The sequence below is a fragment of the Peromyscus leucopus genome, chromosome 4 (assembly GCF_004664715.2).
Source record: "Peromyscus leucopus breed LL Stock chromosome 4, UCI_PerLeu_2.1, whole genome shotgun sequence".
Taxonomy (NCBI): Eukaryota; Metazoa; Chordata; class Mammalia; order Rodentia; family Cricetidae; genus Peromyscus; species Peromyscus leucopus.
Genome location: NC_051066.1, coordinates 109,130,093 through 109,274,271, shown reverse-complemented (window position 1 = coordinate 109,274,271; position 144,179 = coordinate 109,130,093). Strand labels below are relative to the sequence as shown.

The 144,179-nt window shown below is 42.9% G+C and overlaps 2 protein-coding genes across 2 annotated transcripts; both read left to right on the top strand.

Annotated features, from left to right (window-relative positions):
- The first annotated feature begins 53,577 nt into the window (after positions 1-53,577).
- On the top strand, positions 53,578-54,503 carry LOC114699472 (ragulator complex protein LAMTOR3). Its single transcript, XM_028878536.2, has one exon. The coding sequence runs from the start codon at positions 53,615-53,617 to the stop codon at positions 53,987-53,989; it is 375 nt and encodes a 124-aa protein (XP_028734369.1). The 5' UTR covers positions 53,578-53,614; the 3' UTR covers positions 53,990-54,503.
- Positions 54,504-89,888: 35,385 nt separating this feature from the next.
- Fermt1 (fermitin family member 1) lies at positions 89,889-136,663 on the top strand. The gene is made up of 15 exons (XM_028878641.2): positions 89,889-90,087; positions 93,114-93,282; positions 95,344-95,577; positions 98,652-98,798; positions 100,287-100,500; positions 103,269-103,371; positions 114,041-114,148; positions 115,083-115,214; positions 116,966-117,015; positions 123,622-123,746; positions 124,545-124,651; positions 126,128-126,349; positions 126,897-127,021; positions 131,738-131,879; positions 133,966-136,663. Exons 2-15 carry the CDS (start codon positions 93,132-93,134, stop codon positions 134,137-134,139), a joined length of 2,034 nt encoding a protein of 677 aa, XP_028734474.1. The 5' UTR covers positions 89,889-90,087; positions 93,114-93,131; the 3' UTR covers positions 134,140-136,663.
- Positions 136,664-144,179: the final 7,516 nt, after the last annotated feature.

The following is a 144,179-nucleotide window of genomic DNA, read 5'->3' as shown; positions in this document are numbered from 1 at the left end:
TGGAGTGTGGCAAGCAGAACTTAATGGGCCATTCTTGTAGAAGTGAGGAAAACTATTGTTGGTTGTTTTTTACTCTTTTAGGGGGCCCACCACCCAGTTCCCAAATAAATCACACATGGAGGCTTGGTCTTAATTATAAATGCCCAGCCTTAGTTTGGCTTAATTTCTAGCCAGGTTTTCTTAACTTATCCCATCTACCTTTTGCCTCTAGGCTTTTCCTGTCCTCATACTTCTGTAAATCTTACTCTTATTCCTTACTCAGTGGCTTGCTGTGTAGCTGGGTGGCTGGCCCCTGGAGTCCTCCTCCTTCATCCCAGATTTCTCCTTCTATATATTCTCTCTGCCTGCCAGCCCTGCCTATCCTTTCTACTGCCTCGCCATTGGCCAGTTCTTTATTAGACCATCATCAGATGTTTTAGACAGGCACAGTAACACAGCTTCACAGAGTTGGACAAATGCAACAAAAGTAACACACCTTAAAATAATATTCCCCAACAGAAAACAAAACTGCTGAGAAAATGCTGACAATAAAGACTGCATTCATGAGATTTGGGGCAGAAGTAAGGACTCCACTGGATCCCAAACTACAGTCTGTATTCGAGAAAAGAATCTGGCTCCCTCCTGAAAACTTAAGTGAGCCTGAATTCAAAAGTAATACATCGTTTGGTGGAGGAAATTGTAGGATGGTGTAACATGCAGATTACAGTGTGGTTATTGTTCATTGTATTTAAAGACAGACTTTGCAGTTGGTAGTGGATTAATAGGAAAGCTACATGGAGGTCAAGACCCTGCCCAATGAAGGCTCCAGCCTCTAAAAACTGCAAAGTCATTTGAAAGGAAGGAACACGACCTGAGAAGCTGCTGAAAACAATTGCTTGTGAGAGTATTTCACCAGGGGGAATGCTGAGGTATAAAAAAGCTACTACAAGTCAGGTGTGGTGGCACATGCCTTTAATCCCAGCACTTAGGCAGAGACAGATGGATCTCTAAGTTTGAGAACAGCCTGTTCTACAGAGCTAGTTCTAGGACAGCCAGGGATACACAGGAGGATCCTGACTCAAAAAAACAGAAGCTACTACAGCTGTGATAGAAAGTGGTTCAATTCCACCAAGCTAGTAACAGAACATGGCAGCATCACCCACATGGCCCTGATTTTGCAAGCATGCAAAATGAAGTGTTATGGTATCACAGAGATTCTCACCAAGGTTACAAGAAATTGGTAAGTCAAGACAACATGTAACAAAGTTCGATTCCTGGTATGGCAGCCCTGGGAGGCTATTTCATTCACCTATGAAGGTGATGCCTAAGTTGTAATAGAGACTGTAAGATATTGGCAATGCCAGGACTCTGGAACATCTGTCAAGGACAAGAAGTGGAGCTGACCCAAAAGAGATGCTGTGTGGTGTGGGTGGCAGAACTGAATAGGTGAAGCTACCCAAGCCCTTTGGAGTCTAGCTGAGTATATCTAGAGTCCCAGGCGCCAGACATGGAGCCAAAGGGTTTGGTGTTTGCCCTTTTGGAGTTTCATGTGACTTTGGTCATGTGGCCACCATCCTTCCCTTCTGGAATGGAAATGTTGGCTGTGTACCATTATATATTGAAAGTATTTAGCATTCTTTGTTTAACAAGGATGTATAGTTAAAAGCTTGTCTTAAGTCAGAAAAAAATTTAAATTTTTGGACACTGCTGGGACTACGATTAAAAAAGTGATGTGTTTGGATGTCAAATTGACAAAGGGTAATCTTGTGGTGGTTAATTGTCTAGATTTTGAGTCCCCATGAGACATACCTCTGGGCTTGTGTGCAAGGGCAGTACCAGAGAGATTTAACTAAAGAGGGAAGGTGTGCCTCAGATGTGGAGGCACCATCCCATGGCTGGTATTCCAAACTCAATAAAAAGGAAAGAGAAAAAGCAAGCTGAGCACAAGGTTTCTCTCTCTCTCTCTCTCTCTCTCTCTCTCTCTCTCTCTCTCTCTCTCTCTCTCTCTCTCTGTCTCTCTGCTTCCTGACTACTGAATACTGTTGCCAGCCACCTCAAGCTCTTCCTTGCATATTGTCCTCACCATGATATACTATACTCCCAAACCGTGAGCCTGTCCCTCCTTAAGTGGCTTTCATTGGGTGTCTTGTCATGGCAACAATAGAGTAACTAATAAATGTATTGTCTCACTCAAAATTTTTGAGATAATAAAATAATTCAAGAATTATTAGAAAAAATGTTTTTAACAAAGGAATAAGAAAAAATTAAAAACTATAATGAAAGAAGAGGACACTCAAAAAATTAGCTAAAAGATTTAAAGTGAGAACAAATGACAATAAAATTAAATCTTGACACATGGGTTAGAATATAGATTACTTAAATGGAAATGGAAGAGAATTAGTACAGATAATAAAACAGAAAAGTGCCCAGAGACAAATAAAAGGAAGGGTTGAAAGGCGATCTGTTTTATATGAGACTAGAGACCTGGAAAGAGAACAGAAGTGATGTTTTAAAAGATGATGGATGAGAAATTCTCAAAAGTGATGAAAAACACAAATTATTACATCAAAGAAGCACAAAAACTAGTGATCATAAAAAATAAATGCATACTTAGATGTATAACTTGGAAGCATACAAAATAAATTTATATCTAGATATATTTTAATGAATCTAAGAACAAAAAAAGGAAAGAATAAAGAGAAATTAATTTCAAAGGACACTTAGAAGACTTTCCATAGTAACAACAGATAGTAAAGGATAACAAAATATGGCACATGACCTTAAATTCTATACCTAGTTAACCAAGATTTCAAAATGAAAGTAAATACATTTTAATTACTTGAAGCTTAAGAGAACATATCATTTTCATTGAAAAAATACTGAAGTATATTCATCAATATGGAGTCAATTGTACTCAGAAGGGAATTCCAAAATGTCAGGGGCAATATTAAGCAAAGAATTTGCCAAGACACAGTTTTGTATCAGTAATAGAACCATTATGACTAACTTGAGCATGTGGAAATGTACAGCCAAGCATGTGATAAAAGAGTCCAGAAAACTGGGGGAAGACAATCATCAAGAGGTGTTATTGGTTCATTATCAGAAGAGACTTGAATTAGTCAAGACAAAGGTAGAGAGCTATCAGTTAAGTTTAAACTTCATGTAAGTATGCAAATTTGAATTGTAAATGCAATTCCTAAAACCATTAAAATAGAATCTAAACTTCAAACTAATAGAGAAGAGAAAGTATAAAAAAATATATAAATGAATTAAACTATTAAAAAGCAAATATTCTTAAGCTATTTGTTTAAAAAAAAAAAAAAACAGACTAATACAATACCCTGGAAGAGGCAATGGTGGTATGATGCTGTGCATGGGAGATATGATGACTTTAATTACATAGAAATTATTGGAAAATGAGATGAAAAACATAGAAATCAGAATTACTAGCTAGATATCATAAACTTAAACTCATTATTTCTCCTTATTTCCCTCAAACTACCTGCCTTAGCTAGGGTTTCTATTGCTATGAAGAGATACCATGACCACAGAAACTCTTATAAAGGAAAACATTTAATTGGGGCTAACTTTCAGTTTCAGAAGTTCAGTCCATTATCCTCATGGTGAGACATGGTGGCATGCAGGCAGACACGGTGTTGGAGAAGGAGCTGAGAGTCCTACATCTTAATCCTCAGTCAACAGGAAGTGAACTGAACAAAGCATAGCTTGAGCATGGGAGCCCTCAAAGCCCACCCCCACCATGACACACTTCCTCCAACAAGGCCACACCTACTTCAACAAGGCCACACCTCCTAGCAGTGCCACTCCCTATTAGCTTATGAGGGCCAATTATATTCAAACTACCACACTACCCAAAAAGATTTTTTTGAAAAAGAATGAATCTGCAAAAACAAAAAATAATTTTTAAAAAAAAATCAATAAAGTTTTAGAAAAAGGAATGCATGTGAATAAACAGTAAGTATCTCAGCAGAGCATAAATGAATGAAACCTTGAAGGAGGAAAGAGAACACCAGAAGACCAGGCTCAGTGGTGTAGGCCCTCAGCCTCAGCTAACTAAAGACGCTGAAGCAGGGGCACAAGTTCACAAGTTCAAAGCCTGCTGGGCTACAGAACAAGTTCAAGGCCAACCTGACTAACTTAACAAAACCCTACACCCAAATAAAAACTTAAAAAGAGGGATGGGGCATACTTCAGTGCTAGAGTACTTACTCCACATGCTAAAGCCCTCGATACAATCCCTAGTCCCACAGAAACAAGCAACAGAAAACGTCTTGCTCCGTAGCAGAAACCCAGAGGTCTGTGATGCACCTATGAATGCCCAGTGTGGGAAACAAGGTTAAAATCATGTGTGAGACACAGGCCTCTCAACTCTAACACAGAATGGAACAACACTGTGGAAAGGCTATATGCCTCTACAAACAGGAAGTATATAAAATAATCATACTAATGCCTTGGCTAAAGGTAGAAATTAGAATGGAAATAAATTGCTAGAAAACAGTAAAATTTACAGTGGTGGAATTGGTTAAAGTAGTCTAGTTTCTCGAACTGTGGAGGGTAGATAGAAATACTGAACTTAGCCTTTAGATAATTGCAATAGTGTTCTAATGATATCATTTTTAAAAGTATCACAATTCCAGAGTAAATAAAATATAACAAATTCTACTAATTAAAAACAAGCAAGAAGGCTGGGCAGCAGTGGCACATACATTTATTTAATCCCAACACTCGGGAGGCAGAGCCAGGTGGATCTCTGTGAGTTCAAGGCCAGCCTGCTCTACAGAAGAAGATCCAGGACAGGCACCAAAACTACATGGAGAAACCCTTTCTCAAAAAAGAAGAAGAAGAAGAAGAAGAAGAAGAAGAAGAAGAAGAAGAAGAAGAAGAAGAAGAAGAAGAAGAAGAAGAAGAAGAAGAAGAAGAAGAAGAAGAAAGAAGAAACAAAGCCCCGTGGCAAGAGCAGAACTAGACAAGCAGGTTTAAATCACACTGAAGAAGTTCTGGACAATCTAAGACACAATCAGTGGAGTATGAGGGCAACCAAAGAATGGGAGACAGACTGACATGAGATTCATCTCATGAAAGATTAGTATCCAAAGATGGAAGGAACTCATTTTATATTTAAAGTGTGGAATCATTTCCTGTGTCACTTTTTGCCTTCTTTATAACTAGCAAATTTTGTTATATTTTATTTCCTCTGGAATTGTTATACTTTTTTCTTTCATGATTATTATGTAAATACTAGTACAATTGTCTAAATTCTGTAATAGCTGAACTAATTTTAAAATTCTTAAACATCTGGCTAATGATTTAAATAAACACTTCTCAAAGGAAAAAATAGCAAATGCAAATATCAGACAGGCATATGAAAAGGTGATAAACATCTTCATCACAGAAATGAAATCAAAACCAACAGTGATTTATCATTTGTATTATCAAAAAAGACAAAAATCTAACAAGTATGAATATGGAGGGAATGGAACTCTTACAGATTGTCAGGAATATAAACTAATTGTCCAATTATAGGAAACAATATGGTAGTTGTTCACACTATCAAAAATAGATCCACTGATTCTAATCCCCAGGCTGCACTGGACTCCAGAGAAACCCCTCCCCACCCCACACCATGCAGCCAAACGCACCAACCGGGAACCCGCCCGCCTATGGTACTGGACAGTTGGACACTATAATGATGTCTTTGTGATGAGGAAGCATGGCCCAGCACAGCACCAGGGTGACCTGAGGGGAACAATGAGACCTACACACAGGTCTGGGGCTATCCACTCTGGGCTCCAAGAGGAAAACACGGGCCCGCCTGGTACCTTACAGCACCAGCCAGATGGACACTATTAGTGTGAGCAGAGGTAGTATGAGCAGAGGTGTGGTATGGTAGTTTACGAGAGGCAGACAGAATGATTCAGGTCCTGTGGACAGAGGCTTATCTGAAGACATGATAAAGGAGTGGGCTGATGAGATGAGGGAGCTGACTCGTTACCCGTGGCAACACACGGGAAAGCTGCCTGCACTTTGTCTGGAGAGCACAGCAGAGATCACCCTGTTGATAGGAGCACAGGTGAGCCAACCCTGAGAAAGTGATCCTGGAAGACATAGCCCAACCCCTCTTCTCCCATATGGCAACATGGGCTGGGGAGACATGCTCTTCCTCCACCCCCACCTATTAACAGCTAAGGCAGGTGGGTGAGTTGATCCTAAGGTAACAAAAGTGGGAGAGCCATCCCTGTTCCCCACAATGTACAACACTCGGGAGAGCAGGCCCTGCACCTCGACAGGGCAGCACAATAGAGCCAACCCTGTTAGTGCAGGTGTGGGTGAGCCAGCCCCGAAACTGTAAGCATGGCAGAGCTATCCCTGTTACCCATCTGTCTTATGGCAGCATGGGAGGGGAAGAGTTGCCCTCCTCCATCCCTCCCATCAACCCCTGAGGCAGAAGGGAGAGCTGGCCCTGTGGTCATAAGAGTGAGAAAGTCAATCCTATTAGTGCATGTCTGGGTGAGCCAGCCCCAAACTTGTAAGCACGGGAGAGCTGTCCCCATTTCACATCTGGAGGACCAACCCTGCAGCTGCCCAGGCCCAGACCCAAGGTTATAACTTGAGCCACCCCATTAGCCACCCCATCTATGACCTGCTGGAGCATGTGAAGGAACCCAACCCACAGACCCAAAGCTGTAAGATCTCCACAACACAGGGCAACAACAGTATACCCAGGAAGAGTCCTAGTGAAAACCCAGCATTGATGGTGTAGTAGAAACCAGAGGCCTCGAACCAGACCAATGACTCTTTGCAGTGAACACTTGCAAGTAAAGCTATATGGACAAAGGGTCTACTGTGTGACTCACTGTGTCACACTGCAGCTGCCATGATGAGATTTTTTAGTTTTTTCCCTTTATTTTTTTTCCTTTTTTTCTCTTAAATTTTGTTTTGTTTGGGGGATGTGCTAGGGAAGAGGGCATGTGAAAGAATAGGGAAATGATTGGGATCAAGATACATAGAATTAATTAATTAATTAAAAATAGATCTACCATATGATTCACCAATTCCATTTTCAGTTGTGTGTCAAAGAAAATTAAATATGTAAGAAAGATATATGCAGCATTATTCATAATAGCCATGACATGGAAACAACATAAATGTTTTTCTATAAATTAATAGGTGGAGAAAATATGGCTTACATGTATGATGGAACATTATTCTGCCTTAATAAGAAGGAATCATGGCATTTACAGCAACATAGAATTGTGGGATCTTATATTCAGTAAATAAGAAAGGAAAACTATATGATCTCACTTATGTGTGGAATTTTAAATAGTCAAATTCATAGAAGCTATGAGAATGGTGGTACTGGGGGCCTAAATAGAGAGTTAAATGGGGTGATGCTCATCAAAGTATAGCAAGTTTTCATGATGCAAAATGAATAGGTTCCAGAGGTCCAATGTGCATTCTAGTGATGATAGTTAAGTTCTCTGATACATGCTTGAGTTTTGCTAGGATGAAAAGATTTTAAAATTAAGTATGACCATACAGACATTCACACAAACATAAAAATAGTAACTATGTAGAAGTACTAGATATATTACCTGGGATATGTTGATCCTATCACAATTAGATCACTGCTCATAGCTGTGTTAATGATAATCATTGAATATTATCTCATTGCTGCAACAAAACAGCTCACATGTAGAGACCCACAAAGGTTTCCTAGTGAGAACTTACTCAGGGTCTGAGAATCTGAGCTTGCTTTACCCAGCAGGGTTGCATAAGGGGATATTTTTACCAAGGGCGTGGTTACCAGGTGTTTGGAAGGGTCTGCACTTGGCTGTGTGGTGTGCTTTAATCTAACAAGTGGAAGGACTTTTGCCCCACCCCTTGACATTGTTATAAAAAGCCCTTTTGAAAAGACAGAAGGGGCCAGTGGATTTTGATCCAGGTCCTCCCAAAGCTATCCTGTGTTTCTGTCTGTCTCCTCTCCACTATCTTTCTACAAGTTTCTTATTCCTCTCTCCTCTTCATAGGAACCCTTTAAAAGGACACTAACAAAAACAACTTGAGGAAGGAAGAGTGATTTTGGCTTCAAGTTCAAGGATACAGTCAATCATGGCGGAGAATTCATGGCAGGAGGAGCTTGAAGGAACTGTTCACATCACATCCACAGTCAGGAAGCAGACAGTGAAAAATGCAGACACTCAGCTAGCTTGCTTCTTTTTATTCAGTCTAGAATTAGCGTGGGTCTTTCTCCCCTCAATTAACCTAATCTGGAAATTTTTCACAGGCATGTCCAAAGATTTGTCTCCTACATGATTCTAGATCCTGTCAAGTTGACCATCAATATAAAACACAATATATACATACAAACATAAGCATAAACACACATGTGCACATCAAAACATCAACTTGGATACCTTAAATATACATAAAGTTTATGTTAAAAATCGATAAAGTTATTAGAGACACAAAAAGCATTAAATTTAGAATGAGAAAATAATTAGCTTTCTTTGATTAGCCTTTTTTTTTAGGAATTATATATACCTCATGAGGTACAAAGTATGATTCCTAAGGTTGAAAGAGAGTTGAGAATTACTGCTCTTGCAATTTTGAATTTTGGCCTGAGGCTAAAGAGTAACTGGGATATTAAAGATGAAAGACTTGCTATGGGGTTCAAATGTATTAAGTACATGGAGAAAAGAGAAGAAACGATCATCCAGTCTAGGAAAAAATCAAAAGGTTACCTAAGAAAGTTAATTTCTTCCTACTACATTATGTGACTTGGCTGTGAACAATATTCATATAATCACAAGAAAATGATGGCTAAATTTTTCTCTTTGGAAAAAAATTGTATTGCTTCAAACAGTTTCTGAAGGTCAGAAATCTAGGAGAAGCTTCAAGACTCCAGGCCTCTCCAGAGGCTGTAGTCAAAACGTCTGGTACAGCTGCAGTTCTCTAAAAGTCTGACTGGGAACCAGAGGGTTCACATCCAAGATGGCTCACTCCCATGACTGTTGGCAGGAAGCTTTGGTTCCTCATCATTCATAGGAGTTTTCCACTGGGCTGCCCGAATATTCTCATGCCATGGTATCTAGTTTCCCCCAGACAACAAAATCAAATCTGAAATGTCCTTTATAACCAGTCCTTTATCACACCATCTTTTCTACTTTTACTTTTTCCTGCTTGCTCAAATTAAATCTCTAGGACCTGGGCAGTTAGCTCAGTTATGTGGTGTTCAGCAGAGGTAAGGCCCTGCACTCAGTCCCAGTATTGTGGGGCAGGAGAGCAAATCACTAAGTCTGGCCTACTTCAAACAAGGATGATGAGCTTCCACTTCCTGAAGGAAGACACACAAAGAATTGTGGACATTGTTCAAACAAATACAAACTCTCTGCCAAAGAAGCCTACGGAGTTACATCTGTAAATTAGTATAATTAGCAAGAACTTTATCAAGTTCACTAGATACAGAATAAGTACATGAAAGTCGAGTGTACTTTATGTTGGAGTCAGAATGTAAGATTTTAAAAATGAAAGGCAGGGCTAGAAGGGCAGCTTAGTTAATAAAGCGCTTGCCAGAGTTTTATCCCTAGAACTCACATTGTAAAAAGCCAGGCATGGTACCATATGCTTAGAAATCAGTCACTGAGGAGGCTTAGATAGACAGATCCCTGGGGCTTCCCAACAGCCTTAATCTACTTGGTGAGTTCTAGATCTGGGAGAGATCCAGTCTAGAAAAAAAAAGGGGGGGTGGTCAGTGCCTAAGGAACAACATACATATGCAGGACATACCTATATATAACTGAACACACATACAAATGGAATACAGAATTAATTCATAGGATCTGTGTATTACAAAATAATTTCTAAATCAATTCATAAGTTTTGTCATACTTTATAAATTTTCAAAGCATAGAAATGGCTTTAAAATAATCAATAAATATTTGAAGATACAGCAAAAGTACTTGCCTTAGCAAACATTAGGGCTTATTTGAAGCTATAGAAATTCAGCTGGGTGCACCTGGGAGACTAAGGCAGGAGCTTCACAAGTTCAAGTCACAAGTATGGTGACGTAGCAAATCATGAAGCTACAGAAATCTTGAGTGTATGCATGGTACAAAACAGATAAATCAACTAATGGTTCAAAGCATTGTATCCAGAAATGGTCCTACCAATAGATACATGGGCATGGTGGAAATGGCAGTGTAGACCAAAAATGAAAGAAAAAGATTGTCTGATATTTCCTGGGATCATTTTTAAAGAGGCTAGACTCTATCACAAATACTTAAATGCAAAACTAAAAACATTTTTAAAATGAGAATAAATATGGAAGATGTCTCCATGGCCTCTTGGTGGAGTAGGGTCTTTACAATGAGTCCTGGAAAAGCACAATATAGATTATAAAATTATAATTTTATATAATAATAGGCTTAATATAGATTACAAAAGGTTGACAAATTTGCATTAATTTTAAAAATTGGAGCCAATTTGCATTAACTTTTAAAAGTTGGAGATGGGCAGTGGTGGTGCACACCTTTAATCCCAACATTCAGGAGGCAGAGCCAGGCAGATCTCTGAGTTTGAGGCCAGCCTGGTCTACAGAGCAAGATCCAGAACAGGCACCAAAACAACACAGAGAAACCCTGTCTCAAAAAACAAACAAACAAACAAACAAAAACCATAGATAGATAGATATACAGACAGACAGACAGATAGATAGATAGATAAATAGATAGATAAAATAAAAATTGTTTTCCTGTAAAAGTCAGCACAAAGAAGATAAATGATAAGCTACAGTCTGGTAAACATTACTTTCTGCTAATCACACCAAGAAGATGGGTCAGTCGTAGAGAAGGAAAATGACAGAACAAGGGATACATGAAAGTATCCTCAATATTGTTGACAATCAGAAATAAAACCAAAGTGAGTTGCCATTCCTACTCTCCTAGATGACACTGAGCAGTCATGGGGGCTTAGGAAAATGTGGGCATCTAGAGACAATTCCCAAGTTGCAGGAAGTTTGGGGGGGGGGGTTAGGGGATTAAAGGCAAGACAATGAGGGACCAAATTTTAAAATATCTATGTAAAAATCTATGCAACATGCTCACAGGCAGATGAACATACGTCTAGAACTGAAGAAAGATTTATGCAACGTGGACATCTGTAAGTATGTTGGGGGTTGAGCCAGAAGAGGCCTGAAGGTGCCTTTGCTCTATATGCATGGCATCTTAGATAAGAAAGTGCTAAGTCAATATTCAAGCAATTTAGCCTCTAATAGTTTGGGCCTCATGTTCAGTTAGGAAAAGACAGTGAAAATTTTCCTTGAGTTGAAGATGATGATTTAGTACTTAACTACTTTAAGTTTGTATTTTTTATAAGTTCTTTTTTTTAAAAAAATGTGGTTTAAAATGAAGATGCCAGATACACACACGTTCCCAAGTCACAAACATGTCTTGTCATGGATACATATAAAGTTCCCTAGCAACAAAGAAGGAACAATTACTTTTCAAGTGAGATGAGAAAGGAAAGTCATGAAAGGCATCACAGGCCTTGGCAAGCAAGGAGTCTGTCATGCACCCTCCAGCCAGTGACATCTGCCCAGACAAAGCCCACATCTTCAAGAGACTTCAGCTGGGTGTAATACATGGACAAATGGTACAGAAAGGGCGGAAATGAGGAAATCCTTGGTTTTCCAACACTTCTGCAAGGTTCTAATAATGTAACCAAGTGGTCCTAAAATTATATGTACGTAACAGTTCAAGGGAATCTTGTTAAGATTCAGATTTGGGAATTCTGGGGTGTGGTTAGCAGTTCTGTGTTTCTAACAAGGTCTGTAGGTGTACAGTCACTGCTAGTCACAATGGCACACTATTGAAAGCAAGGCCCTAACACTCAGCTGAGTAGTAGGGTAGCCACACAATTGAAATTATAATTGTATAAATTAAAGTTAAAATCTATATTTTCACTTATACTTAGCACATTTCAGAGGCTGGATAGTCACATGAAAGCAGAGGGTGCTACACTGTGCCATGCATAGATGAAACATGTCTACCATCATGATATTTCCACTGTTCATGGCTGACTCTAGGAAACCACAGCACCATAAAGCATTTTCAGACAGCTATTGAAAATACAAAGTATTGAATACTATTTAGGAGGTGTGGCTTTGTTGGAGGAAGTGTGTCATTGTGGAGGTGGGCTTTGAGGTCTCATATATGCTCAAGCCACACCCAGTGTCTCAGGTTTAGGAAGAACAATCTTATTCACAATAGCTTCAAAAAATAAAACATATAGCAGACCTCTATAGAACATTCCCGTATGCTGCAGAATATACATACTTCCCACAAGCCCATGGAACTTTGTTTAAAATAGATGTTATTTTAGGACAAGTATCCTAAAATACATATAGAAAACTGAAATAATTTCCTAAATTCTATTTGATCATAATGAATTAAAATTAGAAATCAACAACTGATTGATAAGCCCTTAACTAAACTAATAACAAAAAAGAAAAAAATACAAATCAGTAAATTGGAAGTGAAAGAAGAGCTACCGCAACAAGTACTAAAGAAATTCAGAGGATCACTAAAACACACTTTAGAAAACCTACATTATTCCAGTAAGTTAGAAAATAAAAAAAGAAATGCTTGATCCATATGACTTACCAGAATTAACCAAGGGGATGTCCACAACCTCAGCAGATCCATAACAAGTAAGGCAACTACAGGAATAATTAACAACTTTGTGACTTAAAGCTCAGCCCAGATGAATTCACGGCTGGACTTAGAAAGAACCAACAGTGCTCCTCCAACTGTTCTGTACATAAAGAGGGAAGGAATGCTGTCAAATCTATCACAAAACAGTGCTCCCCTGATACCAAAACCTGATAAAGACACAATGAAAGAAGAAAGAGCATAAACCAGTCTTCTTGATGAACACAGATGCAAAAACACTTAACAAAATTCAACAATGAACCAAAAATATCATTCATCGTGATGTACTTGGATTCATTTCTAGTATGCAAGAATGGTTCAAAATATAGTACACAATCAATAAATATGTAAATAGACTCAAAGACAGAAATCAAATGATGGTTTTTTTCCTTTATAGAAAAAAACTGAAGAAAGTAGGAAAAAAATGAACACATTTAAGTATAATTAAAAAGTGATATGACAATCTTATTCAATATAGTGCATGAAGTTTTAACTAGAGCTGAGTGGAAAAAAACTAGGATACAGATAAGAAAGAAGTTTTATATATATAAATTTATATAAATATATAAAACTTCACTTGCAGATACTGTGATCCTGTATGTAAGAGAACTTAAACGCTCTGCCAGAAACCTCTTAGAGCTGATAGACACATCCAGTAATGTAGCAGGACACAAAATTAACACACCTAAATCAATAGCCTTCCTGCGTAGCAATAATATGTTGACACTCCCTTCTGGGTGTGATAGTGAGCTATACAAAATGGAGGGAGGGAGCTGAGCACTAGCATCCATCACTCTGCTTCTCTACTGTGGATGCAATATGGTCAGCCCTCTCGAGCTCCTACTGCTGTGACTCCTCTGCCATGATGAGTTTTAACCTTAAACTGTGATCCAAAATATACCTCTTCTCCCATAAGATGCTTTGGTGGGGCGTATTTTATCATAGCAACAGTAAAGAAAGACAGAAAATCTAGGAATAAACTTAACCAAGGAAGTGAAAGTCTAGAGTGAGACTTTAAAATGCTAAAGAAAGAAACTGGAGAAGATACTAGAAGATATAACATTTGCTCAGGCTTGTTATTAGAACTAATATTGTAAAAATGATTATATTATCAAAAAGATAGAAAGGCTTGATGCAATTCTATCAAAATTCCAATGACATCCTTCACAGAAATAGATGGAAAAAAAAAGTTGAAATTCTACAGAATCATGAAAAACCCTGAATAGTCACAGTAATCTTGAGCAAATAGAGCACAGTTGGAGATATCACAGCTGATATCAAATTAAACCATAGAGAAACAAAACAGTAAACTGCACACACACACACACACACACACACACACACACCACAGACCAATAAAATAGAATGGAAGATATGGGTATACATCCACATGGGTAAAGATACCTCATTTGAAAAGGTATGACATCAGAAAATATGGAACATATTCAATGAATGGTGTTTAGGAAACTAGTTATCTACTATAGAGAATGAAATTAGACCCTTATCTCTTACTTTGCATAAAAATCAATTCAAAGTAAATCAAAGAGTTTTATAGTAGACCTGAATTTACTAACCTATCAAAGAGACATCAGTACAGACTGAATCTCTCTTGAGTATTCAAGAAATAAACCCAAGAACTGACATATGCAATTGTATGAATTTGAAATATTTCTGTACAGTAAAGGAAGCAACTCAGTTAAGAGAAAGACTACAGGACAGGAAAAAAAACCTCCAGATGAATACTTGACAAAGATTAATGTCTAGAATCCATAAAAAGTTTAAAAATTGAATGCTAAAAAAAGCCATCTATTCAATCAGTGAACAATGAACTCAACAGACAGTTGTCAAAAATTATAAATGAACAATAAACACAAGAAAAACTCCAGGCATTGGGACACACACCTTTAATGACCACACTTGGAAAGTAGAAGCAGGTGGATCTCTGAGTTCAGTGCCAGCCTGGTCTACACAGTGAGTCCAAGGGAAGCCAGAGAGCTACGAAATAAAGAGGCCCTGTATCAAAAAAAAAAAAAAAGTGCGGGGAGAACTGATCAACATTCTGAGCCATGGGGAAATGAACATTAAATTGTTTTCAGATTCTATCTCACCACACTCAGGAAGCAAACAACAATAAATGCTAGTGAAGATATGGAGAAAAAGATACTTACACACTTTTGGTGAGAATGTAATCTAGTGAAGTCACTAAGGAAACCAATATGGAGGGTCATCAACAGACCAAAAATAAAACTACCATATGATTCAGATAGACCATTCCTGGATGTATACTCAAAGGAATCTAAGCATACTACAAAGATATCTGCCCATCCATTGTTCACAATAGCCAAGATATAGCATCAGCCTGGATGTCCATCAGTAGATGGATGGATAAATAAGATGTGCGTATATCTAATGGAGTTTTATTCAGCCACAGAAAAGATGAAATTTTTCCACTTTTAGAAAATGGAAGAAACTGGAAATTATCATGTTAAGATAAATATTAAGGTTTTTTTCCCATATGCAGAAATATATGTACATACATGCACATACTTGACATGAAAGTCGAGAGACTATTTGTGGAAAGGAAGACCAGTGAGAGAACATGATGGGGTAAGTGTGAAGAAAGTACAATGATAGATATGTGAGAAACATCATTTCATATTGCTTCATATGCTAATTTGAATTTTTAATTATGTATTTATAAAACTATGGAAGGCAGAAGACAAGTTTAGCTGCTCCAAGGAATTGTGGGGAGCAGAAATTGCATTTTAACAATATTTCCCAGTTGCCCTGTGCAACAGCAAAGTTGGAGGAACACTGTTGTAATCCCTCCCTAAGGCCATGCCTGGTACAGGCAGCAGCTGAACAGCAAGCATGCAGGCACATATGGCATTTGCTGCAGGAAGTTGGCTACATAGAAAAAGGTATTCTATAAAATCATGCACAAAGACAGGAAAGGAGAAAACTTGGAAAGACAGGAGACAAAAGTGAGAGAAGATGAATAACTTCTCTTTGTATCAAAGAGAAGAACTCCACAGGTGATCAGGAAAAAGTAGGGTCTCTGAGAAAACTTTCCCAAAAAGACAAAAATCAAACAAGACAGCAAAATTGCCTCTCATCAGTTTAAAGCCAGGAATATTAATACATTTACTATATACGTTTGGTGGTTTAGTGAAAAAAAGTCCAAAGCAGTATTTTAGTGTATGCCTTATTCATCTACAGTATACACCAGTGACAGTCACAATGGAAAGGGAAGGAAACAAAATGCCTTCCTCTTTTCTTATTCAGCTAGTAGCAGTATAATTAGAATTAATCCTCAATTACACACAGCCAACTTTATAATCTACCCGTGGGTTGTTGATCTTATCAGTGCAACCTGTTATGCTAAAAGCCAGTCACTATGAAAGCCAGCCGTCAGAGAGGATGCCCCCAGGTCAGTACCAGCTTGGCTAGCTCTCACAGTGTTGGAAGGTGCTACGCAAGCTGCTAGGGGAGAAGAGTTATTACCTGTCCAACCCAGCTGTAAATCCTGTGAATGGCAGAAACAGTCAGCCCAGCAAATTATGCCCACTGGTACTATCATGGCACTAATATCTTGGCAGTATCTCAATCCATCTGATTGGACTTAAGGCCCACTCAGTAAGAGGGTAACTCACACTTGGCACTGTAAACCTAGCCAAAAACACATAGCTAGAGAATTCATGGACCCTAGAGGAGAGCCTACTACTACCATTTGGCTAAACTGATATAGTAATATCCAACTGCCTTCTGAATAGTCACCCTTGTGCCCAGAAATAAGTGCAGCTCTCGCCCCTCTGCTGTGGGATGGTCTGTATGTCAAATTGCTCTGATTGGTCAATAAATAAAACACTGATTGGCCAGTGGCTAGGCAGGAAGTAGGTGGGACAAGGAGAGAGGAGAATTCTGGGAAGCGGAAGGCTGAGGCAGAGAGACACTGCCAGCTGCCGCCATGACCAGCAGCATGTGAAGACGCCAGTAAGCCACCAGCCATGTGGCAAGGTATAAATTTATGGAAATGGATTAATTTAAGCTATAAGAACAGTTAGCAAGAAGCCTGCCACAGCCATACAGTTTGTAAACAATATAAGTCTCTGTGTTTACTTGGTTGGGTCTGAGTGGCTGTGGGACTGGCGGGTGACAAAGATTTGTCCTGACTGTGGGCAAGGCAGGAAAACTCTAGCTACACCCCTCATCTAAGAAGATTCTTTCTACAGCAAATGGAGGCTACCACAGAGAATTACATCTGGTCAGCATGCAGAGAGTAGGTGACTGTGGAGTGCCCATCCCCACATGGGACATCAATAACACGAGCTCTACACCAAGGCTTGGGAAGTATCAAGAAAGGAATGATGAAAAGACTGTAAGAGACAGAGGACAATAGACTGGGATGGCTGCTAGACACGGTGTCCTCTGAACATGACAGGGATGTCGCTTCCATCAACACTCAACAGTATGATTACCTGCACAAGACCACATCGGCATACCAATATGAATGGAGGAGGGGCATAAGGTCCTACCCCTGGCTGAAAAGCTACAATAGTTGCTAGCTGCTGTGGGAGAGTGAACCAGTTTTCTTCAGGGACAAGCCCCCTAATAGGTTGCCCATGCCCAAGTAGTCGGTCCTACACCTATGTATACACAAGCAACACTAACTGGACTCAGTAAGAAATATCCAGATAGATAGATACAGTAGTAATTAATATTACAAAAGAGGAGCATGACTCATAAATTTGAGAGAGAGAGAGAGAGAGAGAGAGAGAGAGAGAGAGAGAGAGAGAAATGTGGAAGGGGACATGAAAAGATTTGAAGAGAAAGGATAGTTGGATATGATGAGAATACATCATACTCAAATATAAAGTTGTTTTAAACTTTAAAACCATAACTGATGCTGTTAACTAAAACTTGAGAAATGCCTGTGAATAATGAACATACAAATGAAAAGAATTTTCTCATTAAAAAAAAAAAAGCCAACCACATACAGCAGTTCTGTCATCCTCTACAGAGCTTCCAGAAACATAGGAATGGAGCACCATATCAACTCACATGAGCAAACGGATGTTTAGGGAGGACATCAATAACATCCGCCTGTCTTGAACACGCAACAGAAAGCTACTCACTTTATAAGGTGCCAAAACAGTAAGGGCCAACCCAGGACAGCATGTGCCATAGATGATAGTCCAGCTGTGACTGTGCAAGTCAGTGTGTGTGAGATCAGCTGTGGGGCTTCTTCCAGCACAGACTCTGGGCCCGTCCCCAGCATTGCCAGTTGAGAGTGTTGAGCCATGGTCTGAAACTTTGCCTTTCTAAGCTGTCCTCAGGTTATACAAACTGTCACCACACCCCCAGACTTCATGATAAGATCACTGCAGGATGGCACAGCATGGAATGCCACAAGACAGAAGGAACTGGAACTCTGAGTTTCTTTCAAAACATCGGGCTGTTGACAGGTCAGTTAAGCTCTGCCTCTGGGTTTTAATTTGTAGAAATGGGGGGAAAGGCTGTGCTATTCTTTAGAGTTGCTGTGATGCTTAGAAAGCCACATAAACATCAGAGTTCTTAGCCAATTGTAAACATTGGCTCCTTCTCAGCTATTTGTCAGTGGATATGTTGAAGATAAAACATTATTTTTGTACTAGCTTCATCCAGCCTAATGTGTGCTTCCTTAGAAGAAAGGAGAAAAGATAGAGACAGAAAGAGTAAATGCAAGGAGGGAGGGAAGAAGAGAGCAAGAGCATTTACTTATTTGTTCAATTATTTTATTGTACATGCAATTATCAAACCATTCATAAATAACACATAAAGCAGTCATTCACCAAATGAGAGGATAGCATGATTTCCTATGACTGAGAACATTCCAGAAGGCAAAAGCTATATTTTGTCACAAGCCTGTACCTACAGCAGACACAAAAGACACTGAAATTATTAAATAAGAGCTTAATAATCCATGAAATGACATTGAAAGGAGATTTGTTTAAAAAGAAAGGGAAGTGAGATCATTGGAATGGACCATTTTGGAGGAGGAAGTAAGACAGAACACAGACAGGAAATAGGAAAAGGGTCATATGGGCACAAGATGACTGCTACCACTTTGAATGTCGGAGACCTAGTAAAGCTTCAGTGACCACTACACTGACTTAGAATGAGCTGTGGTGGTTTGAATGAGAAATGCCCCCCATAGGCTCAGTCACCTCAATATTTGATCACTAGCTGGTGGTGCTGTTTGGGAAGGCTATGGAAACTTTAGGAGGCACAGTTTTGCTGCAGGAAGTATAACACTGGGGGGTGGGCTTTGAGGGTTTAGACCACCAGTTCCTTCTCTGTGTCCTGTTGTGGATGAAAATGTGATCTCTCACCTGTCTGTCCCTGATTCCACACCTCCCCCGTTAGGGACTACCTCTTTGGAACTGCAAGCCCAAATAAACTCTTTCTTCTATAAGAGTCTTTGGTCATGGCATTTGATCACACCAAAAATATCACAGATCATCTAAAAGAATTTAGAAATGAATATTCAGAGAAATGTTTCAGAAAAAGGCAAAGACTGCTTAAAAAGCAAGGAGATGCCAGCAAATGAGAATATCTGGCATTGCCTGGGGCATCCAGAGACAAGAGTCCATCTGGAGGTTCTTTTAATATAGTACTTTCTGCTCAAGGAAATATCACAAACTGAACTTTTGGCCCACTACCATGTGCCCCCATGTTTCCCCAACTAAGTTTGCTGTTTCATCTCACCCATTTCTTCTCCTAGTCAAAACTACTGCTTTACAACTATATGAAAACATATGCTAATATGCAATAACTATCCCTGTGCTACCTTAGCTCATTTAATGCAAGTGCCCCTTCTCGTGAAATCCTCACACCCTTTAACACCAAATCAAAATCCATCTTCCCTGTTCTCCCAAAGCAAAATCATTTCTCCCCACCCCATGCTCATTTCATTAGTATACAACATTCTACCTCATGGTAAGGGCCATGATGCCTACCACTCCCATGTGACTTACAGCGTTCAACCAACATTCTCATGACAAGACATGTCCATGGTGCCCACTCTGAACTTAGCACTTTCCATCAGGTTAGACTTCCACCTGCAAGCATCTTGGGATAAGCCTTAGTAGTCTTCTCTGATCTCTGCATTGTGCCAGCCTATGAAGAGGAAAAAGAAAAACTGCAATAATGCCTCTTGGAAAAGACTTTAACTAATTATGGTCATGGATTTCACAGAATAATATTCCCAACTCCCTCCTAACTGGGGTAAAAACAGTTCTGACATTTAGTTGCTGCATGAACCCTAAATGGTCTCACAATAAAAACCCAGAGCCAGATATTTGGGTAAATGATGAAAGATCCGAGGAAACAAGCCACAGCCACTTCTCACCTCACCAACTCCTCAGACAATCCTGTCCCCACAAATCCTCAGACTGAATGCCTCTGAGTCCTCAGCAGAAAGGGTCTCTAGTTCCTGTCTCCTAACACCTTATATGCCTTTCTCCACCCAGCCATTTCACTTCCTGTCTCAGCCTTCCTAGTGCTGGGATTAAAGGTGTTTGCCACTACTGTCTGGTCTCTATTTCTTTTAGACTGGAGTAATCTCCTGTAGTCCAGGGTGGCTTTGAACTCACAGAGATCCAGACAGATCTCTGCCTCCGGAGTGCTAGGATTAAAGGTGTGTGCTAACATTGCCTGACCTCTATGTTTAATCTAATGGCTGCCTCTATCCTCTGATCTTCAGGCAGATTAGAGTACAACAAAATATCATCACGTTTAGTTCTACCCAATCTTAAAGAGCTCGCAGAGTGGGTAAGAGACCCAATTGTTCATTGGCACATCCTGTATTGGCTCCTTTTCCATATCATTCTTGCTTCCCTACCTCTTTGTTGGTATTTCCTGGGATCAGTTTTTCAAACAAATAGCTACTCTAGAGTCCTTGTCTTCAAGTCCATCTCGATGAACCTCACTCACCTAAAGCAATGTTGGCATAGAGGAGTTCTTTCCTTCAGGCATGACACAACCATCAGCCATCATGACACGGATTCTCTGTGATGACCTATAGAAGCCCATGGCCCAGCCCATAGTCATGGAAGTGGGAGGTTCCTTTAGGGACGCACACTATAGGTCTGTGGCAACAGTAGTACAGCTGTTAACATTTCCCCACAGACAAGGAAAGCCACCAGCCCTGCCCTGAGATTCCTATCACCACCCTTTCCTCCCCCATCTGCCTGTGACCTTGGGAGTAGGGGTGCTAGACTTTAGAGGAAGTAGGATACCTGTGGGAGGGGATCCAGAAGTGCAGCTATCATGAGTTGTCACCCATGTTGGATGGGAGTTCCTCAGTGATGCCTTTGAGTTGCCGTTGAGTCACCTGCATTCCTATAATTCATCCATGACTTTGTAAATAGCTCCAGTAAACTTACTGATTCACCAGGATCAACCTAGACCAATTCCTTTCCTTAGTCCTTTATTTAGAATTTTATATATATATTTTTATTTATTTATTTATTTAGAATTCTTATTCTTTATTTGTTTAGAATTATATATATAATTCTTTATTTAGAATTATATATATATATCATATATATGATACCACTTATATATAATATATATCATTGTGATAGTATATATTATATAATGTATCAATAAAATAATGCATAATTATTTTATATAATATATAATACATGTAATTATATATGTGTGTGTGCATGTATGTATGTATTTGGGCTTACAGTTTCAGAGGGCTGGAGTCCAGAATGGTGGAACAAAGGCATGGTGACAGAAACAGCTGAGAGCTCACATTGTGATCTGTAAACAAGAGGCTATAGAAAAAGCGTTGGGATGGTGCAAGTCTTTTAAAAACTCAAAGTCCAGCCCAGTGATACACCTCCTCCAATAAGGCCACCCCTCCTAATTCTTCCCAAATAGTTCTACCAACTGAGGACCAAGCACATACATGACTAAAATCCAGGACCAAGCACATACATGACTAAAATCTAGAGCATTGTAGGAAGGGATAGACATAGTAAAAAAAAAAAATGATTATTTGACCTTATCTATCAATCAAAACAGAGAACCACCCTCACTACACCCCTAGTAACCTAACTTCTCCTCTTGAACCCCAGAAGAGGAAGCCCCAAACAGCAGTGGAACCCTTGAGCACTTTCTTACTCCTGTGGCCTGTTGCTCTTTAACATAGTCTGATCTTTTCTATTGATCTGCCTTGCTACTTTCCAACCTGAGTGTACTTTTGTTTGAATTCCTTGATTCAGAGATTAAGACCTCAAAACACTCAGCCCAGACCCTGACTATGAATGAGTAACATGGTGAATTAAAGCTCCTGGAGGTGACTGGAGCCTGAGAACAGAGCTAAGTCATCTGTTGATAGGGTGAGGCTGGGTCACGAGACTGGGCAGTCTGCTCAAAGCATCTCAAAACAGAGAAGGCCTGGGCTGGAAAGATAGCTCCGTAGTTACGAGTACTTTTTTTCTCACAGAGGACCTGGGTTCAGTTCCCAGCACCCACATAGTAACCTGCATCTATAACTCCAGGCATAAGGGATCTGACTTTCAAGGGTACTGGGCACATGGTACAGACACACATGCAAACAAAACACTCATACACATAAAATAATAAAATGAGTAGAGCTTAAAAGAGGTTTTTTTCTTTGTCTGTTTTTGTTTTTAACAGAGAAGACTTTCAGGAAGAAGGAGAGGCTTTTAGCAAGGGACAGCAAGGCAGGAAAGGAGGAAGGGTGGACCTGAGGAGGTCAAATGGAATGAATCAACAGCTTCAGGAATGCTGGACAGTGACGGTGTCTAAGAACCTCAAATGTGTCACACTGTAAAACCAGATTTGGTCACAGGTCCCTGAAGGGAAGATGGGAACTGGCAGGATTCAGCCAGGAGAAAAACTCTAAGCCCTGACTGAGGAAAGCAGAGCTGAAAATGTGATGCACACGCAGGAGCTGGTGCGGTGATCACGGCACCTTTGCCTCCTCTGACCAAGCCCTGAGCTTCCTTCCCACCTGAGCTGTGGGAAGAGACGTGAGAAAGGTGTCATCAGGAGGAAAGACAGCAAGTGAAGCGCAGGAGAGAATGGGAAAAGTCAGCCTCAGAAGAAAAGCAATCCCATGGCAGAGTTTCGCTTCAGTCAAGCTCAGCCCATTCACTGCACCTGCTACAAAACCAAAACCAAATGCAGCACAAATTCTTCCCAGCCTTTCCCTTCTGAGATGAAAATAGAATGGAGAGTAATGTTGACTTTTTTCTCTTCTGAGTTCTCTGTATCACAAGCCATTGAAGGCGTTTTTCCTCCTCCTGTGGGTTTTGTAGATCCTCAGAGAGCTCTCATCTACAAATGGAACAGGATCACCCAAAGCGGCCAAACAGATACGAACTTCCACCTCCTTTTATGTAACATGTGAAGCAGCTGTGGCGAATCAGTGGCTCAATTACATCATGAGTGTCAGAGTCTGAGATCACGTTGGCTAGCCTCCTCAGTCCTAAAATAGCTGCGGAAGCCTTGCTAACACATGCTCATTTAACAATATCCAGAGATATGAATACAAAAATATGATTTCAGCCAGGCGGTGGTGGCACATGCCTTTAATCCCAGCATTTGGGAGGCAGAGGCAGGCAGATCTCCGTGAGTTTGAGGCCAGCCTGGTCTACAAAGGGAGTTCCAGGAAAGACACAAAGCTACACAGAGAAACCCTGTTTCGAAAAATCATATATATATATATATATATATATATATATATATATATATGATTTCCTTTACTCTTCTACATCAAAAAAAAATCACATCCAGCCAACTTCCCTTAGGTGCAGTTGATCAGTTACACTTATGCATGTGTGTTTGCCCACAGCGGTCAGAGAGGGTGTTGGTTCCCCTAGAACTGGAGCTACGGATGGCTGTGAGCCACTGTGTCAATGCTGAGAACCAAACCCAGGCCTTCTGCAAGATCAGCAAGTGCTCTTAACCACCGAGCCATCCCTGCAGCCCTGACTGACTCACATTCTTTAGCCACTCACTGGAAAGGAGTGTTTATCACTAGCAACAAGAACAGACCGGGGCTCTCTCGTTACATGAGTAAAGTGTGCTCCCCTCAAGGGAGAGGGGACGGCAGCTGCAGATGAGCAACCAGCAGGTCGTAACAAGTGAAGAAGAGTCTTCGTCCTTCCAAATCCAGAGAGATGCTGCCTTGAGAGAGAGAGATGGCTCAGCAGTTGAGAGATGCTGCCTCAGATGAGGTTTCTGGAAGCAGTGTTGGAACTCTGACTACAACCTGAGCACCCTCCGGGTAAGGAAGTGGGTGAGGGTGGGCAGAGCAGGCAAAGGCAAGGAGAGACGGCAGGGTCCACTGGACCCTCCCTTCAGCCTGACTCAACAGAGTGTTGGTCCATGAGTCATATCGTGGAATTGACTCCAACCTTGAGGCAAGGGACTAAAGTTTTGTATCCCATTTTTGTCTGTCCTTATCTGTGACTTGCTGAAACAAATACAAACTCCAACACAACGTGACTCCCTGCCAGCACTCCAGCACCTGTGTGTGTGTGTGTGTGTGTGTGTGTGTTGGCTAGCCTCCTCAGTCCTAAAATAGCTGCGGAAGCCTTGCTAACACATGCTCATTTAACAATATCCAGAGATATGAATACAAAAATATGATTTCAGCCAGGCGGTGGTGGCACATGCCTTTAATCCCAGCACTTGGGAGGCAGAGCAGGCAGATCTCCGTGAGTTTGAGGCCAGCCTGGTCTACAAAGGAGTTCCAGGAAAGACACAAAGCTACACAGAGAAACCCTGTTTCAAAAAACCATATATATATATAATATATATATATATATATATGTATATATATATATATATATATATATATATATGATTTCCTTTACTCTTCTGCATCAAAAAAAAATCACATCCAGCCAACTTCCCTTAGATGCAGTTGATCAGTTACACAGGACCCAGGCACAGGGTCTGGGCAGGACACTCAAGTGCCTACCCTAGATTGTTCCTAGAGATGGACCTGAGGAAACCCGCAGCAGGCCTCTGGATCAACCTCTGGATCACATGAGAAGACCATACCATGTAGGGGGCCATTCTGGTCTATCCACAGCAGGACAGTGACAGAACATGTGGTCCTGCCAGGCCACTGTGACATGCTTGTTTGTTTCTACAGGAGCCCAGTACCTCCTAGTATGTCCCAAGGTCCAATGTATAGCTTTCTAAGGAACCACAGAATTCCAGGCCCTACTTCTGAAGTTTTCACAGACACAGAGACCAAGCTAAAACAGGCATGTGTATTCACACCTGCAATACTGTAACAGGAAAATATTAAACAATTCTGCCACTTTCAAGTCGCATTCTAAATCTCCTCCTGGAGGAAGAGGGTCTAGCTGCCTTGACTCCTCTTCTCACAGGAAATTGGAAAAACACTGACACAATGGACAAGTCTATCTCCCAAATCACCTATCATAAAACTGAGGATCGAATTGCAACATACAGATTAATTCCCTCTTGAAATAGAGCCTGAGCTCAAAAGCAAGGAGAGGGAAGGCCTGAACAAATCAGTTTTGGCAGAAGTTAAAACATTTTCTAAGCAAACTGGCTGTTCTCTCTGCCATCAGCAACAGGAAGCAGAAAGACTTTCGCCTCCCAACTGTGGCTCTCAGAGAAGTCATTACTTCTGATAAGCATGCATTTGAGGCAACACTGTGCATCCGTGTACATACGCACACTTACATCTTCTCTTTCTGCATTTCTGTCTTACTCCCTTTATGTGTCAGAAGTTCCACTGGGGAAGAGTTGACTGGGGCTCACTTGGTCCTCTTCTCTCCATTTCCATGCCCTGCATACAGAAAACACCCCACCAATATTTATGGAATTTATGAGTAAATAAAATCAGCAGAACTTTATGATCTGCTACCACCATCATCAATGGTAGAGTTTACTACTTACCCAACTATGAAAACACTGGAACAAGCCTTCTTAACACTTTAACACCTTAGGGAGAAATGACTTGCCAAAAACAAGCTCAACTGCGAAGCCTTCAGAAGCAGGAGCCATTACCAAGCGCATTTCAATAGCACCAAGTAATTCTGAGGCTGGAGAAATCTACTGTGTAAGGGTGCCCTCTGCTGGAAGCAGTCATTTCCACTAAGCAAGCAAAGAGCAGACTTGACATTACTCACCAAAGTAAAGTTTGCAAGCTTAACTCAGGAGGCTTACAAATTCTGAGAATCCCATTGCCCTCACATTAGGTAAAATCAACTCAAACTGAAGTTCAAGGGAAAATACATCTTGACAGAGAAGCTTGGGAATGAAAGTGTTCAAGCTCCGGCACTGAGAACACTTTCAGAGGTGTCCAATTTTATCCCATTTGAGCCGCCTTTAAAGAAAGGCACCTCAATTTGGAGAAGTCGATTCAAGATGGCAGCTGCCAGCACCCTGTAGGCCTAGGGGTCTCGGGGCCATTCCAAGGAATCTGAGAGACCCACGGGGGGCTTTGTGGGGGGATACGGTGGCCAAGGATGATTTTTTTAAAAGACAAGTCTATGGAAAGATGCTTTTAAAAAGTGTTTTCATGAAATTGAAGGGGAAAAAAAGATGGCAGAACGGAGTTGAGCTGCTGCAGCATGAGAGCACTACCGTGGGGTCAAAGAAACATGTTGTTACAAATGGAGCCGGTGCTGGACCACCACAGGCCTGCCTTGCTGCTGGCCTGATGTTCACCCTGCATGGGAGAGGAGAGCACAGGGCCCATGTGATGTCCTGGTTGTGCCTGGGGTGCTGGCAGGGCGGCCGATGCCAAGGGCAGGGTGGTGTACAGCAGCCTGGAGCTTGAGAGAGCCCTGCCCCCGCCCCCCACGCCATGTTGCCCAACCCCACTGGCTCTGAGCGGCAGCAATATATCTGAAATGAGAAATGGTTCATTTTCTGGAATTAAGTCTCCTGGAAGGATTTCTGTGGTCTGTGCTGCCGCCAGGGGCAGTGTTGACATCCATAGTCCGATGACATCTATAGTTGCTGCACAGGCCTGTGTTGATGCCCTTGGTATGTGCTGCCCCCATGAGGCCATGTTGGTGTCTGTGGGAGGCCATGCTGCCGCAGGCTGGGTTGATGTCTATGATCCATGCTGTTGCCAGGGACCAGGAGGGAAAGCTGCCACTGGAAACCGTGTGGAAGTCGATCTGTGCTGGGGCCAGCTGTTAGGAGTGAGGAAGCTTCTTTTGCAATTGTATTGATGACTACAGACTCATAACTGAAAATGAGAGGCATAAGACCACTGGGAGTTTGATGATGCACCAACTAATATATGGGCAACACCAACTGGACTTGGTGTTTTGGGTTTTCTTTATAGAGGGTGCAATGGTGGGCGGCAGGTGGGCCTGGGGAGAGCGGGAAGCAAGTGTGATTGGGGTGCATTGTACGAAACTCCCAAATAATAAAAATATTGTATTGGGGGGAAGGTGCCTTTGTTTAGGGTCAGAAGCATTGTACCCAGCACCCTGGCTGAATTCCCTCTATAGAGATTATATTCTGGTAGGGTTTTTTTCTTACATTTCAGCTGAAAAGGAAGAATTTTCTCTTCCTGGACCAAGCTAACCTATTAATGCTGGAATGTTGGGTGGCTAACACTGGGGTTTAAATCTAAATGGTACCTAGTCTGTTCTCCTTTCCACCTCACCCTCCCTCTCCATTCCCTTAATTCTAGTTGAATGCTCAGTGTCTCATAAACAGATGTTTGCAGGAGACCTCTTTAAGGACAAAGTTTTCACATTTTCCATCACTTTACAAGGCTGCTCAGAGACTCTCTCCTATAAATATTTGTGGTAGTTTGAATAAGTATGGCACTCATAGACTTGTGTGTTTAAATGCTTGGCCCATAGAGAGTGGCATTATTAGGAGGTGTGGCCTTGTTGGAGAAAGTGTGTCACTGTGGAGGTGGGCTTTGAGGCAGTATTAACTCAAGCTATACCCAGTGTGGTACATCTGCTGCCTGTGGATCAAGATGTAGAACTCTCAGCTCCTTCTCTAGCACCATATCTCCCTGCATGCTGGCCATGATGATAATGGACTAAATCTCTGAACTATAAGTCAGCCCCAATTAAATATTTTCCTTTTTAAGAGTTGCCATGGTCATGGCATCTCTTCACAGCAACAGAAACCCTAAGACAGTGCTGTGGATATCGCTCTGTATAAATAAAATGCTGATTGGCCAGTAGCCAGGCAGGAAGTATAGGCGGGACAAGCAGGGAAGAGAATTCTGGGAACAGGAAGGCTGAGTCAGGAGATGATGCCAGCCACTGCCATGAGTACCAACATGTAACACCCATGTGGCAAGGTATAGATTTATAGAAATGGGTTAATTTAAGATGTAAGAACTAGATGGCTAGAAGCCTGAGCCATTAGGCCAAACAGTTTAAATAATACAAGCTTCTGAGTGATTATTTTATAAGTGGGCTGCGGGACTGCGGAGAAAAAAACTCTAGGTACAAGACAGTGTTAAAAGGTAAAAACCATCATCCTAACACCTGTATCTTCAACCAGCAGAGTATGGGGGCACATGAGGTGCTGAGGATGAAGAACATGAGAGAGATGGCTAGGTTGGGTAATTTTTGCATTAGAAATCAGTATGGAGGTGTTGCAAAAGCCTCACATCTGCTTTTGCAACTTGAAGCAAATCACTGGAGAATAGTCACCAACCTTCCAGACAGGAAGACTATACCTGGGTATTCTTCTAGTAAAGAAGAGGTGTGTCTGCAAGGGCTCCAGGGCATGCTGTTTCTCCCACTCCCTGTCCCTCTGGACCTCCTTCCAGGTGATGTTCTAAGGCCTCCCAACTTCTCCTTCAGCCCATATCTCTAGCAGCAGCAACAGATGGGCGGCATTTGCAGCATCAATACTGCCACCCATTGGTTGGATAAAGGAACAGCAGCGGGAAGGCCCTAAGACTTTCTTTAGGATGTGATGGAAACCTGATGTGGTTGGTGCATGGTGTGTAAAGGAGAGGGTAGTGAGGGGAGCTGATTGGCCAGCAGAAGAAGACTAAACAGCAAATAGACTGAGCAGTATGGCTCCCATATCTCTGGTATGACCCGTGAAAGGCTGTAAGCTGCCATTTATGGACACAGTGCCCTCTGGTTTGGGCTGGGACAGCAGATCAGATGTGGAGAAGTTACGTTTAGCATGTAAGTTGAGATGGCCAATGGGCATCTGGAGTCCATAGAGAATCTGGAGTGGGTGGATAGGTACTCAACACACAGAAAGTCTTGAAAACTGTAAGATGAAAACCTCCATTCAGAATGGCCATGCCAAGAGGATAGGACACAGGGAAAACACCGAGAAACTTGAATGATGAAAAGGAAAGACTGAATAAACAAACATTTCTTTAAACCTAGGAAATGGTAAGAAAATGAATTCATTAGTTCAGGGCAGGAAAGGAAAATATCAAGGAAATCCTCCCAGGAACACAAGGAACAATTTTCCAGGGTGAAGGGCACATAAGTGTCTAGAATCATATAAGAAAGTAGACCCATACCAAGAAACACCACCACACTTACAGAACTTGGAGGACAAAAAAATTTCAGAGAGGAGAAAGGTTATATGTGAAAAATTAGAATCAACATGACATTGAGTTTATCAACAATAATAAAATCAAAAATATAATTAGTGCTCTCATGCTTATAATTTTACAAACTCTTTTTTCGTCTTTCTTTTAATTTTATTTTTAACTAAGAAATAATTAAATCATTTCCTCCTCTCCTTCCTTCTACAACTCTTATACCCCTGTTCACTCTCAAATTCATGGCCTCTTTCTTTTTTGGGTTTTTTTTTTTTTTTTAAGAGAAACCAAGAGGTCAGAGCTCAGAGCTAAAATCTCACCCTTCCTCCTGTGGTAGATCTCTGTGTGTTCAGGGATACAGCCAGCATTGGAGACATATGCCTTTAAGACCTGGGGGGCTGTACATACAGACAGTGACGAGGCAGTCACGTGTTTGCGTTTACAACCAATGAGAAGGCAGAACAAAAGACTATGAAAAGACATACACAGAGGAAATAGGTCTCTTTCAGAGAGCTAGGATCAACTTTTTTGGTTTTTCAAGACAGAGTTTCCTTGTGTAGCTTTGGTGCCTGTCCTGAATCTCGCTCTGTAGACCAGGCTGGCCTTGAACTCACAGAGATCTGCCTGGCTCTGCCTGAGGAGTGCTGGGATTAAAGACGTGAGCCACCACTACCCGGCCATCATGGCCTCTTTTTATTTATTATTATTGTTGTGTGTGTGTGTGTGTGTGTGTGTGTGTGTGTGTGTGAGAGAGAGAGAGAGAGAGAGAGAGAGAGAGAGAGAGAGAGAGAGAGAGAGAGAGAGAGAGTTTAGAGCTGACTGCATGTGTATAACCACTTAGGGTCCTCATCCCTGGGGAAAACTAATTCTCCCTCTCTCAGTTGTCATTAATTGCTTGTAGTTCTTCAACTAGGATTGGGCCTCATGAGATTTCCCGCATCTACATTGGGGTATCAGCTATTTTTGGAATTGTTCCAGTCTCGTTTAGGCAGCCATGTTGTTGAGATTTCATGGGTGTAGCTCCCCTCTCATATCTAGAAAACGCAATCTCACAGTAGACTTCCTGGTCCTCTGGATCTTACCATCTTTCAAGATGTTCCTGAGATTTGGGTGGAGGAGTTGTATTATAGATGTATCTGTTGGGGCTAGGACCACATGGTCAGTTATTCTTTGCATTTTAAACAGGTGTGGCTTTCTGCAATGGTCTCTATCTAGTAAAAAAAAAAAACTTCTTTTATAAGGAGTGAACTATACTTGTAACTACACTGTAAGTATAAAGATAATTATTTAGAATGCAGTTAGGAATCATACTGATTTAGGAACATGGTAGTAGTAGGTTCATCTAAGATCCATAACCTCACTAGCCATAGAGAGTAAGCTAGGCTTATAATACCAGGCATGATTTCCCTTCTGTTAAACAGGCCTTAAGTTCAATTAGACAACTGTTGGCTACCACCAACATATAAGTGCCACTATTATACCTTTACAGATATCTTGCCCATCTGGTCATTATTGTGGTTCATAAGCATCATAGCTAGGTAGGGCTTTTCATTGCTTATCTTTTGGGCAGCTTGCATAACACCTTCTAGTACTGTGAAAGTTAGACACCAAGGAGGAGGCTTTTGGGTCAGATGAAGCTCAAATGCTCCAAGCCCTATGTCCTAAGTAGGTGTTATCTTCAGCAATAGACTTAACTTAAACTTCAGGTGGGCAGCCAAGGGCAATAACAATAGACTATGTTGTTTGGGGAGTTTCTTGTATACTCCCTGACCAACAACTCAAAAGAAGGTGTCTCATGGTGTTTTTGTTAGGTAGTCTAAGACTCTTAGGGGAACATTATGTCAAATGACAAAATTTCAATGTGTGTGTGTGTGTGTGTGTGTGTGTGTGTGTGTGTGTGTGTGTGTGCCATACTCTTATGTATTACATGCAGTTTTAGGTAAATATCAAATAGTATCATTCCCTATGGTTTTTTTCAAATCCTAATGTTATTTACCCCTCCTCCCTTTCCTTCTCTATGCCCCCCTTTTCTCTCCTCACTTCTCAAGTAAAGCACCCATATTTTTCCCATTCCCCTGCTGTGGGATGATTTGTATGTCCTGTGGGAGCCCTTCTTGGGTTCTTTGTGGCGTTACCCAGCAGGTCCATATGGAGGATGATTAGGACCATGGGCCTGAGTGCAGGTGTTTGAGATGGTCTGCACTTGGCTGTGCTGGGGGATGGTCTGTATGTCAAGTTGTTCTGATTGGTTAATAAATAAAACCTGATCGGCCGTGGCTAGGCAGGAAAGATAGGCGGGACTAGCAGAGAGGAGAAATAAAAGGACAAAGGCAGAAAGAGACGCTGCTGCAGCCGCCGCAATGACCAGAGATGCTGCAGCCGCCGCCATGACCAGCAGCATGTGAAGACGCTGATAAGCCACCAGCCACGTGGCGAGGTATAGATTTGTAGAAATGGATTAATTTAAGATAAAGGAACAGTTAGCAAGAAGCCTGCCACGGCCATACAGTTTGAAAGCAAAATAAGTCTCTGTGTTTACTTGGTTGGGTCTGAGCGGCTGTGGGACTGGCGGGTGGCAGAGATTTGTCCTGAATGAGGGCAAGGCAGAAAAACACAAGCTACATTCCCCCCTCCCCATATCCTCTGATTCTGTTCTCTACAGTGCCTTCCCCGTGGTCACTTTTTGCTTTCCTGATTTCTGTAGTTTCTTCAAGTTCTGTACTCATATCTGAGGAACTGGAGTTAGAATTTCTCTCCCACAAATGAGAAAGAAAATGAAGCATTTGACTTTCCAGGTCTGGGTTATCTAATTCAATATGACACTTTCAAGTTCCATTCGTTTACCCAAAAATGTCATGATTTCATTTTTCTTTACAGCCAAATAGTATTCCATTTTCATTATGCATTAGTTTTAAAGGACATTTAATTTGCTCCCACTTTTTTTCAAGTATTTAACACTAACAGAGGAAATGGCTGTTTCTAAATCTAGTCACACAGATAATGAAGATTAGCCATCACAACTCCACCCTTGTCGACATGACATCCAAACACATCATTTTAAATCAGAACATCCCACCTTGGCCCCTAAAGCCTCATTTCATCTCATAATACAAAGTACATTTAGTCTACCTCTGAGAGTTCCCACAGTCTTTAACGATCCCAATACTGCTCAAAAGTCCAAAGCTGCTACTGAGACTTGAGACAAACTCTTGACTGTGAGTCCCTATAAAATCAAAAAACAAGTTGCATACATTCAATATAAAATATAGCAGAGTAAACATTCCCATTCCAAGATGGGAGATGAGGCCATAGCAAGGGAAGACGAGGCCAATGAGAGAGTGAAACCCAGCAGGGCAAGCACCAAGTCCTGCACTCCATGTCCAGCATCTGGGAGCTGTGGTGTCATCATCTGGGTCCCAGTGGCCTTGCAAAACCCTGCCCCTCCAGCACTTCTGTTCACAGTGCACGTGACTCTTCTCTGCCTGCTGTGGTCCTGACATCTTAAACATCTTCAGATCTCTGTGCAATTCAGGTTTCACCTTCCCAGTTTCACACTATGGCATCCAAGGACGATCTTACGAGGGACCTGACCCTGTCATACATGGCCTGGCCTCAGTAGCTTTCTAGAAAGTTGGTATAAAAAAGGCCTCCATACTAAAATATTGAGTGAGGTAATCCAGAGCCAGAAAGACAAATAGAGCATGTGCTCTCTCATCTGAGGCTCCTCGCTCCAAATCTTCAGATGTGAGTACACAGCCTGGAGTGACTGCAAAAAAACAGGAAGGTAAAATGAGACCATTTCCAGGATAGCGGAGTTAGGGGGACAATAGAAAAGGGAATAGCAGGGTACAAGTGATCTGATCAGGGAAATAGGGAAGGGGGACTCTGTAGGGAAGGGGGGAAAGTAATACAGAAGAAAAGAGTAAACTAACAACAAGGAAGGCCGGGCAGCAGTGGCGCATGCCTTTAATCCCAGCACTCGGGAGGCAGAGCCATTCGGATCTCTAAGTTCGAGGCCAGCCTGGTCTACAGAGCGAGATCCAGGACAGGCACCAAAGCTACACAGAGAAACCCTGTCTTAAAAAAAAAACAAAAAAAAAAGGAAGTCTGAGAACACCATAAAGAATCATACAAAAAAAACACTATAATACATGTAATTCTGTATATAAATATGCATACATAATTTTGATGAACTTTCCTCATCTGGGCTGATGGTGCTCCCTCCAAGAACCAAAGACCACCTAACCAAAAAAAAAAAACCAATACTAGACATGAGGGGTCCTCATACAGCCTATTGCTGTTGCCCTAAAGATGGGAAGTATGTCCCTAGTACAAAAGATGCCATGCACTTCAGACACATGGACCAGAGACCCCTGAGCTGGAGTTCATCTGAATGCCACCTCCCTGAAAGTCCTCACTGAGGACTCCTACCCAGCTGTGAACCGTGTCAATGATGAGCACAGCACAATAAATAACCCTAGAGGTACAGTAGTGACACACACATCTTGGGGGTAACCAATAGCTCTCTACTTGAATTTAAGACCCACTCAACAAGAAGGAGACCATGTCTAGTACTGGAAACCTAGCTAGCTACTTAGTGCTAGTGCAATCATGGTTATTGGAGGAGAGCCTACAAAGGCTACTTTCCTAAGACAGTGTAATCTCCAACAACAATCTAAACATCTGTCCTTATAACCACGGATAAGTATAGTCTTCACTCCTCATCGAGGAAACTTCTCCACAACAGAGGAAGGGAGGTCACTACAGAAAACCACAAGCAATCAAAATGCAGAATTGTGGATTCCTGTACCAGTGGAAACTTCTGCAAAACACTCCTGCACCTATAAGACTCAGGGAACATTCTGCAAGGGGGTGGAAAGATTGTACTAGCCATTAGATCAGGGAGTTTCCTGTGAGATTGTGTCTCCTAGTGATGTCAAAAGCCACGCCAGTCAACTCTCACCAACATCACTGCCAAATATGAGCTGAACAAGGACAATAACAGACAGGCCCAAGTGGACCAGGGAAAGGTCCGTGAGACTTCAACCCTGCACAAAGAACTACAGGCAGCTAAAGAATGATGAGAGTGGGAAAAAGTCTTCCTTCCCCCAGAGAAGAGCCCAGCAACTGGTTATCCAATACCAAATGGTCATCCCTGAAAACAGACATGCAAGTAACATTATACAGACTGAGTAGGGCATATTTAGGAATATATGTATATATATGCATGCAATAACAATTAACAAAAAAAATGAATTTGAAAGTGAGCAAAAAGGGATATACAGGAGGATTTGGAGGGAGGAAGAGGAGGGGACAAACACTGTAATTATAATCTCAGAAAATGTAAAGAATTACAAAGCCCCCCTTACCCCTTCACTTATGCATCTTTCATGCCTGAAAGACAAGTGCCATGGTGGACCTCATGGCCAAGTTCTGCTTTCAGCTCGCGATGTACCTAGATCCCCTTGGACTGCAGTTGTGTTAGTCTCTAGGTCCTTCGGGCTGACCCTAGGGAAACGCTCCACACAGATGGCCACCTGGGAGCAAGGAAGCACTCCAATCAGGCTGTCTCCTTCCAAACATATTTGTGTTGCTGCAAGCTGGTCTTGCCTGGGGGCCCCTGTCCTATTGTGTAGTACAGGTTTCTCCTAACAGATAATCATCTCTTTAACAGCTGCTGTCCACACACCCTCCTTGTCCACAACTTTCACCTCCTTCTCACTTCTTCCCCCAAAATGTCACATTTAGGAATAGACCTGTGTATACACATAACTATAATGCATGCAGGAACAATTAGTGGGAAAAGGCCATGAATGTGAAAGACAGCAAGGAGGATATATGGGAGGCCACTTGCTAGCCTCCCTCTGTGGACCTGGACAGTGCAGTGCAGTAAGGAGGGCATAGTCTCCTGCCTTGAAATTTTCTCCACCAACAAAAAATTCCATTACCCTGTGTGTGTGTGTGTGTGTGTGTGTGTGTGTGTGTGTGTGTTTGCACATGCACACACACGCTTCAATTGGCTTTATTTTTATTATACTAGAGACAGATGATTTTTCAGTGATGAAAGTAGCAATGTCCAAGGTATTATACAAATAGGAAATGCCTATTGTTTTTTTAATTATTCGGAAGCTGGATGGCTCAGAGACCTAGGGTAGAACCAAACATGACTGACAAGAGAAAAAAAAAAGTGAATGAAGTGATTCCTAATGATATTCTGCTATACTCATAGATCGGTGCCTAGCCCAGTTGGCATCAAAGAGGCTTTCTCTAGCAGTTGACAAGAACAGATGCAGAGACCCACAGCCAAACATTAGGTGGAACTCAGGAAATCCTGTGTAAGAGGGGGAGGAAGGATTGTAGGAGTCAGAGGGGTCAATACCAGGAGAACATGGCCCACAGAATCAACTAGTCAGGACTCATAGGGGCTCACAAAGACTGAAGCAGCAATCACGGAACCTGTGTGGGTCTGTGCTAGGCCGTCTACATACATGCTGTGGGTTTAGATTGGGGCTGTTGTTGGACCCCTAACAGGGAGAGTGGGGGTGTCTCTGACTGCTGTGCCTGCTCTTTGCACCCTTTTCCCCCTCCTGGGTTGCCTCATCCAGCCTCGATCTGAGGGTTTGTGCCTAGTATTATGGCATCAGGTTATGCTGTGTTCTATTAATATCACTAGGAAGCCTGCTCTTTTCTGAAGGGAAAATTATTTCATTACTTTTTAATTCAGTCTCACTCAAATCTCAGAAGATAAGCAGAAATACAGCCAGTCTTTGCCGCAATGTCACATGAATGGTCCCAGTTCCCAAGAGAGTTTTACCCTATTCTGAAACCTCAGGAGCCAGGACTCCACTGTCCATACTTCTCTTGACATTCTAGTTTTCCCAGCTCCAACCTGAATGACCCGGAAGATTTACCTAACTCTAGGACTTCTCTAGTCCAAAGCTCCAAACTCTCTACAGTCCTCTAAAGGTTAGTCCTTTGTGTTCTTAGGGAATATCATGGGTTGGAATCATCACAGGGCCAGCCTCATACCTCATCCAAATTTCTGCACTGCTTACTCTTCTTGTTGCTGAGAGAGAATACCTCAAAAAGCAAGTTAAGGAAGGAAGGGTTCACTTGGACTTATAGTTTGAAAGTACAGTCTATCATGGAGGACATCTTACTCAGTATTCTATTGCTGTGAAGAGATGCCAGGACCAAGGCAACTCTTCTAAGAGAAAGCACTTAATTAGGGGCTTGCTTACAGTTTCAGAAGTTCAGATCCATCACCATCCTGGCAGGGAGCATGGCAGCGTGCAGGTAGGCACTGGAGCAGTAGCTGAGAGCTACATCTTGATCTGTAGGCAGAGAGAGAGAGACTCCGGGCTTGGCATGGGCTTTGGAAATCTCCAGCCCATCCCCAGTGACACACTTCCTCCAACAAGGCCACACCTCCTAATCCTTCTAGTCCTACTCCCTGGTGATTAAGCATTCAAATATATGAGTCTATGGGGGCCACCACAGAGGGGAAAAAGCTTTGAAGCAGAAGAACAAGGTTCTTAGTTCTTTGGAGGAATGGGGAAGAGTTTGGAGCTTTGGACTAGGGAAGTCCTGAAGTGAAGTTAATGTTCTAGAACATTCAACAGGTGCAGGTTTGGAAGACCAGGATGCAGGAGCAGAGAAAGGCAGCTGACACTAAGTTTGCTTTCTCTCTTTCACTGAGTCTGAGACCTCAGCCAAGAGATGATACCCACATCCAGGGTGGTCTTTCTCTCCTCAGCTAACCCCGCAAAAGATACATTCAGACATGTGTCTCTACCATGCTTCTAAATCCAGTCAAGTTGACAATGGAGATTAACGGCACAGGCTCTGAGTCTGGGTGTGGTTTGGTAAAGGAGGAGATTTGCAAGTTCATTTGCACAGCTCAATAAATACCCAGGCCCATGTTCACCAAGATTTGCACAAGATTGTTCATTCCAGCACTGTCTTTTTATAATTATTTCTTTTATTTTTGAGACTATGATTAAATCACTCATGCCCTCCCGCTTCTTCCCTTCAAACTGTCCCATAGATCCCTACTTGCTCTTTTTCAAATTCATGATCTTTTTTCATTAATTGCTGTTATGTACACATATGCATTCCTAAATATGGCCTGCTCAGTCATTATAATGTTGCTTGATATCTATGTTTGCAGGGCTGATCATTTGGTGTTGGATAACCAATTGGTGTGCTCTGCTCTGGGGAAGACTATTTCTCCTGTTCTCAGCATTCTTTAGCTACCTGTCGTTCTTTGGGTAGGGTGGAGACCTAATGGACTTGTCCCCATCCACTTTGGCATGTCTGTTGCTGTTCTTCAACACGTTTGGTTGGGCCGTCATGTTGGTGAGACTTTAATGGGTATAGCTTTTGACATTACTAGGAGACAGTCTCAGAGTAAACTCCCTGGTCCTCTGGCTCTTAACAATCTTTCCACTCCCTCTTCCCCCAATGTTCCCTGAGAGTTTCTTAGGTGAGGGAGTTTCAGTACTGTTTTTAATAGACAGAAACTGGACATTAGAGTTACAATAAAATGAATGAATAAATCATTATTTAATCATGAGATGGACTATTATACAGCAGTGATCACAAAGAGATATGGGTTAATTTCTCACATATAATGTTGAGAAAAAGAAGCCAGTAGTAACGGATACATATTATATGGTTGTGAAACATACTGAATGTTTATAAATTTTTTTCAAGTGCAACCAAAACTAATTTAAGGTAGTAAAAGAAGGTGGGCCAGCAAGATGGCTTATCAGGTTAACAAACATGCCTCCAATCCTGATGACCAAATTTAATCCCTGAAATACATAGCAGAAGGAAAGGCTCCACATGCATGCTGTGGTGTACACATACACAGAGTAAAAAAATAAAAAACAAGCTCTTTTAAAGACAGAAATTGTTTTGCTTTGGAGAGGTGAAAAATGAGTATGGGCTGGGGGGTGGGTGGTATGGGGAGGGGTTTCTGAGGAGCCAGTGATGGGCTGTTGCTTCAGGGTTCTCAGTTTCCAGAATCCCCTGTGCTGTTTATTTATGATGAGTGTACTTTTTATATACATTGTATCAATTTTTAAAATGGGCTCAGGATATAGTGAAGTGACAGAGAGCTTCCCTAGCATGTGAGAAGCCCTAAGTTTGATCCCCAGAACTACTTTTTTAAATATTAAATGACTACACAGGCCAATACATAACATATAATAATATATTTTTATATATAGTGTATAAATATATAATCCTTGATGGCCCCAAATTTGTATTTCTCCAGGTTTTTTGTTGTTGTTGCTGCTCCTAAAGAATTGCTGACTAAGGTGGTCAGGGGTTGGGTCAGCTCAGGTCTTCTCAGAAGCAGACACCAGGATAAAGATCGAGGTGGTCAAGAGACTTGGAGAAATCAGCTACAAAGAGCCATAGGAAGTGAAGTAAAAGGCAGGCAGACCTTTCCAAGTATGACAAAACTTTCCTGTCTGTTATAGAAGGCAGGGAAGGACTGGATAAGAATAGTCACAGGGGAACTATGTGAACAGAAGAAGAAACTAGAAACAGGGACCACAAGAGGGTAATGAGAGGAGAATATGGTCCTAGAACCTGATCCATTCAATGAAATGTCATTATGAAGCCACCACCTTGTACAATGAATATATGTGAAGAAAACATTTTCAAGATCAGTCTCCAATCAGACAATAATTTTAAGAGAATTTAGGCCAGACCAGTCAGAAATGCCTAGCCAAAGCTGCATGGAGGAGTATCCCTGCAATGTATCCAGAGGTGGGCTAGCAGGAGCTGTCAATCATCTCTGGAAGAGCAGAAGCCTATCAGGAGGGCTTGGTCACCACTGGAAGCAAGCACAAAAGTTGTTCTGTGCAACATTGTTTGTCTTAGCAAACAATAAACAACTTCAATGTTGCATCAATAACAAGATCATAAAAACAACTATATGCTCGCACTATATATCCTCAACAGACAAAAGGAACCAGAGAGATCTGCATGTACCAACATGATGAGATGCTCAAGACATCGCAATGGAAAAATAATAATATTATTAAACAAAAATAAATTAATGGCTGCAAAATTCTCTCTTGTGACCACAAAAAAAAAAAGTCTGGTTTAATTATGAAATGCATCATTCCCTCAAATGGCACATCGAAGAACTCTGATTAAGCATTCTGTCATCATTTTTCTTCACAGAATTTTATTTCCAGATAGATTGTATTTCAAGTTTATGTGCATAAGAAATTATGATTTAGCTGTCAGGGGTAAACCTATGAATTGCTGCGCTACTTTCCTTTACATAAAATTACTTTTTCACTGCTATGTTCTCTGCTGCTGTTTGCTTCAAGCCTTTGAAAATATGTTTCATTAGGCGTTGGGGAGTCGGCGATTGATGCCATCTGCCCCTCTGATCTTCGCTTTTTGTCTCTTGCTTCCACCACTGAAATCTTATCCTTCCTGTTTGCCTTGTTTGTTTCTTTAGACAGGGTCTCCCCATGGAGCCCTAGCTAGCCTGGCGCTCACCTTTTGCCTAAGGGACAGAATATTCATATTCGCTGGGGATCTTTGAAACACAAATTATTACACTTTATCTATGCGTGAGTTCTTTGCCCTGGTTTTTAAAGCTTGCTCAACTGCTTACTTGTTTTGTAGGAATTTGGTCTGGTGGGTTCCCTCTCACGGGCCCCTGGACACACTCATTTTCCCTATCCCCAACTGCAACCTGCTTCACACATCTCCCAGGTGACCTCCTGATGTGAGTGTCCAAGAACTAGACTCATTTGAACTTAGAATGACTCATGCCTAATAATAACATGAGCCCTGGCATCAGACCGCCCGGACCCCGTCACAGCTTTACCACTTACTGAGTGGCTGCATCCGAGTTCATACAAACAGCTGTCACCTGAAAATAAGGCCAGTGCCAGTAGTCACGTCCAAAGGCCATTGTGAGAATCAAGTGAAACACTGACATGAAATCCTCAGAGCCTCAGAGCTGATCTTCATTAAATACTTAAATTACCAGAGGTGGGGCCCTGACGGGAGAGACGAAATCGCTTTGCATTTATGTAAAGCACCAAGTTTATGATGGGGCTCTTTCCTTAGCAATGGGCCCTGGGAACAGTTCCAGACACCTGCAAAGTGACCACATGCTGGTTGTTAGGTTTGTGGAGACCTGGACGGAGTTAAGAGAAGCATGAGTCAGCAGAGTGGTTCTCACACTGCCAAGTCAGAATGTCACCATGACCGAATCCCAGTAGGAAACCGAATCCAGGGTGCCTGGAGTTCAGCAAATTCCAAGTCACTAAGAGCAAAGGACTGAGATTTTAACACAATGTGTGTGTACGTTTGTCACAAAAGTGCTCAGCTGCTTCTGGGGTCTATAAATAGTCTGCTCGTTTCCCAATTTTCAGCTCTCACAGTTTTAAAACTTTTTTTTTTAGATCAAAACAATAAAAACAGGAAGATCAGAAGATGATCTATGGCAAGATGTGAGGCAACTACGGATGACCTTCTAATCCACACACTCACTTAGTCACGGCTCTCAGATGGTCAGCCTTTCAAGTAGAAATGACAAATAATTTGTCCAACCAGTGAGTTGCAAACAACCACATATCACAACCGGTCAAATAAATCTGTCACTCAATCAGGACTGTAAGGCACAGTAAGGGTGGCAGACTTCCCAAAATAACAAGCCCCCCAGCTCCCTTGACTGTCTCTTAGGAGAAGAAAAAGCAAATGATTCAACAGTTGCCGGAGAGTCCAAGAAGCCAAAGATGGATGCCTCAGCCAAAGCAGCAACAGCAGCCAGGAGGCCAGCTGCAGGCTGCAAGGCTCAGCACTTGGCCACTGCACACAGAGCCTGTTCATTCTCAGGGCCCACCTGCCAAACAGGCTGTGCAGGTGGGATGCCACAGTGGCCTTGGTTCTCTGCCTCTTCCATTATTCCTTAGGAGAAAGGCAAGGAAGGGTCGGAACCCCCATTCAGCCTTATGAACTCACTGAATGTTTGACCCAGAATAATCCCTATGTGCTACCTAACTCACATCCATCACCATTTCCATTTAACTTAGAAAAATGGTATCTTAAGAGGATCGCCAATTAGCCTAGAAATAACAAAGTAGAAGCTACAATAGACCCAGCGTCTCCTAATCCTGGTCACTGATCAGGCTCCGTTGACTGAAATGGTAAAGCAAGAGAAAGTCTAGAGATTGCCTTCAAAGACATCTTCATCAGTTCAAGGTGAAGGCCTAGCACGTTATACATGCTCAAAAAGTAGCGCTACCCGTACTTCCCCCAGGTAAAACAAGTTGTAGCCAGTAAAATTTCAAGTGAAACTGAAATCAACTGTCACTTCAGACTTTAAACCACCCCCAAAACGGAGTTAAATTAGGAAAACTTTGACCCATTTGTTGTTATTTTACAAAATTCTGACGTCTACAAAAAGAGAGAACTTTAAACCCTTATTCTCCAGAAACAAACAATCTCATGATCAGTCTGACTTAGAGTGCCTCAGCTGGGGGCTTGCCTTTCCGTACAGTCTCCCAGAGCTCTTGCCTGAGCACGTTGTCAAGGCCCCCTGTTTGCACGGCCTTTGAGCATGCGCCTCCCACTTCTCCTCCTGTGAAGTCCGCTGGTCTACGTGTGCTCTTCCTGCCGTCCTCCCTCTCACAGAGGGCAGATCGAGGATGCCAACTGAAAACACAGACTTAAGGGATCAAGCAGACCGCAATTTCCTTTGTTGCGCTTGTGGACTTTTTAATCAGCACATACTTGTACATATTTATGGACTACGATGTGATAATTCAATATATATGCACAATCTGCGGCGACCTAATCGAAGTAATTCGCATTTTCTTGGGGTGAGGCATTCATGTCTTCGTGCTGGAAAACCACTAGTTCTTTTGGGAGGTCGTGAGTCTTTCCTTTAGTTCTTGAAATGGGATCTTACTCTGTAGTTCCGGCTGGCCAGACCTCCAGTTCTCCAATCCTCCTGCCTCAGCTTTTCAAGTAGGAGGCTTAGAGGTGTGAGTCACAGAGTCCACTAATGTCTAATCCACTATAAAACACAGAGGAGTGTTGCAAACTATAATCACTTTACTGTGTGTTGTAGAAGACGAGAACATTCCTCTTACCTCATACCCATCAGCCAGCCTCTCTCTATTCCCTGCCCCCTCCATGTTTCTCCCTCACCACCCTTGACGCTACGGCAAGGTCTTCAGATTTTCCTTCTCCATCTCTATAAGAGGCATAATAAAAATATTATTTATAGGCATCATTAAAGGGAAAGGTGGTCTAAATCCTATCAGGACTGAACTAAAATGATACCCCTGAGGTTTCGAGAGTTTACTGTGTGATGGTCCTGTAGGAGCCTTCAGATCCAATAATGGCGACTGATCAAAGCCTTCATGGAGACTCACACAAATAAGAGAGAAGCCACAAGCCAATCATCCCATAAAGAGCCATAGAAGCCACTCACTTTCATGACAGGCAGGGTGACTAAACAGGTGGGGTGCCACTGGGAACCCTAGCTGTGCACAGAGCAGAGATGATGTCACTTCTCCGTGAAGCTGTCTCTAGGGGAGGCCATGAGCTGAAAAGCACCATAATCTACATCCATAGAGGAGTTCTTACTCTAAGACCTTCTAGGAAGGTGGACAAGAGTTTCCCAAAAGTGGAAAGAGAGGCCACACCTCAAAACAACATGAAGAAATGATCCCATGTCCTCCATTGAACACCAAGGAAACAGCTGTCCACTAAATGAACCAGTGAGAGCATTCCACGGCCCTCTGTACTACTGACTCTGTACTACTGACAGCATCCTACAAACCCGCTGCCTGGCACAATGGAAGGGTTCTACAGGCCTCTGACGTGGTGACGGCAGCTTACGGCCCTCACTATGGCGCAGAGACAGGGTCTCACAGATAACTGCCTGACAGGAACAGAGTCTCACAACCCTCTGTCTTATACAATTACAGTATCTTATAGCCCTGTCTGACACATTGATAGGGTGCCATCGTCCTCTGTCTGACAAGTGACAGGGTCTTAGAGCCTTCTGAAATGGTGACAGCATCCTACGGCTCCTGTGTAACACAGGGCCAGGGTCCTCCAGCCCCTCTCTGGTGCAGTGACGGTGTGCTACAGTCCTCTGTTTCTAATCTCTGTGCCTCGGAACCAGAGAACGCGGCCATCTCTTTGATGGCCCTGGAGAATTCTCTGGCAGCCAACACTCAAGAGCACAGCTGTGCTGCCAGCCCACAGGCATGGAGTGAGGAAAGGTCATGCAGAGCGGTGGCCATGGCAATGTCTTATGTTGGCATCACTCAGGTTCCTGGGAGTGTCCTGCAGAAGTGAGTTCCATGAGGCCAGATGCCGGAATGAATGTTTTTCCCAGTGATTCCTGTCAACTCCCCTTTAAACTGAGAGAGTGCATGTTTCCTATGGCCTGGGGCCAGCCCATGCTGGAACAAAACTGGGGTGTGGGGGAAGAAGGCAGCCTGTGAGAAACCAGGCCCAAGGCTATTGTTTTTTAATCAATAACGTGGACTGTATGTGGCAATGTAGGAAGAACAGTGAAGCCTATAAGAGAAAGTAAATACCACAGAAAGCTGAGATGTCTTTTCTGCCATACCAGAGACGCTGGTCCCAGGAAAGTGTCTCGGTCTTAACACTGACAGAGGCCTTGTGATGCTTCCCATCTGTGCTGTTTTGTTTACGCATTCTGAGGCAGGTGCAGCCCCTCCCATTCTAACAAACAAGGGAGAAGCTGTCCCCTGAGGCAAGGGAGCTCTCAACAGAAACCAGACCCGCAGTTCTCACGTCATGTCTGTGACTCATGAGACCACCCTTGTCCTGGGAGCTAAGTGGCCAGCTGGATAAGCTTTTGCAAACCTGAACATGGCTTCAGTTTCAGACCCCACACTGGAGAGCTTGGGTGACATCACTCCCGTCTTCAGAAGACAAAACTGGAAAACTGAAAGGCATCATTTCCCTTGGACCCAACCGCAAACTGAGTTCACAGAGGCAACCAGGAAAGATGAGGGCAAGATGCATCAGGAGAAGCAGAGGAGCCAAAGTCTACTCCTGAAGCAGAAGTCCCTGAAAGGAGAAATGGGGGGAGGGGGGAGAGGTGCTGAAATGGTAATGTTGAAGAATTACTGAAGACACATGTTGTTGTGGCTTGCATACAAAATGTCCTCCACAGGTTCATTTGTTAAGTACCGGATCCCCTAGATGGTGGTGCTACTTGGGAAGCATCTAGAAACTTTAAGAGTAGAAAAAGTAGGTCACTGGTGTAAGGATTACGTCACCAGCCTGAGACGGCGTCCCAGCCTAAAAAGCGGGTGTGCCCTCTCTGTGCTCTCTTTTTCCACACTCTCTCCTTCTGTATTCTCTCCCCTCTGAGTGGTCTCTCCCTCTCCCTCCCAATAAAACTCTAGAAAGGTAACCATGGCTCGTGATTCTTCTGCCACCGATACATCCAGTGCTCTCTGCCCTCGGGCGGTGGCCAGCCATGAGCCCAGCCACTTAACCAACAACTGGAGGTAAATCCTTGAGCAAATCTTGGGTTGCCCCCTCTGCCCCCCAAACCCTCTGATGACTCCCTTCTCTCTTGGTTTCTCGGAGATTCTTATAGCACTACAAAGTGTCACAGATATAAGTGGGGAGCAGGCATCGGACCAGGAAACTCCTTGGGTTGTAGTGATGAGGGGCTTGTGTTTTCATGAGCTTTGCCTTCAGAAACCCCTGGACTCTCACACTGAGTAATAAAGAAAATACCCCTGGTCAGACAAGGCCAGGGTACTGAAAACAAAGTGCAGTCAGAGCTTTCCACAGCATAGCCTACCATCTCCTACCATCCATCCACAAGAAGGGGCTTCTTCAGAGCCTCATCCCAGCTGGAAGAAAGAAATTCCTCTCCCTCCAGCCCCTATTTCAGGACTTCAGGAATAGGTTGCTGCAGCCAGAAAAGGCCTGACAACATCTTAATATTAGCCTTACTAGACACATTTCAGATTTCTTTATTTTTTTTAAGTTTTCGTGCGAGTATATATTGCATGTTAAGTACACCTCCTCACACTCCCCTACATTCCCCTTTCTCACCCCTCCCTGGCCCATTAGTCCTCTTTGTTCCCCCAGACAGTTTCACATTTACTTTCATATAATAAATACATACATGATTTTATGTATTTCTATAAAATCAAGAAAACAAAAGGTTTGACTGGCTTAATTTGCCTAATAGGATAATCTTTAGTTGCATGCATTTTCATGCAAACAACATACTTTGGTTTAAGGCTGAAGAAAATTATCAGTGTGTGTACACAGCATATTTTCATTATTCACTCCTGTTTTTAGACATCAATGTTGTCTATAACTTAGTCACTGTGAACATGCTGCAATAAAACCAATGGGCAAGGTTCCCACACTGAGTGGATGCTACACTCAACACTTCTTACTCTGTTCCTCCAGATCCCACCACCCCTGCCTTGCCTCCTGGAAGCCATAGCCTCCCAGCCCACCTTGCTGCATACCCACAGTCCTCAGTGGTCCTGATGATTTGGGCCAGCCAGACCTTATGACTCAGATGGTGTCCATAGTCACAAGGGTAGCCATGGACTCGGCTGTGGGACATATTGTGAGTAGTGCCCAGACCTGTACCTTCAACCTGGAAGCCTGAAACGTGCCCAACCTGCTGTCCTGCGGGCCTTAGGAGGTCCTACCAGGCACCTCCTGCAGATGGGGCCCACTTATCCCTGTGTGAGGGCAGCCAGACCCTGAAGAAATGCAAATACAACCATGGTCTGAACCCCTGCCTTAAAAAGGCCTAGGCCACGGCACTGCACATGCCAACTTCTCACTGACAACTGGACCATGATAAGATGGTACCTAGGACAGAGTAAGGAGGAAATTTCTCATACCACAGATTAACACAAGACATGTGTACAGTTAAAGAGTTGATTTTAGCCCACTAAAAATAAATGTGCATGAATGTCTGATATGCTGAATAGGGACACTTTGAGTAAATATTCAGGGGTGACAATGATGAGTCATAGAGAAAATTTGTTGCTGAACTTGGAAAATCTGCGTACTCTTCCACACCTGTTAGGTTGCGGTAACAGCAACCAAAGAATGGAACACCCACATAACAAAAGCATGAACAGACATCCGTACTAAGAAACACCACAAACATATTAATTCCAGATGCCTAGATCCCAGTGCAAAAGCAAAAACGTGAACAACCAGTATGCCTCTCTTAAAAACCAGCACCCCTGTTTTAATATGCCCCGAGAGAACTGATTTCAATGAAACACAAGAAAAGAACTTCAAAATAGCAATTTTGCATATGTTCAAGAACCTTAAAGAGAATATGAATAGATGTCTCAGTGAAGACGATAAAAACACAAATAGTTGAATGAAATAATGGAACAATTTATGGTATAAAAGCAGACTTTAACAAAGAAATAGAATCACTAAACAAAAACCAAACAAAAATAAAACTCAAAATGAAGAACTCGGGAGGCTAAACACATTGGCATAGAAGAGAGAATTTCATGTCTTAAAGACAAGGTAGAAGAAACGAACAGCTCAGTCAAAGAAATGTTAAATCTAAAATTTAAAAAAAAAAAAAAAAAAAAAAGAATCCAGGCCCTAAACATTCAGGAAATCTGGGCCACTTTGGAAAAAACCACACCTATCAATAATAGGTATATTAGAAGAAAAAGAAACCCAGGTCAAAGACATAGAAAATGTTTTCCCTTTTTGTATTAAATAACTTTTTTTCATTTATTTTAATAATGACTACAGTTTCCTCTCCTTCCTCTTCTCCTGTTTCTCCCCTCTCCATGGACACCTCCTCCATCTCCACAATGGGCCAAGCCTATAGTGATATTTTATTTGTACTGAAATGTGATTTTATTTGTATGTTAATAAATAAAGTTGCCTGGGGGTCAGAGCTAATAGCAAGCCATAGCAGAAACTGGACGGTGGTGGTGCACGCCTTTAATCCCAGCTCTTGGGAGGCAGAGCTAGGCAGATCTCTGTGTGTTCAAGGATACAGCCACATGGAGACACATGCCTTTAATCTCAATACCAACCATAGAAGACCTGGAGGTCTGTACAGACAGGCAGTGACAAGGAGGTCATGTGTTTGGATTTACAACCAATGAGAAGGCAGAATAGAAAGTCAATAAAAAGGACAAACACACAGGAAGTAGGCCTCTTGTGGAGAGGTAGGACAGCAGCGGCAGTGAAGGGTAAGGTTTTTAATCTCTGCTCTTAGCTATTGCTCTGACCTCTTGGCTTTCATCTCTGAATCGGCTCTGTGTTTCTTATTTAAAAAGATGGTTACATCTACACAAGCCCTCCCCCATTGATCACTAAATGAGAAAATGCCTTACATCTGGATCTCATGGAGGCATTTCCTCAACTGAGGCTCCTTCCTCTCTGATGACTCCAACTTGTGTCAAGTTGACACACAAAACCAGCCAGCACAACTGACTCTTGTCAACTTGACACACAAACATCATTATTGAGCCACAATCCTTCCTTCTTTATTCATTCCCAAGATCTCACATTAAAATCATACTTAATTTTAGAAGTCTCACAGTCTTTATGAATTCAAACACATTACAATTTCAGTCCCTTTAAAATATCCGATCTCTTTCAAAAATTTCAAGTCTTTCATCTATGGGCTCCTTTAAAAATCAAAATTAAATAGCTTCCTCAAGAAGGAAGAACCAGGGCACTGTCACAATCTGAACCAAGCAAAGCCAAACCCCAACTGTAAAAATAACTCGATGTCCAATTATCTGGGCTTCACACACCATCTTCTGGACTCCTACAAAGGGCTTGGGTCACTTCTCCGGCTCCGCCCTCTGCAGTACACACAGCTTGTCTTCTAGGCTCCGGCTAGCTCCACTCCACCATTGCTGTTCTTCGTGGTCATCCCATGGTACTGGCATCTCCAAAATGCTGGGGTCTTCTGCTGCAACTGGGCTTCACTCTCACCAATACCCTTTCATAGGCTCTCTTCATGGTACCAAGCCTCAACTTCTTTGTATGACCCCTTCAGTCCTGGGCCTTCAACTGCCACTGAAGCTGCACCTTCCCCAATGGCCTCTCCCAGCCTCTCCCAGTGTCAAGATTCAGCTGCTCTCCATGACCCTTTCATGTCTTCAAAACCGGTACCACCTGGGTGACACTTATGCATTACCAAGTCTGGCTGCCAACATGAGATACAACTATGGCTACCTCTGGAACACAGCTTCTCTGTGCTCTCAGAAAACACTTCCCAGAAGATTTCACCTCAACAATGCTAGTCTATTCTTAATCACCACTAATTTCTTAGCTCCAGCTGACCAGCATCAATTGTCCCAGTAATGAAAAGGTTTCACTTTAGTAGTTCTGATACCTTGTTAATCACAGTTGATTCTTTGACCCCAGCTAGCCAGAACTACAGAATTTTAATTCAAAATAACAAATGGCCCTGGAAGAGTCTTTAAATTTCTGAGACTTCACAAACCAAGCCTCCATCTTATGCACTGCTCTCAGCTTTTATCTTTTTCCAAGCTCCCACAGAATATTCCACAGAGCTCTTAACACTCAATGGCTTTTTTAGACCAAGTTCCAAAGTCCTTCCACAATCCTCCCCAAAACGTGATCAGGTCTGTCATAGCAATATTACACCACTACACTAGTACCAATTTGTTTTAGTTAGGGTTTCTATTGCTGTGACAAAACACCATAACCAAAAAGCAACTTAGGGAGGAAAGGATTTATTTGGCTTACACTTCCAGATCATAGTCCATCATTGGAGGAAGTCAGGACAGGAACTCAAACAGGGCAGGATCCTGGAGGCAGAAGCTAATGCAGAGACAATGTGGGGTGCTGCTTGCTGGTTTGCTTCCCCTGGCTTGCTCAGCCTGCTTTCTTATAGAACACAGGGCCACCAGCCCAGGTATGGTACCATCTGTAATGAGCTGGGCCCTCCCCCATTGACCACTAATTGAGAAGATGCCTTACAGCTGGATCTCATGGAGGCATTTCCTCAATAGAGGCTTCTTCCTCTCTGATGACTCTAGCTTGTATCAAGTTGACACACAAAACCAGCCAGTACCTCACCCTAGGGCAAAAGGATAGAAAGGGATACTCCAAGTAAAGAGAACCAAGAGCTGGCAGAAATAGTATCTTAATATTTGACAAAATAGACTTCAAGCCAAACCTAATCAGAAGAGATAAGAAAGGACACTACACACTCACAAATGAAAAAGCACCCAATAGGATATTGTAAGTCTAAACATTTATGCACCAAATTCAAGGGCACCTAATTTGGTAAAAGAAATGCTACTACATCTCAAATTACATACTGACCCTAACATAGCAATAGTGTGTGACTTCAATACCCTACTCTCACAGGATGTTGTAACAGTATCATGCCACCTGGACAAAACCACCAGAGAAACCCTGGAGTTAAATAAAGTCATAAATCAAATGGACCTAACATACATCTATAGAACATTTTCCACAAACACTAAAAAATAATACACTTTCTTCTTAGCATCCCCTGGAACTTTCTGCAAAATTGACCACATATAAGGGTACAAAGCAAGTCTTAAAGGTATAGGAACATTGAAATGCCATCCTGCTTCCTATTTGCCCACCATGGATTAAAGCTGAACATCAACAATATGAATGGGAGAAAGTACGCAAACTCATGGAACCTGAGCAACTCACTACTGAATGAAAACAGGTCGAGACCGAAAACAAAAGGGAAATTTAAATCATTTTAGAATTGAGTGCAATGAAAACACAACATACCCAAACATAAGGGGCATAATAAAGGCCGTTCTAAAATGCAAGTTCGGCTGGGCAGTGGTAGCACACGCCTTTAATCCCAGCACTCGGGAGGCAGAGGCAGGCAGATCTCTGTGAGTTCAAGGCCAGCCTGGGCTACCAAGTGAGTTCCAGGAGAGGCGCAAAGCTACACAGAGAAACCCTGTCTCGAAAAACCAAAAAAAAAAAAAAATAAATAAAATAAAATAAAATAAAAAAATAAAATGCAAGTTCATAGCATTATGTGCCCACAACAAAAAACTGGAGAGGTATCGTATTAGTAACTTAAGGACACACTTGAAAGCACTAGAAAAACAAGAAATAACACCAAAAACAAATAGGCAGGAAGAAATAATAAAGCTCAGAAATCAATGAAATAGAGACAAAAAAAAAACTAATTATATGAAGAATCAATAAAATGAAGAGTTTATTCTTTGGAAGAGTCAACAAGATTGATAAACCTTTAGGCAAACTAACCAAAAGAAAAAGAGATTCCAAACTGATAAAACTGGAGATAAAAAGGGAGACATTAGAGCAGACACTGAGGAGATTCAGAGGATCATAAGGACTTACTTTAACAATCTGTATGCCACTAAATTGGAAAATCTAAAATAAACGGGTGAATTTCTAAGAGCTATGACCTACCAAAGTTAAATCAGAATGAAATAAATAATTTAAACAGATGCATAACCCCTACTGAAATAGAAGCAATAATTAAAAATCATCCAACCAAAAAGAGCCCAGGATTCAGCACAGAATTCTACCAGATTTTCAAAGAAAGCCCCAATGTCAATACTTCTCAAATTATTCCACAAAATAGAAACTGAAAGACCATTTCCAAATTCTTTTTATAAATCCACTATTACCCTGATGCCAAAACCACACAAATACTCAACAAAAAAAAAAGAGAAAATTATAGACCAATATCCCTTATAAATATAGATGCAAAATTTCTCAATAAAATAGTAGCAAACCAAATCCAAGGAAACATCAAAAAGATAATCCACCATGGTCAAGTTAGCTTCATCTCAAAGATGCAGGGATGGTTCAACATATGTAAACTGACAAATAGAACCCACCACATAAACAGACTGAAAGAAAAAAAACCACATGATAATCTCATTAGATGCAGAAAATGCCTTTGAAAAAAGCCAATATCCCTTCATCATAAAAGTCCTGAAAAGACTAGGGATACGAAGGACATACTTCAACATAGTAAAGACAATTTACAGCAAGTTCACATCCAACACCATTTTAAACAGAGAGAAGCAAATGCCTTTCTACTATAATCACACACACACACACACACACACACACACACACACACACACACGCAAAAAAAAAAAAGGTTGTCAGCTGAGCTGTGGTAGTACACACCTTTAATCCCAGTACTCAGGAAGCAGAGGCAGGCGGATCTCTGTGTGTTCCAGGCCAGCCTGGTCTACAGAGTGAGATCCAAGACAGGCACCAAAACTACACAGAGAAACCCTGTTTCAAAAAACTAAAAAAAAAAAAAAAAGGTGGGGGCAGGTTGTCCACTCTCTCCATATCTATTCAATATAGTACTTGAAGCCTTAGATAGAGCAATAAGACAACTGAAGGAGATTAAGGGGATATAAATAGAAAAGGAAAAAGTCACAATATCCTTATTTGAAGATGATATGATTTTATACATAAAAGATCCAAAAGCCTCTGCCAGGAAACTTCTACAGCTGATAAATGCTTCCAGCAAAGTATCAGGATACAAAATTAACACATGAAAAATGGTAGCCTTCCTATATACAAAGACAAACAAACTGAGAAAAACATAAGGGAAACAGTACCTTTCACAATAGTCCCATATATATGTATGTATGTATGTGTGTGTGTGTGTATATATATATGAATAACTCTGACCAAACAAATAAATGTCTTATATAATAAAAACTTTAAAATACTAAAGAAAGAAATTGAAGAAGACATCAGAAGATGAAAAGACTTCCTACACTCATGGATCAATGCACTCCCCCATTAAAATTCCAACAAAATTCTTCCCAGAAATTGGAAAATAATCTTAAACTTCATATGGAAATACGAAGAAACAGGGTTAGTAAAACAATCCTGAATGACAAAAGAGGGATCATTATACTAGATTTATAAACACAGCATGGTATTAGCATAAAAACACACATGCTGAGCAATGAAATCCGATTGAAGACCCAGACATAAGTCCACACAACTCTATACACCTGATTTTTTTTTAAAAAGAAGCCCAAACTACAAAAAGTAGAAACAACAGCATCTTCAACAAATGGTGCTGGTCAAACCAGATGGCTGCATGTAGAAGAATGAAAATAGATCCATATTTATCACCCTACACACAGCTCAACTCCAAATGGATCAAAGACCTCAACACAAAACCAAATACCCTGAATCTTATAGAAAATAAAGTAGCAAATAGGCTTGAACTCGTTGGCACAGGAAAGCACTTTCTAAACAGAACACTGATAGGGAAGGCATTAATTAATACCAATAATTAATAAATGGGACCTTATGAAACTAAAAAGCGTCTGTATAGCAAAGGACACCATCATTGGAGCAAAGGGCCAGCCTACAGAACGGTGTCTAGAATCTATAAAGAACTAAAAGAAAAACCTGAAAACCAAGGAAACAAATAACACAACTTTAAAAATTGGGGAATGGAGCTAAACAGAGAGTTCTCAAAAGATGAAACACAAACGGCTGAGAAAGACTTTTAAAAAATGTTCAATGCCCTTAGCCATCGGGGAAATGCAAATTAAAACTACTTTGAGATTCCTTCTTACCCTTGCCAGAATGGCCAAGATTAAAAGAAATGTCAGCAGATGTTGGCCAGGGTTCAGAGAAAGGAGGGCACTTATTCATTGCTGTTGGGAGTGCAAACTGGTACAGCCACTATGAAACAGTGTGGATGGTCCTCAAAAAACTGAAAATCTATCTACCATGAAATTCAGTGATACCCAAAGACTCTACAACTTACCACAGAGATATTTGTTCATCCATGTTCATTGCTGCTCTATTCATACTAGTTAGAAATTGGAAGCAGCCAAGATGTCCATCAACTGATGATTTTATAGTGAAAATGTGGTAGGTACATTTACACAATGGAATATTATTCAACTGTAAAGAAAAAAGAAATTTGTGCATAAGTAGATGACACTAGAAACAATTACCCTGAATAATATAACCCAAATCCAAAAAGACAAATATTGCATGTTTTCTCTTATATGTGGATGTTGGTTTTTAGGCTTTGGATATATGTTTCAATCAGAATAACCAGAGAGCTTAGATAGCTAGCAAAGGACTGGAGGGGGGGCGGTATTGTTTAAGAAAAGGTAAGTAAAAAAATAGTATTGGAGTCATGTGACAGAGGCTTGACAGGCGGCTTCCGAGAGGCGACTGAGCTGCGGGGACACCCGGGCAGGTCGCCCCAGGATGGAGAGCGCGTGGGCGTGGAGATTGATCCTGCGGGAGAAAGGGGTTCATCATGGCGGATGATCTAAAGCGATTCCTGTACAAAAAGTTGCCAAGCGTTGAAGGGCTCCATGCGATCGTTGTATCAGATAGAGATGGGGTGCCTGTTATTAAAGTGGCTAACGACAGTGCTCCAGAGCATGCCCTGAGGCCTGGCTTCTTATCCACTTTTGCCCTCGCAACAGACCAAGGCAGCAAACTCGGACTTTCAAAAAATAAAAGTATCATCTGTTACTATAATACCTACCAGGTGGTTCAGTTCAATCGTTTGCCTCTGGTGGTGAGTTTCATAGCCAGCAGTAATGCCAACACAGGACTCATTGTCAGCCTCGAAAAGGAACTGGCTCCGTTATTTGAAGAACTGATAAAAGTTGTGGAAGTGTCTTAATCTAACAGTGGTTTTTGTGTTCCTTGTCTTCATTGCAAAAACACTGTACCAGTCCAGCAATCGTTAGATCACAGTAATACTTGTATCTATGTATTCAAAGGGCCGCTTTTCCACCTGACACTAAAGAAGAGCCTACAGCTATAATTTATAGACAGATCAAATGTTATATTTATGTGTATAAAGTCTTTTCTTACTTAGTGAGATCCGGGAACGCCACAACAATGGTTTATTCTAGCGCAGCTCCCATGGAGTTAGTGTGGATGCCTGCTAACGAGTGCTCTTCTCTGCAGTGCATGGGGATCAGGGAGGAACACTGACACTCTTGAGCCAGCACGCACACCTGCTGTACAGTGCTCCTCTGCACACGCCACACAGACCCTTCTACTGAGAAGAAGAATGAGGACATATTTTTCTTAAGATTGTATTTTATCTCTTTGCATTGAGTGTGAGGAAGATGAATGGCTTAGTAAAAATAATAAAGTAAGTACGATCACTAACTTTCCTCTGTATATGATCTCAGTGTAGATGAGTATTACTAATGGATTTGATTCTTCTTCGAGGGTGCTGCTCTTCAGTGAGAACGAAAATCACTGCTTCTGATTTCTCTTCTCTTTCTGTAACAATGCTTTAATGATTGTGTTCTCTGTACATTGGAAATGCCATGTGACTGAGTTCTTCTCCACTATCAGTATGTATATAAAAATGACAGTATAGCCACTTTTTCATACACAAATATAAATAAAATAGTATTTAAAAAAAATAATAATAGTATTATAAAGGGAGAAAAGGAAACCAGGAGGATTAAATGGAAAGAGGTAAGGGAGGGAAGGGTAAAGGAAGGGATACAGGGAGAGACAACTAAGGCCTTTTGAAAAGCCATATGAAAACATATTACATTAATAGCTTCCTAAAATACATTTATAATATAAATGAAACTTAGACAGAGTTGCCATATAATGGAGGTAGAGGGACAATGCCCCAGCTGGACATCATATGCTACCAAATAAGACCCCCTAGTACCAAGAAAAAAAAATGTGTTATATCTTTTTGAATCATTAGCCAAAGGAATTGCATAGACCACGCCCATTACAGGCCCTTGCCAAGTCTATTGGTTACCCTCCAATATTGATGCTTGAAGACACTACATACTTATGTCATCAAATATGAAGAAATCAAGCCAGTTCTCAACTAAAAGCCTCACCCCCTCTAACCAGCATTCATAGTTTTAGAAGATACTATATGGAGGGGAAAAAAATAATTCTCAATCACACACAGCTGCAAACTTGCCCAATTACAATAGTGACCTGCCTGCACCATATACACCCACAGATGTAGTAGCGACACAAACATTATTGGAGCAACCAACAACATTTCTATTGATAGTATAGCCTGCTCCATGGGATGAAACCCATACCTGCAACTGCTATTAAGGCCAAGCACCTGGGTCTAGATAGGTCATGGCTCCTAGGAGAAAACCTACTGCAGTTATTCTCATATAATCTGGTACCCAGAGGAGTCTGCTTAAGGGGTATCAGGGAAATTATTAAGATATAAGTTGGGGACATACACTTAGGAAATACAGAACCAAGTAAACAGCTGAAATCTTCCTCTGGTCCATCTGGGAGCTAATGCACCTAGCTCTCCAGTCTCCGACCACTCTAAGAAGAGAGAAAGATTCCCCTAACTTTCCTTTTAAGGGGCCACAATCACAGGCAAGCAGCACCACCTCCTTTGTGCCATATAGCTCAAGGTCATGGGAAGAGCCAATACCACTACAGGGTTTGGTTGTTTGGGTTTTTTGGTGTGTTTTTTTTTTTTTAAGAGGGAGAGTGTAGCTACAGTTTTCCTGCCTTGTCCACAGTCAGGACAAATCTCTGTCACCCACCAGTCCCACAGTCGCTCAGACCCAACCAAGTAAACACAGAGACTTATATTGCATACAAACTGTATGGCCGTGGCAGGCTTCTTGCTAACTGTTCTTATAGCTTAAATTAATCCATTTCCATAAATCTATACCTTGCCATGTGGCTGGTGGCTTACCGGCATCTTCACATGCTGCTGATCATGGCAGCGGCTGGCAGTGTCTCTCTGCCTCAGCCTTCCGCTTCCCAGAATTCTCCTCTCTCCTTGTCCCACCTACTTCCTGCCTAGCCACAGGCCAATCAGTGTTTTATTTATTGACCAATCAGAGCAATTTGACATACAGACCATCCCACAGCACTTCCCCTTTTCTTTTTTTAAAAAGGAAGGTTTTAACTTTTACACACCTCCAAAGCCAGCTTGGTATATTTGGGAATTTGGGCGTAGCTTCTCTTACTACTTCCTGCTGGAGGGGGGCACTGTATCTTATGGGGACACAAAGAAAATTTAAGGATCATGGAGTAGTCTGTGAGGCTGTATCGTCTGAGCCAGTTGCCTTGAAACGATTCTGGATGTTGGATCATCTGGGCCATGGTGTCATCAGAGACCTTTCAGGTGGTCTTGGCTGGTCAAACCTGATGTGTCTTAATCTGGAACAAATCCATAGCCTCTGGCTTTCTGTAGAAACAAAAGCAGAGCCTCTTTTCCAAAGCAACATATCCTTATATCCAAATTTTGAAGTCAAGGTACCTTTAAAATACACATTTTGGAATAACTCAACAGCTTTTGTAATCAAACGTTTTTCTTCAGTTACGAATATCAAAGAGAACATAATCCAGATTCTCTGTGTGGTAGCCATCTTTACGTGGCTTATTTTTTATATTAACTTGAGCCTATTGCTTTAAACTGCAGTCTTCTGAGCCTGAAAGAGCGCTGTGGCTGTTGGCTCTGCCAACTTCAGCTTCCCAATGTGGCAGTGGTACATTTTCTGCCAGCTCTGGGAGCCATCAACTCTCAGAAATAGTGGGTCTATGCTTTTATCAAAGCAGCATGCATCCCAGAAGCCTCTTTTTTTGTTTTGTACTAGCAAAGGCTAAATCCACCATGCAGCTTAATGTGCCACTTGCAGAGGCCTCATTCCTGCCATACTGCAGATCGAGCTCGCACGCCAGTAGCTCAAACCGGCAGGCTGCCGCTCATTTGAGAGAGACAATTAGGAAGGTGTTTTTAGCTCCATTTTAGAATCTTTTCTCAGGTTTTAGGTAGAAACTCTTGCCAACACATTGGGCACCATTTGTAGCTAGAGTTTTCCTGCCTTGTCCACAGTCAGGACAAATCTCTGTCACCCGCCAGTCCCACAGCCGCTCAGACCCAACCAAGTAAACACAGAGACTTATATTGCATACAAACTGTATGGCCGTGGCAGGCTTCTTGCTAACTGTTCTTATAGCTTAAATTAATCCATTTCCATAAATCTATACCTTGCCACGTGGCTGGTGGCTTACCAGCGTCTTCACATGCTGCTGGTCATGGCAGCGGCTGGCAGTGTCTCTCTGCCTCAGCCTTCCACTTCCCAGAATTCTCCTCTCTCCTTGTCCCACCTACTTCCTGCCTGGCCACTGGCCAATCAGTGTTTTATTTATTGACCAATCAGAGCAATTTGACATACAGACCATCCCACAGCAGGAGAGAAAATATGAAATTGGATGGGTAGGGGGAAGGAATCTGAGAGGAGTTGGGGAAGTATGATGATTTGAAAGAAAAGGCCCCATAGGCCCATAGGGAGTGGCACTATTGGAGTAGGTGTGGCTTTGTTGGAGGAGGTGTGTCACTAAGGGGCAGGATTTGATGTCTCAGATGCTCAAGCCAAACCTGGTGTGGCAGTCTCTTCCCACTGCCTGCTGATCCAGATACAGAACTTTCAGCTACCTCTCCAGCACCATGTCTGCCTGCATGCCGCCATGCTTTCTTTATGATGATAATGGACTAAATCTCTGAACTTCAAGCCAGCCCCAATTAAATGTTTTCCTTTATAAACATTGCTATGGTCATGGTGTCTCTTTACAGCAATAGAAACCCTAGCTAAGACAGAGAGTGAAAAGAATGTGACTCAAAACATACTGTATGAAAAAAAATTAATTTAAAAATTAGGAGCTGGAGAGATGGTTCAGTGGTTAAGAGCACTTATGTTGTTTTCAACTTCCTTTTTATTTATTCTTTGTGTCTTTCACATCATGTCTCCCAATCTCGCCCATCTCTCCCCACCCCCAAATAAAACAAAATAAGATTCAAAAGAGGAAAAGGAAAAAAAAAAAAAGGAAGAAAGGAAGTATCATGTCATGGAAGCTGCAGTGTGATACTGTGAATCACACAGTAAACCCCTTTATCCATACATTTTACATGCAAGTGTTCATCCCAAAAAATCGTTGTCTAGTTCAAGGCCCCTGGTCTCTGTTACACCATTAACACTGGTCCCTCACTGGGACTCTTCTTAGACATCCCATTGCTGCCCTGTGTTATGGAGATCTTGCAGCCTTGGGTCCATAGGACCCAGGGGTCCTCTCCCCTCTCAGGGCCAGCTCTTCCATCTGCCTCAGGCATTGATGGGCAGGGAAGGGGTAGGGGTTGTCGCTACAAGACAAATGAGAAATGGGAAAGAGCACTTACTGTTTTTATAGAGGACCCAGAGTCCTATTCCCATACCCACATGATGGTATACAACCATCCATAACCCCAGTTCCAGGGGATCCAACAGGCAACATGATGAATATACACACAAGTAGGCAAAACACTCACACACATAAAGAATATAAATAAATCTTTTAAAATAAGAAAGGAAAAGTTTTTTAATGAGCTAAACATTGGAGAGATTTAGGACATCATGAAAGGAACAAATCTGCAAATTATGAGACTAGAAGGAGGAGGAGGCAGGATAACGAAAAAAGAAAAAGAGGAGGAGAAGAAGAAGGAGAAAGAAGGAGGAGGAAAAGAAGGGGGAGGCAGCACCAGAGGCATAGAAAAAAAAAGTATATATATATATATTAGCTTTTTCAAGACAGGGTTTCTCTGTGTAGTTTTGGCTGTCCTGAACTTACTCTGTAGACCAGGCAGGACTTGAACTCATAGAGATCCACTTGCCTCTGCCTCCCAAGTGCTGGGATTAAAGGTGTGCACCACTACCACCCAATAGAAAATATTTTTAAGAAAACCACAGAAGAAAATTGTCAAAATCTAGAAAAAGAGATGGCCAGACAGATACTAGAAGCCAATAGAGAACCAAATAGACAGGATGAGAAAAGAAACTCCCCATAACATGTTATAGTTAAAACAGTAAACACACATACAAAAAAGAAAGGTGCTGGAAACTGCAAGAGTGGGAGTCAAATCACCTGTGGAGGCAGACCCATCCCAATTACACCTGATTATTCTGCAATAATATTTACAGCTTAAACAGTCTGAAAAGACATATTCCAATATCCAAACAACTATAACTCCCAACCCAGACTAGTATACCCAGCAAAACTATCTATTAAAACTGAAGAAAAATTAAAAATGCTTCATGATGAAAATGGACTAAAGCACATTATGATTGCTAATCTAGTTTTACAGAGACAAGAAGGGATGCTTCAATCTGAAGGTGATAAGCACATCAAAGTCATCACAGATGATATATAAATGATATAAAAATTAATCAAGAGATCTAAGAAAACATCACAATATTAACAAAATGAATTAATGTACATCTTTCACTAGTAACTTGTGGTGATAGTTTATTTGTGCTCTAATAATAAAGCTTTCATGGCAATCAGAGGAAAAAGCCAGTCACTATATTAAACATAGAGGTCAGGCAGTGGCAGCACACAACTTTAATCCTATCACTCAGGAGGCAGAGATTCATCTGGATCTCTGAGAGTTCAAGGCCACACTGGAAACAGAGCCAGGCATAGTGGCACACACCTTTAATCTCAGCACTTGAAATCTCATGTCTTTGCTTGGAAAGGACACACGCCTTTAATCCCAGGAAGTGATGGCAGGAAGCAGAAAGGTATATAAGGCATGAGGACCAGGAACTAGAGACTTTTAGGTAGTTCAGCTGAGATCACTTCCGGGTGAGGACTCAGAGGCTTTCAATCTGAAGATTCCTAGAAACACGATCAGCTGAGGAGTTAATGAGGTGAGGTTGGCTGTGGCTTATTCTGTTTCTCTGATCTTTCAGCATTCACCCCAATATCTGGCCCCAAGTTTTTTAATTAATAAGACCATTTAAGATTCATGTTACATCTGAATTCGTGTTACAATAACTAGGAATATTAATGGTCTTGCATCTTCAATAAAAATGCACAGACTAAAAGACTGGATTAGAAAACAGAATTCATCTTATTGCTGCCTCCAAAAAATTTACCTCACCACTAAAACCAGACACCATTTCAGGTGAAAGGATGGGAAAAGGTAGCATAAGCAAACGGGACTGAGAGACCAGACTGTGCAGCTATTCTAATACCTGACAAAACAGACTCAAGCAGGTTACTTCATAATCAGAACAATTGTAGATGGACTTTTCTTCTTGGCTCACAAAAAAAAAAAAATGACACAAAGACTTACTATTAATTATGAAAACCCAGCCTTAGCTTAGGCTTGTTTCTAAACGAGCTCTTATAACTTTTTTTTAAAGATTTATTTATTATGTATACAGTGTGCTGCTTGCATGTATCCCTTCAGGCCAGAAGAGGGAGCCAGATCATTACAGATGGTTGTGAGCCACCATGTGCTTGCTAGGAATTGAACTCAGGACCCTGGAAGAGCAACCAGTGCTCTTAACCACTGAGCTATCTTTCCAGCCAAGGACCTCTGGAAGAGCAACCAGTGCTCTTAACCACTGAGCTATCTCTCCAGCCCAGCTCTTATAACTTAAATTAACCCCTATTTTTTTTAATCTATGTTCTTCCACATGCTTGTTTCTTCATCTCCATTATGCCCATCCTGGTTATTTCACATCTGGCTTGTGACTCTGACTCTCTTCTTGCCAGAGCTCTCTCTGTCCAGAAGTCCCACCTATACCTCCTGCCTAGCTATTGGCCATTTAGCTTTTTATTAAATCAATCACAGTGACACATCTTCACACAGTATAAAGGAATAATCCTCAACAAACAGTCCATCAAGAGATTACAATTTAAAATATATACGTGCCTAATGCAGGTACACCCAATTCATAAAACAGACCATAGATGTAAAGTCACAGATTAATTCTAGCACAGTGAGAGCGGATGACATCAATACCTCACTGGCATTCATCGACAGGTCATCTAGACAAAAACTAAATAAAGAAAGTTTAGAGTTAAATGACATCATAAATCAAATAGGTCTGAGAAACATCTACAGAACACCCCACCCAGACACTAAAGAATATACTTTCCTCTCAGTAGCTCTAGGACTTTCCTTCAAAGTTAATCAGCTATTAAGACATAAAACAAGTCTCAAAAAATACAGGAAAATTGAAATAACATCCTGAATTCTATCTGGCCACAAAAGAATAAAGCCGGATACCAATAAAAATAGAAACTACAGAAAGTATACAAGCTTAGGGATGCTAAACAACACACTATTGAGTAATATATGGAACACTGAAGAAATCAAGATGGAAATATTTTTAATACTAGAATTGAATGAAAATGAAGACATATCAAAATCTACAGGATACAATGGAGACAGTCCTAACAGGAAAATTTATAGCTCTAAGTGCCTACATCAAAAATGTGAGAGATCTTATTTAAACAAGTTAATGATATACCTGGAAGTCTTAGAAAAACAAGAACCCACAAAGTCCAAAAATAGTACACAAAAGAAATCATGAAATTCTGGATGGAAATTAATGAAATAAAAATTTTAAAAGCTATGCAAAGAATTAATGAAATAAAGAGTTTCTTCTTTGGAAAGATAAAATAACTCCTTAAGTTATCTGGTCATGGTGCTTTATCACAGCAAAAGAAAAGTAACTAAGTAACTTCAGACAGTGGCCTTCTCTAATTTGCTTCCTCATCAATCCGTTTCTACAAGCCCTAATCAGACCAGAGTCGGCCTTGCTGAACATGCATCAGGAATTGCTGCTGCCCACAGGAGAGGAGGGCTAAGCACCCCACTGCAGCCTATAAACCTGGAGCCAGGCTCCCTATTTCATATAGTCCTTACCACTCTCCAAGCTGCCAGGTTGCTCCACAGTGGACCCAGCATCCAGTTCCCTCTCCCAGAGACACAGCCTCTCATTGCTTGCATCCTCCCTCCACCCAGCTGTCATCCATTCTTCAAGACTCAATAAATGGCCTTACTAATTATCCAAAGGCCCACGTGGGGCTCATGCATGGACAGTTTGAGTCGTGTGACTTCACAGAACCCTGAGTTTGATTGACAAAGTAGCTCCCCCCCCCCCAATTAGCTATGTGTCAAAAATTATCCCAAGTGTCAATGTTCGTGAATTTGTTTAATCATCACCAGGTTCTTCAGATGTAAAATCATCTTCATTGTAGAGATGAGGAGACTGGAGTGGAGCAAAGCAACTTGTTTAGGAGCCCCCAGCCCTTAGCCTGTGAGATGCTGGCACAAATCAAGCAGCCTTTGCTCTTCCCCAACACCCAAGTGTTTTGCTGCTGTCTGCGAAAAGCCCTGTGTCTTATTCAGGATTTCTATTGCGGCAACAAAACACCATGACCAAAATGCAAGTTGGGGAGAAAAGGATTTTATTTGGTTTACATGTCCGTATTGTTGATCATCACTGAAGGAAGTCAAGACAGTAACTCAAGCAGGGCAGGATACTGGAGACAGGAGTTGATGCAGAGGCCATGGAGGGATGTGGCTTACTGGCTTGCTTCACATGGCTTGCTCAGCCTGCTTTCTAATAGAACTCTGAACTACCTGCTGAGGGGTGACACCACCAGCCACATAGATCACTAATTGAGAAAACGCCTTACAGCCGAATTTCATGAAAATTTCACATTTCCTCGCAGAGGCTCCTTCCTCTCTGATGACTCTAGCTTGTGTCAAGTTGACACACAAAACCAGCCAGTACACCCTGGAACTCATAAGTTACTACAAATACATGGGAGCCCCTAACATCAAACTGTTCCATGAAGAAGGCGCATTACATTCGGTCAAAACTTAAGAAAATCCAAAAACAACCCAAGCTTAAGCCACAGCCTGTGGATATCGGCTCATCAGTTAGATAGACGACACACACAGCCACTAAAAAAGCTACAGTGAGGGGAACCCAGCATGGGCTACATGGTCTGCACTGTCTTGGAAACTGTTTTCCGTACTAAAGCTAGTCAAAATTAAAAGTTTATTTTTTAAAAATACTCTGTTCCTGGCCACGTTCATCAGGACAGAATTTCCACAAAGGAGGGTTTCTTTTCTTTGGCTTCAGATTTGAACTACCAATTCAATTTACCTAATGAGTTGGAGAAGCTGGATTAGAATGCAGTTTTCTGGGTATAGTCTTCCTGACCATTTAAACTCTACCCGAAGTTTTCGAGTTTCCTGTACATTTGTTCATGGAAATTTTTACTATGATATTTGCATCAATTATTTGAGAGTTTTCATACCACGGATTTTCATCAGAGTCCCGCTCCTCCCCATAACTCCTCCCAGCTCCACCCCCTCATCTCCACATCCCCCCAACTACTGACTTTTTTTAATAGCCCAGTTGGTGCTGCCCATATGTTCATGGGTGTGGGGCCATCCTCTAGAGTGTGGTCGGCCTACCAGGAGCCACACCCTAAAGGAAAACTGACTCTCCCTCCCCAAGAAGCCATCAACTGGCGGCAGCTCTCAGCTTGGGGTGGGTGCTCATGCTAGAATGTTGACTGGTGGAAATTTTTTTAAGAAGAAAAAAAATGGAGAAATAGCACAATAGTTTTAAAATACGTCAGGCTAGGGATGTAGTTTAATGACAGAGCACCATCCTAGTGTGTACAGGGTCTTGGGTTCCACCCCACTACTGTAAGATAAAAAAAACAAAATCTGTTCACGAATACATTGATGCTCTTCTCTTTTAAGAAGCGGAGTCTCTATCTCCTCTTCTTGACACAGCATCATCTCTGGAGGAACTGAGGGTAACAAACAACGGTCACCTCTGAAGCTGTGATAGACACCACGTCTGCCTTCTTCCTTGACCTCTCTTAGAGAATGCCTGGTCTCACCAATATTATGTGGTGAACACTCCCACTACCCTGTGGTGTGTCCATGGGCTGAAGGCTATGACCATCCTGGGAACAGTATCTTCAGTCCGGTCAACCCTTCAGATGCAAGCAGCCCCGGCTGACAGCCTGATTACAGTCTCACAAGACAGCCAGAGCCATGTGTCAAAGCCATTCCCAAATTCCTGGCCCACAGAGATGGAACAAAAGAAAATGTTTCTAAGCACTGTGCTGGGTCATTTGCATCACCTCAATAGACAGTAACTTAGTCCATCTGCACCCCTACTCCCACCACAGGTGAGAAGTCCAAAATAGGTGTCATGGTGCTAAAACCAAGATATCAATGGGATTGTCTCCTGGAGGCTGCCTGCATTCCTTGACTTGTGACACCTTCCATCTTCATCAAGTTAAAACAGAATCAAAATCTCCCCTGTTCAAGTCTAATAGGACTGTTAAGCACCAAGTGTGTACCGAAAACATCATGTGTCCAACCCAGGCGAGAACTCAACAACACTAATAGAAAGTCTGCGACCATGTGGGAATGGAGCCAAAATTCCAGGAAATCTGGAGGAAAATCTTCCCTCAAAGTGAACATATTTGTGTAATAAATCTAAGGAAATCAGGGTAGGGGATAGAATTAGCAGACACAGCAATAGTGACATCTAGTGGGAACCGTTGGTAAAACCACACCAGTGCCTAAGGTGAAACTTCAGACACACAGAACCCGTGGACATTAAATATTTGTTAAACACTAACAGAAGTTAATACCAAGGTGGGCTTGTGGACAATGCCCCCAAGTTCTTCTGGATCCATTTATAGCATGAGTAGCTTCATCTCACACACCTCAGCCAAGACCCAGACACAAAGTAAATGAAGAAAATTATCCTGTTTTTTCCTTCCTAAAAGAGACAGATGAGAGATTTTGTACCAACCTAACAGGTCACTCAGGTATAGGACGACCTAACCTAGATTGGGGCACTTGTCCAGGGAGGACAAAGAAGGACCTGTGCCCTGGAGCAGGTCCTGGAGAGCTGGGGGATGGTCTCTCGCTCCTCCATAAACTACGACCGTTACACTTTCTTCTTTCCTCTCCCCCACCGACTCCAATCTGACTCACAGACAATACAGGGAGAGAAAGATGGAGGAAGAGGAGAATCTTAGACAGTGATGGCAAAGACAGACTCCTGGGGTTCACGCACTTCTGGGTCACCCTGCAAACGGAAGGCACTCAGGCCCTGTTCCTCTCAGTCCTGAAACCCTGTCCCTCGGAGCAGGGTAAACCCAGGTGGTCAGAGCCCATCGCCAAGGAGAGAGACTCCCAGGCAGTCCTGAAAACACTTAGGGAGTTCCTGCATCCCAGGATGCAGATTGAAAGCTAGAAGGGCAGAGGTGGCTTCCAGGTAGACATACACCCAGTAGGGCCGCCAAATAATTGAGTCTGTATACCAAAGTAGCTATTGCCTGCAGTTTGGTTTTGTTATCTGTGGCCCTGGTGGTGGTGGATTTTGTTGTTTTTGTTTTGCTTTTTGGTTTTGTTATTTTGTCATTTTTATTTGTTAATTTATTTATTTATTTATTTATTTATTTATTTATTTATTTATTGTCAGCTGGACACAAGTTAGAATTATCTGGGAAGAGGAACTTCAGTTGAGAAAACGCCTCCATCAGGTCACATGTAGGCAAGTCTGTAGGATATATTCTTGATTAGTGATTGAAGTGGGAGGGGCCCAGCCCACTGTGGGTGATGCCATCCCTGGGCTGGTGGTCTTGAGGTGTATAAGAAAGCAGGCTGAGCAAAACATGAAGAGAAAGTCAGTAAGCAGCATTCGCCCATGGTCTCCGCTTCAGTTCGGTTCCTGCCTCCAGGTTCCTGCCTTCAGTTCTTGCCCTGACTTTTGCTGGATGATGAACTATAAGTGATAAGATGAAATAAATACTTGTGAATGAAATTCCTGAAAAGCATCTGTGTCTGGATGTGAACAAAGAACTCCTGCTAGGTGCTTCTGTGTCTGCACTGACTGGCGAACTGCAATTTCAGTACTTTGAAGAAACTGGTGTTTTGTGGGTTCAGAGGCAAATTACTTTATCTTGAGCTAGTTCTGGCCTTCTGGAACAGACATTCCTTGCCCCACTCTGTATCTGAATTAACACCACATGATAATAAATAAAAACTTCTTAGAAGCTATTAACTTGGCAGAACTCTAGCTTCCACCAATATAGGAGCTAAGAATGTCATCAGAGAGCATCTTGGGCCGTTAGAGTGCCCCCCCCCACCTTGTTGTGCACATCTCTCTGGTGTACCCACCAATGTATCTTAAACTTGCCTTGATTTACGACTTTCTTTGTTCTGTAAAACTATAAAAACCATGAGACACTGCTTCCACATTAGAATATGGAATTTGGGGTCACCTAAGTCTGTGTCCCCAGACCATGATCATTCATAACGGCTTCAGAATAAACTACCTCTCATTCTCCTTAAGATGATGCAACTGTGCAGGGATGCTCTTGCAGACAGAAGAGGCGAATATGGCGAGAATGAGGATAGACACAGGGGAAACACTGGATTCAGCCTCCAGACTTCTCCGCTGGGGCCAATAAACGTTTGTTCCAGTCGTAAATGCCCTCTTTCCTTGCAATGGACATTCTCCTTGATTCCGCTCTGTGTGCTAGTGACAGATGAGAACAGCAGCTGGTTTCTCAGCTCAGAGACCCACCACCACCAAGAGCCCCTCTGTGCTGGTTAAGTTTCATCGAGCTGACACAAACCAGTCATCAGGACAGAGTGAGCCTCGATAAAGGCATGTCTCCATGAGATCAACCTGTGGCCGAGTCTGTGGGGCATTTCCTTGGAAAGATAGTACCTACAAGAGGGCACCTGAGAATGTAGTTTCCTGAGTGCCTTTCTTAAAGAGAACTTACTAGAGAAATGTCTACCCAAGCCAGTTCAGTTGTGCGAGCACCAGAAGGCCACTGCAGCTGTGGCCCGAAGTGGCCAGGCTACACTGAGCTGACAGCAGAACCTGGTAATCATCCATATGGTGCTGCTTTGCAATCGTGAAAAATGGAAGAGCTATGGGTCATCAAGGTTTGCTCCAAGGTCCCAGCAGAGCACAGGGAGATCAATCAATGTTCAGGAGAGATGTCCTGAACAGACAGTTTGTAAAGCTGTGAGGGTAAAACCTATACCACAGTGCGGACAACAGGAAGTTAGAAATGCCAGGGACATGGGACTAGGTGTGGTGATATATTGTATACTCTAATAAACTTGCCTGAGGATCAGAGGACAGAGCCAGCCACTAGATTAGACACAGAGGTCAGGCGGTGATCCTTTAATCCTATCACTGGGGAGGCAGAACAGTCTGGATCTCTGTGAGTTCACACTGGGCTACAGGAGATTGATCCAGTCTAGGAGAGAAACAGCCAGGGAGTGGTGGCACACACCTTTAATCCCAGCACTTGAGATCTCGTGCCTTTGCTTGGGAAGCACACACGCCTTTAATCCCAGGAAGTAATATGGTAGGACAGAGAAAGGTATATAAGGTGTGAGAAAACAGGAACTCACTCTCTTTAGGCTGAGGATTTCGTAGAGGTAAGAACTAGTGGCTGGCTGTTCTGCTTCTCTGATCTTTCAGCTTTCACCCTGATACCTGGCTCTGGGTTTTATATTAAAAGTCCCATCTAAGATTCGAACAATGCCTAGAGCCAAGGAAAACTGCAGGCACAGAGTAGAGCTGACTCAAGAGAGGTCATGTATACTGAAGGCATAGGCCATAGGGGCAGGGTTACTCAGGCTCTTCAGAGTTCAGACAGTGCCACCATTAGCCCTGGGTTCTGGACATGGAACTACATCATTTTATGTCTGGCTTACTGGGTTTGGGTCTTGCTTTAGTCCAATCTTGCCTTGCCATAGCCCCCATCCTTCCCTATTTGGAATGGGAAATTTTACATTGGCTGTTGAAAGCAAATAACCTTTTTTGAAGGGAATTATTGCTAAGAGTTTGCCTTAAATTCCAGAAGATACTTTAGTCTTTTGGCTTGGACCTGTTAAGGTTGCAACTTTTGGGGACTGGGTAGATGGATCAGCTATTAAGAACATATACTGCTTTTCTAGATGACCCAAGTCCCATTCCCAGCACCCACACCAGGCAGCTCACAACCACCTGTATATCCAGATCCATGCGAATCCAGCATCTCTGGTCTCTTCAGGTACCTGCATACCCACACATAGACACACAATTAAACATAACAAAAGCAAACCCCTGTAGTGGGTAGCCATTCCAGCTTTGACCTGGAAGTTCCAACCCCCATTGAGGCTTCGGTAATAGTCACGCCTACAAGGCGGGGCTGAGAGAGGATGCTGAAGACCCGAGATCCAGATGCGCCGGCTCTCTTGGTTCCTGGACCCTGGACGCTGGAGACAGACCGAGCAGAGTTCTCCAAAGAACACTGATGACTGTGCCACACCTTTCCCAGACCCTGTAAACTATCCCTTCACTTGTGAGTCACCCCACAAAATAAACCTCCCTTTTAACTACATGGAGTGGCCTTAATAATTTCACCAAAAAAACCCTTCTTAAAAGGCTGTTGGCTTTTGAAGTTGAACTGAATATATTTTGTGTTATGAGATGAGCTTTGGGCATTGTGGAACCATTAGGTCCTAGCTAGAGGAAGTAGGTCACTGTGAGAAAGACCTTCAAGGTTACAGTCAAGTTCTGCCTCTCGCCCCAGCCCTCTTTGTTTTCTGGTCTGAATATATATGTGTAATTCCAGCAGAATGCTACCGTCACTATAAACTGTAGTGTGCCTTCCTTCTGTGATGGACTCTATCATCTCTGATGCTGAGCCAAAACTGATCGCTTCTCCCTTAGATTGTTCCTGTGGGTTGTTTGTCACATTTACAAGAAAAGCAAGTGGTACAATTAAGAAAGGGAAGGCATTGCTTTAGCTCATGATCTGGAGGCTGGGAAGGGAAGAAGATGGCTGTATCTGGGGGAGAGTCTTGGGAGGCAGAGAGGCCACACAGCAGAAAGAGGGCTACACTCTCCTGACAGTGATTTCATTCCTGTGAGGCTGATTATCCATTGCTGTGAGGGCACATTAATGCATTTATAAGAGCTCAGCCCCTATGACCCACGCAGTTCCCGTAAAGCCTCACCCCCACAACATTGCTGCATTGGGAAATTCACCAGAATTTGGGGAGATACGGTTAAACCATAAAACATGGCAGCCCCAGGCATGGGCCGCTGCCCAATTACTCTTCAGCAGAGCCCTAAGCTTCTGCCCGCATGCAGCACCACCACAGATCCCTTTGTTTCCAGGTAGTAGATTATCAGAAAGGAAGGGCAACCGTTCCCTAGGGAACTCTTCCAAAAGACCAAATTATTGTCCCCTGATGGCAGGAAACAAGTTCCCTTGCAGTAGCTCTTCAGCTGAGTGTTCTACATCTTCTACCACGTGCCCACAGAGGCCAGAAGAGAAAATCAAATGCCCTGGAGCTGGAGTTACAGGCAGTTGCAATTTGAGTGCTGGGAATTGAAATCTGGAATTGAATCTGGTCCTCTGGAAAAGCAACAAGTATTCTTAACCCCGAGCCAGCTCTCAAGGCCCGCTTTTCAAAAACTAGTATTACTTATTTTCTCTTAACATCCCAATGAGCCCAAACTCAGGAAGATAGCATGAGTCTGAGCTATCCTCACACTTGGCAGGCATTATTTGGTGTCTATTTGGGGATAGGCCCTGAAGACAAATTGATGGATTAAAATATGTATGTTTGCTGCCCTTCAGAGGCTTAGATTCTGGTGGACATAACTCCCATTCAGCTTTCACAGATACCCCACTGCTTGGGAAAGTCATCTTTCTATGCTAAACACACCATTGATTTTTCCAGAAGAAAAGCTTTCCAGTCACACTGAAGAGAGGAGGGCCTCCACAAAACGGAATCAGGACAGAGAGAAACATTGCTTTGCATTTTATCTTCCAAAGTATGTCTGCTTTTACATGTGCTTTACAAAGTCCATGGAGGTAGAGACCATATCTTATTTACTACTTTATCTCCAGTACCTAGAACTGTATCTGGAAAACATTCAATAAATAGTTATTGATTGCTTGACCCTACGATTCCTGGCAGGTGATAGGTGCTCATTTCTGGGTGGCTGGATGAATGAACAGGTGACAGAGTCCATGAATAGGTAAATGTGCAGGTGGGTTAATGGCTGTGTACAAAAGTAGGCAGGACAATAGGTGCTATTGTAGGGTGAATATGGAATTGCTTTCCACAGGCTCATGAGTTTGAACTCTTGTTCCCCAACCAGCGGCACTGTTTTTGAAGTGCCTGTGAGATATGAGGCCCACTGGCGAAGTCAGTCACAGCGGGTGGACCTTAAAGATTGTACCTTCCTCTAGTTCTGATCTTCATTCTCTGCTCCCTGGTTGGCACCACATGAACAAGCCACCAAGACAGCAAGTTCCCACCAGAAACTGAATCCTCCTGTCTTTGCCACCACAATGAACTGAAGTCTCACTGAAACCATCAGCCTTGAGCAGAAGGGCGGGCTGAGAAACAGACTTAGTGTCATTTTAAGAAAAATTCAGAGTGCCAGGGTGTTCCCTTTCCACCATGTGAAGACGTAATAAAAGGCAGCCATCTACAGCACAGAAGAGGGACCTCACCAACCCTCAGTCTTACAGGTAGAACCTCCAGACCTGTGAAAATTGATTGATGCTGTTTTAAGCCACATTAACTACGGTGCTTTTTACAGCAACCCAACCTAGCTAAGATTCATTCCTTATTCCTTCAGCTCCTCATGTTTGCTGACAATGCTCTTGCATTCCTCGTATTATAGAGGTATCATCCTCATCTCTGAATCCATTATCATATGGATATCATCCCCCTCAATGTCTGTTTCTCTTCCTCTTATATGAAGACCAATGAGGCAACTCTTTTGAGAAACCCATGTCCACTCTGGATGTGCACCATTGTCCATTTCTTACATATCTCTCTCCTCGTCCATGCTCAGACTTAACTATGTATTAAAATTTTTTCTTGATAAGTTTTGCTTCAAAAGAAACTATCATTTTGAATTGAGTTCTACCCAATGCTCATATACTTAATGCTCATATACTTTGATTACATCTGCAAAACCTCTACTTCCAAATAAGGTCCCATTCACAGGTACTGGGGGTGAGGGCTTCACACAGCTTTTGGAGAGGTTCAGTTCACCCTATTAACAGACATGAAGCTTAAAATCATATTGAACCCATTCATCCCAAGGAAGGATCCTGAAAGAGTCCCTAGACCCCTGATTCACCTTAGTTCTCATGCTTCCCAAAGTCTACTGGGAAATTTCCCTTGGTTCTATGGACCACACCCCATATGCTTACCATAGAATTCATTGTTTTTATTCTTTAAAGACTAAGCAGGTTTATATTGCTGTACTATCCTAACAGTTATATTGTGTTCCCCAAAATTTTGTGCACCCTAATAAACTTAGTTGGGGTCAGAGACAGAAGAGCTACAATATTAAACATGAGGATAGGCAATGGTAGCACACACCTTTAATCCTAGTAATAGTATCTTATGGCATGCATTCCCCATATGTAAAACAAATGTTAAATTCCTGGTCAACTTATAATAGGATTATACCACAGGACTGGCAGGAGCTGGAACATGCTGTTCTGGAACCCGGACAACAGCTCCAGTGGCAAATGTGGTTCAAAGAGGAAGCTAAAAACATAGCAAAACAATGTAGGGATAAAGGTATACAAGTCTTCCAGGATCAGCTTGTTGGAGAAGGCCAATATGCTGCAGTACAAACACAATGTTTATATGATATCCAAACCTTAATTCTATGTCGATTGGCAGCCTTGAATGCATGGGTCAGAGTTAAGGAACCAGGGGGAAAAAACTGAGTCATTTACAAAGGTTCTACAGGGCCCAAAAGAATCTTTCACAGATTTCTTACAAAGATTGACTTCAGCAGTAAAGAGAATGGTCCCGAATTCAGAAGCTAGCCAGATAATAATCAAATTTTTGGCTTTTGAGAACACAAATGCAGCATGCAAGAGAATAACCAGGCCCTGAGTTTGTTTTATTAATAAGAACTTTTAAGATTCCTGCTACATCTGGCACCCAACGTTCGTGGTATGAATTCATGAGAAAAGCTGTTTGCCTGTGGCCTTGTGAGCCCCTGCTCAGACCCGAGCTACTCTCAGCCAGTTGTGGTGAAGCACACTGGTTGGATTTGCTGAAGGAGGCAGAGGCAAGAGGATCCCGAGTTTGAGGGCGGCCTAGGAGGCTTGCTAAGGAGAAGCTTCGGCCTGGGCCCAGCCACAAACGGTGGCAGTGGGACCATGGAGGCAGCGGCTGCTGCTCCGAGTTGCTGGCTCCTTCTCATCGTGTTGGTGACGGTGGTGATACTGCTACCTGGGATAAAGGGTTTACTGCTGCTTGTTCAGAGAAGAATTGCCAGGACCATCGTGTTACAAGAAAGCATCGTCAAAGATCAGTTTGGAAAATTTGGCAAGACAGATGGTGGGGAGAAATTGCTGTGAAAATATTCTCTTCTAGGGAAGAACATTCATGGTTCCAAGAGACAGACATTTATGAGACTGTGATTGCTCCAAACCACAGAGGAGGCACCAAAAAAAAAAAATCTTCAGGGAACCATGACCACGCCTAACAGCAACTTTGAAATCTTCAAAAGGATGACAGGATCCCACAATGATGATTTTGCAAGGACTGTGATAAAGCCATTAAGCTGATTAACACCACCAAAAGATTGACTTTGGACTACAAACTGTTTAGGACAATTTCAAGATGGCTAGCTGAGATGATCCAGCCTGACAGACTACTCGAAAAAGGACTTGAAACAAGCCCTGCATTTTCTCATTATGCAGTGACTGGACAATGATACAGGAATTGACAATTAACCCAAAAAATTTCTTTTCAGAATCCCCTAAAGATGTCTTCACCCCTAGAAAGCAGCAAGTAATTTTAAGAAAAAGACGCCCACATTCCCAAGAAGTGGGGTGGGTAGTTTTTGGTTGTTTAATGAGTTTTGGATATTGTCGTTGTTTATAATGGTTGGTTACAAGTTGTTAATTGTTAATGGTCAGGAAAAAAGCTGAACAAGGAGATTAGATTCAGAGTTTTTGTTTGAAAAGAAAAAGAAAGAAAAAGAAAAAAGAGAATATAGATATGAGGTAGATCATCGAATCTACTCTGAGAAAAAAGATAAAGAAATAAATAGGATAAATGGGTAGATCATTGAATCTACACTAAAAAGAAAAAGGGGAAGATATAAAAATGACAAAAGGTAGATTACTGAAACTTTTATGAAAAGAAAAAAGAGAATATAAATATGATAGATAAAAAGGTCAATTTTTGAATCTACTTTTAAAAAAGAACTACTTGTTTTAAATAAGATAAGTAATGAATTTTTTTGTTTTTTGTCTGAGTTTATCAAATGTTACTAGACTGGACATTGTTAATATATATAATGGAGTTTTTTGTCTGAATCTGTCAAATGTTAATGGACTAGACATTGTTAATGTAATTCTTGACTGTATATATTGTATATACTTATTGGATAGTTTTTCTTGTATTAGGTATAAGCTTTTTTAAATTTTAGACAAAAAGGGGGAAATGTGGTGGTATTGTGTTCCCCAAAATATTGTGCACCCTAATAAACTTATCTGGGGTCAGAGACAGAACAGCCACAATATTAAACATGAGGATAGGCAGTGGTAGCACATGCCTTTAATCCTAGCATTCCAGAGGCAGAAATCCATCTGTTCAAGGATACAGCCAAGCATGGTGACTCACGCCTTTAATCCCAGGGAGTGATGGTAGAAAGCAGAAAGGTATATAAGGTGTGAGGTGTAGTGGGTAGCCATTCCAGCTTTGGTCTGGAAGTTCCGACCCCCATTGAGGTTTTGGTAACTATCACACCCACAAGGCGGGGCCAAGGGAGGGCATGAAGACCCGAGAACAGGACGAGAACAGGACGTGCCGCACTCTCTTGCTTCTGGGAGCCCGGACGCTAGAGGTGGACAGAGGAGAGTTCTTCAAAGAACATCGCCCGACTACTGTTGCATCTTTCCCAGAACCCTCAACCTACCTATTCCTTCATTTGTAAGTTACACCATTAAATAAATCTCCTTTTAACTATGTGGAGTGGCCATAATAATTTAACTAATAGTGAGGGCCAGAAACTAGAAGCATTTGGCTGGTTAAGCTTTCAGGCTTACAAGCAGCAATTCAGCTGAGATCCATTCTGAATGAGGACTCAGAGGCTTCCAGTCTGAGGAAACAGGATCAGCTGAGGAATTGGCAAGGTAAGGTAGCTTGGCTTGTTCTCCTTCTCTGATCTTCCAGCATTCACCTCAATAACTGGCCTCAGGTTTGATTTTATTGATAAGACCTTCTAAGATTCCGGCTACACAGTTAGATTCAGTCCTCAAAGACAGTGAGATTGAATGTGTTTCAACCCCTCACCCTATCACCTCTCTTATATCCTTTTCTCCCTAAACCGTGAAGAGTGAGCTTGGCAACAAAAGGTGAGGATTGTGTTATCAACCTAGATAACAACCAAAGATGGTCAGTGCTAATTACCTACTTGAGAAAACCTAGAATCACTTGGGAGAAAGACCTTTGTGTGGATCTGTGGGGGATCACCTTATTATGTGAACTGAGGTGTGAATTGAGGTGAGATCCTGGATTGCGTGGGAGTGAAGAGGGGTGAGCTGAGCATTAGCAAGCATCCACTTATTGCTTTTTTTTCCCTTCTGACTCTGGTCATAGTGCTACCAAGTTCCCTCAAGCTCCTGCCAGGTGACTTCCCTGCCATGACAGACTGTAATGTGGAACTGTGAGCAGAATGAACGCTTTCTCCTTCAAGTTGCTTTTGTTGCTAGGCCTTTTCTACACACCTCCTGTTAAATTAGTGCCTCTTTCCCTCCATGCTTTAGTTCAAGAAGCTTTGATGCTCACCTGGTGGGCCATGTTGGATCTTTGCCCTAAAGTTATCGTAGGGTTACTACGGGAATTTAGTAGGGAAGGGATGTGAATGCTCAACATGAACCACCAAGTGCTCACGGTACTGAAAGCCGTGTCTTTAACTGGGGAGGATCAAGCAGTAAACTTCAGCTGCAGAACACCCTCTGGTTTATAACCATCCCCCGACACCGTTTGCTTTCCTTACTGAACATTTCTAGTATCTGAAGCTGCATTTTCTCTGTGTTTGTCCACTCTGTTGTCACTTCTCTTCACCAGAAGGCAAGTTCCCAGGAGATAAGGCCTTGATTTCACTCACCCCTGTATCCATGATATCTAAAGAAATAAGTGAGTAGCTAAACAAATGAGTGGGTGAAACGAGATCCAAATATGTTACAATGTTGGCATTATAGACAATATACTTAACGTAGGTTTTGATTTCTTCATCATTGACATAAAGATTGGGCAAGCATGGTGGCTGACACCTATAACCCCCACACTGGAGAAGCGGAGGTAGAAGGATCGCTACCAGCTGAGACCAGCATGATTACATAATTATAACGGGTCTTTCTTTGGACCACCAGCTCCCAAACAATAACACGGAAGCTTCTTAATAAATATGACATCTTGGCCTTAGCTTAAGCTTGTTCCAAACTAGCTCTTAAAACTTGAATTAACCTGTTTATATTAATCTGTGTTTTGCCACATAGCTCATAACGTCTCCTCAGTACCTTACATCCGATTTCCTCTGAGTCTCACTGGCAAATCCCTGCCTCCCTGATTCCTTCCCAGAGTTCCTATCTCTGTCTGGAAGTCCTGCTATCCTCTCCTGCCTAGCTGTTGGCCATTCAGCTCTTTATTAAACCAATCGGAAGGTGCCTTAACAGAGATACATCTTCACAGTGTACAAAAAGATTATCCCACAACACATAGTGGATTCCAGGCTGACCTTATCTCAAAAACTTGGAAATCATAATATAAATGATTTTAAAAACCTACCAAGTTAGATTATTACAGGAATTAAGATAAACTGATCCTGATTAGTCAAAAGCAGTCTGCTTTGGCTTCACCTGAGAGCTTGCTAAAGTAAAACATCCCCTGCTCTAGCCCATAATCAAGGAATCAGCATTCACATTGTAGCAAAATCCCCCAAGTCCCTAAGATTCATGTTACGTTTGAATATCTGTGAGATAAGATATGTGAGAATGTAAAATATAAGGCTATAAATGCACACACTGCCATTATTATATTTTCAGTTGTTTTTCATACATCCCTACTGTCTCACTTATGTGTCCAATGTAGTATACCCAGGTCCTAGTTGGAGCATTTGGGAGAGTACACATATTTGGTACAAGACCGTACTTGGTAGCAATAAGCAATAATCTTTTGGAGCTCTGACATGGTACTGGAGAGATCATATGAACAATCTTTTGGGTAAGAAATTTGATAATCATACCAAAATCCTTCAGCATATATTCTTTGACATAATCTAGGTGTATACATTCATTATAAAGAAGTACTTATTCACATATACAAAAACTTGGCACAGGCGAATATTGAGAGAAAAACTGAAATTATTCAAAATAGTAGAGTCAATGAATTAAATAAATTAGGTATATCCAACAATGCAAAGCTTGACAGTCACATTAAGCAACACGAAAAGTCTTCACAACCAGTAAGACCATCAAGACTCACTTTTTTAAGAAAAAAAAAATATTTTTATTGTTTGCCCTTCTAATCTGTGGATCTGGGGAGAAGGGCCATGTTTTTCTGTTCATGGATGAAAGTGAGGTAGCTTTCATGAGACATGCAGGCTTTGTTATGTTCTGGAAAGATTCCAAAAGTGGCTGCTCATTGAGAACAGTCTGTTTGATAAGGGGCAGTCCTGTTCCATATAATGAAACATCAGCCTTGGCACTGAAGGGTCTCCTTCCTCTTCCTTCTTCCTATTATTGCCCCAGAAACAAGAGTGAAAAGAATTAAAAATGGCTGTTCCTGGGTTTTAAATCCATATTTCTATGGAGCTCATCATCAGTGCTAGAAAATTCTATCTGTGAGTTCTCCAACCAGCTACACTTTGTTACTTTGTGGCACTTTTGCTGTTGATAGCTGAAAACAAACTGAGTTCCCCCAAATGTGTTCCTGACCCACTGAGGTGGGACAAGGCAACCCTGTGCTTCTGCTTAGTTCATAAAAGATCCTGGGAGAGCAGAGGCCATGGGCAGTTCAGCACAAGAAGCCACTTGGATGATCTTAAACCCCAGCTTGGCCTCCCATTGTGGTGGTTTCGGTACTCCTCAGGGGGCTCTAGCGCACTAATCTCTTGATCTGACTTGCTCGAGTCGCTTGGGGCCAATTCTAAGTAGGCTCAGGATGAGTTATTGTTAGGATTAAAGATCAACAGTCTGTTAAAATGTGAGTCCTGATCTGTGTGCCTGTGCACACTTGCTTCCCTGAGGTCAGTAGTCAATGTTTGTGATGACTTTGGAGAATATAATTGTCATGAAAAATGAGAATTAAATATGAATAACATGGATCCAAATTTACAAATTTTAGATATTATCTATGATTCAAAGCAGAAATCATACTTTGAATTTTTTTTTCTCCAGCTGGCAACACACAGCACAGTATCTCTATCTTATGCATAAAAATAAAAAATTTTTTTTTTTTTTTTTTTTTTTTTTTTTTCATGTGCACTGATGCTAGCGTACAAAAAAAAAAAAAAAAAAAAAAAAAAAAAAAAAAAAATGCAGAGTAAAAGAGAGGTGGCCAGCTGGACAAGAGCCACATCCCCAACCAAAGAAAACAGGTTGTTGCTCTTCATGACTTCAGAGCCATTTTGAACACATACTACTTGAGCATTGGCCACGTGGATTCTTTCAGTTATCCTCACTGTTGCTACTGGATGCTTCAGCCATTTACACCACTTTGAGTTTAAAAAAAAAAAATAACAAAAAAAAGTAACAGTTCTTTTTCTTTCAGCCAAATTATAGGATTCTCATTCAACTTGGACCGCCAGTGGCTGTAAAAGCCTTCCCAGCAAAGTGCAGTTTCTCCCATCTCTTTTCGTCAGCTGTGGGCTCTGGTCTTGGCATATCCACAAAGTGTGGTGGTTTGATTAAGACATCCCATAGTCTTGGGCATATGAACACTTGGTCCCCAGTTGATGGTATTGTTTGGGGAGGCTCAGGAGGCATAGTCTTATTGGAGGAACTGTGTCCCTGGAGGTGGGCTTTGAAAGTTGAAAGAGTCTGCCATTTCCAGTTTGCTCTTTTTCCTGCTTACAGTTAAGATCTGGACTGTCAGCTTCCTGCTCCTGCCCCCATGCCTTCACTCTGCCATCATGAACTCTAACCCTCTGGAAACTTAACCCCAAATCAACTCCTCCTTCTGCAAGTTTCCTTGTTGTTTTGTCACAGCTGTAAAAAGTGGCAAATACACCAGTCTCTGCTGCTACAGGCAAGAAGACATTATTATGAACCAACATCCTAAACATTCCTTACCATTCTCACTAATAGTACTGCCTCATTCAACTTGCAATGTGCATCTGTCTCCAATATCACATATGCTGCCACTACTCTAGTCACACCACCTAGAAAAAGGAATTTGTCTAGATGCCTACCAACAAGTAGTAGATAATGAAAATATGCAGCATGTACACAATAGAATATTATTCAGCTATATAAAAAAATAAAATTTACCCCCTCCCCTGGGCTCCATACTCCAGCCCACAGCCCCAGCAGCTTTATGGGAGGCCAGGCTGGTCCTAGGGACCCAGGTAAGACACCCCCCCCATGCTCTCACCCTCCCCTCCCCACACTTCTTAAAGCCCTCCCAACAACCTCAGACTGCACTCCTCCCTTGGGCTCCATACTCTGGCTCACAGCTCCAGCAACTTTATTGGAGGCCAAGCTGGTCCTAGGGAGAAGACACTGCCCACTACCTGATAACACTCCTTAAAGTCCACCCAACATCCCCAACAGCACCCCTCCTCTGGGCTCCATATTCTGGCCTACAACTTCAGAAGAAGACTTAGGCTTTACCAGAGGCCAAGCCAGATCTAGGGATCCAAGGCCTCAAAAACCCCAGTGGAGATATCCTATTGGACATGAAGACTCCCTAGTCATCAGAATCCTTGGCCACTTGGGCCAAAAGACCAAAGAGGAAACAGAAACCAATAAACAAAATACACATGCAACAAAGACAAATGCAGAAATCAACACCTAGACCTATAACCACCCCAAATCTAGATGCTTAAATGCCAGTGTAAGAACACAATCAATAGCAGAAAGAGCAACATGGCACCAACAGAGCCCAGATATTCAATGACAGCAAAACCTGAATATTCCAATGCAGCTTGAAGCACTAGAAAACAACCTTAAAATAATTTTATGAAGATGATAGAGGCCCTTAAAAAGGAAATGAAAAAAAAATCTCTTAAAGAAATTGAGGAAAAGACAAACAAAAAATTGGAGGAAATCAATAAATCCCTTAAAGAATGCTAAGAAAGCCGAGAAAACAAACAAACAAACAGGAGAAGGAAATGGTTCAAGACCTAAAATGGAAATGGAAGCAATAAAGAAAACACAAACTGGGGAAATGCTGGAAATTGAAATCTGGGTACACTAAAAGGAACTACAGATGCAAGCATCACCAACAGAATACAAGAGATGGAAGAGAGAATCTCAGGCATTGAAGATACAATAGAGGAAACAGATTCACTGGTCAAAGAAAATGTTAAATCTAAAAATTCCTAACACAAAACATCCAGGAAATCTGGGACACTATGAGAAATCCGAAACTAAGAATAAGAGAAACAGAAGGATAAGACTCCCTGCTCAGAGGCCCAGAAAATATATTCAATGAAATCATAGAAGAAAGTTTTCCCAAGCTAAAAAAGGACATACCTATAAAGGTACAAGAGGGGGCTGGAGAGAGGGCTCAGCAGTTAAGAGCACTGGATAATCTTCTAGAGGATCAGGGTTTGATTCCCAGCACCCACATGATGGCTCACAACTGTCTGTAACTACAGTTCTAAGGGACTCAACATGTGAATAAAGATACAGAACACCAAATAAACTGCACCAGAAAAAAAGTCCCTGCATCACATAATAATTAAAACACTAAACATACAGAATAAAGAAAGAATATTAAAAGCTGCAAAGGAAAAAGACCAAGTAACATATAAAGGCAGACCTATCAGAATTACACTAGACTTCTCAATGGAGACTCTAAAAGCTAGAAGGGCCCAGACAGATGTTTTACAGACTCTAAGAGATCATGATGACAGCCCAAACTACTATACACAGCAAAAATTTCAATCACCATAGATAGAGAAAACAAAACATTTCATGACAATGTCAAATTTAAACAATATCTATCCAACCCAAGGAAGTTAGCTACATCCATAAAAATACAAGCAATAGATAATTTCACACCAGCAAAACTCAAAGAAGAGAAAAACACACACACACACACACACACACACACACACACACACACACACACTACCAACAACAACAAAAATAACAGGAATTAAGCCAGGCATGGTGGCACATGTCTTTAATCCCAGTACTTGGGAGGTCGAGGGAGGTGGATCTCTGTGAGTTTGAGGCTAGCCTGGTCTACATAGTGAGTTCCAGGACAGCTAGAGCTATTAAAAAGACAATTCACCAATAAAAAGACACAGGCTAGCAGAATGGAAATGAAAACAGGACCCATCCTTTTGCTACATACAAGAAACACACCTCAACATCAAAGACAGACATTACCTCAGATAAGTGGAAAAAGATTTTCCAATCAAACACACCTCAACATCAAAGACAGACATTACCTCAGAGTAAAGTGTTGGAAAAAGATTTTCCAATCAAAAGATCTAAGAAGCAAGCTGGGATAGCTATCCTAATATCTAACAAAAATAGACTTCAAACCAAAATTAATCAAAAGAAATGGTGAAGGACATTCCATACTCATCAAAGGAAAAATCCACCAAGATGATATCTCAATTCTGAACATCTATATCCCAAATGAAAGGGCAGTCACATTTGTAAAAGAAACATTACTAAAGCTTAAATCACACATTGAACCCCATACATTAATGGTGGGAGACTTCATACCACTCTTACCAAGGGACAGGTCAGCCAGACAGAAACTAAACAAAAATAACGGAACTAACAGACTCAGATGAACCTAACAGATATCTACAGAACATGTTACCCAAACACAAAAGAATATACCTTCTTCTTAGCACCTTATGGAACTTTCTCCAACATTGACCATATACTCAGTCACAAAGCAACTCTCAACTGCTGTGGGATGGTCTGTATGTCAAATTGCTCTGATTGGTCAATAAATAAAACACTGATTGGCCAGTGGCCAGGCAGGAAGTATAGGTGGGACTAACAGAGAGGAGAATTGAGAGAACAGGAAGGCGGGAGGAGACACTGCCAGCCGCCACCATGACAAGATGCCGGTAAGCCATGAGCCACGTGGCAAGGTATAGATTTATAGAAATGGATTAATTTAAGATATAAGAACAGTTAGCAAGAAGCCTGCCACGGTCATACAGTTTGTAAGCAATATAAGTCTCTGTGTTTACTTGGTTGAGTCTGAGCGCTGTGGGACTGGCCAGTGAGAGAGATTTGTCCTGACTGTGGGCCAGGCAGGAAAACTCTAGCTACACTCAACAGATACAAATAAAAAAAATATGAAATAACCCCTTGCATCTTATCAGATCACCATGGGTTAAAGCTGGAGTTCAACAACAACAGAAACTACAGAAAAACTACAAAATCATGGAAACTAAACAACTCTCAACTAAATTACCACTGGGTCAAGGAAAAAAAATAAAGAAATTAAAGACTTTCTAGAATTCAATGAAAATGAATGCACAACATACCCAAATTTATGGGACACTATGAAAGCAGTGCTAAGAGGAAAGTTCATAGCACCAAGTGCCTACGTAAAAAGTTTGGAGAAATCTCTCACTAGTGACTTAACAGCACACCTGAAAGCTCTAGGAAAAAAAAAAAAAAACTCACCCAGGAGGAATAGAAGCCAGGAAATAATCAAACTGAAGGCTGAAATCAATAGAATAGAAACAAAGAGAACAGTACAAAGAATCAACGAAACAAAGAGTTGGTTCTTTGGGAAAATCAACAAGATAGACAAACCCTTATCCAAACTAACTAAAAGGCAGAGAGAGAATATCCAAATTAACAAAATCAGAAACAAAAAGAGGGCATAACAACGACACTGAGGAAATCCAGACAGTCATGAGGTCATACTGCATTGGACCAACCTGTGTGTGACAGTTGTGTAGCTTGGTCTACTTGGGGAACTCCTAACAGTGGGAGCAGGGGATATCCCTAATGCTTTGGTGGCTTTTGGGAACCTGTTCCAAAATACTGGGTTGCCTTGCCCCACCTTAGTGCAAGGAGAGGTACTTAGTCCTACTGCAACTTGATATGCTGTGTTTTGTTGACATCCATGGGAGGCCTGCTCCTTTCTGAACAGAAACAGAGGTGGAGTGGATTGGAGGGTGGTGCAGAGGGGAGGTTGGGGGAAGGAACAGGAGGAGAGGAGGAAGGGGAAACTGGGGTAGGGTTGTAAAATAAATAAATATAAATAAATAAAATTTAAATTATAAAACAAAAATATTTTAAAAAATGAAATTTACAGAAAAATGGATATAACTGGAAAATATTACACTAAGTGAGGTAACCTGGCCCAGAAAAGCCAAGATCACATGGTCTTCTTCATATGCAGATCCTGGCTGTGAATATTTAGATTTATATGTCTAATTTGGAGTGTATGAGAGATCAGGAAGTTGGAAAGGGCTCATGAGATGGGGGTGGGGGGTCTTAAGGGAGTTAGGGATGGCACAACACACATGACACAAAAAGACAAGAGAATACGGCGGGGGGGGGGCGGGCTAAAGGTTTACATGAAGATGGAATAAGGGGGAGAAGCAATGGAGAGAATACTGAGGGCAGAAAGGTTTAAATCACCTTTGGGGATGGGGGAAAGAGAGGGTGAGGGTTAACCAAATGAAGAGTATATAAACGTTCAAAACTGTGTACACTAATATAAAATATTGTTAAGGAGTTTGAATTGAGGGTCCTGTATGGGAGGACAATACTGCTCCTAGACACCATGTCTAATTAAGAAAAAAATCACAATGCTGGATGCAAGATACCTTCTTATGTGTTATTGATCAGAGAGACTCCAGAGGGTCCCAAAATAATGGAAGTTATTGCCATTCCTATTGGTTACCTACCAGAACTAGATAGAGAGACTATATTGCTAAAGACATCACACACTTTGGTTTTATGACATAGAGAAATCAAGCTAGAAACTCCACCCCACTGCTGGCTAACTTTTATAGTGCTGGAAGGTACTATGCAGGCCACTCAATGAGAAAAGACATCAACAGTCCTACCCATGGTGGACTCCGCATGCCAGGCAAGCTATGCCCACTGGTACAAAAGAACTTGAAAGTTACAGGGGTACAGATGATTGCATTTGAGGTCTACTCTCTACAGGAGGGAGTTCATTCCTGATGCTGCAAATATGACCAAAAGCCCATGGTTTAGGGAGTCACAGGCCTAGGAGGAACCTAACTGAACAACACTGTTAAACAGCTTTCTAAATATTTATATTTAAACCCATCAATTAGTGCCACTCTTAACCTTGGCCAATGATGCTTCTTTTTCCAGTGGGCAGCAATCAGTTGCAGAGATTCCTAACAGGTCAAAGTGAAAAGAATCAATGATTACAGGGAGGTGGTGGTTCATGCCTTTAATTCCAGCACTTGGGAGGCAGAGGCAGGCAGATCTCTGAGTTTGAAGTCAGCCTGGTCTATAGAATGAGTTCTAGGACTGCAACGGTTACACAGAGAAACTCTTTAAAAAAAAAAAAAAAAAAGAAGAATATGTGACTGTTGAGCACTCAGCCTTAAAGAACATCCCTACCAACCCCTCACTCAAGACTCAGGGAACATGATAGAAGAGAGGGTCAGAAGAATGGAGGAGCTAGAGGGTAGGGAGGAAGATTGTGAGATGCTATCTTCTGGCATTGACGAGGCCATCGCACTCATGAATTCACAACAGCTGTGGTTACCAGCACAAGACCTGGACAAGATCAAAAGCTGGTCAGCACTCTGTCTCGGATGGTAAAGGGGCACATGAAGTCTGAGGAGCTCCTGGAAGTTAATAATAACTGGGAGCTAGGGGAATCATTTCCTTCCAGAGGTATAGACACAGGTAACTTGCCCATGATACAATAAGTAACATCATACCCACTAAAAAAATTAACTAAATACACACACACACACACACACACACACACACAATGATATGATGGTTTGAGCAAGTGTGTAATAGGAGTCATCACTTTCCAGTCTGAAATATTTGCACACACACACACACAATGATATGATGGTTTGAGCAAGTGTGTAATAGGAGTCATCACTTTCCAGTCTGAAATATTTGTCCCCCACCTCCCCTGACGTGACACTGTGCCTGCCATTAATTAGCCTCACTTCTAAATACCACACTCTGATCAGGTACAAATAACAGAATCCATTACAGCTATTTGAGCAGGAAAACAATTAATCATAAAATAGAGCATCTTTGGATACAGCAAGCGAGGGGTAGCACTAGACATCTGAAATAACGCTTTAGGACTGACAGCAGGAAGACAGCAATGCATCTGACGTTGACTTTGCTGTGCCTGCTGCTGGCTCCAGCCAGCTCTGACGCCACTTCTGTAACAGAATTTCAGACTCACATACTAGGGGGAAACACCATTATTATACAACTGCCACCGAAGTTAGTCACCCTGCTACTACCAGGAAGGATGAAAACCCCAAGCACATCCTGCTTTCTCACCCTACCCTCATCCAGATCAAATTCTTACCTGTTTATGTGTATCTGAATGAAAAAGCCTAAGTCAACGGGGAGCATGGCTACAAGGGAAATAGGATGATTTGAGCTCTTACCTCTAGACTGCGATAGAATCATGGGAATTTCCATAAATATTAGATGGGGGGAGGGGCAGTCCTAAAAACAGTTATGACAATCAACAAGATATCCTAAAGGAAGAAAAGCAAAAGGTATAATAACAGTGTATCTGGAATCTCGTCATTTGCTTAAGAAGTTTCTGCAGAAACAGGTAACTATTATTCCAGGGAAGGAAAATTCATAATCAGGGGTAGGAAGAAGACTTAATTATCACTGTAGGTTTTGACTAAGACAGATACAGTATGAAAAGGAGTAAGAGACAGCTCCAGAGAGAGGGAAGGGGACGAGGGGGAAGAGAGGGGAAGACAGAAGCCACGTTTCTGTGGGTGGCTGCAGCGTGGCCTCTGTGGAAAGCCTTGTCAGTCCCTTTATCACTGGCCTTGCTCCAGGGCCTGTAGATGCATGAGACATGCCCTTCCTACTGGGGCAAGGAGAACCTTTCAGAACTTGCCTGAGCATAAAAACTGTTGGCTACTCACCCAGTGGAAAGGACCCCAGTATTAAAACACATCCTGAGTCTTCACACAGAGTGGAACAAGCACTCCATGCAACTGGTCACACCCCCTTTGTGTGCATCCCAAGGTCCATGAAAACAAAACTTTAGGTGTCTGCTCCATTTCTTGCTTATTTGCCAGACTCTTAGCATATTTAAGCTGAAATCTTGATGTGGAAATGTGTATTGGGTAAGATCCTATTCATCTTGACAAGCAAAACCATCCATCAGGAATAACTGGGAATGGAGTGTTACCTTTTTCCTCCTCAGGTAGCTTTCTCAATTCACCAAAGTCAGTGGGCAACTTCAGGGCACATCCAATGGACCAGAAGGCTCAAGCAGGGTTATGAAAACCTTGGGCTAGTCAGATGGCACTCGCCATGTAAACCTGATGACCTGGGTTTGATCCTCAGAACCCACCGGAAAAGCGGATGTGGTGGCTCACATCTGTAGTCGTAGGACTCCTGTGGCAAGGTGGGAGACCGAGACAGGAGAATCGGGTAGAAGCTTGCATGGGGGACACAATAGCAGAAACAGTGAGAAACCATGCCTCAAGAACGAGTGGAAGGAGAGCAGACTCCTGGAAAGTTGTCCTCTGACCTCTTCCACACATGTGCATTGTAACACACACACACACACACACACACACACACACACACACACACACACACACACACAGCTTTCTTAACAGCCTGTTAGGATCTCATCTGAAGCTGAAAGTTCTGTCTCAGCAGTCACCTCCTATAGGTGCCCTGAATAGGTAAATAATGCTCCTCCTAGAAGCCAGTAGGTTATCAAATGAAAATCCCAGTACCAAGTGCAGGATACTCCTGTATACAACATGAGTAATAAAGGCTCAGAAGCCCCCAAAGTGATACAATCCATTATTGTTCTTGGTTGCCCACCGGAACCACATGGTAAAACCCTATTGCTGAAAACAACACACACTGTAGTTGCAAAGCAGAAATCAAGCTGGAAATGACGTGGAGACGTCTTCCTTGCTGGCTAGTTTTCACAGTACTGGAAGGCGCTATGCAGGCTCCTAGGAGAGGGAGGCTATCGACAGTTTTTTCCAGCTGTAGACTCTGCATGCTACATCACCAAGAAGCCAGGCAAGATGTGCCCACTGGTACAACAATAGCGGCATGATGGTTATGGAGGTAACCATCCACTTGCTGATTGGATTTGAAGCCTACTCCACAAGATGGAATTCATGTCTGATACAGTCAATCTGATCAAAAACCTGTGGCTAAGGAGTCCATGAGGGAACATACCACTGTTTTGCTAAATAAACATGTTGTCAAGCTGCCCTCTAAATATTTCTGTTTGTACCCATAGATCAGTCTCAGTGAGAGATGCTTCTTTTTGCAGTGGTTAATGCAGAAACTCATGCCGAGTCAAAATGATGAGAATAAGTGGCTGCTGAGTGATTAGCCCTAAAGGGGACATTTATATGCTTCTGCCCAGAAACATGGCAAAAAAGGGATAGAAAGGATGTAAGAGCTGGAGGGTGGGGAGGAGAGCTGTAGACGGCTGTCTTCTGAACATGGCCCGGCCACTGCGCTCATGAACGCCCATCAGCTGTGATTTCCCGGGTGCCTGCCACCAACCCTAGTTAAACTCAGCACATCACCAAAAGAGAGACAGACAGACAGACAGACAGACAGACAAGAAAAATTTGTGAAAACAGTGGGGGAACTTCCTAGGAAGAAGAAGGGGTTTGGTAGAAGCGAGAGAGGGGTGAGAGAGTAATAGGGGAGGAACTGTGACCAAAACACATTTTACACATGCGTGAACTTGTCAAAGAACAATAAGTAAAGGCATCATCTTCTTTCTGAAGCCTCTTCTCATGCCCCACCACCTTGAACACCTGCCGGAATTAAACATCTCTTTTCTATCTGTCCACATTACACTTAAAATTTGAAGATAAGCCACTGAGTGTTTTCAGTTTACACTGCCAGATGTAGTTCAGCATCTAGCTAATACACTGACTAAAGAAACAAATGGGCAAATTAAATTCACTGCTGATTACTATGTATGAATTAATTAATGAAAGGCTCAGTGTTGACTCTGCTTGTGTTATAAAGGAGGGAAGGGGGCGTGTATATGTGTATATGTGGGTGTGGGTGTGTGTATATGTGGGTATGGTTATGTTTATATATATGTGGGTGTGTGTGGGTGTGTACATGGGTGTGTGGAAGGGTGTGAAATGTTAAGTCCAGAACGCACATTCCAATCTATTTTGTACTCATGATCTTGGCCTGTTTCAGAAAACTCAAAATAACCAAGTGATAGGTAAAATTTTAAATCATAAGTCTAGGATACATTCTATGGGTGAAAATCACAAATATATCACAAGACACACACAAAACAATACATACTATTTTATTTCATTTAAATGAAGTGCAAATACTAGCAAAAGCCCATCTGAGAAGGAGATCTATTTTTTTTTTTTTAATTATTGTCTTATTGAAGGTCTGTAAACGTTTGCTGTCTGACCAAGGTCTGGACACATTTACCTGGGAAAAGGAGAGTCAGGTGACAGCCCCATCCCTATAGTTGACTGTGCTAAATTAGGAACATCCCTGTCTTAGTTAGGGTTACTATTGCTATGATGAAACACCATGACCAAAAGCAAGTTGGGAAGGAAAGGGTTTATTTTACTTATACTTCTGTCTCTCAGTTCATCATCAAAAGGAGTCAGGACAAGAACACAACATCAACACACACGCACACACACACACACACACACACACACCACCAGCCCCACCCCACCACCTCAGTCCCACCCTCAGACAGAAACCTGCAAGACTGTGGCTCAGCTTGTCTTCTTACAGAACCCAGGACCACTGACCCATGGGTGGCCCCATATATAATGGGCTGGGCCTCCCCATCAATCACTATTTAAGAAAATGCTCCACAGGCTTGCCTACAGCCAGATCTTATGGAAACATTTTCTTGAGGTTCCCTTCTCGGATAACTCTAGCCTGTGTCAAGTTGATATAAAAACTAGCCAGCAATGCCCTGATTTCTTTTTTTGTTTGTTTTGGTTTTTGGTTTTCAAGACAGGGTTTCTCTGTGTAGTTTTGGTGCCTGTCCTGGAACTCACTCTGTAGACCAGGCTGGCCTCAAACTCACAGAGATCTGCCTGGCTCTGCCTCCCGAGTGCTGGGATTAAAGGCATGCGAAACCACGGCTCGGCATCCCCTAATTTCTTAATTATTTTAATTGTAAAATACCTTTCATTACTGCTGGGGAAGGAACTCATCGGCAAGTGCTCTACCACTGAACTGCATCCTCTGCTCTTAGAATACTGCATTTGTTGATAAAATTGCAAGTGATGTTTATTTATTTAGGTGTTAGGGATAGAATTCAGAGTGTTGTGTGTGTCACGAAAGCTCTGTACCACTGAGCTATACCCCCAGCTTTCAATCCTAATTTAATATACTTAGAAACCAAAACAATTCCTAAATATTGTGCTGTTCAAACAAAAACAAAGATGTGACTCTAAATTTCAGAATATTTTCGATTTGAGAAGTCACCTCATTGGTGCAAATACCTGAGGTTTGAGGCATGATGCATTCAAGTTTCCCAAGGAGTGGCTGCCTTCTACTCATTTCCAGTCGGAGAACTATGGCTTTATTAACCACTGTGTCCTCGGAGCCCAGCCCCGGGCCTGACACAGTCAACATTCAATCAAGTGTACACTATGAGCGGGGGAGTTCGATAGGCTGTGTTAATTACCCAAGGTCTCCTACACTTCCTGGGAAGGCTGCTGTCTGGTACACACAACAGGAAAGTAACAGATGACTGAGTAGGGTGAACCACCCCAGGGGTGATCCAGCCTTTGGCTCGGAGCTTGGTCTGATCGGAGGGGGCTTCCTCCTGTTGAGCCTCACCTTTTTGGAAGACTGACATCACCCTCTTACTCAGAGGTGAATCGCCTATGTGCATGCCACCTGTCTGGTAGGCTTGGTCCCGCACTCTGCAAAGGCAGACAGTTGCAGACGTGAAGGGAATCTCCCGAGCCCCAGGCATGAATGACGAATGTACCTAGCGGGCAGGGGAAACGACTGGGCTTTGCGATCTGGGCCAGCGGCTGAGGGCTTCAGGGTACCCACAACCCTGGAGGCGCCCAGGAGAAGCCATATAAAAGTGGAGGCGGGAGGGGTGGAGTGTGTCCTAGGCTGCTTGGCTCCTGCCAAGAGCAGCCCTGCGGCTCCCTTCAACCCTTATTGCATCTGCAGCCTTCGCCTGCTCCGCGCGCGAGCAAGACCTAGCAGGCCGGGCTGGACGTGCCCCCGCCTGCCCGCCGCGCTAGCCTGCGCCCGCCGCGACGCCGCGGCCCTGGGACCGACCGTGCTGGGCGCTGGGCAGCGGACTCCAGGCGCACTCACTGGCTGTCGCGAGGTCCCCGCAGCGTCACCCGGCCCACCGCAGCCTTGTGCTGTCCCGCGAGACCCCTGCTCGCCCAAGGCGGGCCCTGGGACGCTGCTCTCCACGTGCGGGCTGCAGACTGGACGCCGCCGCGGGCTCCATAACAGGTGAGATCTGGGACCGCCGAGCGGCGATCACCCGACTGTGACCCGACCCCGCACCGCGGAGACTTGGGACCCTTGTCCCCTTCTTTTCTGCAGCTCTGTGCAGTTAAATGGCTGTTGAACTGAAATAATTTTGTCTGGATGTGATCACTTTCTGGGGCCCAGTAATCTGGCCGCGCAAATGAACTCTTCCGTTCAGCTCGGGAGGTTGTCGTTAATGGGCAAGGGGCAGGTGTCTGGGCACCAGCATACGCCTAGGACCCCGCGACACCCTCCAAAACTAAGAGTCTTTTCTTCCTGGCATTCTCTTTGAACCGGGGTGGGGGGTGGGGTGGAGGGGTGACCTTAAGGTGCCTTTTAAGTCCTGTTTTGGTCTCCTCGGTGCGCTTCCACTGGCTGAAGTTTACTCCACAAGTAACAGCTTGTTGAGGATGAGAACTTCAGGCTAAAATGAAGGCACGGAGAGATAGGAAAGGAATGTGGGAAAACCAGATTGTCTTAATTTTAGGAGGAATTTCCATTGTAAAGGATCTGCCCATTGTCTATACAAATGTTTTAATTACTCCAGTCAGAAAAACTAAGGACCGCGTGTCTGAAGGTCCAGGAAATGATCAACAAGAAATCATCTTTTAAAAAATAGTTATTTATGTATGTATCAAACTCTGCCTCGGAAAATAGAATTTGGAGACCATAAGGCTCTTCAAACCCTTCCATGTCAAGTTGACCGTGAAGAGGGTGTTTTTATTCACTGCTGATCTTTTTGTAGAGATGATAAATGTTGTTAAAAGCCAGAATTTCATTCATGTGGTTTCCTCCTATTATCGAAAAATTACCCAGGACATTTCTCAGAGTGATGGATAGATAAGTTAGAGTAAAGGGGGGATGGATTCACGTTTGGGCTCCCCCATCGAACTGAACGGATTTACAGCAAGTGGCCTGCCTTCCCTCAGCCCACATTTCCTCCTTTGTAGATGAGTTATTGGTGAGAGTGGAGGACCTGATGCTGGGCTGGTAGCTGATACAAAGTGCATGCATCGCCAGAAATGCCCCTGCAGGCTGATAAGGGGAGCAAGCATCCAGGCCACTTCAATAACTGAATGCAAGAAGTCACCCTGAGGGCCTCTGTTATTGAGAGGCACACCACTGCATCCTTACACTGCACCCTGGGGGTACTTTTGGTTATAAAACACTCCTGAACTTTTGAATTTAACTAAAACACCTTCAATCTGCACTGCATGTTCAGATTGCAGTAGTTGGCCTATGGATTTGTGATAGTTAATGTATCTAGTGTATTTCTGAGGTTCACTTAGTGCTTACAAATACCCCATGTGAGACGAACATGGTGTGACGTTGGTGGTTTAATTATCCACCAATTATTACGAAAACAGTGCCCCAGACATCATTACCAACCCATCTCCATACTCTGGTAGGCTGAAGGGGATACTGAGTCCTACATCTATTTTTTCACTTGGCTCTTGTGACTCAGAGTATGAGCCATGCCAGGGAAGCTGGCTGGGCCTCAGAGTCTCTGGCTCTGCCTCACACCCCTGTAAGATCCCCAGAGATTGGGTCATGGTCAGGAGTGCTGCCTTAGGAAATGAGTGCAGTGTGTCCCTCAAGATAGGCCTTGAGAAGCATGGGCTTCTCGTAAGCTGTCTTAAACAGTGGTGTGCAAAGGGTTCCTTACAGTCATTTAAATGACCTTCAGTTAAAATCTTTTTAAAAGCCCAGATTAGCAATGTCATTTGAGCCAACATCTCAAGTTTTGTTGAAGTCTTGCCTGCTTAGGATTCTGATTTCCCAAAATCACCAGGTCATCTCAGTCTAGATTCTACTTGTTTTCTTTCCTAAGCGCCTCCAGTTAGGAGGAAATCATGGATTTGAACCTCCTACCCTATCTTAAAGACTAAATTTTTGTCCATCACTCATGATTTTTAATCTTTCACCAAAAAAATGTGTAAAACAAAACAACAACAAAGAGTGATATGGAGCCCAGAGTGGCGGCACACACTTGTCACATCAGCACTGGGGAAGCTGAAGCAAGATTGCAAGGTGCCAGACCCCCCAAAAAATATTTTTTTAATCAACGTAATTTATGATTCGATTATTGTGTGCTTTAAGAAAAGTAACTTGCTTTGAGAGTTATAGCACGGTGCTGAGATCATTTGACTAAAGTCACAAGGCCCTAGGTTAGACACCCAACACTATAGAAAGAAAATAGCTTAAGTAAATCTAATATATGGCAATAATTTATAGTCACGTGCCTATGCCATTGTGTGCATTAAAGTAAGATAATAACTAATATGCAGTTATTTTGCTGAGTTTTTATAGTTTCTCATACCAGAAGACACGAATATTACTGGGAGAAATATAATAACACAGGTGTATTAGAGATATGAAAGAGGATTTCAGTGGGAAATGGTTTTAATGGAAAGCTTCTTTGAATTGACTTTATTGAAGTATAATTTGCATGCAAAGATGTGTTAAACTGTTACATTAAAGTCTGTACGCTTTATCACACACAAATTATACCTCAGTAAAGATGGAGAGTACTTTAAGATTGCTGGAGGACTGCCATAGTTTATTGTGTTTTGTTGAAATAGTTCAGAGAAAGTCAAGAAAAAGTAGGAAAAAGGGAAAATGAAGATTGATACATTATATGGACAAAGAAAATATATACCGCAGTGGAGAAAAGAAAATATAGAACTTTAAATAACTGGGATTATTTTTGTAAGTTTTGTATATACAGTTAGGATCCTAATTTAGTATCTAGGTACCAGGAACCTTGCAGAATTCTTTGAACAAGAATCTAAAATAAAAATAAAAAGCAGGGTTGGGGATTTAGCTCAGTGGTAGAGCGCTTGCTTAGCAATCACAAGGCCCTGGGTTCAGTCCTCAGCTCCAGAAATTAATTAATCAATCAATTAATTAATTTTTTTTAAAAAAGGCAATGGCCTTCCTCTGACAACCTGCTGGCACCTTCCACTTTCCCCTGCCGTTCTGACCTATGCTTGTCTTTGTCCCTAAAGACACCTGCCTGTGCCACAATGCTGTCGTCCAGTGACTTTGCATCTGCTTCTTGGGAGCTTGTGGTCCAGGTTGACCATGCAATTGAAAATCAGCAGAGAAACATCACACTGAGGGTGTCAGGAGACCTGCATATTGGAGGAGTGATGCTCAAGTTGGTGGAACAGATGAGTAAGTCATTCATTCTCCGTGGTTTTCTGGGTTTGGACCCCTCTCTGTTGCTTCAGCATGCCATGGCAGGCCCTAGGTTCCTGAGAGTATGTTCCTCTTCCTCACTCCTGGTTCCCCCAGAGAGAAGAAGAGGGACCACACAAGAGCTTCCCAGTGAATCCAGCCACCTTTGTAAAGGCTTGAGTCTTTGGGGCCAGATTGAAGCTCTCAAGAAGGTAGAATGCTCTACTCCTGCAAAGTCAAGGGCCATCCCACCGGTGACATCCATGGTGATCTTAGGTGACATGGCATTAGACTGCTGAGTCCATTCTCTAACACTTGATATAAGTTAACACTTGATAACTTCATGCTAAACTCAGCTTGCTGTTAATGGGTCTTTTTATACTCGTCCATCAACAAAGACAGAGAAGTCTTCTTCAATGTTTTATTGTGTATCTATTTGAAACCTTGGATGCTGGCTTCTCATTTGTACTGAGATAAAGGTCTTTTCTAAGTGCATCTCATGTCCATATTCACATGATCATCACCCAAATGAAAAAAGAGCATTACCTGCCCCCTCTCAAGCCCTTACTTGCTACCCACTCACCCCCCAATCAATGGTTCACCAAGGGCAACCACTATCCTGGCCTCTCATTTTGCTGTTTTTAAACTTCACATAAATGGGCTCATAAAGGATATACTCTTACACAACTGCTTTATTTTATTTAATATCATGTTTGAAAGAGATCTATATTGTTGCATATAGTTTGGGTTAATCTAATTTGGTTGTTATATAATATTCTATTATGTGAGCCTACCACAATTTATCCACTTGTCCACTGATGAACATTTGAGTTTTGATTTTCTTTTCATATAGGTAGTGGAATATACGATCATTATCTCTTGGTAAATATTACTGTTGAAGATTGCATTAGTTAATTCCTTTGTTGTTATAACAAAGCACCTGAGTCTAGGTGACTATAAAGAACAGAGGGTTATTTTGGCAAATGGTTCTGGCTAAAGGTCTCAGGACCAAATCTGATGACAGAAGATTACAAGACTCTATAGCATGAAGCAAGGGGTGTGTGTGTGTGTGTGTGTGTGTGTGTGTGTGTGTACCTGGTTCTCTCCTGCCTCTTCTTATAAAGCCACTAGAGTTGTCCAGAGGGGCTGCACTCTAATGGTCATGCCTAATCCTATATACTTTCCAAAGGCTCCATCTCCCAACACAGTGGTTGGATTAAGTTTCCACCCTCTTCATTCCTAACAGTGGGGAATCAAACCTCAACTCATGAAGTCTTGAGAACACTCAAGCCTTATCCCAACCACAGCCTTATCCCCATGCCACAGGGAACAGTTACTGATTCATCGCCTTCCAAAATAATCCGATGCTTCCGCTAAGAGCACTGACAGGAGGGGCTTTCTAATTAAAGAAGAGGCAGCATTCACAGAAAGAAAAATAAGTAAATTAAAATGTTGATGTCTCCTAAATGAGCAACATAAAAGATGGGTTTGACTTCGTACTGGCCGAGGGAAGTTTCACCTCTGTTACTGATGTCAAGTCTAGGTGTAGATGCCCACACTGCAGGGGAGACTGTACAGCCCTGATGTCGACGCAGGTGCTTTGCAAACTGCAGATATATAGCTGCTAGAGGGACTGGATATGGCTGAGAAGAGTGAGCCGTCGACTCTCTGTGCTTTGTGTGGCCTGTGGAGACCAGCAGTGTTCCCTTGTGATCCAATAGTGAGAGGATTCATTTCTATTAGAGATTAAGATTGATTAAACAATGAAGATTGGCGCACAGAGGGATTGGAGGTGTGATTTAGCACTCATCAGAACAAAAATGTTGCTTTATGGTTTTTTTTGACACTTGAAAATAAATGAGGGTAGAGTTCAGACACTCTTTGTTCCCTGCCCCTCCTGGGAGACGTTGGAAGGAAGCTAAGAACTGTTGAGCCGTGAGCCATAAAAAGAGATTGTAAGCTAAAGGTTAGTGCTTTACCCATGAATGGACTGGGGTGTCTGGAACCTGAGCGCTCAGCCTCTTCGCCTACGCTTGACTGTGTTTTCCACTCTTGCAGACATAGCCCAAGACTGGTCAGACTTTGCTCTGTGGTGGGAGCAGAAGCGCTGCTGGCTTTTGAAAACCCACTGGACCCTGGACAAGTGTGGAGTCCAGGCCGACGCCAAGCTCCTCTTCACCCCGCAGCATAAAATGCTCCGCCTTCGCCTACCCAATGCCAAGACCGTGCGACTGCGAGTCAGCTTTTCAGCCGTGGTGTTTAAGGCTGTGGCCGATATCTGCAAAGTGCTGAGTGAGTTCCCTGCCAGGGCCACTGTGCCCTTTAGACTCTTGGCAAAAGAAAACAGGAAAATTCCTTGTGCTTTCTGCCTGCCTCGGGCATTGGCTGGAGAACCCTCCTTTACAAGGAAGCACACTCCCAAGCCCAGAGCAGAGCATTGCAGTTGTTCAGGTGGAAGGAAATGAAGGGAACACTATTTGCACACGTCAGAGCCAGTTCCACGAGCTTGCAATTGTTTAAAGCACACTTGTAAGTAGAAGTGGTCACGTTAAGAGTGCTTCTCCAAACTCATTCCTCCAAACCACACTCAGATGTTAAGGTAAACCAAAGGATGGGAGATCTGTTGAATCCTTCATTATGACGCATCTCTGTCTTTGGGGAGGTGGTACCGCATACTTCAATTCCTTCACTAGTACTTGGCTCCTGTAAATACTCTGTCTACAAAAGTCACTTAGGAAGCTTAAGCAGAAAAGTACTCTTGGGGAAGAGAGCTTATCAGTACAGGGCTTGCCTTGCCAATACCCAGAATCCATTTTTTTTAAATTGGCACAGTGGCATACATTTGTAATCCCAGCAATGAGCAAACAGATAGGCAGATCCCTGAGGTCCACTGGCCAATTAGCCTGCCACACTTGACAAGGTCCAGGCCAGGGTGAGACACTGTCTCAAGAAAAACAAGGTGGATGGCTTCTGAGGAATGACACCAAGGATGTCTGCTGGCCTCACACACATGTGTACACAAGTGCCTGTGTACCTGCACATACACAAATATCTGCATACACACCACACACACACATAGCACACAAAAAATTGTTTGAAGATAGCAGCCCAATCTTATTTTTGTTTGGTTTTTAAATATGATCTTATTATGTAGTCAAGGCTTACCACAAACTTGTGATCCTCCTGCCTCAGCCTGAAAAACACTGGGATTACCAGCATGTGCCACCAGGCTCACTTGATGATTTGGTGTCTCATGGTACAGTATCACAGAGATAACCCTACTCCGATTTTTTTTTTCTTTATGATACACTGTAGAAAGAGGGACCCTGTACCATGAATGGTTCTTATTTCCTATTTCTTGAAAATGTGTGGGTGTCTTCCTTGGTTGGTACCAAGAATATTATGCATCATCACCCGGCATGTGAATACAGAATATTACATACACATCACTAAGAATTCACCCTCCTCCATTAAACTATAAGCCGCTTTATTCATTCACTCAAAAATGTTCATTGAGCCCTGCTGTGCAGCAGGTAATGTGGTGAATGGTGGACACTGTGACGAAGATCACTGAAGTCTTGCCCTTTGAAACAGACGAGATGGATAGTCAGCAAATAAGCTGACTGAAAAGAGTAGAGAGTGTTAAAACAGGATGGGAGGTAGAGCAAATGAAGGAAAGTCTCCACAGATTTAGGAATGCCTATGTTAGACATTAAGGGTTCTGATAGCCTGAAATGGGATTAGAACAGAAACCACTACCTCAGCATATCAATGTCTGGCACACATCAGCTGCCCAGTGGCTGTTTAGTGAACCAATCAATTCATGGAAAACAGTCCACTGCAGAACACAAGTTCCTGGAGTGTCCCGGCCATGTGGGGGCAAATGAAGCCCAAGAACACATTGTTGTTAGTAGTAACCTAGTGAGGATTCGAACACCAAGTAAGCCGTCATATGAAAAGGCCTTTTCCAGACCCCACAGGGACTAGGTGACACGTCACAGCTGAGGCCAAGTAGTCGGGTGCTCTCTTCTCTAACTGTGGCTTTGAAGACATGCGAGGGGAGACCTCTGCTCAGCATCTCTACCCATGGCTTTTAAGTCTAATCAATCAGCACTAGCTCAGATTTAGCAGTATGGCGAATTCCCCTGAAGAACAGAAGAGGCACAGATCTTGGGCAGAGGAGTTTCACTTTATTGTTTGTTTAATGCGTACACTATAATGTTTAAGTTGTCAGGTGCGCATTGAGTATACATTTGGGATGGCTCCAGGTGTTTTGTAGCCTGACAGTCAGGCATCCAGGATGATGGGGAGCGTCACCCGAGTTGCTCTTGCCTCTGGGCACCACGCAGTTCATGAACTGACTGGATGAGAGGATCTAAGAGAGGGGTACCAGGACCCTTAAAGTAGCCACTTCCGTGGATTAAAGCTGCTCTGTGGGTTATCAGTGGCTCTGATCACAGTTGCACTCTTGGATGAACTGGGGAAGGGTTATCAGAGCTGGGTTCTTCAGAAGCAGACTCTGAGGTAAGGAATCCAGAACTGGAGTCCTAATGCCCGGAGATACTGTGTGGAATACAGATACGGGGAAGCGACTGTAAACACCTGGCTTCCTGTAAGAGTGTCACACTGTGGGCAGCCAGGACCTCTGGGACCTCTAGGCTGCCCCAGCAGGGTGAAGGTACCAAGGAAGGAGCCTACCACTGAAAGCCCTTCTTGGAGAGCATGAATCCTCTCGCATGGACTGGTGGAGGTAGGCGGTGCAGAATGTGGCTAGCTGCCAGCACAAGCTCTTGACAGACACACACATGCTCTTCAAATGTTGGAAGTCAGGTTGGCACACACTGAAATGGTAGTGACCCAGAAGACAAGGCAGGACATGAGGACAGCTCCACGGGGATGGCAGGAAATGGTGGGCTTTGTATAGGGAAAAAAAAAAAAGATGCAGGACCCTTTGTGGTTATTTCCAAAACGGAAGAGAGAGACTGAGATGGGAGGGGAAGGAAAGGAGAAAACTGCTGGCTCATGGATGGCACGGGAGCCGCACAGTGTTGACAGCGGTTGAAATCGTATAGCAAACCCATGGAGAGGATGTGACACCGGTCCCTTTGCCCTGGGGGTATTTAAAATATTTTCATCCCAAATTAAAGCACAAACTAGAATTGTACTAGACTTAACCTTTTGCCACTATTTGTCCTTCTCCAGCTGAGGGTCTTTGTTCCTTCAAACGGGATGCAGTGGCTTCTATTTACAGCCCCAATCCCCTAAGACCTGTCAAATACACAGAACAGCTGAGTCTCAGGAGGAATTCTTTTTCTCTTGTTTTCTCGCTTTTTTTTTGTGTTAGTTGTTACTTTGTTTTATTTTAGATATTAGAAGACCAGAAGAACTTTCATTGTTAAAGCCTTCTGGTGACTATTCTAAGAAAAAAAAGAAGAAGGATAAAAATAATAAAGAGCCTGTGGCTGAAGACGTCCTGACCTTGGACAGTTCTTCAACAAGCTCGGGTTCCCCAGGTAAGGGGCTGTTTCAAATGTGACTGTAGACTGACTTTCTCTCTCTCCCTCCCTTTCTCTCTCTCCCTTTCTCTCCCTCCCTCCCTCTGCCCCCTTTGTCTCCATGTATAGCCGTTCATGAACTGACTGCATGAGCAGATCTAAGGGAGCCCCCCACCCCAACCCTTAAAGCAGCAGAGGAGATCTATGTCCCCTCTCCTCCTTTCTCTTCCTCGCTCCCTCCCCTCACTTTCTCTCCAAACAAAGAAAGACCAATGTTGTTGAAGGATCAACGGACAAGTTGAAAAGGAGATACATAGTTGTTTCAAATGTTTTTTTAATTTAGACTTTTACCTTAGGTATGCTTAGTAACTCACAGTTTTAATTGTGTGTCTCATGTTGTAAAATGCTAGTACATCTGGCCATGAATTGTGGGTGGAAAAGTACATTTAAGAAAGAAAATAATTTGGATAATTTAAATAAACTTTTTCTTTTCCTGGTTTGCCTTTGAGTGGCTCTTTCTTAAGCATGCTTTCATTGGCTTGTAAAGGAAAGGCAGTAAAGATTTTGAGAAGGTATATACTTTTCTTCCTGTATCAAACAACTGTCCTAGCTTTCTTGCAATATCAAGGGCTTTCTCATATAGTGTATTCTGATGCAAAGAATAAAAGGGGGATTTGAGCAGTGTTCAAAGGTAATGGCAAGATAGCCAACTCTTGGGTTCTTACAAGTAGCAAATGTAGCTCTTCGATGTCTGAGACACTGTGTGTCTGTGTTCTCAGTTTGCTCATAGCACCAAGAAACAGAACTTTGAATGGCTGGAAAGGACTGACTTACCAACATTTCTCTGTGTTGATTCTTGGAAACCTTTACATCTTTGGGATCTCAGGCTGTGGTGATATTGTGTTCCCCAAAATATTGTGCACCCTAATAAACTTATCTGGGGTCAGAGAACAGAACAGCCACTAGATATAGAGGCCAGAAAATGGTGGCACACACGCCTTTAATCCTAGCATTCCAGAGGCAGAGATCTGTCTGGATCTCTGTGAGTTCAAAGCCACACTGGAAACAGCTAGGCATAGTAACAAGAGCCTTTAATCCCAGGAAGTGCAGGAAGCAGAAAGGTATTTAAGGTGTGAGGACCAGGAACTAGAGCCTGGTTAACTTTTTAGGCTTTTGAGCAGCAGTTCAGCTGAGATCTGTTTGGATAAGGACACAGAGGCTTCCAGTCTGAGGAAACAGGATCAGCTGAGGAAATGGCGAGGTGAGGAAGCTGTGGCTTGTTCTGCTTCTCTGATCTTCCAGTATTCACTCCAATAGCTGGCATTGGGTTTGTTTTTATTAATAAGAACTTTTAAGATTCGTGCTACACTAGGCAAGATTTTTTCTTGTGCAATTGGTCTCCCTACTCTCCTGACTCCTGATACATTTAGAATCAAAATTCATTTTAGTCTAATCTTCTTCTAAATATTCCTAACCTGAATCACCTATCATTTGCCTGCCTCACAGTAAGCCCTGGCTTGTACAGTAAAACTATGACACCCACATATGACCCCATCAACGGGACGCCAGCCTTATCCACTATGACTTGGTTCGGTGACAGCCCTTTGACAGAGCAAAACTGCAGTGTTCTGGCCTTCAGCCAACCTCCTCCACCACCAGATATGCTCGCCGACATGTTCCAGCCTCGATCTTTGGTGGACAAAGCCAAGATGAACGCGGGGTAAGGGGGGCTCCATCTTTCTCCTGTCTGAACTGGTGTCTGCCATGGGATGGTCTTTCTGTGACTATGTGTTGCTATCACTGGTTAATAAAGAAGCTGCTGTGGCCTATGGGAAGGAAGAATAGAGCCAGGTGGGGAATCTAAGCAAAGATATGGGGAGAAGGAAGGTGGAGTTGGGGGACACACTGAGCGCTAGCTACCAGGGGAGCAAGATGTAATGGAACACAGGTAATTCCATGAAGCCATGTGGCAAAACATAGATTAGTAGAAATGGACTGATTTAAGAAGCCTTAGCCAACTCATCCAGCACCACTTCTGTGTACTAGAGTTTTCCTGCCTGGCCCAGGACAAATCTCTCTCCCCCGCCAGTCCCACAGCCACTCAGACCCAACCAAGTAAACACAGAGACTTATATTGTTACATGTATGACATGCAGCTTTTGCTAACTGTTCTTATAGTTAATTAATCTATTTCATAAATCTATACCTTGCCACGTGGCTCGTGGCTTACAGGCATCTTCACATGCGGCTTGTCATGGTGGCAGCTGGCAGTGATTCCTTCTGCCTTCCTGTTCTTCCTTTTATCCTCTCTGTTAGTCCTGCCTATACTTTCTGCCTAGCCACTGGCCAATCAATATTTTATTTATTGACCAATCAGAGCAACACATTTGCCATACAGAACATCCCACAGCACCTCTGCCTGCATGCTGCCATGCTCCCTGCCATGATGATAATGGAGTGAATCTCTGAAAGTGTAAGCAAGCTCCCTCAATTAAATGTTGTCCTTCTAAGAGTTTATGTGGCCATGGTGTCACTTTATAGCAATAGAAACCATAACTAAGGAAAGTATGCATGAGGGTGAGGTCTAAAGTGCCATGGACATGCTAGGATGCTGGAGATGCCAGGAATGTGGGATGTGTGCAAGGACTCCAGCATTTAAAAAGTAGAACAAGCCTAAGAGAGAGGCCAGGTGAACTGAAGGAGTAAAGAAATAAATAAAAAATTAATTAATTAATTAAAAAAGAAGGAACCTGAGCCATAGACCAAACAATTTGTAATTAATATAAGCCTCTGTGTATTTACTTGAGACAGAATGACTGTGGGACCAGGTGGGACAGAAACTTCCATCCACAGGTGTCCATACACTAAGAGAAGTTAAAGAGCTGGGGGCTATCCAATGTTTTAGTTAATAGGCATGGGCATTATGTTTCCTTAGCAAAATTCAGAGTGCTAACTTTAACTACAAAAAAAAAAGAGGGGGATGAACACAGACTCAGTCTCAGTACCTTAAAAGTGTGAGAAAACTGTCTTCAAATAATTCAGTGGCTTACCATCCAGGACTGTGCCTCTTGCTGCTGTTACAGGTGTGAAAAGAGTCCTGGGGAACACAGAGTAGTATATATGCCTGGTGGCGTCTATGAACCTGTTAGAGACATTGAAGGTGGTCAGTTCAGCTCGTGCTATATTTTATAGAACACTGCTTCTCCTTAATTAAAATTAAGATGCGACAATACTCAACTTAAATATTCAATAGCCACATCTAGCTAGAAGTTAATGCATTGCACAGCACAAGGAAGCCTTTTCCCATCATTGCAGAAGGGTCTGCTAGGCATGTCCAACTCACTGGCCTGTGGGCCACACATGCACAAGATAGCCACAAATGCAGCCTAACACAAAATTATAAAGTTCTTTAAATCATGAGTTTTGTTTTTTTTTAATTTTTGTAACTTTGTTATGCATGAACTTTGTAGATGGCAATGACATGTTGCTTGTCAAAAGGCTAGACAGTGGCTAAGCTGGGCGTTGCTTTGGGCTGGCCACAGTGGAGTAGCAGAAGAGGCAGGCAGAGGTACAGAGTTACATGCTGGCTCCACCGTGGAGCTGTAACCCTGCATAAATCATCTAATTCACGGAGACTTGGTCACTTCATTTGCTACACTGAGATAATGCCAGGCATGGTGGTACATGTCTATAATCCAGCACTCAGGAAGCTGAGGCAAGAGGATCACAGGTTCAAAGCCAGCTTGGACTACAATGTGAGATGAGGAAGAAGGAAGGAGGGGGAGGGGGGGGGGGAGGGAGGGGGAGGGAAGGAAGGAAGGAAATACTAATGAATAACCCTCCTAACTCCTTTACTTTTTCATGTGTCAATGAGAATTTTTTTTTTTTTTTGTGTGTGTGTGTGTGTTGTTTTTGTTTTTGTGTGTTTTTTGAATGAGGATCAAAGTTTGCTTGCTAGCAAGAGCTCTACCATGAGCTTTTTTTTTTTTTTTTTTTTTTTTTTTTTCGGCATTTTTTTTAGCTTTGTGTTTTACTCATTGTAGAGCTGGCTCGAACTCAAGAGATCCTGCTTACTAAGTGCTATTAAGCATGTGCCAGGCATTTAAAGGCTAGGCTCACAACCAAAAATAAAAAAGAATATTTTTAACTTAAAAACTGTAACATAGCTGGGCATAGTGGCACATGCCTTTAATCCTAGAACTTGGGAGGCAGAGGCAGGCAGATCTCTGTGAGTTCAAGGTTAGCCTGGTCTACAAGTGAGTTCCAGGACAGCTAGGGCTGTTACACAGAGAAACCCTGTCTTGGAGGAGGTGGGGGAACGCTGGTAAGGCAGAGTGCAACTATAAGCTAGTATGTGCTCACTGGTTTTGTTGATATTGTTTGCCCTGCCTGTGTTCTTGGATTTATGTAATATGCAATATGTAACACAATGTGGTGGGTATATTTGAGGAGTGGACTGTTTTTAAATCCTAACCTGTTGTTTCCTAGTTGGCTGGATTCCTCAAGATCCCTCATGGAACAAAACATTCAAGAGGATGAGCAGCTGCTGTTAAGATTTAAATACTACACCTTCTTTGACTTGAATCCTAAAGTAAGAAATGGTTCCTTTGTTTCGTTTTGTTTTCCTTTTGTGACGTGTGTGCATGGAAGTTCTATATTTTCCGTTTGGTGATCAAGGTCAGGGCTGATTTGTGTGACCTCCTCATCTCTGCAAGGTAGACAGACACAAGTGTACCTGCTTCTGATCTTCCATCTCTGCTCCCTAGGGCAGCCTAAGCAGGCATAGCGGGAGTTTGCCCGGGGTCTTTGTACCCAGCATGCTGTACACTGCCTCTCTACATTCACGGGAATAAGAAGGCATGAACGAGGGCCCACATACTAGAATCCGTCATGCCTTAGGAAGGAGAGGAGGTACCAGAGCCAGGTTGAGGACATGTCCTTAAGAGCAAGCCAGGACCACACGGGATCCATACAAGACTCCCAACTGCAGTGTTAAAATGTCCTCAGGGAAAAGGGATCATCTGTCTAAATAAAGAGCTCTGCTAGTCACCAACTCCAATTTTAGGGCAAATCTTCACCCAAAGCTTATTAGTGAGGGGTGAGATGAGTCCTTTGGACATCTACTGCTTTCCTGCTTCCAGTCAGCCATTTTGTGGAGTTGAGTATCAGCAGCTAAATGGCCCCTTGTAGAAAATGTAAAATGAAACAGCGTCGTCTCTGGGTGGCCAGGCAACCTTGCTGCGTCAGCCTCACTCAGGGTCTGTGCCTGCTGCTCATCCTCACTTCCCTCTGAGCATTTGTGTGAGGAGCTTACTTCTACCTTTCTCTCCACTCTCCCCCCTGCAGCAACGTCTCTGCCTTCTTGGTTGATTTTTTTCCTATCTTTCAAGGCCCATCTCAGTTCCCTAGCTTCCCTACTTAATTTCTTCCAAAAAAACCAAACAAACGAACAAAAATAACCCAAAAACCACCTTACTCCTTTTTATTTCTTTTTAGGTGTGTGTGTGTGTGTGTGTGTGTGTGTGTGTGTGTGTGCACGTGCGTGTTCATAAAAAGGCCAAAGTCAACATCAGATGTCATCCTCAACCACGCTCTACCTTATTTTTGAGACAAGGTCACTAACTGAACACTGAGCTCACCAAATTTAGCTAGACTGTCTGGCAGCAAGCCTCTGGGACCTCCTGTCTCCTCTTCCCCACCACGGGGATTACAGAGAGGACCACCCACCCATGCTGGGTGCTGGAGATCCACTCAGGTCCTCATGCTTGTTCAGCAGGCACTTTACAGACCGAGTCATCTCCCCCAGCCCCAGCCCTGTCATCTCTATGGAAAAACTCTGCCTATCCTTGGTTTGGACCCAGGCTAAAGCTGGTGGGTCTGTCCTGTGTCCGGAATGCATGACTCCCCGGGAACTGTGGCAAAACAGGAAATTTTGGCTTCTTAGTAAAGGATTGAGGAATCATGAATGTGTCACTCTCCTAAGCAACTGTTTCATTTTGCCTTGACTTTTGTTTAAGTTCCTTAACGAACATTGGTTTATGGCTTCTTCTTTTTTGCATTGTCTACTAGTACAAACCTACACATTTTCTGTAATCTCATTTTTTGTTGTTTTAAAAGTGCTTTATAAATTGCAAAATATTTCTGTCATACAAAAAGTAAAAGAGTTGTATTTTAGCTTAAGGTAAAATTTCTTTTTCTTTTAAAATTTTTTTAATTAAAATATCATATTATGCCGGGTGGTAGTGGTGCACGCCTTTTATCCCAGCACTTGGGAGGTAGAGCCAAGTGGATCTCTGTGAGTTCAAGGCCTGCCAAGGCTACAGAGTGAGATCCAGGACAAGCACCAAAACTACACGGAGAAACCATATCTCAAAAAACCAAATAAAATAAAATATCATATTATTCAGCCCCTTCTCCTTTCTCTAACCCCTTCCATGACCTCTCCCCACTCCCTTGAAAATTCATGGCCTCTTTTTTTCCTATTATTGTTACATATATATGAATAAATATATAAGTCAGTCTGCTGAGTCCATTTGTGGTGTGTGTGTGTGTGTGTGTGTGTGTGTGTGTGTGTGTGTGTGTAGGGCAGACCACTAGGTATTGGGTAGCTGATCAATCATTCCTGGGGAAGACTAATTCTCTCTCTCAGCAGTCATTCATTGTTTGTTGCTCATTATCTATGGATGCGGCACCATGAGACTTCACCCATCCACATTGAGATGTCAACTGTTATTAGAATTGTTCAGGTCTTATTTGGGCAGCTATACTGTTGAAATTTGATGGGTATATCTTCTCTCTCATATCTGGAAGACACAATCTCCTAGCAGACTTTCTGGTCATCTGGCTCTTACTATCTTTCCACTCCTTCTAAGTCTTAGGAGTAGGAGCTGTGTTGTGGATGTGTCAGTGGAGTCTGGCACCCCACAGTCAGTGATGCTCTGCATTTTGACCAGTTGTATACTGGCAAAAAGAATCTTCTTTGATGTGGAATGAGAGCTACACTTCTCTGTGGGTATAGGGATATTTAGAATAAAGTAAGGGATTATACTGGTTTAGGAAAGGGACAATAGTAGGTTCTCTTAGGTTTCCAGTACCAGGCATGATTTTTCTCCTATTAAGTGAGACTCAAATCTAATTAGAAAATTGTTGGTTACTGCCAAGATATGAGTGCCACTATTGCATCATTAGGAATATCTTGCCATGCTGGTCCTTGTTGTGGTTCATAGATGTCACAGCTAGGTAGGAGTTTTAATTGCTTCTCTTCCTTGGCATTTTGCATAGCACCTTCTGGTACTATACCCCAGGAGGAAGGTTTTCAGGTCAGACCTAGCTCATAATCCTCTGAGTCCTGAAATTGAAATTTATGGTGTCACCGAAAGGACTTACCTTCAATTTCTGGGAGGCAACCAAGGGTGACATCTGTAGACTATATTACTTTATGAGTCTCTTGGACTGCCCTGACCAACAGCCCAAAAGAAGATTTCTCACACCTGTTGATGGGGCTTTTGTGATTTCATTTTTAAGCTTTATCCTTGGTTCACCTTGAGTCTTTCCTCATCGAGTTCCCAGCTAAACTGTGTTGTTCTATGCTTTCAGTTCTAATAACCTACCTGAAATTGTCCACAAACTAGATAAATATCAATAGAAAATATATTCAGACAGTTGCTAAGTCAGTATTCTGGCCCCATTTTATCTATTCAAATGTTTCCCTTGATTATTTATTCACATATTTATCAAGCAACAGTTATTAGCCAAGAACTAAGTTGCATGCAGGGAATCTAAAACTACCAGGCATTAAAGCCAATGAACTAAAATGTATAAGTCTACCACATGAAATGAACTACAGTGAGCAAAATCTTTTTCAAAGTGGACATAGTAATATGTGTATTTCTTAATGAATTGAATAAATAATAAAGCCCAGGGTAGGTCCTACACAGTGATTGTAAGTCAAAATGCAAAATAATCTAGCCTCTGTGGAAAGCAATGTAGCAATATCTACTTTGACCTGCAAATCTACTCTTTATAGCATAGTGGCACTTATGTAACTTTATACATCACTACTATAGGTTATTATTGTATGAATGGTTTTAAGAAAAGATTGGAAACCACCTAAATGTCCATCAGTAGAGAACTGCTTGACTATATTATAGTGCATCCATGCCACACTGTTGTTAAAAACAAATGAGTCAGCTCCCTTGGTTTGTTGTAAACACTTATGCCCCTTTTAAATATGTTTAAAACATGTGAACTAAGGAAATAAACCTTTTTATGACTCTGACAGTCCACAGTATTTTCAAGTTTTGTACACAATAAACACATTGGAGGACCCCAGGACATCCATTCCCAGCAGACAGAGAACCTGTGGTCAGATGTAAGCAGTTAGCTTTCTTGAGAACATGGACAGGGTGATGCGGGCTTATTGCTGTTGTGTCCTGGTTGGCATGTGGGAAAGGGAGTCACTGAACTAATGAGACAGAAACAGGGATGTGTATAACAGAGATGGCAGAATCCATGTCCTCCAAGATGTGGGGTTCTAGCTTAAGTCAGCCAAGAGACAGAAAACCTAAGCTTAGGCATTAACGTGAGTAGCCCAGTGTCCTGGTTAGGGTTACTATTGTTGTGATGAAACACCATGACCAAAAGCAACTTGGAGGGGAAAGGGTTTATTTGGCTTATTCTTCGACATCACTGTTCATCAAAAGAAGTCAGGACAGGAAATCCATATAGGGCAAGAACATGGAGGCGGGAGATGACACAGAAGTCATGTAGAGTTGCTGCTCACTGGCTTGCTCCTCATGGCTTGCTAAGCCTGTTTTCTTAGAAAACCCAGGCCAGGACCACCAGGGTTGGTAGCCCAGGGGTGGTACCACCCACAATTGACTGGGCCTTCCTCCATCAATCACTAATTAAGAAAATGCCCTACAAGCTTGCCAACAGTCCAATAGAGGAATTTTCTTAATTGAAGATCCCTCCTCTCTTAGCTCATGTCAAGTGGACCTGAAACTAGCCAGCACATCCGCTTAGGAAATACTTGTTCCTAAATCAATGGAAAGCAACTAAAAGTGTTCTCCAAGACAGAAACCTATAGGATACCTGTTAATGACCTGCAGACAATGCCTCAGCACTGCCCTGAGAAAACCAGCCTCTGACGGGGAGACCCCAAAGCCAAGCAGGACCAATGGGGAGTCCCAGGATAGCTCTGGGGGCAAGGATTGGACAGCATTGAGCCCTTATTCCAGATCCTATTGGCATCTTATTCCAGATCCTATCGATCTCTTACTGTTAACTTGTAACTGCGGGTGATTGTAGTTTAATGTATTTTACACATCATTGTTTTATTTAGTTTATGAGCCATGTGAAGATGGTTAGGTGTGAGAACTTTTAGTATACTTTTAAAATCTTTACTGAGTACTCTGAGGAAAGCCTTGTTGAGTGACCCATTGAGTTCCTGTGCTATTAGAAACTGGATATACTAGGACTGAGGGGCTGACAGACATCTAGGTTGACAGTTTGTTAGTCAAATATAAGAATCAGTGACTGTATCGCTATTTAGATTTTGCCTATAATCTGTGAATTAAAGCAGGATTCTTTTTGTGTGTGGTGTAGCAGTGGCTGCATGGCTTTGATTTTGTTTGTTTGTTTGTTTGGTTGGTTGGTTGGTTGGTTGGTTGGTTGGTGGTTTTTGAGACAGGGTTTCTCTGTAGCCCTGGCTATCCTGGAACTTGCTCTGTAGACCAGGCTGACCTCAAACTCAGATTTGCCTGCCTCTACCTCCTGAGTTCTGGGATATAAAAGTGTGTGCCTCCACCACCTAGCAGTTTTGTTTGTTTTTAAGAGGAGACTGGCTCTAACTCCTGAATGATCCTCCTGCCTCAGGCTTCCCTGTATCTGAGATGATGAGCATGTACCACCACACCCGGATTCATGCACACTGTGACTTTCCTTTAGTTGTCAAGTCTTCAGTGAACTCTAATTAATGCACCATAAAACTCATTCACTGGAAGTCAGGCATCATGGCACACGCCTCTAATTCCAGCACTCAAGAAGCTGAGGCAGTGGGATCAAGAGTTCAAGCCTGGATTGCGCAACAATTTGGAGGCCAACCTGGGCTGCATGAGACTCTTTCTTTCCAAAAAACACCAAAAAGTAAATAAAATAAAATGTGTGTGTATGTGTGTGTGTGTGTGTGTGTGTGTGTGTGTGTGTGTGTGTAGTAAGTGTACAATACAATGGTTCTATCTTTGGTCAGACACTGGTCCTAACCCAGCCTGCTCTGCCTTCTATCCCAGGTTTTGCCCTTTCTAGAAATGCCATGCAGATGGACATCAGTCATGTCAGGTTCACCAGGCATGTTCACAGGTGTCATGCTGCTCTTGTTGCTAAGTGGTTCCCGTTATGAGGAGATAGTGCAGTTTATTTCTCCATTTTCCAGCTCAGTGAGGGTGCTTGGATTGTGTCTGCTCAGGCCTGCTGTGAACAGTGATGTGGTGCTTATTCTCAAGTGTGTTTGTTTCTGTCTGTCTGAAGGGATGGGCAGGGTTGGGGGCCTCCAAAGCCAGCTCTTTGAGATGCCTTTGTAGATCACAGAACAGAGGCAGACTTTCCTGAAGGTCTCAGCACATCACCACATTTAGGACATGAAGGTCACATCCTAAATCCCATCCTCTTGGCTCTGCATTTGTCTTCCCAGAAACTTTAGAAATGCAGAGAAAGAACATGTCAACACAACATGTCGTCTTTCCCACTTATCATTATCAGAGCTGGTTGCTGGTTTGGGCTTGCTTCCCATTTAGACATTCCCTATCACCTCTTTTCTTCACAGGCGTAAGATTAGCGCAAAAGGAAAAATAAGCCAGTGTTAATCAATTCATGATGAGTCTACTGAGGTGCTCTGGGTGTTTTCCATTCTTCTTTCATGTTTTCTTTATTCATTTTAGTTTTTCAAAGCATATAGTATAATATATTCTCATTGCAAAAAAAAAATTCAGATGGGCCTGGAGAAATGGTTCAGTGGTTAAGAGTGCTTAATGTACAACCATGAGGACCTGCATTCATATCCTAACCTCCAAGTAGCTAACTCTGCATAGTCTCATATGTGCCTGTAACTCTGGCACTGAGATGGGCAGACACAGGCAGACATTGGGGCTTTCTGGATGCCAACCAAGTGAAAAACCATGAACTCCATGTTCAGAAAGAGGCCTTGCTGCAAAGTAATGGGCGAGGGTGATAGAAGAGGATATCAACACGCTCCTCTGGTCTTCTTCACACACCTACACAAACACATGTCCATACAGCACACAAACACATACCAAAATGACACACACACACACACACATACACACACACACACACACACACACACACACACAACACACACAAAGAAATTAGAAATCACTTCCTAAAAACTCTATCATAGAAACTATGATTTAATAGACTAGAGTTTGGAAGGTGGGTGGTTGCACAACATTGTGATTTGCCTGTGCCACTAAACTGTACATTTTTTTAAAGGTCAAGATTAATTTTATTAGACATCTTCTGCCACAGTTCAGATTATTTTTAAAATTAATGTAAAGAGGGATTATTTAGAATAAAACATCGTGTTTAACCTAAATGGATAGATTCTGTGAAGTTTTGTATGCATATATATGAATGACTTGAAAAGAGATCTTGCCATTTGCTGCAAGACAGATGTGTCCTCCAGAGGACACATGTGCCAAGTAAAATAAAGCAGACTCTTGTACATAGACTCCAAAAAAAGAAGAAATAGGAGTAAAAATTGTGGATACACCAAGCTACAGTATTAACAAGGGCAGCCCCAGTCAGGTAGATAGACAATAGGGAGACTCAGGTCAAAAGATAGAAAGCACCAGACACACAAGATGAATAATTCTAGAGTGCTCATGTAGGACATGAGGACCATGGACTGTAGACATGTATGTATTACAAGTTTTTCTTAACTAATGCAAACAATAATAGGTCCAGCCTATATTGTTTGCTCCCAGGGTCCGTGAAAGAGTCTATCAACCAGCTGAGGATTCTAATCTGAGAGATATTCAATGAATCTAAGCACACTGAGTTCTTTAGTCCATTCATTCACTTTATTCTTCTATGATGATTCTATTTGCACTGTTTCTTTTCTGCTCTCTTACTTAGCTCCTCTCAGTCCCTCCTGCTCTCAGTCCCTTCTGCTGTTCTCTCATTATTCTCCCTAGTTCTTTCCATCTCCATCCTCATCTTTGTTCTTCTCCATCAATCCTCTTCTCAGTGCTCTCAGAGAACCAGTATATATACATATGCAGTAATTCTTTGGTAAAGCAATGTGAGGCTTGAAGTTTTCAGGGTCTCAGAGAGAGGTGATAAGGACCCACACATAAAGCAATTGTCAGCTTCCAATTACAATCCAAAAGGGGAGTGACTAAAGGGGAGTTCTCTGGTAGGGTCAACTAATGGCTAAGATCAACTAGGGAATTTATGTGCTCAAACTATAATCTAGAAATGGCTAGATAGAATGTTAGGGGTCAGTAAGTCACAACAAAGTAAATATCTTTGGCGCCACTTTTCCCGCTTGTCCTGGCTGCAGCTGCTTTCTGATAGGGAGGGGGACATATGTTAGGTGGCTAAGCAACCTATGTCAGAGCATGTAGCATTTGGTTAGTAAAAGCACTTTCACTCAGAGTAATTGCTGAGGAGAAAATCTAGGAATAGCACCTGGCTGAGGAGAAATAAAAACTTAATTTGCACAAGAAAGAAGCTTGGCACCTATTGCCTGCCTGGCCTGGAGGCAATCTCCTTGGGTCAGTGGGAAGTAACTGCCTTAACTCAGTATCTAGCAAATGGCTAAAACATCATCCCAGGAATGTGAGCAGTAAATCTCTTAAATTAGGGTCTTGTGTAAATAACCTGGAGTGAAGGTAAGGGGTTGAGGATTTAATTATTAGTGGTTCTTTTCTCTATCTGTGAGTGAGATGAGCTAATGTTTATCTCTGTCAGTTTTGTCCTTGGAAAAAAGTATCTTTGCTGAAATACTTTTGTCCAGAGAATGGCCCTAGCCAGATATATGTTAATGAAAAATAAACTCAGCTGGGGACAGTTGTCCAATTACTCCAAATGTATAGGGAAAGTTTTGCCCAAGATTGAGATGCAATCATGAGATTACATGTACACGTAACATGGAGATGCACGGAAAATGGGAAGACTCATAGCTGTTACTGCACCAGAAGTTTATAAGAGACAGCCAGTTCATTTAAAAGGCAGTAATTCCACAACGCCTTGTGTGATGGTTTCCTCTAACAGAACCCTTAGTTCCGATAGGTTGACCTTCTGAACACTAGTTGTCAGTGCTGTATACTCTCATGGACTTTCACTACCAGCAGTTCTCAATACTTAACTTACAATTTTGATGAGTTAGCTGCTCTTTTCATGAACAAAACCATTTTACATTCTATATTATACTGTTGTTTTATGTTGCAAACCCTAAACATGCACAACAAATATAATAAACTCATTCCAAAAGAACAAAGAAAATCATCCTTTGCTATATGATCTTTCTCTTAAAGGCAGCCACAACTTCATGACTAACCATCCTTGCAGATTTTTCCCATATTTACTAGCCTATATTTACCGGGTTTCCCCGGCCTTGTATTTCCTGTATAAATAAGAGCTTGTACATGCTCTGAGCTTGCAGCTTTTTACCTGTTGGAGCTGTCTTTCACATCAGTATATAAAGTCCAATTTGCCCTTTTATCAACTGAAACGTAATCATAGGCTAACCCATATTGTTGGGACCCAAGTGTGGCAAACGTTCTTATGAGAGTGTCTGATGTGTGCCTGCATTTCTGTCTAGACACTCATCCAAGTGCAAGAGGGATTAAGAGATGTGTCTAGGTAGCATTCCTATAACCACACCTATAAAGAGTACCAGCTGCCCCTCATCCCACAGCATCAGATACAATAATACCTAACAGGCCAGTCTGATGGAACAGGAATTCTGTTGCCTTGTTTTAGTTTGAATTCTCTAATTTTTGATAAGGTTGGTCATCTTTTCCAGTGTTTAAATGGCCATTTGGTTTTCTCTGTGAAACACCTGTTTCTGTTTGCTCTCCATCCTTTTAGATTGTCTGATTTTTATATTCATTCATGGGAATGGTTTCGATTAATGGATATTGTCTCTTCTATTTATTGAAATATGTTCTTTCAGTCTTTACCTTATAAATGTATGATCTTTTAAATGTATTTTCACTGTAAATGTTTAATTTTATGTTGTCAATTCTACTTTATACATCATAACTTTTAGGCATCTTGTCTTATGTAGGGTTCTCCAGGCCAGGGAGTGAGGTTCAGTAGTAGAGCGTATGCTTAGCATTCTCCCGGTTCTAGATTCAATCCCAATACCAAAAACAGGAGAAAGAGGGAAAGGAGAGAAAGGACGGGAAACAGAAGGCTTCCTCTACTCATTTTAAGATTACACATTCACCTACATAATATGCACGGTTCAATGTTTTTTATGTATTCACAGAATTGTTCAACCACAACTGCATCTATTTTCAAAACATTCCATGACCCCATAAAACATTCCTGGACCACATTAACAAGCATTCTGATTGCCCTTCAGTCCTTCCAGCCCCAGGCAAAAACAATAAACTAATTTCTTTATGGATTTGCCTATTCTGGTTGAGGACTTAGTTCATTGGCTAGAGTGCTCACCTGGCTCTGAGGTTGATTACCAGAACCACATGAAACTGTATGTGGTGGTGCATGTCTGTAATCTTAGCTCTCATACTTAGGAGACAGAAGCAGGAGGATCAGAAGTTCAGGGTCATCCTTAGCTACATGGCAAGTCCCAGGACAGCCTGAGCCACATGAGACCCTGACAAAAAAAAAAAAAAAAAAAGGAAAGGAAGGAAGGAAGGAAGAAGGAAGGAAGGAAGGAAGAAGGAAGGAAGGAAGGAAGGAAGGAAGGGAGAAAAAGTAATACATAGAATTATACGGCATGCAGGATTTTGTGACTAATCTCTTTCACACAGCATGTTTGGCACTTAGGCTGCTTGAAGAAGCTCTGGAAGATATTTAGGGAACATTCCTTCTAACCTCAGACATCAAAGGAGCAGGGCCACAGGAAGGTAGTGGTCTCCATGCAGTTGCCTGAGCTAGACTCTAGACCATGTGATTCACAGAGAATGGCTCCAGTTATCCAAGAACTTTTGAACTGTGGACTAGAAACAAATGCCCACACACATATACACATTTGTTTCTTTCTCTAGTATGACGCTGTCCGAATAAACCAACTCTACGAGCAAGCCAGGTGGGCTGTTCTCTTGGAGGAAATCGACTGCACAGAAGAGGAAATGTTGATCTTCGCAGCACTGCAGGTTGTGAGGGTGTCTGTCTACAGGTTGTGAGGGTATCTGCAGGCTGTGAGGGTGTCTGCAGGTTGTGAGGGTGTCTGTCTACAGGTTGTGAGGGTCTACAGGTTGTGAGGGTGTCTACAGGTTGTGAGGGTGTCTGCAAGTTGTGAGGGTGTCTGTCAGGTTGTGAGGGTGTCTGCAGGTTGTGAGGGTGTCTACAGGTTGTGAGGGTGTCTGCAGGTTGTGAGGGTGTCTGTCTACAGGTTGTGAGGGTGTCTACAGGTTGTGAGGGTGTCTGCAGGTTGTGAGGGTGTCTGTCTGCAGGTTGTGAGGGTGTCTGCAGGTTGTGAGGGTGTCTGCAGGTTGTGAGGATATCTACAGCTTTTCGAGGGGGTTGGAGGAACACAGTTTCAGTTTGTTCTGGTTAGAGCATTCTATTTGTTCCTTGGATGAAAGAAATGAAAATTAAGGGAATAATTTTCAAATGTAAAATGCTCCTCACAATCTGCGAGTGTGCACACACTATATAAGGCATCTATTCTGCAATTCCCATCACTTGCCTCTCACGTGCACAGAGACAAGGCGGAACTAAGTTTGACCCCAGCTAACTGTAAATGTCAAAATTAGTCCAATTGGATGTCATTTTCCTGCATAGACAGACCTCCTTCCTGGAGATGTTCAGGATTCTAGGGAAATTCTCCTCCAAGAAGAAGACGTGGCTAATGATCCACTTGTGGCAGTAACCTTTCTAAAACCTCCCTCTTGAGCCAGGTGAGGTAGAGCACGCCTGTGATCCCAGCATGTGGGAGACTGAGGCAGGGGGATCATAAGTTCAAGGGCAGCTTAGACTACCTAGAGCGTTTGAGACTAGCCTGAACAATTTAGCAAGATCCTGCCTCAAATCCACACATTAATTTAACTTGACAAAATAAAAACAAAACCTCTGTTTATATTTTAGTATCACATCAGCAAACTGTCACTGTGTGCTGAAATACAGGACTTTGCAAGCAAGTCTGAGGTAGATGAAGTGGAGGCAGCCCTGTCCAGTTTGGAAGTGACCCTCGAAGGTGGGAAGGCCGACAGCACCTTGGTATGAATGTTTCTGTTAACTCAGAATTTGTCCTCACAAATGCAGATTGGAGCTAAAAGAACATTTCTTCCAAAAAGAAAAAATATGCTGCTCATGTGACAAGCTTAAATTTAGCAAGAACTAGCTTTTCTCAGGTTAGCCCTGCAAGGGACTGTAAGATAATTTCACCACCACCAATGAAAGTTTTGATATGGCATTTCTTCCTGGGGAGCAGTTGGTACAGTATGTGGGGAAATGACACTGGCCCCATAACACTAGCATGGAACATGCCATTGATCCTTTAAGTCAAGACAGAGCTCTACAGCCTATGGCATGGAGCACCCATGAGGGTGAAGAAAAAGGCCTTGGAGCCTGGTCACATGTTGTCACTGAGTAAGGGTGACAGAGAGTAGGGCCTGTCTCTAGGGCACAGCAGTTCTCAACCTGTGAGTCATGACCCCTTGGGAGTTGAATGACCCTTTCATAGGGGTCACATATCAGACATCCTATATATCAGATATTTACATCACAATTCATAGCCATAACAAGATTACAGTTATGAAGTGGTAATGGAAATAATTTTATGGTTAGGGTCACCACAACATGAGGAACTGTATTAAAAGTATGTTAATGTGTTAATGCTGTAGTAACTGTATCAATGCTATGTTGACTGCAGTATTAGGAAGGTTGAGAACCACTGATCTAGGATATAATCAAACACTCCTAAACAATTTTGATTTCAGGAACTAAAACCCTCCAGTCACACCTAAGAAAGAAAACTAGTTAACAACCTGGCCCCTCTCCCCATAGGTGGTTGAATGGCAGCCTTGTCATTGGAATGTCCCTCTGGTTTGATTCTTCCCCTGAGCGCTGCTCTTTTGTTTTAACTTCTTCAACCAAAGGAATAATTACTGGTTTAATCACATTGAATCCAAGCAAGAGGGTCTGCTGAAACTGTGATCTAAATGAACGCTAAGCATGAGTCACTGCATTCTTCTGCTTTCATTGGGAGTTCTCTTATCAGGAACTGCCTTAAAGTGGAGTGTTGGTTCCACAAGAAAACAAAAGCTTACCACACAATGCCAATGCCTGACCAAGCAGAAATTAGAGATTTTTGCCTGCTACCTCCACTGAGTATATAACAGGAAGTTAACCCTGCTTGAACAAATGAGAAATTCCCTCTTTCCCTCAGGAGTTCTATGTACTGCCGCCAGCCATCCACTGCCACCTCAGAATGAACTTTGAACCAGGTTCCTTTCAAGTTTAATCAGTGACCTGGATGTGACCTTAGTAGTCCACTTTAACTTCAAAATTACAAAAGAGCTGTTCATACATAAGTTTTCATTCCAAACTCAAATTTTTAACTTGAAGTATGTATAGGTATAAGAAGTATGAGTTGATTTTTTTTTTTACTTCTTTTTACATTCTTAGCCTCACAAAGAAATTTAAAAAAAAAAAAAAAGAAACATACAAATATACATATTAGCAACTTAGCATTGCCAACCAAGTCACTTGTCCAGAATTGGGAAACAGGACCTTGTCACCTACCCAGGAGCCCCTGAATGCTCCTCATTCAGCTTCCTTCCTCCTATCCCCCAGAGATAACTACTGTGGTTCATGTAACTAAAGAACTCAGTCTCTCGTTTTCTTTCATGTTAATTAATTCAGATTGTAAAGTCTCTGTGGCAAGTGACTGCCATGCTGGGTGACACATGTGGCCTAGCAGTGCCCTCTGTGAAGTTCCTGCTAGTAATTCCTGTATCTCTCCTTAGGAGGACATCACTGATATCCCTAAACTTGCAGATTATCTCAAATTATTTAGGTAAGTAACTTGAAAGGGCAAAAGAACCCCTTGTAGCAGACGCTCACAAGTAGGGTCTGGGATTGGACACAATTGCACAACCAGCGGCCAGGTCCATGGGTCAAAGGTGGGCTCCGAGTCATGGGTTTTGTCACAAGACAATAATGAGTTAACCTCAACTCCCATCACAGGCACTGGCCACCTTGAGTGGAGTTTTTATAACTCTGAGCTTTAGTTTCCTAAGCTGTCAAGTGAGGGTATACCTCTTCTTGAGTTCGTTGGGAGCATTGAATAAAATGAGACATTTGAGCATATAGTTTGGTGCCTGGTACATACACGCTCGCAGACCAGTGGTGTAAATATGAGCAGGTCAGCAAGACTGACCATGTGTATATCACAACATTTCTGCTAGGGTCTGCTTTGGAGGCTCAGGACTCCTACACCATCGGAGAGCTGTTTGGAAGTGTAATAAATCTTTGCTTCTAGTTCTTTGTTCCTGGGCTTACAGGGAGTAGTCACTTTTATTAACCTCCATTCACCTGCTCAGTGTTGGTCAGTCTGTTACTATCTCTGTTTGTTTTATTGGGTGACTGCCACCCTTGTGATAGTGCCAAGGAGTGTTAAGTTGAAAGAAACAAGGCAGTCACTGTGTCGCTTTATGGTTTATTGACTTTTCTTAACAAACCAATACCTTACTGGGGCACCTGGCCTTGAGAGAAATGCAAGTCGCTTTTGACCACACTAGAGGCAGAGAAGGACTTGCAAAGTCTGAATGGTGAATGAGGTGTACCTGAGAAGCAAGGGTCCAAGAGGCTATTTGTCACTGGGCTTCTAGTACTGGTTTATTTGGTCTTTTGTTGTGATGATAGGGTATGATCTCAGGTGACTTCTTGACACAAATAGCTGTAACGACAATTGATCAGTCTAATGATACTCGGAGCTGCAGGGGAAAAGAGTAAATTGACATGGCAAATATAGCTTTATAAAATATATATAATAATATCACAAGGAAATTTAGTTTCATAGTCTCCGAATAGAGTGTAGGCAGCACATCACAAAACAAATGGAGAAAGCCCCTTCTTCCCATGTTCTAGTGTTTGACAAAGGGGTGATGTGTGGAAAGTGACCTGTGTCCTCTTCACTTCTGCTGCCCGCTGGCTTGCCTGTAACTTACACCCAGATTCACCAAGACTGTCCTTGTATATTATTGAATGGACACTGTCTACCAAAGGTCTCAAGACACCAAATTCACTATACAGTAATAGTGATGCAGTAGTGTTCCTAGATGGAAGAAATGCAGACAGGAAGGTGAGAGGTTATGTGAGAAAGGGACAGAGACTGGGGGAGGAAAGGAGGAGTCCTGGTAAGTGAGTAAAGCTGCATTCCTAATAGAGTGTTGGGTTCAGGAGGCTCTGCATTTCCCTGGGTTTCCTTTCCTCACTGATATAAGAACAGTAGACGAATTGTTTGAGGTCAACTTTTTATTCTTTGTACAGGGAAGCTCTTTATTGTTTTCTAAACAAACTCTGTTGTCCCCACCATCACTGTTGAGCAGTGAGCTTCAGTTTCCAGTAATGTGGCACTGAGTCTAGTGCGCACCCCAATCTGGCTGTCAGGACACCTGAATGCTGTGTAAAACATTAGATTGGAGCCAACAACAATGTTTATAAAATGAAGCCACAGCCACACAGGAATTGGGTTCTCATGACTTGGGACTGGTGTTTGTTGTTTTGCTGTGTTGGGTTGATTGGTTTAATCATTTGTTTTGAGAAAGGCCATTATGTAGCTCTGGCTGACCTGGAACTCACTGTGTAGAATGGCTGGGCTCAAACTCACAGAGATCTGCCTGCCTCTGCCTCCAAGTGCTGGAGTTACAGGTGTATGCCACCACACCTGGCTAGGGCGGGGGCTTTAATTTCTATATAAGTATAAGACATACAGCTCTACAGGTCACATTAAGCAATAAGCCAGACAGAAGCAACCGGCAAAAGGTGCAACCTCATGAGGGCCATCTTCTCTGCTCAAAACAAAATAGGAAAACTACAGGGCACCTGGCAAGCAGAGAGGAAGCTATCCTTGCAATGCCATCTGTGGGAAAACAGGAAGCCTCTCTTGTGGAATCAGAGCCAGGGTGCATGCTTGGTGCAGACTGAAATAACCTAGGTGTGCTGTGGATATTACTCTATATAAATAAAACACTGATGGCCAGTGACCAGACAGGAAGTATAGGCGGGACAAGGAGAGAGGAGAATTGGGGAAACTGGAAGAAAGAGAGAAGACACTGCAGCCACCGCCAGGACAAGCAGCATGTAAAGACGCCGGTAAGCCACCAGCCACGTGGCAAGGTATAGATTTACAGAAATGGGTTAATTTAAGATATAAGAACAGTTAGCAAGAAGCCTGCCACGGCCATACAGTTTATAAGTGATATAAGCGTCTGAGTGATTATTTTATACGTGGATTGTGGACTGCGGGGCTTGGTGGAACCTGGAGAGAAGCCCTCCAGCAACATAAGTGTCCTAACTGCTAAGGGAATCTAAAGGAAAGCTGGTTTGGGCCACGAGACCCGTGAAGCCCTAGCAATGCAGCTATGAAAATACTAAGAGGGAGCTACCCACACCCTTCATATGGAACACAATGTGCATTCCCACAGGAAGTCACAGCCCTGTGATGTGGTGGGCCATTAATAATTATAGATGTTAAAATACTAAGAAACTATCAAGTGAATATGATTACAACCAGTAAGTAAATTTAAAAGTAAAAAGCATAGCAAAATAGACCATGAATTGTTAAAAGGATTAAAATAGAAATTCTGACGATTAAATGTGTGGCATAGGGATGTGAAATTGCTAGGAAGAGAGTTGAGGACTACTGCAAGATTGAGGTCTGCCTGGGCTACACAGTGAGAACCTGACACAAAATAAAATTTTTAATTGTTTTGGTGTATTAACCATCAAATTATTAATGCCATCAAAGAAAATCCAAATGGCATAAATATGACTTAAATAGACTAAGAAGGCCCAACCTGTGTCTATTGGGAGTTCTAGAGGAAATAATTGGAGAGAATGAAGCATTCAAAAGAGAATACTTAAAAGTTTTCCATGAATCTTGAAAATAAAAGTGCTTAAATCCATGGGTCATGGGTCTTAGGCAGGAAAAATCAATGAATCATTAAATCTTGGTAAACCCAACCATTGATATTGTCTTTAAGACAAGAGGAAGAAAAGGACAGACTTACTTCAGGACAACAACAGAAAGATGGCCGCCCGGAGTGTCACATGGGCAGCCAGTGGCAACAGGAAGTGGCCCAGGAAGTTCTGAGAGAAAAGAGTGAGTGCTCAGTCAAACCTCTCAACTCTACTTCCTCTAGGTCTGTAAATATATGCCAGACAAACACAATCCTAAGAAATTCCACATTTGAGAAAAGCAGATTTATAAGCCTTGGCGCTACTAATAAATGACTTCATGTGAACAGGGTGTATGCCAAAGCTGCTACCAGCGCCACTTTGGAGCAGATAAAATGGCTCCATCCACAGTTAATAGGACAGCTGCAGGTAAAATTTGTTCACTGAGTTATTTATCGGCAAGCTACCACAGCAAAGAACTTCTAGTAATACTTACACATGAGCTGTATAGTTAGTTGATTTATTTCAAGACACGACTCTTAAAATATTCCAGGATCTTTACAATACTTCATAAATAAATGAAATGATCATGAAAGTTTGATCCCAATGATAAGACTCACCAGCTTAATGTAGGCAAAGCCAGCAAGTGGTGTTGTGAGGTTCTGTTTTTCAAAAATAAGTATCCCCACTTAGCATCACTTGTAAGCCACCACATGCTTCCAAAACTGCATACACACTTACCTCTCCTTGAAGGAACAAGTGATTGTGAAATAGTTACAGTATAACCAGTTTTTGAAAGACAGGAATGTTGTGAAGATAGCATTTTTTAGATTAGATTTTTTATTTTATTTTATGTGTGTGGGTGTTTTGACTGCATTTGTGTGTGCACCATGTGCATGCCTGGTGAGAGGCCAGGAGAGGGCATTGGAGCTCATGGAAATAGTTACAAGTGATTGTGAGCTACCATGTGCATGCCTGGTGAGAGACCAGAAGAGGGCATCAGAGCTCATGGAAATAGTTACAAGTGATTGTGAGCTACCATGTGGGTGCAGCAAGTGCTCTTAACTGCTGAGCCAACGCTCCAGCCCCCAAAGATAACATTTTAGAAATATTCTGCAATGTTTCTATGGTTACCCTGTTGCCAATAATCATGCTATGCATTAAAAAGACAAGTGCTGGGCCAAGCATGGTGGTGCGCACCTTTAATCCCAGCATTCAGGAGGCAGAGGCAGGTGGATCTCTGTGAGTTTGAGAGCAGCTTGGTCTACATAGTGAGTTCCAGGACAGCTAGGGCTGTAGCACAGAGAAACTCCATCTCAAAAAACAAAAGACAAAAAAAGATAAATGTTGTGGATCTAAAACATCAATTGCACAGCAGTGGAAGGCAGAAGTAGTGGTGTGATCTGGAATAAGAAGGAAATGGGGTGATGACCAAAGGATACAGAGATCTAGTATGTAAGATAAGTAAGTCCTGGAGGTCGCTACAACAAAGAGTAGTTTCCTAAGAAAATTAACTCTTCTTACACTGAAGGGAATAGTAATAAGGAAGGGACAAGGAAACTCTGAGAGGTTTCAAACATGTATATGGCATTAACGGCAATGATTTCACGTTGGTATCTGCAAATTCATCCAGATTTATATATTAAGTATACAAAACTCTTTGTATGTCAACTGTACCTGATTACAGTATTTTAGTAATTTTTAGGCTAGTGTCTTAGTTAGGGTTTCTATTGCTGTGAAGAGACACCATGACCACGGCAACTCTCATAAAGGAAGACATTTCATTGGGGTGGCTCACTTAGAGTTCAGAGGTTTAATCCATTATTGTCATGGCAGGAAGCAAGGCATCGTGCAGGCAGAAATGGTGCTAGAGAAGGAGCTGAGAGTTCTTACATCTTGATCCACAGGCAAAAGGAAGTGATCTGAGATACTGGGTGTGGCATGAGCATATATAAGACCTCAAAGCCCACCTCCACCATGACACACTTCCTCCAACAAAGCCATACTTCCTAATAGTGCCACTTCCTTTGGGGGCCATTTTCTTTCAAACCACCATAGCTGGCATACAGACTAATGCCTTGTGGTATCTTCCTACATAAATGTCATTATACTTTCTTCTCATTGCCCACCACTGCCCACCCCTGCTAAAAGTGGTTTTATAAAAAAAATAATAATAATAATAATGGCTGAGGTAGAGTGTTTGTCTAGTGTGCCAGGTCCTGGTTCAATCCTTAAAACCATAAAAGAAAATAAAAAAGTCTGCATGCTTTTAAAACATGATAACATATATCTCCATGTTAGATGTTATCTAATTCAAGAGCTACAGTGGGTTAGTTTGAAATGTACTTATTAAAAATATTAAAATTCCATATGTTCTACTTAACTTTCCTAAGTGAGTGACTGGCTTCAGAAAAGATGGAAATTAGTAATTTTGTCTCGACAAACCGTTGTACAGCTAGGGTTACAGCATCATGATTCAGTAATCACAGCTGAGATAAACCCACAGGTTTTGAGTAAGCAACTACTTCCTTTCTTGAAATGGGCTTAACATTCCATTCACTTCATAGTTTTGTGTAAGTGTAATAATGTTTTTAGTAGGACAGTGTTACTGTTTATAAATACACATTGGTCAGGGAGGCAGGTGTTTAAAGTGTTTTGAGGGGTTTTTTGTTGGTTGGTTTACTTTGGTTTGGTTTGGCTTCATTTCCTCTGGCTTTTCGAGACAGGGTTTCTCTGTGTGACAGCCCTGGCTGTCCTGGAACTCCATAGATCAGACTGGCCTCAAACTCACAGAGATCCACCTGCCTCTGCCTCCGGAGTACTGGGATTAAAGGCATGTGCCACCACCACTAGGCAAAATTTTTATTTTTTTAATTAATTTATTTATTTTACATCCAGGCCACAGTTTCCCCTCCCTCCTCTCAATCCTCCCCCCAACTCCTCTCTGCCCCTACCCCATCCACTCCTCCTTTCTATTCAGAAAAGGGAAGGTCTCCCTCCCGTGGATATCAACAAAACACGGCATATCAAGTTGCAGTAAGACTAAGCACCTCCCCCTTGCATTAGAGCTAGGCAAGGCAACCCAGTATGAGGAGTAGGGTCCCAGAAGCCAGCAAAAGAGTCAGAGACAGCCCTGCTCCCACTGCTGGGAGTCCCACAGTGGCAGAGGAAGAACATGGACCCAAGAGGTCTGACTTCTGACTTCTGGGCCTTTGAATTAGTTTGCATCAATGTGTACATCACACAGCAATGTTTCACTTCCTGCTTTTATCTGTTGGTGGGCTGGGGATGCAGTTCAGTGGGATAGTACTTACTCAGCGTGCCCAAAGCCCTGGATCTGATCCTCAGCGCCATTAGAAAAACGTAGAAGTAAAATCAGAAATTTGAAAATTGTTTTAACAATAAAGACTATGTTATCCCAAGGCCTTAATCCACTCCATATTTGTTATGTATTCTGCAGTTCCGACTAGTGTTTAAATATTTGCTGTTCTTTAATTTGCAGGCCCAAGAAGCTAATGTTAAAAGCTTTCAAGCAATACTGGTTTGTCTTTAAAGACACATCTATAGCCTACTTTAAAAATAAGGAACTTGAACAAGGAGAGCCAATAGAAAAACTAAACCTTAGAGGTAAGGGCTTTTTGCATCTCGCTGTGGCATCCAACGGGACCCAGAAGAACTCCGAGCCTCGCTGCTTACCAGACAGCAGCTCCTCTGCATTACAGGACATGGGCATTGCATGAGGTCTGTGCTGGATTCTCCCTTCTCACCCAGCACGGGAGGCTTTCTGATGCAAAAACAGTTGTTGGTTTGGGGGTAGAGCATGTACTTTTGTGCAAGGTTCCTGGTTCGATCCTAAGCCCTACAGAGAGGGGGTGGGGAGGAATGCCATGATGTGTTGTGTTTCGGTCTTAGTTACTTTAGCACCCGTTCTAATCGCTGAAAGTGACTGAGTGCAGTGGCGTCTCAGCCCCCTGGGTTATTTCATCAGCCCGTGTACTCAGCTCTGCCGCCACTGGAGCAGAGAGTCACTTCCGCTTTATTCGCTTTTACATTTTTTATTCATACCAGGAGGGGTGTTATCCTCCTGAGGCAAGAGGATTGTGGATTCAAGGCCAGCCTAAGCTACACAGCCAATTCAAGGCCAGCCTGGGACACATTGAGATCTTGTCTCAAAAAAAAAAAAATTATATTTAACAAGATAGTCAATATCATCCTAAAAATGAATTCAATTGATTTTTAAAGGAAATAATAGAATCATTTTCTTTATCCATCTTGTTTATATTCCTAATTAGTTTTCCCTGAATCGTTGTTATTGGTTGTTCCTCTAGCTTTGACTCATGGGCAAGTCTCAGCTGAAGATACACGTTGGCATTTATTACAACAGATTTCTCAGCACTCAGTGTTGACCTGCTTTTTGTTCCTCAGGCTGTGAAATTGCTCCAGATGTGAATGTAGCGGGGAGAAAATTTGGAATCAAGTTACTAATCCCTGTCGCCGATGGGATGAATGAAGTGTATTTGAGATGTGACCATGTAAGTAAAGCCACTAAATCTCATCAGTTCCTCTGTATTAAGACTAAGCAGGGGCTGGCAAGATGGCTCAGTGAGTAAAGGTGCCTGCTGCCAAACTGAGTGATCCGAGTTCGAGCCTCAGGACTCACACAGTGGAAGGAAAGAGCTGGCTCCCCCAGGTTGTCTTCTGACCTCCTCTACTCCTACACCAGGATCACATGTGCCTACCCCCCAAAAACAATAAATAAAAAACAATAAATAAATAAATAAATAAATAAATAAAAAAACTTAATACTAAGAGCAAAACACAGATACTTGTTGATGTACATACAATGGTTTTGATCTCATAAACACATGATAAATTAAAATTACTGTGCAGTCAAAATTGCATTTAAAACACCTAACCTGCAAATATCCCAACTAAGCCTATCTTAGGCATGCTCAGAACACATACATTAGCCTACACATAGGCTAAAGCACCTAACACAGTGGAAGTACTAAATGCTATATGTGATGTATTGAATTCTGTACTGAAAGGATCACTGCAAAACTGAAGTCTCCTCTATAGAACTGTAGTAAATGCAGCCCTGAAGAGGTCATAGCTCAAACTGCTGCTCTGTCTTTTAAGTAGTGTTGCACCAACCGATGTTCTAAAAACATTTGAATTTTGGCTGGAGGAGTCTGATGTTCCAGGCTGCTATTAGCTGGCTGCATCTTATTAAACTACAGGTCTACCTAGACTTGGCTCCTTGCTTTAGTTTGAGCTGACTTTATTTATTCTGGGTCCCAGGCTGCCTAACTCAGGCATTAAAGAGCAATAGAAACTCCACTGACTGGTTCAAATCCCATCCTGATTGTCTCCTTAGAGTTAGAATCTTTACCTAGGATAGATGAGGATACAAATAATGCAGAAAGCCTGGGGGTGGGGTTCTTCATCATGTATGTCACCCACGTTATGAAGTTGGAAATCATATCTATGAAGCTCTCAGGAAATTTGGGGCTTCATTTGTCTGCACCGCTCTGGACTCCTTTGTCTCCTTTCATCATTTTTGCACACAGAGTTCCTGGTGCAAACTCATTCAAAGCTGGGGCTGAAGAGACAGCTCAGAGGTTAAGAGCACTGGCTGCTCATCCAGAGGACCTGAGTTCAATTCCCAGCATCCACATGGCAGCACACAACTCTCTATAACTCAAATTCCAGGGGATCGGACACTTTTGCACCAATGCACATAAGATAAACTTAAATAAATTATTTTAAAATGTCTTTCAAAGCTGACAGGACACACTTCAAAAGCTCTTGCTGGGTTTACCTTCAGCGGCTAGCAGCCACTCAGAACGAGTGTGGCTTCACATCTTTCCATGATTGGAAAACAATAGTTTTGCATCATAGCCCAAGGCCTCAATTGCTTCTCACCCTTTTGGCCAAGATCTCTGCTGGTCTGTGGCAAGGTGGCTCCACTGAGGACTTGCTTCTAAGTCCTCTGACATTTGTTTCAGGAGGATCAATATGCCCGGTGGATGGCTGCCTGCATCTTGGCATCAAAGGGTAAAACCATGGCAGACAGCTCCTATCAGCCAGAGGTCGTCAGCATCCTTTCATTTCTGAAGATGAAAAACCGGAACTCATCACCTCTTGTGGCTTCCAGTATCGAAAGCATGGACATGAACCCAGAATGTTTAGTATCGCCTCGCTGTGCAAAAAAGCACAAGTCTAAACAGGTTCTCGCCTGCTTGGTTGTTTACAGTACTTACACTCTAAAATCAAAGGAGGGGCTCCATCCAATTAAGGCCATCATCATGAAAAATAGGTTAATGGAGAAATTTGACAATGCACTGGGTAGTAGACAATGTGACAGAATTACTGTTGGTTTTGTTAGAGATTATTTTACTGATGACTGGATATAGTAATAATCCAGAGTTAAGCTATTAAGAATCAAAATTATGCTCCCATCAAGTGGGTTAAAGGTTGCCCAGGTGAACCTAGTCCAGTGTAAGCAACACCAAAGAGAGAGAGCCATCTGCATGAACCTTAGATTCGTGTGTGTGTTGACTGATCTTGGCCCTCCTCCTCCTCAATGATTTTCACAACTCTGCCAAAAGGAGAAAGTGAATGAACTAACTAGTTAATTAGTAGAACGAACCATCTGTACAGAGTTCAGTGGAGCCCTGGATGGATTGTTCTCACTGGGGATCTAGAGCCAGAAGAATGATTAGAAAGCAATTAGCAAATGTGAAGCAGAGTTTGATGTCTCCCGTTTCTGCTTAGCTGGCAGCCCGGATCCTGGAAGCTCACCATAACGTGGCCCAGATGCCTCTGGTCGAAGCCAAACTGCAGTTCATCCAGGCATGGCAGTCCTTACCAGAGTTCGGCCTCACCTACTACCTCGTCAGGTAATCCCAGGGTCTTTTCACTTTCCCTTCAGCCAGAGATGGCTTTCTGGAAGCCTACTTTGTTCTCAGTCTAGAATGTCAAGCTCTTATTTTAGAATGCTGCCCTTTCACAAATGGACCAAGTACTCCAACTGCCCTTACGAATCTTCTATACCTTCTGCTCAGTGAGTCAACAATCCCTGAAACTCAGTTAAATGCAGGAAAGGAAACGTTCATATTTTAGCTGGGCAGTGGTGTACGCCTTTAATCCCGGCACTTGGGAGGCAGAGCCAGGCAGATCTCTGTGAGTTCGAGGCCAGTCTGGTCTACAGATCGAGATCCAGGACAGGCCCCAAAACTACACAAAGAAACCCTGTCTCGAAAAACAAAAAGAAAAAAAATGTTCAGATTGATTTTACAAATTGTATTCTTTTAGGCTAACTGCCTATGCTGAACCAAAAGAAGAGTGTCCGCTCCTGAGTTTGTGCCACCTGTGACCTCCCTTCATGTCAACTTTCCCTCCCTGCTATGATCTCACAGTAGGGCTTGGTAGAGTTTTGGGTTTCCAGACAGATGTCCTAGCAAACACACGTATCATATTCCCCGGCCTTTTCTGAAAAGACACTGTTCCTGTGGACCACAGAAGATTTCTGGGTCTGAATGCCCTGTGTGTAGCTCATCTATTATTACCTTCTTGTATTTTACAGATGAGAACATATTTCTCTATGGAAAAAAAAGAGTTACATGATTTGTCCAAGTTCAACCCAATAGTCAGGGCCACTGACATTGGTAATCTGCACTGGTACAATGGCTGTGTCTACCATATAAAGTGTGGCTCTCCAAAATGTGTCCATAGACAGGCTCATAAATTGATGTTTTAAGCAAACCCACCTTCTGCCACGCCTTCCTCTCCAGATCCTCCCACTTCCCTCCAACCATTTTCCCAACTTCAAGTACTCCTTTTTAAGCCAGCCAAGTCCAAGTAAGGGAGACCGGTGCTTAAGCAAAATGTATGCTAAATCCTCTGGCACAGCAAACGGTACATCATGACCTCACTTCATAACGCGGTTGACTGACTTGTGTAAGATACAGCCAATCACAAACATACAGTTTGTGTATGTTTCGGTTCTTTCCAAAAATCTGGTTCCTCCAGCCTCTGCTGGCAAGGGAATGTGTTCAGGCTTTTCAGTTCACTTCTGTTCGCATCTCACTTAACTTTTGCTTACACTCTTTGTACCCCACCCCCAAAAAAATCCTTCTGCTTTATTCACCACAACAAAGAGTTGTTGTGCAATGACACATGGTGGCACATCATTATCAGCCTGGCAATCAGGACAAAGGCAGGTGGACCATGTGTTTAAGGCCATCTGAAGACCAGCCTGAGCTACGTAGCCAGGCAAAGCATCAAGGACTGGGGAAATAGCACAGTGAAAGGGCACATGTTCAAGGCCCTGGACTCCATCCCAAGCACAAAGGGGAAAAAAGATGGAGAGAGAACAAATTACATGGATACTCCCATATGAGCACACATGTATGTGCATGTATGCTCACATGGCACAGGCTTATCTGTAACTCAGAGGTCATCACCACACAGTGGGAAGCAGGGATACTTAAACCAGCCAGGACCAGCATCCAATCTCACCTCTTCCTAGGCTAGCTTCTGACCCTGGGCATTTGCATTGGTCTTCCCAAGATTCAGCTTGGAGACTTGCTAGTGGGTATCTGGACCTGCTCTGTTGAGCAAATCCAACAAGGGAACAGTGTGAGTCACATGGTAATTAATTGTAAAGTGTGGGCAGGCCCTGAACAGACATCCCAGGATGACGACCCCTTGACATGACTTCTCGCTCTTGTCTTTTTGTCATGTCAGCTCATACACCTGTAACATCTAACATTTGTTTATAAAGATGTTGAGGCAGAAGCCCAAGGTTTGTTTTTAAAAACCTGCACTTCCAAAGGCTAGTTAGAAGGAAGGGCTAGTGCAGACCCCATGTGTAATATAGCAGGCAGGCAGTAGCAGAGACTTGGCCACCCTAAGAAAACTGGGTCTGTGCATCACAGCTTCCTGGAAGCTAAAGAGCAGCCCAGGGGGGTTTCATCCACTAGAGCAAGACATGCACTGAGTTGTGTTATTAAATGTTGAGGGGCTAGAGGTGTAGCTCAGATGGTAGAGTCCTTGTCTAGCATGTACAAAGTTCTGTGTTCAATCCTCAGTACTTCATAAAACTAGATATGGTGGTGCAGACTTGTAATCCTTGAGAGATGGAGTCCTTGAGAGATGGAGCCCTTGAGAGATGGAGGCAGGAGAATCAGCCTGGATTACATAAGACCATGTTTCTAAAAAATTTATTTATTTATTCAAAATACTTAAGGTAACAGAATGAACAATAAAGGGTATGAAAATTACCCTAGAAAGTAGAGCTAACTTTAATCAAAGGTAGGAGATAAGGAAGATGAAAAGTGTTTTGTTCAATTAGAATTTTTCCCAGATTGTTTTTCTCTCTTCTACAACATCCATGCTGGTATCAGCCTCACATCCCCTCTCACATCCTCCCTTGCTGCCCCGAGTCTGTTCCCTTCCCAGCAGAATTCCTCCCACGTTGTACATACTGTCTCCAGTTCCGTCTTTTCTTGAACCCACCCCAAGCATGTCCCACCCACTCCATAGCCTTCCACTTGCTGTCATCAAGGTCACCCACTGGTCACCCTTGACCTTTGCTGAATCCAGTGGCTAACTCTGAGCCTTAGTGCCCTAAGACCTCTCAGCAACCTTTAACTGTAAAGCATGCCCACTGTTGTTTGTTTTTTCTTTTTTTGGGGGGCCCACCACCCAGCTCCCAAATAAATCACACACGGAGGCTTAATCTTAATTTTAAATGCCCAGCCTTAGCTTGGTTTATTTCTTACCAGCTTTCCTTAACTTAAATTATCCTGTCTACCTTTTGCCTCTGGACTTTTCCCATTCTCTAACTTCTGTAACTCTTACTCTTACTCTGTGGCTTGCTGTGTAGCTGGGTGGCTGGCCCCTGATGTCCTCCTCCTTCCTCTCTCATTTCTTGATCTTTTCTCCTCCCAGATTTCTCCTTCTATATATTCTCTCTGCCTGCCAACCCCACCTATCCTTTCTCCTGCCTTGCTATTGGCAGTTCAGAGCTTTATTAGACCATCAGGTCTTTTAGACAGGCACAGCATCACAACTTCACAGAGTTAAACAAATGCAACATAAACAAAAGTAACACACATTAAAATAATATTCTACAACACATGCCTTCCTCCTGGACCTAGACTTCCAACACAGCAGACCTCTCTAGTTACCCTCCTCCCTCCCTGGCCAATTTTTGTAATCCCCTTTCCTGGTCCATTCTTGTCTCCCCAGTTTCTTAGAATACTAGAATGCGCAAGCTCATGTAACTTAAACCACTCTTCACACTATAGCTCAGCCATTTGTTTGGCTTTCTTTATACAAGGAGTTGTTACTCTGGAATGTGTATCTTGATCCACAAACCCGCTCTTAAACTGTAGATTCACCCATCCAACCAAATCATGGTGTTAATGAGTTGGCATCTCATCTTACCATGTCCAAAACGCCTATTGTTTCTCCCCTACAGCTGCCCCTCCTTGAATTATTCTGCACCTCACTAAATAAAACTCTTTCACTAAATGAAACCATGGTTTCTGTCGCACGGACACCATGTATAACTGGCAAATCCTACCAGCTCTGCCTTCAGGGCACACCCAGAATCTCACCACCACTTGGGCACTGCCAGGGAGGCCCTACCTGGTTTCTCTGCCTCTAGCCTTGTCTTCTAAGAGCATCCAGGGTGATTCCTGTAAAAGCTGAGGCAGTCCATGCTAAGCCTCTGCCCCAAACCCCCTGGCATCTTTCTGTGCCACTCAGAGTCAGCATGTCTTTACAGCTTAGCCCTCTGTGTCCATTCCTCTGCCCTCCTTATACTGTGCCAGTCACCCTGGCCCCAGCAGTCTTTAAGCATACCCATTTATACGCATAAGTGGTAATGCTACAATACTGCATTGCCTGCGATCCTTCTCCCCCCAGATACCCACATAGCTCACTCACCCCTGGGCATCAACTCTTTGGTTCTGTCACCTTCTTCTCTGACCTCTACCTACAACTGTAATGACCTCATGCTAGAACTCCCTGTCACCTCTGCACTTTGCTCTCCTCTCTTATCTTATCTGGCACACGGACATCACTTACTCATGTTCTTCACTCCCTGCTGGTCAGGAATAGTCTACCCCCCAATCCTAGAACGTGGTGGTGCTAATTTTGTATGAAGTGCTTTGACTTCCTCTGATTTCGGTTCCTCTGATGTCATCTTCTTTTAAAGAATGTCTTCAGGGAAGCCTTCATTCCCTCCCGGTCTTCATATCTTCTCTATCAACACGAAAGTGCCCTCCTTCAGAACATAGATGGTTTATTGACTTTTCTTCTGAGATAATTTAGAAATGTTATGAGGTCGCCTTTGAGAAACTGTACGTGGGGCCAGAGAGCTGGCTCAGCAGGTAAAAGCTGCACAAGCCTGGTGACTTGAGTTCCCTGGGACTCACATAAAGATGGAAGGACAGAACTGACTCCATAAAGTTGTCCTCTGACCTTCACACGTGTGTTTTACACCCACACATACACATCCTGCATACAAACAACAACAATAATTTATTTTAAAGAACTTATATATGAATAACTGTTGTTCTCTTAATTAACACTATTGTTTTCAGATTTAAAGGAAGCAAGAAAGATGACATTCTGGGAGTTTCATACAACAGGTTGATTAGAATCGATGCAGTCACTGGGATTCCAGTTACAACATGGAGATTCGCCAATATGAAGCAGTGGAATGTCAACTGGGAAATCCGACAGGTGAGACAGAAGCTTCTGATAGTCCAAGCTGACCCACAGATGTACATTAGCAAAGATTCAGGTGCCTTTATAGTTAGAACTCATGAGCCAGGAACATGTGGTAATAGCCTATTAAAATACTAGCATACATTTCTGGGCAGTTTCCTAACAAATCTAGGCCCAGAGTTATTCAGTTAGCACTGCCAATCAGCTTAGCTCTGTGAAGACTTCCCCTGCAGACAGATTATAAAACTGTTGTGCAGTTTATTCCATTTTCATAAACTCATCATAGGATTATATATGATTGAGCACAATCATTGCTTAGCTGAAACCACCTTAGCTGAAACCCTACACAGAACAAAGCCAAAAAAAAAAAGCCTCATCTAACTGCCAAGAGCTCAGACTACCTGCAGACCCACCATCTCAGTTGCCTACCTAGAGAACATTCCAGGCCCAAGCAGGGAATAGTGCTGAAGGAGAAAGAGATATCCAGAGATGGCTACCCAGAGATGGCCCAAAAAAGATTGTCCTGTGAGATGAGCTCTTGAGCCCACAACTGTAACGGCTGCCATCATGTTACATCCTAGGAACTATATTTAGCCCAATGTCAAGATCAAGTTAGAGGTGCCTTAGAATCCTACTGATGACGCAGAACAGTTTGATGCTGCTGATATAAAAATCTCTCTTGGGGATGGTAAGATGGCTCAGTGGTTAAGAGCGCACTCTGTGTCAGCACAAAGGACCTGGATTTCAATCCTTAGCATCCGAAAAATATTAGGCATGACTATAAACACATGTAACCCCAGCTTTGAAGAGTGAAGTCAGGCACATCCCAGGAGCTTGCTGAACAGCCAGGCTAGCTCAAACATGGAGCTTTTGTTCCGTGACAGACCCCGTCTTATAGGAATAAGTAGAGAGTGATAGAGGAAAACACTTGGCCATGTCCTCTGGCCTCCACACACACACACATACACCAAAACAAATATGTAAGAATCTATCTTCCATAGTTCCTTTTACATTCTCATTTTTCTACAAGAAAACCATCAACATGATGGAACAGTAAGAGACCCACACTATTTTTCAAAATGCTGGATTCCCCTCAACAATATTAACTGTCTGGGCACACATGCATAGACTGAAGGCCAGAAAATAGACCTAATATCTTAAAGCATTTTACTATTACTGTCCAGGAGTGGGAAGTGAGCATCAGTCATTTTTTTTTTTTTTTTTTTTTTTTTTTTTTTTTGGCTTTTCGAGACAGCGTTTCTCTATGTAGCTTTGCGCCTTTCCTGGAACTCACTTGGTAGCCCAGACTGGCCTTGAACTCACAGAGATCCGCCTGCCTCTGCCTCCCAAGTGCTGGGATTAAAGGCGTGTGCCACCACCGCCCGGCAAGCATCAGTCATTTTTAAAGTTCTGCAGGGAATCCCAATGTGGAGAGGTGAGAAATGGGCCATTCTCTAAGTCATTTAGTGTTTAGAACTTGTAACTTTCATGGAGGAAAGGCTGACAGGCAGAGGCTGCTGGAGAACTAAGGCAGGGCTTTTATTCTCCACTAAAGAGTCTGCAGCCCACAATGATAGCTCACATCTATAATCCTAGATCTCAGGAGGCTGAGACAGGAGGATCGCTGCAAGTTCAGGGCTTCTAGCCTAGGCTACACACAGTGAGACCTCCTCTGAAGAGTCCACAAAGCTAGTCAGCAGTAGTTAAAAGCTAGCTAGCACACACCTTTAATCTCAGTGCTTGGGAGGCAGATGGAGGCAGATTTCTGAGTTCAAGGCCAGCCTGGTCTACAGAGCAAGTTCCAGGATGGCCAGGGCTATACAGAGAAACCCTAAAAAACAAACAAGAGTCCACAAAGCTTCTTGCCCCTCCACACAGGGAGTGACTGGGATGTCCTCACCTCTAAAAGAGCAACGGCACGCATCAGAGTTGAGACCACAAGAGGGCGCAAAGAGCAAAGGCATGTTTCGGAAAGCCGTTCTTTGCATGGTGTTTTGGAGACTTCCATAATCCTCAGCTTTGGGGGCTATCCCCAGCCTAACAACTGCTTTCTCGTCCTTACTTGCCAGAATTTAAGTTTATCCATGGCTTGCTTTTCCAGGTGGCAATCGAGTTTGACCAGAATGTCTCCATCGCGTTCACCTGCCTAAGCGCGGATTGCAAGATTGTGCACGAGTACATTGGTGGCTACATTTTCTTGTCCACCCGATCCAAGGACCAAAACGAAACGCTCGATGAGGACCTCTTTCACAAATTGACGGGCGGTCAGGACTGAAGTGAAGCAGGCCTACTTGGCCTATGTGGACCTAGGAGGCCTTCCAGGATGGATAGGATCTGTGGCTCTCCCAGTGTGTAGATTCCAGACTAACACAATGTGTACTTCCCACCAGACGCCCAGCTCCTTGCCTCATCTGAACACACTGCCAGCACATCCCTTCCACAGGACTCTGCCTCAAACTGCCGGCAGCCGACTGGGCTCCTGCTGCTTTTCCTGTGAGCCGGTGGGGAGAGAGGGGGCTGCTACTCTCTGGCTACTCTAAGGCTCGGCATGGCGCTCAGGCTCTGTGATTTTGCAAGCGCATGTTAGTAACTAGCAGTCGACCTTCTGCCTATGTGCCTCATGGGAAGTCAGCAGTGAGAACAGAAGGGGAAAAGGGACAGACAGGTTGCAAGTACAAATCTTAGTCCAGAAACTCAGGTCCTTCCTTAACAAAATTGATCATAGCTCTCATCTTGCCAAAATGGCAGAGGGACACACCTTTTCTCTGGAGGTCAAAGAGATGAGTCGGGGAGGAACAGGATTACAGTGGTCTTTAGCGTCATCAGCTTACAGTCGCTGTCACATCTGTTAAGGTGACCACTGGCCATTGGTCTAATCATTGGTCCTCAAATTACTGCTGAGACTAGAAGCCCCATTCCTAGGGAATCCCATAGACACACCGAAGTCCTTCTTAAAGACGTGTACTGAAGGGATACAGGGAAGCCCATTCTTAGCCAAGATCCATGATTCAATCGCTTCTGTTCTGGACTGGATCTCAAGAAAACAGGCCCAGCTCTCTGTTAATAAAAACTACTTTCCATGGAGCTGGAGGGTGACTCGGCAGTTAAAGAGGTTTGCTGCTCTCCAGAGGACCTTAACTGAGTTCCCAGTACCTAGCTCCAAGGATCTGAGTCCTTCTCCTGGACTCCATGAGTCCCTGCACTCACATGCACATACCGCGCGCGCACACACACACACACACACACACACACACACAATTAAAAATGACCCGAAAAGACAAAAACACCCAGGACAGGATTCAGAGTCCAGTCAGGCCTCCATTTCAACCAAGTAAGGAAGGGAGGGCAGACTTGTTCCTAGAGTCCGCCATGGTCAATTCTGTGAACTAATGGCTGGCTACTTCCAGAGCCCTGGCTGGTCTGTGTGGTAGAAAGTGTTGGTCCACTCAGCGGAGTTCTGGGGGTGGAGTCTGTTTCTATGATTCTTGGCATTTTCCCTAAACAGCTTTAGCTTTGTAAATCACAAGCCAAGAACAGATTCCTGGGGGCTGCGTTTTGCTGCGTCTTCCCTGCCTGCTACCGGCATAAGCCCTTGACAGCTGCCTGAATGTCACATCCTGGTTTCTCCCTAGGAGGGAATGAGTGGGATTTGAGTAGGTGGGACGCAGCATCAGAGCTAAAGGGAGGTGTTTTCTTTTGTTCATACACAGCCTTTCTCCTTCCACACTAACTCAAACTGCACAGACAGAGGAAGAACTTGACTTGAACTCGGCCTTCCTCCTAGGTTGCAAGCTTCAGGGGCTTGGCTGGAGTCCAGAGCGCTTTAAACATCAGCTGTTGCTCTGTTTCCCAACAAAGCCACCTGGGAAGTGAGAGTTCTGCAATTCCAGGAGTCAGGAGACAGCCCTGGCTGGAGACCACAGACCTGAGCCAGAAGAACCTTCTGGAGGTTTCTTTTAGCCTCTCCTTAGAGGTGTGTATTCATGAGCCTTCAGGCACCCACTGAATTTCTGGGGCTCAACTTAGCCCAGAAGTGCTTTAGGCATTTGGAAGCTCTGCCTCCCATCCTGAAGGACTTAATTTGGAAAGTTTTATGCAGACACCAATGTTAAGTGAGTGAGCATGGTAATGATTGTTCCTCTGCTGTCCCTGGGCTCTACTGTTCAGAGCCTAGGCAGGAAGCTGGGTGTAGTGCACACATCTTTAATCCCAGAACTCAGGAGGCAGAGGCAGACAGACCTTTATGAGTTTGAGGCCAGCCAGGGCTCCATAATGACTCTCTCCCAAACAAACAAACAGACAAACAAAAACACATTTGCATGCTAGAGTCTAGACAAATCTTTCAGGCCCTGGTCACAATGACCTCCTTGATTGCGTGTCACCAATGACAGCTTAGCTTGCCTAGTTTTCCCAAACCCAAGCCTTCAGGTCAGTCCCTCCTTGGCTTTTCATGGTTGGCTGGCATTTCCATGAAATGCTCAGGGAACTGGCTGCATTCTATCCTAATTTCATGCCGTTTTGAGTAGTGTTTCTCCTGTGCTGACACAGCAACATCTCAGAGGAATAAACTGGTGTGAGAAGAAAACTTGAAATGCCACAGTTCCAGAGAACAGCTTGGTCTTTCCTTCCTTTCTTTTTTAACATTTGGGTACAAAAGGTCAGGTGACTTGTCCTCGGCGAAATTCTAAATTAAAGTGTGCCCCCACCACCACCGTTTGCTGTATTATCTGCCACAGATGCTGAAATCTTCATTGTATTATTTATATGACTTTTAAAATTGCGTTTTATATGGGTTTGAATACAGTCTGGTTGTGTCCTATCTGGCCTGCTCTCTGAAGGTCCAAACAGGTCTAACATGTGCCTCTGTACACTAGGATTCTAGATCCTCCAGGTAATTAGAGAGTGCTTGACCTTGAGTCCTAAGAGGTCAACTTAGAACCTTTCTTAACCTTTGCTTTCAACTGATCACTCACTGATGGGCATCAGATTTCATGTCCTGTCCTTACTGTGGCCTCCCTTTCTAGATCTTGAGAAACCACCAGAAAGAAAAGAAATACATATCCAGAGAAAGGAAGAGCCAAGGCCTCAGCTTTTGATAGTTGGATGCTGAGAGCACCTCTTTATTTAATGGAAAATGACCCCTAATAGGTATAAACCTGTGCTTTAAGATCCTTTCATGTAATTCTCACATCGGCCCATAGGGGGCGCAAGTAGAGCTTGCCTACTTGTTCTACTGACAGAAGAAAGCTCACAAGGAGAACCACCCTGAGGTCATAAGGTTGAAGCAGTGGAGCCAGGGTCCAAAGCCAAGTTTGTCAACCTTCTCCCTCCCTGCTCAGCCTTGAGGCGCTAGCCACCTCCCACTCAACGAAACTCGGTGTCCCTCACTCGCAAGTCCAGCGTGACTCAGTGTCCACCACACCCACCCACAAAGTCAACATCCCCTCATCAGACTGATACTGGCAGGAAAGTGTCACCAGCTTTGGGAAACTGGCTGTCCCAGAGTTAGATGGATAAGGTAGAGGTGAACCAGAGAGGTCTGAGAGACAGAGAAATACCTCACTAAAAGTTTTGCATTTTTTTTCCAATTTGGGTTTGGAGTCCTAAAAAGCACGGAAATGAGTCTTTTCATTTGAAAGTTAGTCCTTTAGTCAGTGGCCTTAGGATCCAAGGTGTCTTGCAATAGTTATTTCCTGAAGCAAAAAATCTTTTAACTTGCCCTGAGGGTGTATCTCTGTTGATAAGCTTCATGCCTAGCAAGCATGAAGCATAATTACAAAGCTAATCCATATAATCAATCGTAAACCTAAGTATATATGGTAACTTCTCAGACACCTTTGCAGAGGAAACGCTCTTGCTGAATGAAGACTAGGACCCTAATAATTAAGCCATCCCTGAGCCCAGAGTCACATGGAACCCCGTCTTAAGGCCACCAGATTAGCAAGTATAGAAAAGCCTCTAGGAGGGCCCCCCAACGTTTGCGATCACATGACATGAAAAAGTGGGCCCCAAGGAGGAGGCAGAGCCCTTTGTGGAGAAGCAGAGGACTTTTGGGAAAGGCTCCAAAGCCTGTGTGGTATGATCCAAACAATGCACCATCAGGAAAGGCCTTGGTGACCCTCCATAGAGACTGTAACAGGGCAGGCACTGCTGGAAGTGGGGTGGCCAGTTTGAGAGCAGTGCCTGGCTGGATCCCAAGGGTGCCATGTGGCTATAGGAGAGAGCAAGGACATGTTCCTGGCAGCACAGCATTGTAACAGAGGGTATTCTGGGAACGGAAGAGGGCTGAGGTCTTTACAAAAGGGACCAGGTCCCTATGCTGTCACTCAATTCTGGCTGTCCTCAAAGAACTTGGACTGGAAGTTAGGCCAACCTCTGGCAACCACTGCTACTTTTTTTAAAAAGTAAAACCTGTGTGTCTTTTCCCGAAGGCATACACTTCCAACGTGGATTTCCTCATTGCTATTAAAGGCCTGGTACCAAGTATTGAACCCGCAGAGATTTCAAGTTGAGGCCTTGCTACTTAAAGGGTAGTCCTCAACCAGCACATTTGTCAGAGACACAAGACCCACACCAGGATCAACCAGCACATCTGTCAGAGACACAAGACCCACACCAGGATCAGCCAGCACATCTGTCAGAGACACAAGACCCACACCAGGATCAACCAGCACATCTGTCAGAGACACAAGACCCACACCAGGATCAGCCAGCACATCTGTCAGAGACACAAGACCCGCACCAGGATGGAGTCAGCAAGGCACTCTAAGGCACAGGGAAGGAGGCCTGTGCAAATGCCAAGCCAGCCTTGTCACCGGGGCCAGCTCCTCTGGCTGTGTGATTTACATCTCATGCTAGGAAGACAGGCTGCACTGTTGCCCCCCCCACCCCCCATCCCGGGCCCTGGAGCAGGAGAGATACCAGGAGGCTAAGTAGCTATGCAACGCTATGTGGCAGTGGATGAAACCAGCTTCTGCCTCCCCAAAGAGCAGTCTCAACCATAGAACTGGTAGGTCAAGACAGAGAGAGACTGATTTTGAGAGAGAGGTGGAGGGATGCTGATGTTGTAAGGGCTGTCCCTTGTGCTTCATGCCTCCCACAAGCTGTCTCCATTCATCCCCTCAGCCAAGTATGCATGATAAGCACCACTGAACACATTTAGAAATGGTATGCTGGGAAATATTTAGAAATTCTGTGGTCATGGGGTTAGACACTCTGTGGCCATGGGGAATGCTGGGTGGCTAATTCCTATGATGTAAAGACGCGTGGCACAGCTAATGTGACAGTAGTGGACACACACTCGGAAGGAGATGTGAACATCCGGTGACCCAGCTAAGATAATCCAGCTCTAGCACACAGTGGGATTGTGCACAGAAGCCGGGCAGCTTGTCAAGGTCACAAGCTATATACAGGAAAAAGGTTTTGAGTCTACATCTTCTGAAGTGTACTCTTCAACACTGCTCTTGATTTTCGATGTGAATTTGAGGCTCCTATGCCAGGAATTCTAGGTTGTGTTTATTCATGATAGCATCTTTGTGCGTCAGGGAAAAGGAGAGAATGGGTCAGTTATCTGCCACTCTACTTTTTTGGGCAATACACAGAAAGTGAGCGAGAGACAGACAGAGAGAGACAGAGGCAGAGACACAGAGAGAGAAACAGAGACAGAGATAGAGAAAGGAGGGAGGGAAAGAGGGGGGGGAGGAAGAGGGAGGGGCAGACCTTTTCCAGTAATGCCCTTGGAAGCCTGTTAGCAACCTACAACCCCAAATCCGTATTGAGCTGCATGCACGGCCTTCTCCACAAAAGTTTCTCCTCCCCTATTGACCAAGTTCTAATCAAATACGCTCCCAGTTATGGCTGGGTGCAGGAGGCAGGGTTCATCCCAGGCTGAACTACTTAGGGGTACATGAGCAGTAAGCAAAACTATGTCCCCAAGTGAATTTTTAAGGAGAATCCCCTTTTTACAATCTTATGCCTAAGTATAGTTGGAGGCATATGATTTATAGCAGATGCACTATGGAAAGAAGAATGCCCAACATGCAAAGACTTACATAATCCAAATCCATTCATTAAAACAGAGAGCTGCCCACTCTGTGCCCCTTAGTAACCAATTCCTTCTCCTCTTGAACTCCATAAGAGGAAGTCCCAAACAATAGTCAGGGAGCTTGAGTATCTTCACTCATTATGTCTTGCTGTCAACACTGACAGTGGGTTCCTTTCTGCCCTGTCTTCCCTTCATGATGGACTACATCTGTAAGATGAAATAAACTCTTTCCCCCCAAGTTGCTTACAATCATTGTGTTGGCTCGTTTTATGTCCCCTTGACACAAGCTAGAATCATCAGAGAGGAGGGAATCTCAGTTGAGAAAATGTTTCCATAAGACATGACTGTGGAGCATTTTCTTAATTAGTGATTGATGGGGAAGGTCCCAGTCCACTGTGGGTGGTGCCATCCCTGGGCTGGTGTTCCTGTGTGCTCTAAGAAAGCAGGCTGAGCAAGCCATGAATAACAAGCCAGTAAACAGCACTCCTCCATGGCCTCTGCATCAGCTCCTGCCTCAAGGTTCCTGCCCTGTTTGAGCTCCTGTCCTGACGTCCTTCAGTGATCAACAGTGTTGTGGATGTGTAAGTCAAATAAACCCTTTCTTCTCCAAGTTGCTTTTGGTCATGGTGTTTCATGACATCAGTAGTAACTGTAAGGAAGTCGTGGTCTTTATCACAGCAATAGAAATCCCTAAGTCACCTGAAAACACCTAACTCAGATCCTGACCACCAGTAGGTAATACCTGAGTTGATTTTTTTTTGCAGAACATATTGAGATGAAATCCATAAAATCCTGGAATTTCCCTCTCCAATTACTTTATATTAGATCGCAAATGTCAAATTTTCTACTAAACAACTCTTCAGATGCCAAGTATCACTGTACTTGTCCAGCATGGCACTCACTTGCAAGTCTGACTCAGGGATGGGCTCAAAAGGGAAGGAAAGGATACCAAATGCCAGCCAGAGACCTGCAATGAACACTTGGCCCAAGCCTTGCTGTTGCTGGCAATGGTTGATGCCAAATCACACCAGAGAGCAACGACTCTCCCTTGGGAACCAAGCCCCTTTGGAGGAGCAGCGTGAGATGTTGTATTGACCTTTTTCTCCCTTTGTAGCTGACTTTGGAAATCGAAGTGCTCACCAGGAGAGCAAATGACCAGCAGATGCTTGGGAAAGGGCTGCTAAATAACCCCCTCCTGTAACCTGTGAAATAGAGAGTGGACAAACCTAAAATTACGGGGAGGTATGAAGTGGATAGGCATGTGGTCAGTCAGATAGGAGGCCATTTGTGAGCCATATCCTGCCTACTATGGACAGAGGAGACAGGGGGCTGGGGGGACACATTTGCATTCTGTCTTAAAGATGCTCTTGTACTACATATCATAAAAAACAATTGGCTTGTGTTACTGTAGCTTAGCACATGCCCACTGTTGACGGTGCATGTGTTTGGAGTTGACTGCCACCCCTAGCCCAGATGACTCTGGAAGAGCACAAAGTTGACACCACAGACATTGAATTAACTGGACTCAGCCTTTTGAGAAGTGTCCAAATGTCCACAGGAGGAAGGAAGAGGGTAAGGGACAATAATGAGAGTCAGACATCCTAACTCTCAACAACAGGCCTGACTACCTGACCAGAGGGGCAAACCTGAGCTCCACGATGACTGACTGCCCTTGTCCCCTTCCCGATCCCTACATATAATCTGCCTTCTGGCACTGAGATGCAGGACAGGTCTGTAGATCTTAATCCACTGTTCTCTCAGATGGCCAGCTCTCTGAGCAAAATTCACCTTTAAAGACTCCATTTCTGGCTCTGTCGTTGGTACCTGCAAGGGACACATAGCAGTAGGTGCTGGTGTTCTTATCTCAGTGTTCCCACGTGACACAGCTGGACAGGTGGCTCAGTGGTGAAGGGTGCATATTGCTCTTGCCGAGGACCCGAGTTCTGTTCCCAGCACCTACTCAGGTGCTTGTAACTCACAGCTGTTTGTAACTCCAGCTCCAGGGCAATCGATGCCTCTCACCTCCACAGGTATCTGGGCACACATGCACATACCCTCACAGAGAGACACACATATCCATAATTAAAAATTTTTTTTATTTTTTTAATACCACATGACAAATATATGTCAGAACCTGTAGTTGATATCTGTCCTACCCACGACCTTGAAGTACAGCCCCCTAGAGATGTAACAGGTAACTGTTCTACCTATGACCTTGAAGTATCAGCCCCTGGGGCATGGCCTCGGGCTACCTTAAGACGGGAGAGGCACATAGAACGCTCTCTTCTCTCCCTGGTGGGCTTGGATGGTGCAGACTGACTCAGGCGGCAGAACAGATGGGACAGTACCCCAGCCTTCCAGGACCCTGCAACAATTCTCCTGTTCCGTTTAGTGAATTTTCTTCCTAATAAATTCCTTTTACCCTTTAAGCAGACTCCCATGAATTTCTCGTTAAAAGAACCTAATGAATCCAGCAAGCAATCATTTTCAGCCTGTGGCAGGGCTCAGCTATTGTAATTCAACCAGATCAATTATTTCCCCTTACGGTGCTGGAAATAGAATCCAGGCTTTGCATGTGGAGGCAAGTTATCACTGAGCTGTATCCCCCATCCTCAGCCTCCCTGCCCTTTTTTATTTTCAGACTCTTACTATTCAACCCAAGCTGGCCTCAAACTCAAGATCCTCCTGCCTTAGCCTCCCGAGTGCCAGGGTAACGGGCATGCAACACCATGCCTGGTCTAAATCAATTTATTTTAAAGCATACATATATATTTTGTGCTATCAGAAAATTCTCTGTGTTGAATCGCTGTAAGTTGGTTTTTGTTTGTTTGTTTGTTTGTTTGTTTCTCTTTGGGGGGCCTGCCACCCAGCTCCCAAATAAATACACAGAAATGGAGCCATATTCTTACTTATGAATGCCTGGTCTTAGCTTGGCTTGTTTCTAGCCAGCTTTTCTAACTTAAGTCTTTCTGTTTCTCTTTAACTACATTTTGCTTCTGGGTTTTTTAACCTCTCCTTATTCTATATGTCTCTCTTTCCTTCTCACTCTGTGACTAGCTGTCTGGCTGGTGGCTGGCCCCTGGAGTCCTCCTCTCCTCCTTTCTCATCCTTCCTTTTCCTCTCTCAAGCCTAGATTTCTCATCCTATTTATTCTGTCTGGCAGCCCACCTATCCTTTCTCCAGTCAGGTGTTTTAGGCAGACAAATTAACACAGCTTTACAGAGTTAAATAAATGCAACATGAAAGAATGCAATACATCTTTGCATCATTAAACAAATATTCTACTGCAAACACAAATGTAACACATCTTAAACTAACATTGCACAACAAATCCCCACTTGGGGAAACTTTCTTCCTTTCTCAACCTCCTTAGGTAGGCAAGGCTGGACTACAAATCACTATACAAGCCAGGAGTCCACATACTTGCATCTTTTTACTCCACCATGTCCAGCTTGTAGTCCCAGTCATCGCTCGGTCCAGCAAGGCAGCTATGGCTCCAGGCATGTCACATGGCTTTAGCTCTCTTCAAGGGAGTTTGAAGTATTTGCTCTTTATTCAAAGTCGCCGGAGACTCAACTAGAAGTCAAGGTTATTTTACTGATAAAAATGGTGAGAGTAGATATTGGGAGACAAGCAACTGCCTCTTCCACAGGCGTTTGCGATGCCCAGGGACTGTGCTAGCTGCTCAGGTTACACACAGTGCAGGAACAAATCAGAGAGAGAGCTGGCAGGGCCAAGTGGTGATGCAGTCTCATCCGCACCAACACAACAAATAAAAAGCACGGGAAACCAAAAAGTAGGGGATAGTCTGGGACAGTAGAGTCAAGGGCCTGTCAGGAAAGTTTCTCAGGAGGAATGTTAGACTCGGCCTTGAAGGTCAACAAAAGATTTGCCCAGTAGAGAGAGGGGCAGGAATTCAGTCGAGCTTGGCAGACATTATCAGTGGAGAAAATCAGACAATGCTCTTCTCCACGATGGCCCATGGTCAGCTTGGCATGCAGAAATGCAAGTGTGGCCACTGACGGTGGAGCCATGGAAGGCAGACCACAATGGAAGGGGCAGGGGCGGGCCAGAGCTAAGCCAGTAGGCAGGGCAGGAGGACACAAACAAGCCATCTCAGAGCCAAACAGACCTTGCATTTGTGGCCAAGACGATTATCTCTGAGCAAAAGCCGTTTTCCTTTCTTCCTCCGTAACAGAACTTGCTTTTTGATGGAGTCAATGTGTCCAGCCCCAGTGGTGGTTCTTCACTGCTCTACACCAACCATGACG

Excerpts from the sequence above, each read along its gene's own strand:
- LOC114699472 (XM_028878536.2), top strand. The coding sequence starts at position 53,615 with ATGGCGGATGATCTAAAGCGATTCCTGTACAAAAAGTTGCCAAGCGTT.
- Fermt1 (XM_028878641.2), top strand. The coding sequence starts at position 93,132 with ATGCTGTCGTCCAGTGACTTTGCATCTGCTTCTTGGGAGCTTGTGGTC. Across the intron at positions 93,283-95,343 it reads CAAGTTGGTGGAACAGATGA|ACATAGCCCAAGACTGGTCA; the intron begins GTAAGTCATTCA and ends CCACTCTTGCAG. Across the intron at positions 114,149-115,082 it reads TGATCTTCGCAGCACTGCAG|TATCACATCAGCAAACTGTC; the intron begins GTTGTGAGGGTG and ends TTTATATTTTAG.